Consider the following 144,179-nt stretch of genomic DNA (forward strand, 5'->3'; position numbering starts at 1 on the left):
AGAAGGTCAATGAATCCTTTGTTTAAAATGGCATTAAGCTAAATCCCTTGTGTAAGAATTGTTTTCATTCAGAAAACTCAGTCACTTTCATTATCCCATAAATCAACACAGGTCGGGCCCTTGCCTGATGAAACCATGTAACTACTGCTCGAGAACACGGGCCTGTAATTCCATAGGTGTGTTGAAACCCAGCAAGGGACCACTCTGAATCTCTAGACATGGTTATGTCTTATCTAATCCTTTCAATATTTTAGGGAAAAAGAGAAGATACAGAGAAAATGCAAAGCCTAACACAAGATGGTCTGTTACCATCTTGGTATCATTTTGCCCTGATACCAAAAATACATTAGAGTCAGCATAATTCAAGGAGCTCCCTTTCTATTCCACTTACTGGGCTCATGTGGGGGTGGGAGGACAATCATCTCAGACCAAGTGATGCTCTGAGATCTCAATGTTACCCTTGCCAGACCTGCTCGAGGGAACACTGATGGTCTTAGAAGGTTTCATACTAGCTGAGTTTAGTGATGTGTTGGAGCGACCTCACAAGAGCTGACCAGTCAATTTCAGAGGAAATTTGAGGCGGTTGATGTCACATTGCTGTCTCTCCATGCGAGAGTATTTACACATGGAAATTGACAGTTACTATAACTCAGGGTTTCCTCCACTGACCACCAGGAAAAAACATCAGCTACTACGAAACATCGTACCAGTACATCACTGGGTGAATTTGTTTGTCAACCGACTTGGTTGTGTCAGCAGGGGTTTCTAAATTTCCTTTTTTCCATTTTGGACTTTTTCTCTGAAGTATTTTAACTTTCTATAGCCAATCATTTACAGGTCTTTTTAAGTTTTGGCTTTATAGTTTTGGTTTTCTTTTCCCCCAAGCAAATTATTTACAAGTGTGAATCCCTTATTAGGCTCTGGTCTATGACGACATGGCATGATTATAATGACTGACTCTCTGATCTGCCCCTTCTCTAATAGTGATATAATTTAGCCTATGTAAACTTCAGCATCATCATTCATAAAACTGGATTAATGGTGCATCATGCTCATTTACTGGCGGGGAGGATTAAGAGAAATAACACATGTAAAGAACTCTGCACTGTGCTTGGTACATGATAATAACTCAAAAACTTTTAGTTACCGTGTTATCACGGTGGTAATAGTACATTGTGCAATGGGTTGCCTACACACACAAGAGTGCTTTGGTGAACAAATATTTAGATCAATCCCTGTCTAGCTTAGGAACACAAATTAACCAATGTTTGCTGCTTGGTAGTTTAGATATTGGGGATCCCTATGTCAGCTGATCCCTTTGCTGGTAGAAAGACATCAGTTGAGAAATTATCATCATACTCTCAAAATCATGTGGGGGATTCCATAGACCAGCAGACCAATTTGGTATTTCAGAGCTATAAGACTGAAAAATATTGGCTACTTTATGCTTCTTCTCCTCAAACATCCAAAAGCCTGGTTTCCTCATTACCCATCTTCCTCTTAACTGATGATCATAATTCTTGAGAAAACAGAAGCAATCTAGTTGAGACCTTCTTCTTTGCCTTCCACTGACTATACCAACCTATGTGCATCTGACCCTATATTTTCTGCTTTCTCTCGTGTTAGTAGAGATGAGGTGTCCAACCTCCTAGCTAAAGAATCACACACCCGTTTTCATCTTCTTAAGGTCTTAACTCCTAACATGTCTCTCTTTTCTGATGGCTCAGTCCTTCCCCTGGGCTGGCTTGTTCCCCTCCCAGCCTCCAAAAAAGTTTTAGTAGCTCCCACCTTAAAATGCAAAGCCTTCTACAGATTTCTGGCCTCTTTCCAGCTACTATGCCCGTTTCTCTGCTTGCCTTCACACCATATTGGTCATAGTCTTCACCTCATTCCCTTCCATTCTCTCTGAACCCAGTTTCCTCAGCCTTCTGTCCCCCAAACCGATGGAAGCTGTTTTGTCACTAGCGGCATTCATGAGGCCAAACCCAATGATCGCTCATCTGTCTTCGTGCTTGTCCATCTTTCAGCGGTATTCAGCAGGACTCGCCTTTGAAAAACCGCCTTCCCCTGGCTGTTGCTGGACCACGCTCTGGGTCTCTGGCTGCCCTCAAGCCATCCCTTCTCCATCTCCTAGGCAGTGTCTTCTCCTCTGATTCTTTTCTAAATGTTGCAGGACCCACATCTTGGCCCTTGATCCTCTTCTTCTGTAATAGATCTCACTTTGTCCCATGGCCTTAAGCTCCATGCAATTGCCCATGATTCCCAAGACTGTGTCTCTAGTTCAATCTTTCCAATGAGTTTCCCTCTTGTTCTTTAGGCCACATATGTAATATCTCCATTCTTGGCTCCTCAATGGGCCGCTCCAACCACCATGACCAAACCCTTGACTTTTCCTTCAAAACAAGGCTCCCAATATCATCCCCGCCCTGTAAACAGTATTTCCACATGTCTAGTTGCTTGATGTCTCCCTCTCCATACCCAGTCTACCAGAAAATCACATTCATTTCTAGTCTGTATCCCAGTCCTGTTTATGCCTTCCTGCTTTCCCTTTTAGTCATTTGGGATCCATTCTTTCCCTACAAGCAGGAAGATTTTTTTCAGTATCTAAATAAGATCCATCATCCCCTGTCTACTTAGCTTCCTAGTAGAAAAACTTAATGAACTTCCTATAAGAAAACAATCCAAAAACTCTTACTCTGGCCTACAGTTCCTACTCGTGTTGGCGCCGGGCCGCCTCTCCAAACTCTGGCTCATATTTTTTTCCCATCATGCTTCATCCACCCTGGCCTTCCTGACGCTCCTCCCCTTGGGGCTTTTGCCTTTGTTCTTTGTCTGCCGTGAGCGTTCTGCGTCCACATCTGAACTTGGCAGGGTCCTTTCCGTCATTCCGACCTTAGCTCAGTCACTTCTCCACAGATAATTTCCTTGAGCACCCATCTACAGTAGCTTGTTCTCTAGCACATTCCTTCCGCCCACTATCTGCATTTATCTTGCTTATGTATTGGTTTACTTTGTCTCCTTCCCACCACTCTTGCTGGACTCCAGCTCCGTGAGAGTAAGCAGGTGCTTTGTCTCTCATTAGGCTTCCCCCAGGACTGCCTCTCACATCACCTGTGATGAACCAGCGACTGCTGTGTGACTGAGTGAACATTCTGGACACCAAAGGCATTTCTAAATACTATAACAGGAAGGATTGTTGAAGAGCCAGTCTGCTAGGTTGCTCACTGCCCTACATAGAAAGCCATACCCATGGGAGAAATCTGTGGTAGAATGCAACATCGGGAAAACTTTACCTCGATGGAGAACTTGCTGCGCCTTTTCCTTTTCCAGGATTAAAACCATCACAGATTGTTCCCTGTTTTGTTTTGCCCTGGCTTTTAGGAACCCGAAAGCCAAATTTCAGACTTAAGGAGGCAATAATAGTTGTTCTAACAGTAAACATAAATTCTCCCTTCCTCAGATTCATTTCCTACTTTTGTTATGGGAAGTATGGTATTGACATTTGTTGTAATTCACTTCAATTTCTTTCTGGAGAGGTGGGATTTAAACAAAAGCAGGTGGGGTGCCTGGGTGGCTCAGGTGCTAAGCGTCTGCCTTCGGCTCAGGTCATGATCCCAGGGTCCTGGATTGAGCCCCACATGAGGCTCCCTGCTCAGCAGGAAGCCTGCTTCTCCCTCTCCCACTCCCCCTACTTGTGTTCCCTCTCTCACTGTCTCTCTCTGTCAAATAAATGATTAAAATATTAAAAAAAAAATAAACAAATCATGTAAAGTGTTAATATTCCTGCATAAACTGGGTAGTGTTGACCAGGATGGTGGAGTAGTGAATGGGGGCTTTCTCGTGATGAATCTTTTAAAAAAATATATAATTTTATTTAAACCAATTAATTAATATATAGTATTATTAGTTTCAGAGATGGAATTCAGTGACTCAACATGTAACACCCAGTGCTTATTCCATCATGTGCCCTCCTTAATGCCCATCATCCAGTTACCCCAACTCCTACGCCCTCCCCTCCAGCAGCCCTCAGTTTGTTTCCTATGATTAAGAGTCTCTTATGGGGGCACCTGGGTGGCTCAGTGGGTTAAAGCCTCTGCCTTCGGCTCAGGTCATGATCCCAGAGTCCTGGGATCGAGCCCCGTGTTGGGCTCTCTGCTCAGTAGGGAGCCTGCTTCCCCTCCTCCTCCCTCTGCCTGCCTCTCTGCCTGCTTGTGATCTCTGTCTGTCAAATAAATAAATAAATAAATAAATATTAAAAAAAAAAAAAGAGTCTTTATGGTTTTTCTCCCTCTCTGATTTCATCTTATTTTTATTTTTCCCTCCCCTCCCATATGATTCTCTGTTTTGTTTTTTAAATTCCGCATATGAGTAAAATCCATGATAATTGTCTTTCTTTGGTTGACTTAGTTCACTCAGCATAATATCCTCTAATTCCATCCACATCATTGCAAATGGTTAAGATTTCTTTTCTTTTCTTTTTTTTTTTTTGATGGCTGAGTAATAGTCCATTGTACCCCCAATGTTTATAGTAGCAATATCCACAATGGCCAAACTATGGAAAGAGCCCCCATGTCCATCAACAGATGACTGGCTCTAAGTGCCGATGTGAGAGTGTGAGCAGGTGATCTGCCATGATTCATATTCGGGAATTCCCCAAGGTTACTTCGGTTAGGGTTCACTTGCCTAATAAGAGCCCAGCCCACTGGATGTTAGGGCTTTCAGGCTTATTTGCATTTGGTGGCCTGATAAATGTCACTTTGGAGTTATAAGCCAAGGAGTTGATGGATCTTGGGAGTTTATTTTTCTCCCAGAGCTCCCCGTCTCAGTAGTGGAAGAAACATGCTTTTTAGCTTAGCTTTAAAATGCAGTGCCTTGATGTGTGGCAAATTCATGGACTACACCCTCTAAGGTTCAAAGGAACCACTCTTAATTGTTGTTTAGGATAGGGATGGTTTTGAAGTTTGTGAAGCATAATCCATACATGTTTCTCCCTAGCATGGCCGAATTAAAACATAACTCTTTTGAAGTCCAGAATGTGTTGGTATTTTATTTTATTTTATTTATTTTTTTTTAAAGATTTTATTTATTTATCAGAGAGAGAGAGGGGGAGAGAGCGAGCACAGGCAGACAGAATGGCAGGCAGAGGCAGAGGGAGAAGCAGGCTCCCTGCAGAGCAAGGAGCCCGATGCGGGACTCGATCCCAGGACGCCAGGATCATGACCTGAGCTAAAGGCAGCCGCTTAACCAACTGAGCCACCCAGGCGTCCCTGGTATTTTAGTTTATTAGTTATTTTATATCTTTTGGTTGTGGCAACAACATTCATAAAATGGAAAGCATGCATCGATCAATTATTACTGAATATATTTTAATGCTTGTTCTAAACAATTATAGACAATGTAAAGAATATATATGTGACTTATCCATGAGAGTAGGATAGTGGACAAATCTCTCTGAATAAAATATGCTTTTAAAGTAACCCCTAATGGCTTTTAAGCAATGTAGAATAATGATGTTTGTACAACATCATTAAAAATTTTTTTCTTGGGGCACCTGGGTGGCTCAGTGGGTTAAGCTTCTGCCTTCGGCTCAGGTCATGATCTCAGGGTCCTGGGATCGAGCCCCGCATGGGACTTTCTGCTCAGCAGGGAGACTGCTTCCTCCTCTCTCTCTGCCTGCCTCTCTGCCTACTTGTGATTTCTGTCTGTCAAATAAATTAAAAAATATTTTTTTTCTCAAATCAACATTGTAGTTAAATACTATTGCCAATTTGATACAGATTATATTTTCATTTTTATGATAATGTAAACACTGATGCAAGTAGTTTTAAAGAAGGGGCATGCAGGAAAATTTTTTCACCAGCTCCTGTTTTCTAGAAAGTAAAAGTCTGACTCTTCTGGTAACCAAATCCTCACTGGATTTATTTATCCATAATTTATTTATTTATGGATTTATTTATCCATAAATCCTGTGTGATATTGTGCAAGGAACTAATTTTTGAGATTAACCCTTTAAAATACACATTTTATCTACACTTATATGGATTTAATTTTTTACATAAAAATCAGGACTTACATAGAGATATAGTGAATTATAAAGACATTTTATGAAATAATTCCAAGTGGTACATTAAAATATATAATATACAATATTATGTAACACAAAACACAATACATATTATAAGTTGTGTTTACATACAACTTTGTTAGAACATCTACATATCCAGTATGTTGCCTGTAGCCTTTCTTTTGTCATAATTTAGACCACTGTAGTCAACAGTAATTTTAACTTAAGTGACAACACGATCATTATTAAATGTGCATCATAGGGGTGCCTGGGTGGCTCAGTTGGTTGGGTGTATCTGCCTTTGGCTCAGGTCATGATCCCACAGTCCTGGGATCGAGCCCCACATAGTACTGGGCTCTGCTCAGTGAGGAGCCTGCTTTTCTCTCTGCCCCTCCTCCCTGCTTGTGTGCAAGTTCTCTCTCTCTCTCTCTGTCAAGTAAATAAATGGAATAATGGAATCTTAAAAAAAAAAAAAGCACATCATAAATCTCGGGTCATTTACCAAGTGCATTTGAACATGAGATTTATCTTGACTTACTTTGTCTGCAATGTTCTTTCATTAGGATGAGTAACAAAGATTGGCATGTAGTAACTGGTGATATACTAGTCACATAATTTAACAGTGATTTAGGCTATTCAATGAAGAGTATTTACTAATACCTGGCCAGAATTTTAAAGATTTTATTTATTTAATTTATTTATTTGACAGAGAGAGATCACAAGTAGGCAGAGAGAGAGAGGAGGAAGCAGGCTCCCCGCCGAGCAGAGTGCCCGATGCGGGACTCGATCCCAGGACCCTGAGATCATGACCTGAGCCGAAGGCAGCGGCTTAACCCACTGAGCCACCCAGGTGCCCACCTTGCCAGAATTTTAAAAGTCCCCCTGGAGATCTGGAAGAGGGAAATTTTAAGGAGGACAAGTAAAACTTTCATTTAAACTCTACAAAGATTTTCTTTAATTGCCATATTTTCAACTCAAAAGCAAGAAGCCTTTCTACTCTATTTACTCAGGAATGCTGGAATCTCTGGAGTCTTTTTTCTCATTGTTTGTGTGTATCCTGGTATCCTAGTTAAAATAACAAAACTCCAAGGTCCAGGAAAGTTTTCTATGGACTCAGAGAGTTACTGATCCCTGAACCAAACTCCTTACATTTATCTGGGCTCCAGGATGAGTGATACTGCTTTAAAAGATGCAATCAAAAGCTTCTCCCTTTGAACCATGTACACGCTGGGCCATCGATCTCGTTAACGTGAGAAGCCAATGGTATTCTCATTCTCTAGAAGCCAATGGTATTTCTAGAGTTTGTGTAATCAAGACTTACTAACAAAAGTTTATTTTCAGCAAATGAAACAGGTTGGTTCTTTTTTTTTTTTTTTTAAAGATTTTATTTATTTATTTGAAAGACGGAGATCACAAGTAGGCAGAGAGGCAGGCAGAGAGAGAGAGAGAGGGAAGCAGGCTTCCTGCGGAGCAGGGAGCCCGATGCGGGGCTCGATCCCAGGACCCTGAGATCATGACCCGAGCCAAAGGCAGCAGCCCAAACCACTGAGCCACCCAGGCGCCCCGAAACAGGTTGGTTCTTTTTTAAAAATGTGTATATATTAAACCTGAATTCAAGGAAATAACTGGGTGTCTTAACTGTTTTTACGTGTAAGTGCAATTACAGGGAGGAAGTTCCTGACCGTGCCACTCCCTGCTTTTTGCTCCCTCTTTCATTTATGAAACCAAGGGCATACTTGGTGTGTCACAGGTCGAAGGCACTCTGTAAAATGCCACAGAGTACAGAGAGAGAAAGAAAGAGAGAGAGAGAGATGGAAAGCAGCCCTCTTTGGGAGATCGCTAGCAGGCTTAAGATCTCTAGAGCAGAGCACAGAACAACTCTCCATGGGAGAAATTAGAGAAGGTTCTTTAAGAGGGATTGACCTCCTTGGAAGTTTTTAAGCTGAGTAAGAAAACGCACACAAGTGTCAATGGGGCAGAAGCTATCCTTGTTCCCACTTTTCTTCTTCCCACTCTAGTTTTCCAGGATGGAGTCATTGGAGAGCTCACTAGAAATTCAGATGGGTTTTAAATGAGTGCCAAAGATGACCTATTTATTTTTTAAAAGCTCTTATGCAATGTGTTTTAGTTTTGGATGTGGCAAGACACGAGGGTGTGAGAATTGCCTTAGGCCTCACATTCCTGGGGCTGCAGTAGGAGTTGTGGCTGGGGGTGCCCTTCCTCATGACCCCAAGGCCACACGTGGCTCTGGCAGCTATCGTCCTGGCATCTGAGCTGGGAGACAATGGCTCCCTCCAAGGAATTATTGACGGGCTTTGTTGGCCGGGTTCCCTGGGCTACCAGCAATGGTGGGAAGCTCTGCAAATGAAGAGGGAAGTCATTGGACACGGGTTTCCTATCTGGGGCTTGTCTGGAAGATCTTCCTGTTTCAAAAGTCATCTTTTTATGTGTATGTTTCTGATTCTGTGTGTCAGTTCTTTATTTCTTCTAAGGAATGGTCTTTGTCATCTTGTTGCCATTATCATCAGATTATTATGAGTGAGCATCTCCTGACTGTGCTCTCTAACCTGCTCTGGCTGGTCCCCTGGGTATCCTCTTCCCCACTGGTGTTCCTTCTCATCTGTGCACTCACTGAAGCTCCATCCAGCCTCAGGCACCATCCCTTCATGAACACTTATTTCCTGCTCTTTTCCTTCCCTGAATACCATCCGTATCTGCAGTCTTATTCTGTGGGTCCATAAGTAGTCTTTCTTCAATTGAACCCTGTTCCCCAGTCTAGAGCACAAGTTCTTTGACAACAGGGACCAAGGGCCAGAGGTGGTAAGGAAATTAACTTTGCCCTTTCATATTATTTGAGATTTCTTTACATTGTGCATGTATAACCTATTAAAATAATTTTTTAAATTTCATTTCCCTTACTGGTTTCATAAATTATAATACATAAACAACAACAAAAAAACCCTTTCATACAGATTCAGTATGGTAACAAATAAAAATCCATGTAGGCTGGTAAGTGCCTTTGGCTCTGCAGGGAAGATAAAAATAAATAATTGTGATAATAGTTAATGAAACCAAACCAAACCTGTCTGGCTGAATGCTAAGAATAGTGGCTTTACTTCATGTGGGGCTTCCAGATCAATATAAAAAGCCCTACTCCATATTCAAACCTCTGCTATTTACTTAGATGTTCTCAAATGGGAACAAGCAGACATCAGCTATCATGTTTCTAGCCTGGAAAAATCCACAAAGGCCACTGGACACAGACACCATGAGGACATCATGCAGACAGTTCATAAAAATAACTTGCCCAACATTTTTGGAAACTGATGCAAGCTGGACTTGTGGTTCTGTCTGTTTCCTTGACTTTAGGCAGTAACAACAGAAAAGAAGCCAGTTACCAGGGCTATGAGAACTTGGATGTTGCAGAAGACAGCTGGTACTCACAACAGGGGGAGTACCAGTCCTGTGTCACATGAATGCATGGAAAAATCAACCATAATTTACGTGAAAAAGAAAAGCATCAGTTCATTCAGAAATATTTATTGAGCACTTACTATATGCTAAGGATTGAGGGAAATTCAAACATATGTCAGTTATTTCCTGGTTTAAAGGAGTTTGACATCTAGTAGTGAAATAACGCTTGTTCAGAACTTATGTATTAGTTTCCCATGAGATGTACAATTTAGCCATTTGGAAGATGGAGACATCGCTTTCAGTGGAGTGATCAGAAGAGGCTCTATTAGAAAGAAGGGCACTTTGAACAGATGTATGATTAAAGAGAGCTTTTTATTTAAGTATAATGTACACACATAAAAGTATACCTAGAAAGGCTATAGGCGATCTAAGTTTTCACAGAATGAACACACTAGTTCCATAACCAGCACCCCAGTTGTGTAACCACATGGACTATTATCATACTCCAGGAGCCTTCTTCCAATCCTTCTGGGAGGGAGTAGGATTTTGTTAGATGAATGTAGATAGAATGTTAGTGAAGAAGACCTCATAGGATGTGGAAACTGAAAGGCAGGACCCATGTTTGAAGAATGGCTGGAAGAGTAATTTGTTTGGATTGCCAGCTGGAGAACAGGGTTGGGTCCATGTTGTAGAGCCTTAAATGCCAAGCAAAGGAGCTAGATTTTATTAAATGCTAAAAGTTTTTGAGCAAGGGAGGAATATTTTGTAAGACTTTTAATGATGACTGGTAATTTACTGGTGATGGGAGAGGTGAATCTGGAGGTTGGGTGGCTGGTTGGGAAATTTCTATAATATCCAGATATGGGATAATTTTGGCCCTGCAGTGGTAGGTGAGGACAGAGACACAACTGTCCACAGGTGCTATAAAGTGCCACCAAAACCTAAAGGAATGTGCATCTTGAGGAAGAAGGAGGAGTCAAGGAAATTTCCTTCTATAGAACTAATCAAGACAAAATTTAATAATTTTCTCAAGTAGTTCGTTGTTATTTACTTTTTTGTTAAGGACTACCACAGTCTTTGAATGCTGCTTCTCCAAGAAAGCTCTGAAAAAAATTTTTTTTACAGTATTTATTTATTTATCTATTTTAGAGAGAGAGAGAACGCGCAAGCATGAGTAGGGAGAGAGGCACACAGAGAGGAACAGGAGTAGACTCCCTGCTAAGCATGGAGCCCCACACCTGGCCAGATCCCCCAACCCTGAAATCAAAACCCAAGGGGAAATCAAGAGTCAGTTTTTAACTGACTGAGCCACCCTGGTGCCCCATTTACAGTATTTAAATAAAACCGTGAGTTACTCTAAGGAAACTCCAAAGAAAGCAAATTACCTTCCAGACAAAGAGCATCCATTGTTAGTCAGAAACATGGACTGTTACCTTTTCAAATGGGTGCATGTTAGAATAAATATTTTGCTGTGAAAAACTGACTCCAGCCAAGACTTCTGAAGATGTCATTTTATTTTTTAATATTTATTTAATTATTTAAGATTTTATTTATTTATTTGACAGAGATCGCAAGTAGATGGAGAGGCAGGCAGAGAGAGACAGAGAGAGGGAAGCAGGTTCCCTGCTGAGCAGAGAGCCCAATGCGGAACTCGATCCCAGGACCCTGAGATCATGACCTGAGCCGAAGGCTTAACCCACTGAGCCACCCAGGTGCCCTCAAGATGTCATTTTAAAAGCAAATTGTTGGGTGTTGCTCACCTTCTTTTAAATGATTCTTAATTATCCAAATTTCTGCATAGGATGAATTAACTAATTAGCTTTAATATATTTCTACAGAAAATGAAAAATTTCTGGAAGAAAAGGCCATGATATGTTTTCCTTTGACAACTTTTTATCACTTTGGCTATGTGGATCATTTAAAAATATATATAAGTTAAAGTATCAAATTAGGCTTTGCTTCTTCCATCAGGTCTTCCTTGAACCCCTTAGACTAGAGAACTTGGCTATCTATGTTGTCTCCTAGCAACTGGGGCAAACTGCATACTTTAGTGATATTACCTGTTTTGTCTGTCTTACTCAGTAGGTCCGAAGCTTCCTGGATGCAAAGGACATAGGGTTATCATTTTTCCTCTGGTAACTAGCAATGCATGGTACTCCTTAAACATAGGTGTAGGTTGAATGAATGAATGGATTGGATTGTCTATTTCAAAGAGCTGCCATGATGAAACAAAATGAGATGAAGTCTGTACAGACTCCTATTAAAAGGCATCTAATAGGTATTATTAGTTAATACTCTTTTGGGGGGCAGGGCAATTATAGCTTAAGAATCAAGAAATATATTACTCTCCGAGTTAATTTATAAACTTTTAGCTGAAATGATATTATTGAAAGCCTAGATTCTCATTGAAAGACCACACTTTTTTTTTGAGGCTTATAAATTAATTCAGCAGCTTAAGTAGGGAATATTACAGCAGAGAGGGAGGATCAAGTGGGAAAGCATAAAAGCATAGCAGACTGTGACCGTATGGAAAGCGCTAGATCTTGTTTCCTCTTCTGTCTGGCACAGCACAAAGGGCTCCAGGTATACTTTTTTGTTAAGATTTTGTCTTTCTCTCTCTCTTTTTTAAACCACTGTCTTTACCACTATGTTTTATTGATGCTCTCCCCGTCCCTCCATACCATCTCTTTCTCTCCAAAGCAGCGGGTTTTTCACTCATCAAGTAATTATTGATGATCTAATATTTACTGTAGCGTTTTTCAAAATATGTTCTTCGTTGTTTTTCCATAGCGCCAGCCCTTATTCCTTAGAGGCTGCTGTTTGTTTCCGGAGTTTTTGATGCGTGCTGTCTCCAGGCACGGGGATCTGTCGGCGAATGGAAGGGAAGTTGAGAGCTGTCGTGTGTCCTTCCCGGGACCGCAAGAGAGGAAGGGAACTGATCTTGGGAAAGAGCACGTGGGGAGGAGGGGGGTGGGTACGGCCAAGACGACAGCCGGCTTTGCCTGGACCCCATGCTCTCTTTCGACCTGAGGCTCTATCGCTAAAGCAGGATGGCACCAGTGCCCTGGAACCTGGCTCTCGCTACGTCCCAGCCGCCGCCGCTCACCGAAGTCACCCGCGCAGCCTAAGTTCAGAACTTTTCCTCCCGCAGGGAGAGGAAGGGTGTTATTAAGTTTGAAAGGGAAGTCCCGCCCTCTTCCCGGATTCTGACTGGTCGGGGCCGGCCCCACCCCCTCCAGGGCCGCGGCAGGATTGGCTGTGGAAGGGGAGTCCCGTCGCCGGCCGGGGAGCGGTGGGCAGCCTTGAGCCCCCAGGTGGCAGGTGGGGCCGGGACCGCCGGCGCCGCCTCCTCCGCCTTCCTGAGGGCTCGCAGCCAGCGCACTTGAAGGTTCTCGCGCGGCAGAGGCGCGCTGCGCCGCCGGGAGCCGGACTGCGAAGACTTGGCCATGAAGAGTCTGAAGTCCCGCCTGAGGAGGCAGGACGCGTCCGGCCCCGCGTCGTCTGGCGCCGCCGCCACCGCCAGCGCGGTGAGTCCCGCGGCCCCTGCGCGTCCCGGGTTGCCGGCGCTGCCTTCCCGAGAGTCGGGGGGTCGTGTGCTCGGAAGCGCGCGCAGCTCTCCTCAGCTTGCCTTCGGCCGTCCCGCTCTGTCGCCCGGGGACTCCTTCCTCCGGCCGGGGCCGGGGTCGGCGCGGAGACCCTGGAGACCCTCCCAGTCGCCGGCCCGGCGCAGCACCCGCCCCTCTCCCCACGGTCTCCGAGCTCCCGGGAGAAACCCCGGCGCTCTGGGGGCCAGTGGGCCCCCTCCGCCATCCCGGCTTTCTGCGCTCCCCCCTGCGCCCGGCGACCCCGGCTCTTCGCCTCGCCCGGTGTTGGTCCGGCTGCCCACGCGCGCTCTGCCTGGCCGGGCCGGCGGGGGCCAGACGGGGGAGTCGCACCCCGCAGTCCGGGTGGGCCGGGCAGCGGACCCCGCGCCGGCCCGCCGCTCTCCGCACCCTCCGTGGGCCCGGGACTCGGAGGCTGGTGGCGCCGGGGCGGGCGGGGGGGGCGGGTGTCGTCGTGTGCGGGCTGCCTTCGCCGTATCACTGGGGAAGTTTGATTTCTGACCGAGGCAGACAGAATCGGGTGGCGATCCTGGAAGCGGAGGTGAAACTGGGGAGTTTGGTTGTTCTTTGAGGCCGAGTTTCACCTGTGGGACAGATCCGTGCGGGACAGGCATTCGCTGGTTCATCTGCAGCCTGGCCTCCGTGTGTGCACGCTAAGGAGCACTCAGGGCCTCTCTTTCGTTGGCAGGAGATCAGAAATCTTGAGAAACAGCCTGACTGCAGATGCTGGGGATTTAGATAATTTGGCAAGTCAGAAGAATGGCAATGTCATCAGCATTCTATAGTATTAAACGTTACTTAACAAGTCGTGAAGGGTCAGAAACGCCAATGAGATGTGATGCTCAAATTGCCCAGTTCCCCTTGGGAGTAATTAAAAAGGACCTTTATAATTAACGAAGTTTACCAAATGATTATATGTGCTTTTTATGAGAATACTAATTAATCTGCTTTTGGTTAGGAGTTAATTCAGAATTGTGGCTTACTCAATTCTGACTTTCTGGGATGATTTTACTTAGACTTAACAGGAAATTGTGGCAAAACTAGGCTCCTTAATTTCCAGTTAAAAAAAAAAAAAGAGAGAGAGTTGTAGGTGGCATGATATTTGATGATTTGATGTTGATTAATAAAGCATGAAATTAATTTATAAGCATATAGGAGAGATTATTTTGTTTCACATTGTTTTTTAGATAATAATTGACAAATGTCGTTTAGTGTGTGAGAGGTCACTGTGGTTGAGTTAATAAAGATTCAGCTTTTTTGTAGTACAGGTTGTGTTTCATTTTTATAAAAGATAGCTTTTTTATATTTATTTGCTGTATTTTCCCATTTTCTTTGGCTTGCACTACAGATCCACATTCCACCTAGAGATTTTTATACCTTAATTTTATCCCGTTTTCTAGAAATGCAGAGTATTTTTTATTGCTATTATCAGCATGCCTGTTTGCATTGTATACATTTGGAACATTAAGTGCATCTCCCTCAACTTAAATCTTAGCACTTACTTAACTGAGCATTCTTTTTCTTAAAATAGCATAAAAATAAAGAGAAATACATAGTATAAAAAGGTAGAACCTGTCGGCTTAGAAAACATGAACATCTGTTTAAGTTAAATACTAGAATAAATTTTGGGAAAAATATTTAAATGAAAATAATTGAGTTGATGACTAATAAAACCAAACCAAGGTAGAATAAAGTGAATGTACAGGAGAAGTAGGTTCCTTTTGCTTTCAATCCATACCATAATCCCTAATGTCAGATTTGGTCACATGTGTATGTACTGTTGGTGTTACCAGTTGCTTGCCTCTTCCTCCAGGGAGAGTTTAGCATATGCAAGCCAATAGGAATGTAAATATTCACCCTTTATTAGAATGGTAGCACACTGTACTTGTTGTTCTATATCCTTTTTTAAAACTGGAAATAATTAGGCCCATTCAGAGCATCTCCCTTCAAATCCTGCTGTAATATACAATGATGAATAAGCCTGTGTGTATTTCAAGTGTGTGTGTGTGTGTGTGTGTGTGTCTGTGTCATAAAAGTGGAATTGCTCTGTTAAAGGATGTGGCGCATTTGCAATACTGAAGAATGCTGTTAAATTTCCTTCATCATGTACCCCATGTGTGAGAAATTACTTTTTCCATGCTTGTAAGACCCCACTGCATGTTCTTTTTTTTCATTAACAGTTTATCCTTTCCATTTTTCTGTTGGGTTGTTGATTTTTTAAAATTCATTTGTATGTACTCTATATGAAGGCAATTACTCATTTTGATATGAATAGTATGTTTTCTTAATTGGTTATTTGTCTTATGACTTTGTTTATGGTGGCTTTTGCTATGCAGAAAGTGGTTATTTTTATGCAATTGAATTTGTCATCCCTCTGTGACTTGTATTTACATAGTATCTTGATCTTTCTACTCTTCAATATTAAAAAGCAAAAAATTCTACCTAGTTTCTTTTAGTTTTTTAATTTGTTTCTTTTTTTTTTTAACATTTAAGTTAAATGTTTGATCCGTATAGAATCTATTCTGATATAAGTTAAGGGGCATATATCTTGCTTTTTTTTTCCTCCCCATGATTACTGAATTTGAATCTTGAAGCAGTCATTTTAATTATCATGGAAATGATCACAATTTGCTCCGCACAACTTTGATTTGAGGACAAAAATCTTAGATGTGTATTTCATAAATATTTTTTCTTGTTTAAGCTTATGTATCTGAAAGAGATGCGTTAGCAATAGACCGATGTATATATTTTATAGTATGTGAAATACAGAATCTTAACATGCTAAATTATATGTAGGAAAAAATCATTTAAAATAGTCTGAATACTATCATAGTTTAGAGCTCACGCAACAGAAGTTATGCTTATACACATATATATAAGTGTAGTTCATAATTATCAACTGTGGGTAAAATACAGTTGAGAATTTGTCCTGTACTAGCTGAATCTGGAGATAGCTGCCTCTTTTAATCATAAAATAAGACTATTTTGTTGTTGACATTTATCTTAATTACTAAATTGGAGCTTCAGATTTCTGAAAGGGGTAATTAAATGACTGTAAATGCCATTTCAAATCTAGTCAATTATATGTGCAATTATATGTACAATTATATGTACAGTGAGAATAGGCTATTCCGTTTTCACCTAGTTCAGACTAGGAAAATTGAGTAATTAAAATTAAGGGGGTGTATTTCAAGAACTAGTAGATGTACTGCAAACAAATATTGTAAGCAGACACTTAAACGGTCCCTACACTTAACATTTGTAGTGGAGGAAACCCTTGATTGTTAGTTATCTCTGATATGGGAGACTGTGGTTATTTTTGCTGCCATTTCTCTAGGCTGCTCTGACTTTGGAACATGAATTCTGTAAATGAGCAATCAAATATGTACAAAAGCATCTTGTTAATGTTTCAGGACCCTCAAAAAATATTGCTTTTTCTAAAAACATTTAGAGTTACAAATATAGCAACTGAAAAATATCTTCAAAAAAATTTCTTTGTTTCCCACTAAGAACAGAAGTTTGAGATGTTTGGGGTGCCTGAATGGCTCGGTTGGTCAAATGTCCTACTCTTGATTTTGGCTCAGGTCATGATCTCAGGGTCATGAGATGGAGCCTTGCATTGGGCTCCCCGCTAAGTGAGATGCTCTCTGTCCCAACCCCTCACCCTGCCTTCTCAGGCACTCACATGTTTTCTCTCAAATAAATAAATAAATCTTTAAGAAAAAATAGAAGTTCGAGATGTTTAGAAAGCATAAAGGATTATGTTTTGTCTCAGTTGTGGTTTTGAAAATGAGGGTTTTGTGTTTCCCTCTTAGGGTTTGGAGTATGTTTGAAAAGATGTTAATATTATAACAGTGATTTTGGGGTAATATAAATAAGATCACAGATCATTATGTTTAAACTCATGATACTTAATTGAGCACTGTTTACTCAATTTAATTAAAGCTGATGCCAACCTTTGATTAAAATGTTTAACTTAAAATTTTATTCAGACAGTTTCCTAGAGTTACCCCTTCCTTGTATTTCTTGTGTTCTTGAAGGAAGATCGCAGTAAAGAAGACCTGTATTTATACTTTTGATGTCAACCCAGGTCATCATGGTGATTTGAATTGCTGAATTTTATTATAATACCAAAGCAGAATGTTTGAGTTGCTTTGGTACATCTTTTGGTACACGATGGGGCCAATAATTTTAAATGATGAGCAATTAATAATTTAAATTCTTTATTTTTATTATTATTTTAGATTTATTTATTTATTTGACAGAGAGAGAGATAGACAGAGATCACAATTAGGCAGAGAGGCAGGTAGAGAGAGAGGGGGAAGCAGGCTCCCTGCCAAGCAGAGAGCCCAATGTGAAGTTTGTTCCCAGGACCCTGAGATCATGAGCTGAGCCAAAGGCAGAGGCTTAACCCACTGAGCCACTCAGGTGCTCCAACAATTTAAATTCTTTAAATAAGAGTGTTACAGTGATTATATATCTGTACATATTCTGAAATTTAAAATGATTACTTCAGGAATTGGACCTAGGTAAGCAGTAACCTTATTTAATTTGGAAAACATTTATGGAAAACATAATTTGGACTTAAGAGTGAATTAATAATTAGATCCTTTGTTAAGAAATAGATAATTCCAAGTTGGAAGCAGAAAATGTGCAAATTGAGCCTGGAATCTTTTGTTCCCCTTGAAAGCAAGGAGACTGTCAAAGATTAGGACTTAGGAGTCAACTTGAAGAGGTTCTCACTTGACCCATGATGGGACAGTTCCATCAACAGTAAGGATAATATGACAGTGTATCAAAATCTTGAAATCTGTGATTTCGTAATTATGATTAGAAAAACAGGAGGAAGTTGTCACTTTTGGAGGATGCTAGAGAGCTGATGTATTCTTTTAAGAACCAGAAAATAAAGACAAAGAGAGAGGTATGCTTTTCCTCAGGCTAACCGAGAATTTGATGAGAGAAGTTCCTCTTTTATGCAGGGTGTTTTATTCTAGCTAAGAGAAAAAGGGAGATGGAATTAGTATATCACAATTTTACACCTTCTAATGAATTGATGGATCTAGGGCAGAGACAGTGATTACAATTGGCTACTAATGTCTCAAAAAGAAAGAAAACCAGATGTAATTTATCTCCTGATGGAAATATTCATTACTGCCTATGAATATAGTCTTGCCAAAAGAACCAAACCTGAATATGACAGGCTTCTAGATCTTTCCTCCATTTAATAGAAAATGTAGGGATGGAGGAACAATGGGATGCAATGAGCGTAATTATGATCGTGGGGAACGCTTGGAACAAATGGCCTAGTTTCTTCAAAAATAAATTATAAGAAGAAAAAAATGGGGGAGAAATCTAGAGATTAAAAGAGACTTAGGAGGGCACCTAGGTGGCTCAGTGGGTTAAGCCGCTGCCTTCGGCTCGGGTCATGATCTCAGGGTCCTGGGATCGAGTCCCGCATCCGGCTCTCTGCTCAGCAGGGGGCCTGCTTCCCTTCCTCTCTATCTGCCTGCTTCTCTGCCTACTTGTGATCTCTGTCTGTCAAATAAATAAATAAAATCTTAAAAAAAAAGAGAGACTTAGGAGACATATTGATTATAATGATAGACTTCATTTAGATCTTGATTAATACTAAAAATAGGGGCACCTGGATGGCTTAGTCTGTTAAGCATCTGCTCAGGTCATGACCTCAGGGTCCTGGGATTGAGCCCCACATAGGGCTCCCTGCTCAGGGGAAGATCAGCTTCTCTCTCTTCCTCTGGGTAATGTGGTCGTATGTTTGCAAAGTGTTTTATCTTTAAGAGAAACATTTAGAAGTGTACTATCTACAGATGAAATGATGTGAAGTGGGATTTGTTTCCAAATAATCTGTGAGTGAGCGGGTAGGAGAAGTGAGTAGGGGGTACAAGTTGAAATGGGATTGGTCATGAATTAATTGTTGTAGTTGGCTGGTTCATGACACTATCGTATTTACTTTTTGTGATGCTACTGTATATTCTATATATTCTAAAATTTCTATCATAAGAAAAATCTAGTCATAGCCTTCAACTTTTAAGAGAGCTAAACAAAAAATAATAATACCTTATGTTAAAACCATCGATAGAGGTGTATATAAATTGCTGTGGGAGCACAGATGTGTAGGGTGGGGTCAGGGAAGAGGCTGGAAGGTGAAGGTGAGCCTGGGCCAGATGGGCAGTCTGAAGGGCTTTCCAGGCAAGAGAAGAGCCAAGTGCAGCGCGGTGTGGAGCTGTGAAATTAGAGTGCTCTGAGGGAGCACCAGGTTTGGAAAGGAGCTTTGGTGTTTTGGTAGGGGGTGGTGCAGATGAGGTATGGACAAGAATTTGGATGGGGCAGCTGGGTGAAATAGTTAAAAGGAAGGCTTTGCCTTTTTTTTTTTTTTTTAAAGATTTTATTTATTTATTTGACAGACAGAGATTACAAGTAGAGAGAGAGAAAGGGAGGGGGAAGCAGGCTCACTGCTGAGCAGAGAGCTGGATGCGGGACTCGATTCCAGGACCCTGAGATCATGACCTGAGCCATAGGCAGAGGCTTTAACCCAGTGAGCCTCCCAGGCGCCCCACCTTTTAGTTTTTTTAACCTGAGTTAAAAGTTTGGATTCCTCGACAAGTTTAAATCCTTGTTCAGAGAGATTTCTAATTGGAGCGGGTAAAGTTTCATCTGAAGAAGTTATTCTGTTGATGAGGTAACAAGTTCACCCTTTTCCCCTTCCCCCTAGAATTAGCTAATAGCCAGCAACATTATTATCAGCCCTGTTTAATTTACAGTGAAATGCTTGGTAAAGAAATCTACATCCAAGAATTTTGGACTTAAACATTATAACTCATGTATTTTATCTCTACCATAATGGAGGATTTAAGTATCCTGTTAGGAATCATGCAAACATTTGCCCAGACACCTAAGGAATGTAACAAATGGTTGAAAATTTCCACCTGCCCGAGCTTATTTATGCAAGAGCAATCAGATTGATTTCTGTAGGGAATTTAATTTGCCAAAAAATGTTGATTGAAATGTACTTACTGAAATTGTAAATAGAAAGGTGGACTAATATATGCTTATTGCCTCATTTTCCTAAATCATAAAATAACTAAATGCTTTATATACGTCTAGGCTTAAATATATAACCCAAAAATACAGGAATAAATTTACCTGTTGTCCCCAAAACGGTTTCCTCTTTTGTATTTTTGTTAGCCTCAGAAATCTTGGCTATTAATGACATTGACTAATTTATTCCTGAATGATATAGTCTCCAAAATGATGTGCAAATGATGAACTGATATAGTTGAGTTACTAAAGCTCTGGCAAAAGATGCGATATGATGAACTGTAATTACACAATCGAATCAGACCTGCTAAGTGCCCTTGAGAGAGAGTAGGTATATGACTGAACCCATCAAGGTAAATGGCTGTCTATTGTTTTAAAAATCTTGCCCCACCCTCCAAAGGGCATACATGGTCAGGGTAGAAAACAAAATATAGTTGAAGATAAAGAATAAAACATGTCCCCATGCCATATCATAAACCACTGCTTATGCTATTTTTAAATTTTCCAGATTGCCTCTTTGTTGTTCAATCAGCATTTAATTACCTTGATGCTATAGTAATGATATGTGTATAATTTATTGAATCATATTTGATTCTAATAACCCCCATATTTAAAATTATAAGTCATTTGAAATGATTGGAGCAGATGTGAATGTCCCATTAGGAATACTAAGTAAATGCTAGTGAATTACTTGAAAAGAAGTTAGTTATAAGAAATCCAAGTGCCCAAAGCCAATATTTATTGAGCATGTATGCCCCAGCATTGTTCCAAGTGCTTTACCTTAGCTTACTTAAACCTCAAAGCAGCCCTAAGAAGTCAGTACCATTGCCATCATTTTATAGACATTTTATAGATAAATAGTTTACTTGCCTCAGGTGCCATACCTAATAAGTGGAGATCAGGTAGCTCGACCCTGGAACCCATGTTTTTAACTATTGTGAAATGGTAGAATTTCAAATGTAAAACTATGACATTTGTTCTTATATTGTTTATTGTCTTATATTCTTGAGCTATATACTAAAGAAAATTGGAGGGAGGAGTGTTTAGGGGGAAGGGAGGCATTTTATGTTAAGTCTCGAAACCAATTTGTGTTCCTTCCAGCACTGTATACAGTTGTTGCATTCACTACACCTTTCCAGTAATATGATTTAGAACATATTCGTCAACTTGATTGGAAAAATAATACAGCTTTAACAAAATACAGCTTTAATTTGTGTTTTTGATTTCTAGGCAGTGTGGACATACATTTCTATGCTTATTGCCACTTTTACTTCTTGTTTTAGGAACTGTTTGTGTTTGACCATTTTTTCCTTTTGATGCCTTGTTCTTGTTGATCTCTGGGCGTTATATCTTAATTTTTGCTACTTGGCTTATTATAGCTTTGAGAGTAGTGTGTGTCTCACTATAGCTGTGTTGCTGACACCTTCCCTTATATTCCAGTTTTTGTTTTATGTACTTAATTTTGTGATAATTGGTACATTAAGACTGTTGGCTATTTTATATTCACTGTGGAGTGTAAATAATGGTATAAAAGTCCTTAATTTGTCCCATTAAACTTTTGTCTTGAATTCTACTTTGTCATATTATCTGTGATATTCTTACCCATTTTGCTTTTTTGATTTTGTGTGTGTGTGTGTATTTGCCCAACACAGTATCCTACAGTTCTTGGTTTTATTTATTTTTATTTTTTTATTTTTATTTTTTAAAGATTTTATTTATTTATTTGACAGAGAGAGATGACAAGCAGGCAGAGAGAGAGGAGGAAGCAGGCTCCCTGCTGAGCAGAGAGCCCGATTTGGGGCTCGATCCCAGGACCCTGGGATCATGACCCGAGCAGAAGACACCGGCTTAACCCACTGAGCCACCCAGGCGTCCCCAGTTCTTGGTTTTAAATATTTAGGAGGATGTATGGGTGAAACCAGTGCTGAGAATCCAGTAGAACTGAAAAGTGGGCTTACTGTCTGGAGATGTGCACGTACAAGTGCGTACCATGGGGTATATACTTTTTTTTTGCGGGGGGATGATATGTTTTTAATATTAACCTTATTGATAATGTTGTCAGGATTTGACATTACCTCTGTGATAAGGTTTTCCCGTTCAGGTGCACAAATAATTATTTTTTTCAATCTCAGTGACTTTTGGTTCATTTTTTTTTTTTTTAACCAGATTGTGAAATAATTAGAGGGAAGAGGGGAAGGATATGTACATCATGCTTTCTAAACTAAAAAAGTGAGTGTATAATTTTTCTTCTAGCTTGTTTTTGTTATTCCATGATTTTCTCATCTGCAGGGTACTTACCTTGTACAGAGGTTGGGGGTCCTTGAAAAGAGTCTCCCGTAGAGAAGCCTAATTGGTATAGTTGAGTTCTAGTGAGGGTATCACACACTGATCTTTTTAGCCCTGTAAGGGAGGAAAAGCCCACAAACACTTGCTGATTTACATGTGAGAGATATTTTTAATGAGAGCTCTTTTTATGATTCATCTCTTTTTTTAAATGTTGGATTCTTTTTAAAAATTAACATTTTATTTTTAAAAAAAGACTTTATGAAACAGAAACAACATTTGTGGTAGTGGCTAAGTAGATAAAGGTGGAAAATGGAGTGTTTCCTCAGCCTTAGAAAAGCCAAATTGTGGGCCAAAGAATGTCCATTCATAGCTCCAGCAGCCCTGCCTGGGGCAGAATGGAGGGGGGGGGCAGGGTGTCAGGTCACTTGGGTCTGAGTCTTACTGCCCCTTTGTGACCTTAGGCAAGTTACTGAAATTTGTTTCCTCATTTGGAAAATGGGATTAATAATTATAGTTAAGAACTCAGTAAATGTTATTTCTCTTTATTACTAACTGAAAAATCTCACTAAGGGTCTTTCCACTTTTCTCCTTCATAACCAGATGAACCACAGTCTTTCCTGATCTTTTCCTTTCCCATTTCCAAAGTCTCTACAAGAGACTTTTAGATTGAGATCTTCAAAAGACTATCTACTCTAGCCTCTTGCGCAAGAGGTGTCTCTACTTTTCATTTGTTAAAAAAAAAAAAAAAGTTTCTTGAAGGCCTAGGCTGAGCAGGAGGGAATGAGAAGCAGTGGAAGACAAGAGGCTCAAAGTATGGTGGGGGAGTTCTATAAACAGGTAATACAAAGTCATAACTGATGTGACAGGGGACTGTTCCAGTCTCCGGCTGAGGAGTTGGTGAAGGTGATTTTGTTTTTGTTTTTAAATAGGATGAGTTGCTGTTGTTGTTTTTTTTTAAAAGTTGAGGGGAGATTCATAGAACGTAAAATTATTTATTTTATTTATTTTAAATTTATTTTAAAAAAATATTTATTTATTTGACATAGAGAGGGCATAAGCAGTGGGGAGGAGTGGAGGGAGAGGGAGAAGCAGAGCAAGGACCCCCATTCAGGGACTCGATTCCAGGTCCCTGGGATTATGACCTGAAGCCAAAGGCAGGTGCTTAATTGACTGAGCCACCTTTAGTGCCCCTAAAATTAATCATTTTAAAGTGAACAGTTCAGTGGCATATAGCATGTTCACAGTGTTATGTAACTGCCATCTCTGTCCAGATTTAGAACATTCTCATCACCCCAGAAGGAAACCCTGTACCCATTAAGAAGTTGCCTGTGTGATCCGGGAAAGGATGAAACTGCTCTCCCAGGCAACAGCAAGAGCAAAGGCATGAAGTGAAGAGCCCTGAGTTGGGGGAGAGGGTAGTTGGTTTGCAGCTTAGCATTGGTGAACCCTAAGAATAATAGGCAAGGGGATGGAGAAGGAGATAGGAGGGGAGATTGGGGCTAAATCTTAGAATGGCTTAAAATATGCCATATTTTCAGAGTGTTGAACTTTGTCCTGTGTGTTCAGAAGTTGGGAATCACAGGATCAAAGGTCTTCTGGGTTGATTACTTGGTAGCTCTGTTCAGGATCTTGAAGGGGTCAAGCTTGGCCCAGATGGCTGGTGTATGAGGCTGCTACCATAGTTAGGCAGGAATTCGTGAGGGCCAGAATCATTCTGCAAGGGACAGAGAGGAGGGCACCATGAGAGAAACTGGAATCTGAGCCCCAGAGAAGTTGTGACTTGTGAAAGTCACACATGGTCAACAGATTAGAGCCCCTGCCTGCTGGCCCTGAGCCAGCCCCACTGAGCCCCCGGGGCGTGCTGCAGTGTTGCGAAGGTGCAGTCCCTGGCTAGAGGTAATTGTGTTCTAGAACACCACCTGTGTCTTCTTGTATGCTAGCACGTTAGTCTTGTTTTCATGTGACTTGCTGTATAACCAGGTTGGATGTGTAGCTCAATGTTCTGATGGTGTTGCTTGCAAAAATATTTCTGAAAGTTTAACTTACATTGCTATTAATCATAAACACAGATGTTGAGTATATATCGAATTTGTTTTCTCCAACTTTTATGAAAAATTGAAATAGAAAATTAGAAAGAATAGCACAGTGAACTAGCATCTGCCTGCTCAATACCTAGATTCAATATTAACATTCTGCTGCATTTTGCCCTATATATGTGTATGTATATAAAGATAGAAAATAGACATGCATTTTTCATTGAGCCTTTTGAAAATGAGTTGTAGACATTATATTTTACTTTTAAATACTGTAGCATCCATCACTTAAGAATAAGACATCCTACTTATCTACAATATAATAGTGATATTTTGAACGGTAGGTTTTATTTATAGATAGGAAACTTAGGCACTATATGACTTATGAGGTTGAAGCAAAATTGGAAGATATAATGTTTTCCAATTCCTTAGACTCCTTTACCCTACATTGTACATGATAATACTTTGTCTCAAATTTTAGTAATATTAATGCATTATTTTGATCATTTTTGTCACATTCCTGAAATGCTCCTCCTAATGGTTAGTATTCTTTTAAAATGATTCACTTAAAAAACACTGAAATATTGATATTTTTATTTAGAAGGAAACTAGATGAAGGATAGAAAGAAAAGAGAGTTTTAGTGGCCCTCTGGGATGTAGAAATTATCTCTTAAAGATGAGCATCTCTAGGGAAGGAGGAGTAATAAAAGGGAGGGGACGGGTGGGAAGAGGAGGTTGGTGTGCAAGCACAAGGCTGCAGGCAGGGTGTGAGTACTGGTGCTCTGCCTGTCTGGTCTCTAGATTGATCCAGGGATCAGGGCATTGGTGCTGGCTCCTCCTATTGAACCTTTTCTTACTTTTCTTGTCTTTTTTTTTTTTTTTTTAAGATTTTTATTTATTTATTTGACAGAGAGAGAGAGATCACAAGTAGGCCGAGAGGCAGGCAGAGAGAGAGGAGGAAACAGTCTCCCCGCGGAGCAGAGAGCCTGATGTGGGCTCAATCCCAGGACCATGGGATCATGACCTAAGCTGAAGGCAGAGGCTTAACCCACTGAGCCACCCAGGCGCCCTTTTCTTACTTTTCTTAAGTTGGGATTCTTTTATTTCTCTTATTTCTCTCTCCATTCTTCAGGCTCCACTGCTATATCTGTCCCTGCTTGCAGGCTGATCCTGAATGATCTGAAACCTTAGGAGGACCTGTCAGTAGACTGTCCTTGTCTCAGTGAGGTATCTACACCGCATGCATTGAATAGATTATACTGACTAAAATGTCAATTTCAGTATTCTGCCACGAAGTAAATACTTTCCTGTTTGTGGAATGATTCTTTTTCTTTTCTTTCTTTCTTTTTTTTTTTTTTTTTTTAAAGATTTTTTAATTTATTGGACAGAGAGAGACACAGAGAGGGAACACAAGCAGGGAGAGGGAGAAGCAGACTCCCTGCCCAGCAGGGAGCCTGATGCAGGGCTCCATCCCAGGACCCTGGGATCATGACCTGAGCAGAATGCAGACGCTTAATGACTGAGCCGCCCATGTGCCCCAGATTTTTTTTTTAAATTCCCTTTATAGGGAATGATAATTTGTTGAAATTCTTTTTTTTTTTTTTTTAAAGATTTTATTTATTTATTTGACAGACAGAGATCACAGTAGGCAGAGAGAGAGAGAGGAGGAGGAAGCAGGCTCCCCGCTGAGCAAAGAACCCGATGCGGGGCTTGATTCCAGGACCCTGGGATCATGACCTGAGCCGAAGGCAGAGGCTTTAACCCACTGAGCCACCCAGGCGCCCCTTTGTTGAAATTCTTAATTAAATAATTATTAAGTGATTAGAATTGAAGAATGCACATTTTAAAAAAATCATATATTCTTTAAGTATTTACTGTATCCCAGACCCTGCATTGCCTATGGAATGTAAACACAAAATTCATAATCATATTCAAGCTTATTTGGAGTTTTTCTTCAGTTCCTTTTCTCTAAGCTTAACTATCACCTGGAATGATATTTTTTAAGAACATAATACCATTTTTGGGTGGACAGTAGCTTATTGAAATACTTAAATTCCTGTATGAACATGTAAATTACTAATGTGTCCAATATTTTATTTGACTACTAAATAAATATTCTAGTTCAGAATATTAGTTATATGGCCATTTTTTTTTTTTTGTATTTCTTGTAGCTTTGGGTTTTTTATTGGTCTATTTCATAAGAATTTTTATAAAAATCAGTGCTTTTCTTTGACAAATTATTCTATGATTTTACTTTTCCTTATGTAAATAAAAAATGTCATGCAATTTTAGAAGCATCTTCCATTTTAGTGTCCACACCATTTAAGTAGAGATATTCCTAGGCAAAAGATCGGGAATAACAAGATGTCAGAAAATCTTGGTTTGAGTCCAGGCACTGTTATTGAAAAACTCTGTGACCTTGGGCAAATTAGGTTTTTTTTTTTTTAAGATTTTATTTGTCAGAGAGAGAGAGAGCACGCAGCAGGAGAGAGCACAAGCAGGGGGAGTGGCAGGCAAAGGGAGAAGCAGGCTCCCCCTGGGATCATGACCTGAGCCACCCATACATTCCCTTGGGCAAATTACTTTTAAGTTTCAATTCTTTCTCTTGTTAGATGGGGATAATTTTACTTGCCTTTCTACCCTACCAGAGATTTTAAGTACTAAAAAAGAATGAAAACCTTTTGGAAGCTGTAGAACAATATAAATGGAAATGTAAGCAGTGGTTATTATTTGTCAGTTAAAATATTACATTAGTGTTTGTTAGGTGTCCCTAAAGTTGTATTGAGCCAATTCTGAAAATACAGAAGATGTTGCTCACATCTTGATGAGATGAAGAGTCAACTGTATTCTTTATTTGTAGAATGCAAAGATCTTCTGAATTCTAATTTGAATCGCTTTTCCTATTTATTGCATGAGTGGAGAATAAGAAGAGTACAACTTTTGTTTTGTACAAAGGAGTTTTGAGTTGGTTATCTGAATAACACACTTGACAGGGAAAAATCTTTGTAAGTTTACAAAATGCCTATTTTTCCGCACTGAACTTTCATTGTAGAGCAGCACAATGAATGAGAACCTTGCAAGCTGTAGAAAACATGACACTTGTGCATTTGATAAGAGGTTAAGCTATGTCTAGTATTTTATATTCATGGCTGTTAGGAGCTTCTTATTCTGTGGTGTCATTCACAGCTATCAATGTGTTCTTTCTACTGGTTAGTATCAATAGGGAGAATCCTGGCTTATTTTGCTGGAAACCAGTCTTTGGAATTCTGTTGAGAGACACTCTACTTGTATATTTGCCACTGTGTAAGTTACAATTACTCTGAGACTTAAAGTTTAAGCAAAAATCAGTTCTACCAATATTTAACAGACTTTTTTTTGGTCTTAACACTTTAATTGCCTGTACTCCTTTTCCTGTGACTCCTAAGGACAGTTACCCAGCCTCTTGCAGACTGCCCCACCTTGGGTCCACTGTCAACCTCCTGGCAGGCTGCGAGCAATTTTTAGCTCAAGAGCAGCTGAGATTTAGAAAGACTTCTTTTCCCTGGCAAGGAGGGTGAATTTTCTGAAGGCTAACAAACATATTTATGATCTGTTACATTGAACTTGCATTCAACACATATTTATTTATTTCGCTCCTACTGTATGCCAGGTTCTTTTCTTTTTCCTTCCTTCCCTTCTTGCTTGCCTGCCTGCCTCTCTTCCTTCTTCTTCTTCTTCTTCCTCTTTCTTTTCTTCCTTTCTTTCTCCCCTCTTCTTTTTTCTCCTCTTTTCCCCTTCCTCCTCTGTCACTAGATTTTTGTGTTGGGGATGGGAACGGTCTTATACCAAAATCAGTTAGCTGACTCTAGCCTGATCCTTAGTTATATCCTTAGTCCTAGGTATTTTTTTTTTTAAGATTTTATTTATTTGACATTAGAGAGAGATCACAAGTAGGCAGGGAGGCAGGCAGAGAGAGAGGAGGAAGCAGGCTCCCTGCCCAGCAGAGAGCCCGATGTGGGGCTCCATCCCAGGACCCTGAGATCATGACCTGAGCTGAAGGCAGAGGCCCAACCACTGAGCCACCCAGGCACCCCCTTAGTCCTAGTTTTTAATGAATTTTTGTGGAATAATCAGCATATGAGCTGGTTTTTCTTTTCTTTCTTTCTTTTTTGTTTTTTAAGAGATTTATTTATTTATTTATTTGACAGAGAGATAAGAGATCACAAGTAGGGAGGCAGACAAAGAGAGAGGCTCAGCAGAGAGCCCGATGCAGGGCTTGTTCTCAGGACCCCCAGATCATGACCTGAGCTGAAGCCTTAACCCACTGAGCAAGCCACCCACGCGCCCCTGGTTTTTCTTTTGGCTCGTTTACCTCCTCTAATCTTTATATCTAGAAGAAACTGGAGTTTTGTGTTGTAGAAATTGCCACTGGATTCAGAGTTCTTTGCTTCTCATTTCCCCAGGCATTCATTATGATTTGTCACTTAAGTGGCACTAACCTTTATTTCCATTTTTATGGTTTTTTATTTCCTAAATTTCAACCTCTTGTTGGATTAGAACATTGGCCCCCCAAAAGGTGACAGTTTTGCAAAAACATCTTTCTGTTTTTAAACCAGGAGAAAATTCAGTTTTTTTTTTTTTATTTAACCAATTTAAAAATCTGTATTATTTTATTTTCTCTCCAAGTTTTAAAATAACCTTCACTTTATTTCTTTAATGCATTTAAATGATTTGTAGCATTTTAGAATTGGAAAGGACCCTAAAGGTTTTCTGGTCCAGTGGCAAAATTCCCTTCTAGCTTTTCAGGCACAACCCACGGTTGGAAGTACATTTTCTATTGTGGTACAGAGATGTGGTAGACAGAATTCTAAAAATGACTACCTGTGAACCCCCTCCCCCAACCCAGGACTTTGGCTATGATGAGATAATATGCCTATGATTATGTTGCTACATGGCAAAAGAGATATTGCAGATGTAATTTAAGGTTGAAATCACTTGACTTTGAGGTAGCCAATAAAGGAGATTATCCAAGTGGACCTATTCTAATCACATGAACCCTTTAAAAACAGATTTTTCCCTGACAGCAGAACTGAAAGAGAGGTTTGTTATGGTTGCTGGCTTGAGGGTGTATGGGCTGTGGGAGAAGGAATGCCAGTGGCCTTCAGGAACTGGGGGAAAGAGGCTCTGGTGTGACAGCCAGCAAGAAAATGGGTGCCTCAGTCCCGCAGTGGTAGGGAGCCGAATTCCACCAACAACTTGAATGAGCCTCGGGAAGCAAATTCATCCCCAGGTAGGAGCCCAGACTGGCCGACCTGGCTGGCACCTTGATTTGTGAGACCCTAAACAAGGAATCTAGTCGGTCCCACTTAGACTTCTAACCTACACAAACGTGAAGTGATAAATAAGTGTTGTTTTAAAGCCTCTTAAGTTTGTGGTGTATTTTTACACAGTAGTAGAAGACTACTATGCAAGATCATTTTGCAACCATATGAAGAAGTTGTGTGGAAGAGATGGAATTCTTGTTAAGAGAAAAAATCAGAATAAAAAAATATAGTTACAGCCTGATAATAATGATATAAAACATTCACTTGGGAAGAGACCAGCAGGGGATATGCAAAGATGATCGTTACGAATTTTGACATTTTTATTTTCCATTTTTTGTCATGTTACTTTTTGTAATTAAAATAGTTTTATCTTATTAGAATTTATAATAAATTTATGTAAAACTAGGAGCTTAATTTTATTTGGGAATTGATTACTGGAACATGCAATTCATGGGCCTGAAAGACTTACTGGCAAGTGTTACATGTGAAAAAGTTCTGAATGTTCCTCCTAATTTTGCTTAATTATCAAATACCACGAAGCTCATTGGTAGCAAGACCCCTTGTTATTTCCTGACATTTACCATATCACTCATCTCTTGAGGAAGTAGCTTTTGGTGGCCCCTCTTGTATTGATGAGGAGAATGCACAGGCCAGCATGTTTTTTAAAGAGTTTCTGAGTAGAGGTCTAGGAATGGCCCCTGGAAAGATAGATTTAAAGCTGTCATGTATGGCCTTTAAGATAAAGATGTGAAAGGACTCCCCCTTATTATTACTCATCTTCAAGCCACTTTAAGTCCTTCAGCCTTATTAAATTAAAGCGTTATTTAATGCAAGGAGTCCTGTAAGTTAAACTCTTATTTATGTCAGAGTGTTTTCTAGATACACACTGAGCAAGTAGAACAGCAGTTTTCTTAATTGCCTAGATCTAATTACATTCCTGCTGTGCAACTATTCTGAGGGCATGGGAAAGATGAGTCACAAAAGAGGAAGGAACTCCACTTAGGACCCAGAATAAAGATTTTTGGGTGTGGTGTGTTTGGGTGTACTCCCCAAGACAAATGAAGTGTCTCATTTAACACAATGAAGCTCTCCTGGAGAGTTTTTGTTGTTTTTGGGTCTGACCTGTAAGATAAAACTTTCCTGTGTCTGCTCCTGACTGCTGAGCAGGGTCGATCCTTCACAAAAAGGATAACAGGGGAAGGAATGCTGTTGCCTCACGAAGGTGAAACTGTATCCTCTTAAGTTTTTCTTAAATCACACTGGTTTCTTAAAACTAGCATTGCTAACCACATGGGATTCTATTGCTTTTCATTGTTCCGGGGTGATACCATTGATTCAATTAAATGGCAATGACTGGAAACAATGATGAAAATGATAACATTTCAATTTGAAGCGTGAATACACATGGTTAACAATGATAAACCACTTTAATTTTTTATTTTTTAAAGATTTTATTTATTTGTTTGAGAGAGACAGAGAGTGTGAGCAAGGGGGAAGGGCAGAGGGAGAAGAATCAGCAATTTCCCCGCTGAGCAGGGAGCCCAGCAGACCTGACAATGCAGTTCCTGATGTCACAGGCTCATCCCAGGACCTTGAGATTGTGGCCTGAGCTGAAGGCAGAGGCTTAACTGACTGAGCCAACCAGGCACCCCTGTAAACCACTTTTAAACACCAGGCCAACTTGGTAAAGGACAGTTCTAGAAACTTCCTGGAATGCCTGATTTTTCCACCTTCATAATTTCAAAATATTTAAGTGGTCCGATTATATGCTTGTCGGTGACCCTTTCTGCTGAATTTCCCCATCCTTGTTTGGTATCATCATTCTAAACAGGCTAAGCAGACCTCGTTGTTCTTTGAGGGGACACAGATGGTAAGATGAGTAGGGTGTAAGTGTCATGGCTTAGTACAGGACAGACCTTGGGGATGTGGGAATCAGGGTGCTGTTTTCTGCTAAGTGCAGTTCCTGCTGGACTGGAGGTCAAATTAAAACAACAGGCTCTTGCCTCATATTTTTGGCTCATCTTCTACCTCTAAGAACGAGTCTTTCCTTAAATTGGTACCCTAAACAATTTCTCCCCAAACCCTAGTCCTGGCTTTGCCCATTGATGCATCATGGGAGTAGCAAGTTATCCTATCTTCTTTTCTTTTCTCTGGAGGAGAAACTCTTCTCTTTGCTCAGAGAATCTGCACTGAGGTTCTTGTATATATGGTTTTTGTATATATGACTTGGTTGGTTCTTGTATATGTGATAGCTCTGCCAATGCTATCACAGATTTATACTTTAATTTAAGAGCGTATTCAGCTGACAAAGATTTGCAAGATTTTTTAACGCAGCTCAAGTAGTTTGGTTTATATATATCATTTTAGCAATGCAAGTATTGTGAAAACAGTTTAGATCAGTAAGTATTTCATGACCGACTGCTAGCTTTTCTAATACATTGTTTGGGTTTGTCTCTTTTTTAATTGTCAAGGCGATACTTTGAGTTGTTGTGCTTGCTTTTTAAATGAATACACTCTCTTTCTGTAATTTATTACAGAACCTTTCTGTGGTGTGTTTCACATCTGTAACTGGCACTGGACTGAGAGGTGGAATTGGGAGGTGCATTGCCATTGTCGCGAAATGGGAAGAGGAGTAGACGTGAGAACGTAGTTCTGAGACAGAATTTTGAAGGTTGGGAGAGAAACAACACGATTGATTGATTGTTCTTCAAAGAAACAAATAAGAATCATCCTGGGGCTTAGATGTGCATTACATACCAAATTCTAGAGTATTAGTTTAGTTTAACTGCTGACACAATTATTTTTCGTATTGATTTTAACAACATGTTAATGTTTTTGGTTAAATTATATAAGTTAGCAGGAATCTATCATCAATGGACTTTTGAATGTTTAATATGTAGCCCCTTGAAAGTTGGTATATATCTTACATATCTATAAGGTTTGCATTTTTAGAATCACTTGAATAGCCTTTTAAAGCAAAATTAGTTTATTGGCAAATATAGACCATATTATCTTTACCTTAATTCATCTCCTTATAGCAGTGGTTCTCAACTGCAGGCAGTTTTGTTTTCTTGGGCACATTTAGCAAAATCTGGGTTGGTTGTCGTAACTTGGGGGGTACTACTGATGTCTAGTGTAGATGCCAGGGAGTCTGCTAAACATTGTATAATGTGGAGGATAGCCCCTCCACAACAGAAACTTCTGAGGTTCCGAATGTCAGTAGTGCCAAGTCATAACAAAGTATAATTTATGTCATCCTTTGCATTTTCCATTATTCTTCCATCTTAGGTGAAGCGGATTTTTTTTTAAAAAAGTGCTCTTACAATATTTGATAGATTGATTAGAAAAAGGGCCCCTTGCATCCACACTCTGCAATGTGGCGGTTTTCCTGTCTCTTGATTCTAGGTTGTGCTTTACTTTGGACAATAGAAAGTGTTGGAAATGATGTTAAGTCTGCTCTCAAAAGATCTTTCGTGCTTCTGTTCTCTCTTATGAACAAGGCCATGCCGGACTGCTAGTTAGCAGTTGCTCCTGTTACCCCGACAGTCAGCAGGCCGATCACCCGACCTGGGAAAGATGCCATCCTAGACCACCCAGCCCCCAGCCAGCCAATGTGGGCAGTTGGTAGTAGATGCATGCATAGTCCTGAGATCTCTCAGTATGGCCCAGCACAGCGCAACTGCCCAGGTGACCTGTAGACTCGTGAGCAATAACAAATGGAGCTGTTTTAAATCACTGTATTTTGGTTTTGCAGCAAGAGAAAACTGATACTTTATGATAGAGTAATGCTTTTGTGGGGGAATGGACATACTTGCTTTTTTGTCTAATTATTACTAATCCCAGGCAGAGGGCTTGTTAAAAAAGCCTTGATATGGGGTTGTATTTGTTGTCTTCATGTTTTAAAAACAGGAAAGCCATTACGATTGGAGTCAGGTGAGCAAAAGGGAGAAAGTGGAAAGAGATTAAATCAGTGATCTCTTGGTATCTGGATCATGTTTGGGTAATGGTTTCTGAATGTATTTGGATTCCAGTCTGAAGAATTCAGCAGGGCAGGGTTTTTTGTTTGCTTGCTTGTCCGCAGAACATCCGTATGTTGGGTTTTTTTTTGCTGCCTAATTAACATTTTTAGGTTCAATATTTGTGGTGAGAATATAAACTACTAAGGGGTTTTAAACGTGATCTGACTTGTTTTAAAAATGATTCTGACTCTTGTGTGGAGAATAACTGTGGGGAGCAGGGGACAAGGGTGGAACTGAAGAGACCAATTAGTAGATTATCGTAATCCAGTCCAGGATGCAGATAGACACTAGAAAAAATGTAATCTGTAATAGGTCCCATTGCCATTGATTAATCTAAATTAATTTTTTACTAGGCTATTTTTAAAACTTTTTTGCATCTTCTACATACTGTCACTTGAGAAATAATGCAATTAAAAAATTATTCTATTAGAATAATGTACTCCTTGGTCTTTTTAAAAACTCATCTTTCCCCAGCACATTAATGACAAGTTCAGGAGGTGTGTGAGAAGGGAAGGCTAAATTGCATTGTGAGGCTCTGTTATTATCTGTATTATTGGAAAAGCTTAAGCAAATTATTTATTTGTAGTAGCTGGCCTCTAAATGTGGCTTGGTTCTCTGTTTAAGGACTGTGGACTGTGGCTTTTTTTTTCTCTTTTTTTAAAAGTAAAAGGCTGTGATTGAGGTACAAAAGATATTCTTTTAAAAGATCCAGACATCTGGTGGCGCCTGGGTGGCTCAGTGGGTAAACCGCTGCCTTCGGCTCAGGTCATGATCTCAGAGTCCTGGGATAGAGCCCCGCATCGGGCTCTCTGCTCAGCAGGGAGCCTGCTTCCTCCTCTCTCTCTGCCTGCCTCTCTGCCTGCTTGTGATCTCTGTCTGTCAAATAAATAAATAAAATCTTTAAAAAAAAAAAAATAAAAGATCCAGACATCTTCTATATAACAAAATTATTATATTTCATAAATATATATAAGCAAATAGACTAAAAGGTGTTTTTAAATATAGAAGAAATATAAAAACTCAATAAAACTTACTAGAAGGACTCTAACATAAAATTTAAGATTTTGACCTCAAGAAAAACACCATTTTTCTTCTCTAATGTAGACATTTATAAGACTCCGTATGAAACATCTCACTCTTCTTAATCTGTTCAAGATACAAGAGTGGTTCTCAAATAGGCTACTGCTAGCATTCAAAAGGGACAACCTTCCAAGACATTGTGCCTCAGACACTTAGGAGACCACCGATTCAAATTAGTCTGCCGACTCTGAAGAGTAATGATTTTAAATCACCACAACTATTCTGGATCTCAGATCTCAGATCTCAGATCTGCTCATTATAAAACATTTTCCACATCCTTGAAATTCAGAGAAAGAAAATAATGTCTGTGAGACAATTGTGAGATACCTCTCACAATACCTAAGAGTATCACTCATCAGCATTTGGTAACCAGTGAGCTGAAACTCTTGTGACACACAGTGCCTAGCCCTGCCATTAGCAAAGTTCATGTGCTCTGTCACCATCAGCCAAAAGCTTACAAGCGGAAGCATTTGTTAACTACAATTAGAATAATCACCCCAAGGGGCACCTGGGTGACTCAGTTGAGCATCAGACTCTTGATTTTGGCTCAGGTCCTGATCTAAGTCCCAAGTTGGGCTCCACACTCAGAGCAGAGTCTGCTTGAAATTCTCTTCCTCTTCCTCTCCCCCTGCTTGAATATGCATGTGCTCTCTCTCTTCCAATAAATAAAAGAATAATCACCTCATTTTAAGTAAGTACAGTCCCTTTGTTAAGATGATAATAAAGATAATTAAGATAAAGATAATAAAGCAGACTAATAAAGATATTGACAATGAAGATATTGAAGCTCCATTTCTCAAGTACAGAAAATATTATTTGAAGACCTTTGATTATGTTGGCATTCTTTTTTTTTTTTTAAGATTTTATTTATTTATTTGACAGATAAAGATCACAAGTAAGCAGAGAGGCAGGCAGAGAAAAAGAGAGGAGGAAGCAGGCTCCCTCTGAGCAGACAGCCTGATGTGGGGCTCAATCCCAGGACCCTGGGATCATGACCTGAGCTGAAGGCAGAGGCTTTAACCCATTGAGCCACCCAGGTGCCCCTATGTTGGCATTGTATTAAAATCAGTACAAAATATTTTAATTCCAGTTGTATAATAAAATATAATTTTTAGAATAATTCACTATAAGAATTTGACAATAAAAACAAAATACTTAAAATATCCTACCAAATATGGAAACTACTTATTACTTCATGCCATATTTAAATTATTATTCTTAGCTGTTTAGTGGAATGATATAAAATAGAATGTGAAACACTCAAAATTACTTTTAATAGTTGTTAAATATTTTTAAAACATGAAAATTAACTAATTTAGAAATTTGGCAATTTCTTTCAAACCCCAAAGCAGAGGTGTTTCCCATAAAGGTATTTCTCAGTACAATATTAGTATTATGATCCACCCAACATTAAATTTTAAAATCAATTTAGAATACCTGAAATAACAAAGATAGTAAAACTAAAGCATTTGTTATTTGCTCCTTTTAAAAATTTTTGTTTTCTCTGATCATGGAAAATTATAAATCTTTAGAAATTATCATTTAGACTTTTCAAGATGTCCAAAATATATTTATTATGTGCAAAAAGCAAGTTGGAGGATGGTCCATTAGTATAATCCCTGTTTGATTAGTGGATTTTTTTTTTTTTGAAGGTTTTATTTATTTGTCAGAGAGAGAGAGGAAGCACAAGCAGGGGAAGTGGCAAGCAGATTCAAAGATGCTGAGTTACACCTCAAGTTCACTGTGGTGTTAAGTGTCATCTTATTAATGTATACAAGGAGAACTAAATAGCTGACCAGTGGACTGACTACTTCCATCCAGTCTGTCCCTAATCAGGAAGCAAGTTTACCCCTGCAAATATTCAAGCCATGGTGTTTTGGTGACTAGAAGGAGTGCTAAGATTGATTAATCCATATTCTCCATGGGAATAGCCACATCCACACCAGGTTTTTACCATTCCTGGACTCAATGATTCCCTGAGGTCTTGCTTCTGTTAATCTGAGATATATTTTAAAATTTAATTTCCTTTAATATAACAAGGGAAGCAATTAATTTCTGGATTTTCTACGTATAATGGGCTTGTGGGGAAGAAAATAACTACTTTGCAGTTATAGGATGTACTAACAACCCTCTATCTCTCTCTGCCTGCCTCTCCGTCTACTTGTGATCTCTCTTTGTCAAATAAATAAATAAAATCTTAAAAAAAAAAAAAAAAGTAAAACTGCCAGGGCTACCTGGGTGGCTCAGTCATTTAAGCATCTGCGTTGGGCTCAGGTCATGATCCCAGGGTCCTGGTATTGAGTCCCACGGCAGGTTCTCTGCTCAGTGGGGAGTCTGCTTCTCCCTTTCCCACTATGCCTGCTGTGTTCCCTCTCTGTCAAATAAATAAAATAAAAGTTAAACTGTCAGTTATTTTATCAGCAAAAATGAGTTTATTTGAGGATAGTGGAGAATTACAATTTAGGGTAAGCAAACTGTTGCAAAACCACAGGGAAGTCCTGATAATCAAAGAGAGGAACACTTTCATAAAGGAAAGGGTTGGGGGTAGTTAGAAGGGCTGTTATAAACAAAAAGTCCATTGGAGTAAAGTGGAGTTTGGTGTATGGTGGCTTTTCATGAGTTGTGACTCTCACTGGCTGGCTGGGACCTGAGGAAAACTTCTCCCTCCTGTTGAGGTAGTAAAGTAGTAGCTAATAGTACTGATGTGCAAGTGTGTCTTTTGCTGTTGGGTCTGCAGTTTGAGGAGTGGTAGAGCCTGAGAGCTTCCCTTCAGACTTCCTGACTCTGTTTTAGTGAGCTTTCTCTTTATTAATTTTCACCAAATAAGTCTATCAAATAAAGATTTTAATCTGAGAAATGTATTGCAAACTCGTTGCCTGGTTTGGACTTTCCAGATTTTATTTTTTGGCTTGGTGTAAATGAATAGAGGAAAAAGCCATTTGGGGCCAACATTTACCATATATACTTGGGAATACTTACTATATAAAAAAAGAATGTAATCTGTAAAAGGGTCAAACTCTTCAAGGCAATTGTAGGTACACCTTGGTTTAAAAGAGTGCAGTATCCCTACTTACCAAAGAAACCACGAAGTACACCTGTTAGGTTATTGTTAGCTCTAGGAATTCATTTACCACAGGTTTCCTTGAAAAATGAAACTCCCTAGTACAGTATGAAACACTTAGTTTCAGACACATTTCAGTTGCATAGTTGTTACAAAAAACAAACCACACACATTAAAGTTTTTAAAAATTTGAGTTGGAAGTATTAATTAAGACTGTCATATATTAGGTTTCTATGTCCTTAAAGATTCCCCTCTTGGAAGGACACAACTTTTTCTGAGTGTATGTGTATTTTCTATCAGCTACCCTGACCTAAGAAGCAATACAAAGCCAAATATTTGTAAATATTATCTATATGGTCACCTTCTATCTGAAGTAGTTAGGTTTAGAAAGAATTCTTTAATTTCAGTATCTGTTAATTTCAGTGTCTTTAGTCACTCAACAGATACTTAATTGCCTACTTAATGCAGAGAAGTGACTAGGTTGTGAGGACACAGTGCTCTTGAGGAACATGTAGACAGACAAATGGGGGAGACCTTATTACAATGCTCACACACTTACATATCAAGCTACCACTCTACGTGATAAGCTCTATGAAGGAGAGGTATTCCAGAATACATAACAAGGAAGGCCTGACTTGGAAGTCAGAGAAAGTTTCTCTGAAAAAGCTGAGCTTTTCAGAGAAAACCTAAAAAACCAGGTTATTGTTAAGTAGCATAGGGGAAGGGAAGGGTGTTCTCAGGTACGTTGTGAGAGTACTCGGTACTTCTGAAGAACTCCCTCTGAAAAGAGATTGGAGGGCTGGAGAGAGAATATCCAACTTCAATAATTATACTTCAGAGGTCAACAGGGGCCAGACCATGAAGAATATTTGAGATCATGTTAAGGACTTTGATCTTGAGAGCAACAGGAAGTTTTTAAAAAGTCTTAGGTACAGTAAGTTTATATTATGAAAGTAGACCTGTTCGAATTCTTTAGTACTTACTCTTTCTAACCATAGCTGAGCACCTTGGTGGTGATAGAAGTAGTTGTAGTTGTAGTTGTAGTAGTAGTAGTGGTAGTAATACTTAACTGCCTCTTATCTTGCACTTACTCTGTTTCAGTACTTCGGAGCAACCCAAGGCATAAATATATTAACTCTATTTTTCTAACTAGTGAGGTGGTTGATCTTTTACAGATGAGCATACTGAAGTTCAGAAGGTTTAAGTAATTTGACCAAGGTCATTAGCAAATAAGTGATCAAGCTAGGAACTCAGTCCAGGGTTTTCTGATGCCAAATCCCTGTTGGCTGATAGGAATTCACTCAAAAATTGTCCACTGTACACTTTCTCGCCAAACGGTACATTCAGACAGGTTTTTAGTGTTTTTAATAATGATTAATTAATGCTTCTTTTCCTTCGATTTTTCACACTTATTTGCAAAGAAAAAAAGCTTTTAGTTGCCAGCAGAGGGAGCCAGAAAGGTTGATACTTTAATAAAGATTTGGAATTCTCCAAGTTAGGAGTATTCACTCATAAGCTATTCTGTTGAATTCCTATTAAGAATAATTGTTTATACGAAATATGTATATAATATGTTCTCATTTTGATTTTAAAAGTAAATGTGTATCGTGTATTGAGAAGTATGAAGAGACGTAAGAAAATATAGTTATTGTTATCTCTTAGCAGTGGTTTTGCTAGGTTATCGTTTCTTATTTTCCACCTTTTTGGGGGGCATACATATTAGTTATCTAGTTTTTCTACAATGAACGTGTATTATGTAGCAAGAAATAACTCTTATTTGTGGTTTATTTGAGCAGTGTAGGGGCTATAAATGGTTTTTAAAGTGTTCTTTTTTAGTCTAAGATGCATCACTCATTTTAATGCATTATTAATTTACCTGGGAAATCTTTTTCTTATTGACAAGGTAAATTTAGGCCATTACTTATCTGAATCTTTAAAATTCTGAATTACTGTAGCCTAAATTTAAGAAAATGTACCAAGTAAAAATAAAAAATGTATTGTTTTAGACTCCTGGTTGTCACACTAATAAGAATATTATAGAGTATAAAAGAAAACAATTCATCATCAATAATATTTAATAGAATTCAGATTTAGAACTGAGTTTATGGTATCAGCTTTCTCTTGCATCTATCTTATAGAATTAGTAAAAAGTATAAAACCCAGTTATCACTTCAGTGGAATGATTACTAAATAATATGTTCCTTTAATTGAAGTTTAAAATTAGTTAGTCTTGGAATTTGAATTTTAACTCTGCCACTTAATAGTTATTTAATGTTGGCAAGTTACTGAACCTCCCTAGGTTTCTTTTGCTTTATATGGGAAATGAAGATGGTAGTAAAATTCTTTTTTTATTATAGTTGAGGACTATGTGAAGTGTTTATTATTAACAATGAGTGTTAATTTATCAGGTTTGCAACTTTAGTTTTATTTTTGCCACAACCTTACTTCCAGCAACTAAACGGAATTGCTTTATCCTCTATAGAATCCATATTTACCCATACCATATTTACCCATACGATGTCATAGAAACATCGATCCATCATGAACTGTACTCACCTACAACTGCAGGTGTCTCATACTATAGTCACCTACCAAAATAATAGCCATGCATCTCATATTTCTTTTTCTCTTACCTTTTTTTTTTTTTTTAAAGAAAGAGGCCTTTCTTTCTTTCTTTTTTTTTTTTTAAAGATTTTTATTTATTTATTTGACAGAGAGAGTTCACAGTAGACAGATAGGCAGGCAGAGAGAGAGAGAAGGAAGCAGGCTCCCTGCTGAGCAGGGATCCCGATGCGGGACTCGATCCCAGGATCCTGAGATCATGACCTGAGCCGAAGGCAGCGGCTTAACCCACTGAGCCACCCAGGCGCCCTTACCTTTTTGTTTCATTCAATTTCTGTACTAACCAGCTTTCCTGCACAAACAACCCACAAATTTTGGTGGTTTATAACAATATTACATTACACGTAGCCTTTGAGCTACCTGTACAGAGCGGTTCGCTCCCCTCCACATGTTTTCATTCAGAGACCCAGACTGAAGGAGCAGCCTCTGTCTGGATCTGCCATTTGCATGGTAGTGAGAACTCAGAGGGCTGGCTGCTACCAGCCCGTGATGGTCGTTGTGATTTAAGTGATGGCTCTTAAAGCCTTTGCTCAGGTGTGCAGTGCGTCATGACTGCCAAAGCATGTTACGTGACTGGGCTCTGAGCAGGGAGGCATAGGGACAGATACTCTTCCCACTGGAAGTGAAAACAAGTTCTAAATCAGAGGCAGGAGTGTGGAAGCCTCTTCCAAGGATGGGGTTGGTAAAAAGTGAACAATAATGTCACCTACCATGATTTGTCTTCTTCATCACAAATGCCAACTGTCTTCTCTTCTGCTTACAAAATATATTTTTCCCTTTGTCATGGGAAATACCTCAAGAATTCTTTCACTCACGTTACTTTTGAAGTCTAGAACCTCATTAGAATTTGTATGTCTTTTATGTATATAGATTTCCTTGATCCAGAAACCAGTTATCTTCTACTCTCTATCTTTCCAACATAACAGTGATGGAACAGTGTTGGGACATTGACAGTAAACATTTCTGTAAAGAAGTGGGAAGGAGGGAGACACCCAGCAGTCACTGGGTCCCTGACATTTAATTGTAAAAGTCCTGTTGGGTAAATATAATGAGGACTCCTTTTCTTGGCAGTAGGGGATGCTCCTTGATTTTGCGCTGGTTATGCTCCTGTGTATAGCCCCCTAGTCCATTGTTTTCCATGGCTCTCGACCATGCCCTTTGTAGGTGTTTCCTTTAATATATCATCCTTCTCTGTATTTGAATAGAGTATTGAAGGGTATGCTCTTGTTGGCTGGAGAATGAGGTAAGGGTTGAACAGCTTTTCCTGGCCTGCTTCTTGCCTATAGAAACCTGGAGACCCAAATAGGATCTAGAAGAGTAACAGACTCAGCCCAGGCTGGGTTGTTTTAGAAGCTGCTTTATGTCTTTTATTTTATTTATTTATTTATTTATTTATTTATTTTAACTATTTGGTTGAGTCAGACCCATGTGCTAATTACTATATCCTTGATTCTTTGGCATATAACTTATTCTCTAGACTTCAATACAGCTATCTTGAGCTTATTGGGCTTCTGTGGGACCACATCCTTAGTCTCTTCCTGTGGGGAGTCCTCTTCCAAGCCATTTTGTTTCATTGAAAGGGTTTACTGGGTGAAAGGAAAACACTTGTTTCCTTTCCTCACTATTCACTGAATGGTTCTTTTGTACTTCAAGTGTGTATGTTTTTTCCACACCAAGCAATTCCCCAATTCTCTATGAGAATCAACCTGGTGTTCTGTAGTTTAACTTAATCTTAATACTGACTACCTAGAGTTAACTCAGACCCCACAGGTTAAGGGCTCAGCCCTACAAGACTGTCCCCCTCAAACTTCGGACGCCAATCACAAGTCCAGTCTTTTCACCAAGTTATTTCATTTTTTACATGTTAAACAGTTTCATTTACCACTACATGATGTGGTTTGCCATTTGCCAACCTCCAGTAACCGTTCCTTGCTATCCATCACCCAGCTTTGAAGCCCACATCACATATTTTTATTATTTTTGGTCGTGGTAGGTTGTTAAGGTTACACCCTGCTTCTGGTGGCAATGTCTGCAGGGTTCAGCTTTGTTGCAGTAATTACAACTGTGGTTTTTCAAAATAACAAATTTACATTTCCTACTATATGTTGTAGACTGTGTGTAAGCTCTGTAGAAGCAGCCTGTGGCTCCCCTCCAGAACCAAGGCTAAAGGAAAAGCCCTTATAATAGCCCTTAGCTATTATAGCTATTATGCTAGTCTCTTGACTGAATCAAGAAGGCTGGCACAAACTTGGATTATTGCTTCAAGCTTTTGCTTAGAGGTGATATGTATCACATCTGTTCACATTCTGTTGGCCAAATCATATCTCCTAGGTGATCCCCAAGTCAATAACCTAGGGATGGCCATTCTTTCCCTATGAGATGATACACAAATCACACATCTACATAGGGAGAGATACATAAATATATATGTGTGTGTGTATAATAATAATCTTGCAAGGAAACAGGAATGAATAGTTTCAATAATAATAATACAGTCTACCACAATTTAATTCCGGATGATGGACAAAAGATCAGAATTCTATATTTTAAATTTAGTCGTATATTACTTTAATATACTGTATCTGGGTTCTCCAGAGAAATAGAGCTAGTAAGAGATACTTGTTTATGTATCTATATCTATCTGTCTATATGAGAGATATTTATTTACTGTAAGGAATTAACTTACACAATTGTGGGGGCTAGAAAATCCAAAATTTTGTAAGGCAGGGGGGCAGGCTAGGAACTCACGCAGGATTTCTATGTTACAGTCAATGAGACAGAATGGCTTCTTGTCAGGGACTCTTTAGCTCTTAAGGTTTTAAAGCGATTGCTTAAGGCCTATCCACATTATCAAGGATAATCTCCTTTAACTCAAGTCAACAGATTTTAGAGGTCAGTCACATCTACAGACTACTTTCCTGGCAACATCTGGGTTCATGTTTGACAAAACAATGGGCACCATAGCTGAGCCATGATGATACAGAATTTACTGTCCATATATACGTAGTGCTATTTTGCAGATAGTAGAATATGAACACAGTGTTCTCTCTTATTGTAAAGGACAAACAAATTAGTTTGATCATAGCTAATAAACGCAGTATGTTTTGGCTGAAGATAATTGAGCACCTAAAACAGGGCTTGGCAAACTATGGCCCACTGCTTGTTTTTAGAAGTAAAGTTTTATTGGAGCACAACCGTGCTTATTCTTTATATACTGTCTATGGCTGTTTTACTCTATAATGGCTGAGTTGAGTAGTTAAAATAGAGACCGTATGGCCTGCAAATTCTAAAATATTTACTATCCAGTCCTTCACAGAAAATGTTGGCCAACGCTTAATATATAGAAGTGTTTGTCAGTCATTAATATTGGGGTTCCTGTTTTGTCATGGCCTACTCCTAGTGCAGTGTCTCTGTTCAAGGATAAGTATATACTCATTAAACACTACAGTAGCAATATTTTATTGTTTAAAGTCACAGACTTTATTAGATTCATAAAAATTAGTGGTTTCTTTTTTTTTTTTTAAATATTTTATTTATTTATTTGACAGAGATCACAAGTAGGTAGAGAGGCAGGCAAAGAGAGAGAGAGGAGGAAGCAGGCTCCCCGCTGAGCAGAGAGCCCAATGTGGGGCTCGATCCCAGGTCCCCAAGATCATGACCTGAGCTGAAGGCAGAGGCTTTAACCCACTGAGCCACCCAGGCGCCCCAAAAATTAGTGGTTTCTTAATTTTTATTGCATAGCCATTCAGATTTTCTTTTAGATCACATGTAGATTTAGTTTTTATGGCTAAAATGCATATGAATGCTGTTAGTTTAAATGAATGCTGGTGTATCTTTGGGAATGGAAAGTACTTTTTGTACAAAATTTTATCAGTTTCATATTACTATAATTACAGATTTCAATGTATCTATTTTCTTTTAAGGTGGTAGAAAGGTATATTAGTGTGCTTAACTCATCCCCTTTTCCAATTAGTTATTTTTATTTTTCATGCTCTTTTTTAAGATAATGGGTAAAAAAATACTATTTCTCAACTTGACTGCTTTTGTATACTATCAATAAAATTGAATTAGACTACAAGATATATTTGTTTCCAAACCAAAGAAGAAATTGCAGCTTTAGTTAGTGGAGAGAGCATAAGCCCTGGCGTCAGACAGCCCTAGGTTTAAATCTAGTGGCTTAAAACAACAGCTACTTTATTTGCTGTTTACTGCATGGGTCAGCAATTTGAGCTGGGCTCTGTTGCATGGTTGTTCCGCTGGTCTTCTCTGGAATTACTCATGCGGCTGTTGTCTTTTGGAAGCTCCTCTAGGGGTTGGTTGGTCTAAAATGGCCATACTGATATATCTGGCATATTATGCTAGCCAGCACTGCTAGCTGTCATGGTTGGGTGACTGGGATCCTGCTCTCTCAAGATCTCTGGTGCTCTAGGATAGCTTATTCATGTCGTGCTGGTAGTATGTCCAGATGGGGAGCTACAAGATCTCTTGAGACCTAGATTCAGAAGTCTTATAAGGTCTTATGCCACATCCTATCTGTCAAAATAATTTACAAGTCCAGCTCAGATTTAAGGGATGAAGAAATAAATACTATCTCTTGATGGGAAGCATGGCAAGGTCACATGGCACAAAGATGGGCTTATAGGTGTTAAAGGAATGAGTACTGGTGGGGGGCACCTGCCTGGGTGGCTCAGTCAGTTAAGCATCTCTCAGGTCATGATTCCAGGATCCTGGGATCAAACCCCACATTGGGCTCTCCACTCAGCAGGGAGTCGGCTTCTCTTTCTCCTGCTTCTCCTGCTTATGCTCTCTCTCTTTCTCTGTCAAATAAATGAATCCTTAAAAAATAAAATAAATAAATAAATAGTAGCTGCACAATTCACCACTGTAAACTACTTAGTTTCTTTATGCCCAATTTGGAAAGAAATAACAATAGACTAGAAAAAAACAGTATGACTTGAGTTCTTCTTAAAGTTTAACAATTATGTATATATAATGCACTTAGAAGTATTTCTGAAACAATTTTGAAGTTGAATCTTTAATTTAAATATTGTGCTTTTTATTATTTATGTAAGTATTATGAAAGTAATTATTACCTTGGCTATGTATTTTTAACATGGGAGACATTTATTAAGACTCAAAGGAAGGATATCCTCTGTAAAATAAGTGTGTACGAGGAGTTGGACTTTTGTATAGAACTGTTTTATTCATTCAGTAAGTAAAAAAGAAAGCAATTAACTTCTGATGTGTTTGCAAAACCACACATTTTCCTAAAACCCTCTGTGTGTTTATATTTCTCATTTTAGATTTTAAAAATATTGGCCTGTAGTGTAAGGTTTCTATCAGGTTACTTCTTGAAGAGTCTTTTGAGTACTTGCAACATATTTTTGTTTAGCTAATGTTTCCTTACAAAGCCAAGAAAAAAATAGCCAAGTGAACAAAAAAATAGCTCTTATTTTTCATTGCGGTCAAATCTCATGAGAGGCTTTTTTATAAGTGTATCTGTTTTGCTCTTGACTTTGTTAGGAATAAACACAGAATGCTTTCTAAATCTGTCCTGTTTTGAGAGAAAAAAAAATATATATTTATCTCAAAAATATATATATTTATCTCAAAACAGGACAGATATATATATATATATATATATGTGTATATATATATATATATATATATATAATCTATCAGACATTGGTGAAAACATTTGTTAAAACTCACCAGAAGTATTACTCTGATCATTGGTTGTGTGTAGGTTTGGGTAGGAGTCATAATAGACCTTCCTAATAAACCTTATATTTAAATAATTTCACTCCCGGCACTTAGGCACTTAAAGAACTCTAATTTGAATACATTTTTCTATAACATTGTCTAGGGACAAAGTTTACTTTTCCCAAATAACCACTTGGTTAACATTTTAAATCTACTTCTGCAGCTTGAAAGCTCTATTCTTGTATGATAAACATCATTTATTGTGTTTAAGATCTGCATTTATTTGGAATTTAATGCTTCTGCTAGTGAGGGAGGGTAAAATAAATGATATTACAAAATGAATGATACTTAATAAAATCAGAGAGGTGATATCCTGTCTGTATTTGTCATAAACTCTTTTGGGTGCCTAGACAAGTTTAGTAAAGGGACATTTGTTATAGGAACTTGTTAGAGGAATTTGTTAAGGAACCCCTGCAATAGGGAGGGGTATTTATACAGCAGACTAGAATAGGCCCAAACCTGGTGGTCAAGAAATCTTATCAAAGCAGTGCTTGCTAAATCTTTCTTCTCCAGTTCTTCAAAGATTTTTTTCCCCTTCAGATTTCATACCCACCTTCAGTTCTGAAGATGTTAGATTTATTATTTAAATAGTAATAATAACATTATTACTACCTTTTTGGTCTCCATGGTATTTTTATGAGAGAAATTCCATTAAAGAAAGATTTCGCTTGTTACTGTCTTGGTCAGAAATGTGCTCAATGGCTTATAATTTTCCCTTTCCCTTATTTGTTTCACTGAGTCCTAAGTACATACTTCCAGTGGTGCAGTGGCAGGCTTGAGAGAGAAAGAAAAGCGGATGGGGCATAATTAAATAAAGATTAAAGAAAAATGAGAAAGGGAAGAGAGAGGGGCCAGGGATAGAGATGCTGGATGGATGTACAGCTTTTGTTTTTCTGGTTTATTTTAACATTCTTTGCTTCTTCTATTACGTAAGCTCTAATTTGCAGGTTATATAAGGCGGGGGTGGGTGATAAATAACCTTTGGACCACATGGAATGAGGGAAATATTTTTAATTATCACCAATCCAATGAACTGTAGAACAGTTCTTAATTGTGCAGCCTAATCTGTAAGGAATGTTTATGCTTTGTGAGCTTTGCTTTCTGCTGTTTGCTCAGTTTTCAGCTGCGGCAGAGCTTGTCTTGGGTTTAGTAACCGGGATTGTTGATAATTGTAGAGTACTATCAGTGCCTGTTCATTGGTTCAATTAGGTATTTCGGGCAGTTTGCCTAAACGTACATGTTGTTTAGTTTATATTTAGGATTTTTTTTTCCAACTGGAGAAGACTTTATTTAGTTGCCCCTATGTTTTTTTTATTTGAGGAGACTTATCTTGTAGATGTGATTGTGAAATCCTATTTTTGGAGGTGCTGTCATTCCTTTTATGGTGGATTTTTTAGTGTAGTTCATTGCCAGGTTTGTTCAGCTCTCTAGCTCTGATGTGGGCGAGGTGGATTTTAATATCTATGATGTTAAAATAATTGATTAATCTTATAAACATTTCAAGGCTAGTTGAGATTTAGCTGGTTATTTTTAAATTCTTGGAAGTGAAAAAAAAATAGTAAGCTGGGATGAATTTTTCTTTTTAGTCTTGATTCTAAAGTGGCCAGAAGATCCCTATGAAAAAGAATGGTCTTTTGAAAAATGTGTAAGACACGTGGGGAAACCTACATTTAAGTTTGGTGGTACCTGCCCTCACCTCCCTCATCTCATTCTGTGATCCTTTGTACTCATTATATGTCAACTATGTTGGCCTTCTTCCAAATATGCTAAACTGCTTTCACTAGTTGATGCCTCCATCTGAGATGGAAATTCTCACAGGCCGGCTGCTACTTTTTATTTGAATCCCGTCATCAGTATCACCTTCTCACAACTTTGGGGTTACCAGTCTATCCACTCTAATCAATCGCCAGCATTCCATCATATCTCCCCCTCTGTTCTCACCGGATACTTTCTGGGTTTCCTTAATTGCTTACCTTATCTTATCCTATTAGAACATCAAATTCCATTAGAAGAGAGCCTCTGGTAGTTTAAGGCTTTGATGGTTGTGATGGTTTTACGGGTGTATACTTATCCTCAAACTCACTGAGTTTATGCATTAAATATGTAGAGCTTTTTGCACTTCAGTCATGCTTTGATAAAGTGTTTTTTTAAAAAAAGAGACTTAGGCTGGCTTATTCACTGCTGTATCCCTTGTGCCATTCATGACATGTAGTGGGTGCTTCTAAAAGTTTAGATATGCAAATGTGGAATTTTTCATCCTTTTTATTTTTTTATTTTTTGCTATGAAGGACATCTAAACCTATGTTTAAAATACACTTGCAGGGCGCCTGGGTGGCTCAGTGGGTTGGGCCGCTGCCTTCGGCTCAGGTCATGATCTCAGGGTCCTGGGATCGAGTCCCGCATCGGGCTCTCTGCTCGGCGGGGAGCCTGCTTCCTCCTCTCTCTCTCTCTGCCTACTTGTAATCTCTCTCTGTCAAATAAATAAATAAAATCTTTCAAAAAAAAATAAAATACACTTGCATTTTTACATCAAAAATTTATTTTCAGGTGATTAGAGAAGTGGAAACGACATAATTAATGGAAAGCACTGGACAAGAGGTTGTAATAATAGGATTCTCGAATTATTTTGCAACTAATTATAATGGACAAAATTTCACTAGGAGTAGTGATTCAGTATCTGCATTTACAACATGAGAAACAGTGTTCATGTTTTCATGTGATGAGGCTGAAGAGATTTGTAGGGGCAACACTGCTCAGGAAGTCATAGACTCCATTAAGGAATTTTGTCTTTGTCCTACAAGAATAGAAAAGTGCTGAAGCATATAAAGTGGGGTGGGACAGTGTACATGGAAGGGAGTGCTAGTGGTACTGGTATGACTAGGTTTACATTTCAGAAAAGCCACTCTGGCTACAGTGTAGAGAATATAGAGAAGGGTTAGAATGAATATGGCCAGAGCCGTTCAACACTGTGGTCGTCCTGGTGAGAAATGCTGCTAACTTGAAGTAGGATAATAATGGTGTACATGACAGTGAGCTGTGGGGTTTGAGCAATAATGGGGAATTGAAATCACCAGGATTTGGTGATGGAGGACCAAGGGGATGGAAGGTATTAAGACTGATTTCTAGATTTCTGTCTTATATAACTAGATAGATCATGGCTTTGTTTGATGCATTACTGCAGTTTAGAATACGATCAGATTTCAGGAGGATCCCTTTCTGCATAGATGCTCAGTAAATTTTTACTGAACAACTAAATTATCCAGTCCTCTGGCAGTTCTCCAGTACTTGTTTTATAAACCGTATAAAAGACAACAATATCTTGCTACTTCTTTTTATGTTATGGGCTTTTTATTTTGGGGTTCATGGACTCCATATTTGTAGGGAGATCAGTGAACTCTGAAAATAAATGTGAATTTTTCCAAGTATGTGTTTATATATAATTAAAGAAGGATTCATTGCTTCCATCAGATTCTTAAAGGGGTCCATGACACCAAAATTATTAAGTATTTTTGTTAAATAATTAGATATTTTGACTCCTCTTGGTTTTAAACAATTTTCTTTGAAAGTTTTACTGTTATCCTGTATATTTCTCTTTGGAATAATCAATAAAAAGTTGCCTTTAGGTTAAAATGGGCCATCAGTCATTTTGACTGTAATCTATCGAGTCTACCTCTTAAATATAAGTATTTTATGTGGATTTGCATATATTTTAAAGTCTCCTTGATTATTAACATCTATAAATTTCTTCTCAGGAGACCTTCTATCCTAAATATTGAGTCAATGAGGCAACTATTGGACTCAATGTAGGTTTAAGACAAATCTTGATTAGATCTTCTATAGAATAGAGATTAGAGATTAATATACAGCATTTTAAATAATGGTCTTTCTGCATGGTGGAATTATACGTTCTGTATTTTAACATACAAACTGAAGTGTATTATATATTTGCTACACTGGAAGTGTATTACTTTTATAGCATTTTAAACATTTTATAATTTTCAAAAAAGGTATGAATTTACAATTGATATTAATATGAGGGAGTCATTATCAAAACTTTTAAGTGACTTCCTTTATGTTGATTTGGAGTTTAAAGTTACCATCCCATTAGGTCTAGAAAGCAAAATAACTACTTCTGTTAGAATGTCCTGTGTATTCTCTAGAAACAGCTGTATTTTTACATTTACTGTATATACTTTGGCTTTCTGTGTTCTGAGTTTGATGAATATCTTTTTTTTTTTTTTTTCAAAAGACTGCATGCAGTCCCTGATTTTAGAAGGGTATTTATTGTAATATCCAATAAACATTAGTGCTCCTTAAAAAACTTATTGCTTCTTTTTAGAATGCTTCCATTTGATATCACAGGGCTTATCTTGTTAGCATATGCCTGTGGAGTCATTAAAGTATGTTAAAATGTTAATAGTTTTAATCCAGAGAGGATGTGCTGCATTTCCTGCCATATCAATGAGTCTGCAAAGGGCATTGGTGTTTAAGCAATATAATGTAATATAGATTACAAATTTATACGCCAACCAGATTTATCAGACCCTGTATCAAGTGTGTGAAATATATAGAAGTTGAGAGAATAACTTACTATAATGAATCCAGATGAACCTATAACTCAGCTGGAACAGTCAAGCTATAGCTAATCTTGTTTGGTCTATACCCTCACTGCCTTTTTTTTTTTTTTTTAAAGATTTTATTTATTTATTTGACAGACAGAGATCACAAGTAGTCAGAGAGAGAGGAGGAAACAGGCTCTCAGCGGAGCAGAGAGCCCGATGTGGGGCTCGATCCCAGGACTCTGAGACCATGACCTGAGCTGAAGGCAGAGGCTTAACTCACTGAGCCACCCAGGCGCCCCCCTCACTGCCTTTTTTTTTTTTTTTTTTAAGATTTTATTTATTATTTGAGAGAGAGAGACAGTGAGAGAGAGCATGAGCGAGGAGAAGGTCAGAGGGAGAAGCAGACTCCCTATGGAGCTGGGAGCCCGATGCGGGACTCGATCCCGGGACTCCGGGATCATGACCTGAGCCGAAGGCAGCCGTCCAACCAACTGAGCCACCCAGGCGTACCCCCCTCACTGCCTTTTTAAAAAATGATATTAATTATGTTATTGTGAGAGATTACATTTCTTTCATTTTATTATTTCTATTTTTAATTGTGCTAAAAAACAGGTACAGTTTACCATTTCACCCACTTTCAAGTGTATAGTTCTGTAGTGTTAAGTATATTCACATTATTGTGTAATTGGTCTCCAGAATTTTTTCATCTTGCAAATCTGAAAAGCTATTTCCATTAAACAATAACTCTTCACTTCCTTCTTCCTCCAGCTCCTGGTTATCACCATTTTACTTCCTTTATTTTACCACATTATGATTTGACTATTTCAGATACCTCATGTAAGTGAAACTATACAGTATTTGTCTTTTGGGGGACTGGTCTGTTTCATTTAGCATAATATCCTCATGATTCATCCATATCATAGCATGTGACAGGATTTCCTTCCATTTTATAGCTGAATAATGTTCCATTGCATGTGTATATCACATTTTGTTTATCTTTTCATTCATCAGCAGACATTTGTGTTACTTCCACATCTTGTCTATTGTGAATAATGCTGTTGTGAACATCACTGGACAGATCCCTCTCTGAGACTTTGCATTAATCATGTACTAGTTCCATTTTAAATTTTTTAAAACTTTTTGAGGAAATGCCATCCTGTTTTCTGTTGTAGCTACACCATTTTTCGTTCCCACCAACAGTGCACAGGGGCCCCACTTTCTCCACATTTTTGTCAACACTTACTGTTTTCTGTTTTTTGATAGTCATTCTAATGAATGTGAAGTGATAGCTCATGATTTTGATTTGCATTTCCTTAATGATTACTCATGTTGAGCATCTTTTTGTATGCTTGTTGGTCATCTGTGTATTATCCTTGGGGAAATGTCTATTCAAGTCATTTGGCAATTTTTAATTGGGTTATTTGTTTCTTTGTTACTGAGTTATAAGGGTTCTTCATATACTCTGCGTATTAGCCCTGTATGTAACATAATTTGCAAATATTTTCTCCCATTCCATAGTTCGCCCTTGCACTAATTTATTGGTTGTGTCCTTTGGTGTACAGAAGTTTTTGTTTTGATGTACAGAAGTTTTTAAGTTCAGTGTAATCCCATTTGTCTGTCTGATTTTGCTTTTGGTGTCCTATGTTAAAAAATCATTGTCAAATCCAGTGTCATGAAGTTTCCTCTCTATAATTTCTTTTAACAGCTTTGTGGTCACATCTTAAATTTAGGTCTTAATCATTTTAAGTTAATTTTTGTATATGGTGTAAGATAAGGGGCCTAACTTCATTATTTTGCATGTGGATATCCAGTTTCCCCGGCACCATTAGTTGAAGAAACTCTCTTTTCCCCAGTGAGTAGCCTTACAACCTTGAAGATCATTCGACAACATACATGAGGGTTTATTTCAATAGTTCTCTATTTTGTTTCATTGGTCTATGTATCTGTCTTTATCCCAGTACGGCACTTGTTTTGATTACTGTAGCTTTATAATATGTTTTGAAATCATTAGTATGAGACCTCCAATTTCGGTTTTCTTTTTCAAGATTGTTTGGCTATTTGAGTTCCCTTGAGATTCATATGAATTTTAAGATGTTTTCTGTTTCTGCAAAACAAAACAAAACAAAACAAAACAAAAAAACAAAGGCATTGGAATTTTGCCAGGGATTATATTTAATCTGTAGATTGCTCTGGGTAGTTTTGATATCTTAACAGTATGAAGTCTTACAAGCCACGAACACTACCTTTCCATTTATATGTGCATTCTCTAGTTTCTTTCAGCAATGTTTTGTAGTTTTCAGTGTACAGATCTTTCACCTCCTTGATTGTTTGTTTTTAATGATTGTATTTTTAAAAATATTTTTATTTATTCAGAGAGAGAGAGCACATGAGAGTGCACAAGCAGGGAGTGACAGAGGGAAAAGGAGAAGCAGGCTCCCTGCTGAGCTGGGAGCCAGTTGTGGGGCTCAATCCCAGGACTCTGGGATCATGACCTGAGCCAAAGGCAGAAGCTTAACCAACTGTACCACCCATGTGCCTCAAATTATTGTATTCTTTTTAATGTTACTCTAAGTGGAAATGTTATCTTAATTTCGTTTTTGGGTTGTTCACTTTTAGTCATAGGAACACAGTTGATTTTCTGTGTGTTGATTTTGTATCTTGAAACTTTGCTGAATTTGTTTATTCTAACAATTCTTTTTCTTGTGGAAATTTTTTTGGGTGTTTTTACATACAAGATCATGTCATCTACAAACAGAGATAATTTTACTTCTTTCTTTCTAGTTTTTATAAAATTTCCTTTTTTGTTTTGCCTAAGTGCTCTGGCTGGGACTTCCAAAACTGTGAATAAATGTGGTGAGAATGGGAAAAGCTGATCTTAGAGGAAAAGCTTGCTTCTTTCACCACTAAGTTGTCAGCTTTTCATATATGGCTTTTTAAAGCCCATATATGGGCTTTTCATATATGGCCCTTATATGTTCAAGTGGTTTCCTTCTATTTCCAGTTTGTTGAATGTTTTTATCATGAAAGATGTTTGAATCTTATCTAATGCTCTTTCAGCATCAAATGAGATGCTCATGTGGTTTCTGTCCTTAATTCTGTTAATGCGGTGTATTACATTAATCAGTTTTCATACGTTGAACCATCCTTGCATTCCAGGAATAAACCCCACTTGGTCATGGTGTATAATCCTTATAATGTGCTATTTAGAGGAAAGCAAACTGCACCCCGACCTCCCTCTCAGAGAGAAGCCTCAGTCTGTTCCCCTTTAGGTGCTGCAAGCACTTAAGTTCACCCTTGGAGAACTCACCTCGCTGGGAGAGCACGTTTCTAGTGACGGTCCCTGGAGACGCAGGAACTCCTGCTTGTACCCAAAACCACAACAGTGGTGGCTGTCTGGGCAGCTCTGGACCTCCAGAGAGGTTCCAAGCAGCGATGGCACACTGAGATTTTCCCACTGGCCTGGTCTGGGAGTGCCTGGTCTTCCTGGGTCCGAGGGCGCTGGGCTGGCGCCTGTGCGCACCTCTCTCAGGGGAGGGTGTGGGGCACGTGCTTCTCAGGCTCTGATAGCACTGCATGGCACGCGTGTGGAGACTGCAAAAAGGCTATGCTTCTGCTGTCTGGCGAGGCTCCCAGCCCCTCACTAGACCCAACGATCTCTTAGGCACTCTGGCAGTTCAGGGACCAAGACCTGGTTTCTCCACTGCACTCTCTCTGGCTCAGCTCCAGGGGTGGCTGTCCTGGGTCCGGGGACTTAAGCCCCTAACTGCCCCGATTCCCACAATTTCCCCTTGCGATTTTTTGCTCTTTTTGAGTGCTTTCAGCCAGACTCCAAGTTAATGCTGGTCCCCAGACGCAGGGCACTCTTGTATTGGAGTATTGCTTTCCTATGGATCGCCTCTCGTGGCTCCCTCCCCCTTTTGTTTATCTTCCGATATCAGTCCGATGTTCCCACTCCGCTTTACCTGCCCACTGGCATCTTCTGCCCCCGTAGAGATCCAGACGTGTATAATTCTGATCTCAGGCTGATTTCATGGGTGATTGGAGTTTTTTGGTGGGTAATCAGCTCACTTTAGGGTACAGGTTGAAATGGCGCCTCCTCCTACTTCCCCGCCATCTTGTCTCCCCTCTATAATGTGCTGTTGAATTCAGTCAGCCCTCTGATTGTTTTGATTCTTTTTGAAGCAAAAAGCAGACATAAGCAGTAAGCTGGTAAATAAACATGATACGATGGCAGATACTGATGGGTATTATGAAGAGAAGTAAAACAGGGCAAGAAGGTTAAGAGTGGTAGGACCAGGGGCACCTTGCTGGCTCAGTCAGTAGAGCATGCAGTTCTTGATCTTGGGGTCATGAGTTCAAGCCCATGTGGGGTGTGGAGTTTAAAAAAAGTGGTAGGAGTAGAGTAAGGCTAGGGTTGTTTAGATATGAGGTTTGGGAAGCCTCCTGAGGAAATGTCTTTTTAGAAAGTGAGAGAAGAATCTGTAGGCAGGGGGACAGTAAAATGGGACTTCGAGCTTTTCAGAAATAGCTAGCAAGGAGGGTGTGAGAGTAGGAACAGGAGTTTGTGACAGAGAATGGAGAGGCTCAGGAGGACGACAGTAGAGGAGGGCACATAAATCCTGTCTTCCTGAAGCTTAACATGGACAGTTGCTTACATGTTTTTATTACTTGTTACAGATTTCCTCCTTTTTATTTCCTTTGCAGTCCTATTTCTAGATAGAATGTGCTTGCTTTGTTAACCTAAGGACAGGGCCCAAGTTTCATCCCAGATTTCCTCTGTAGAAGAGTGAAATAGAGTGGAGTCTTAAGGTCTAGCCAAGACTCCATTGTGATGTCTAATGTGATTTGGGGAAAAAAAATAATTGTCTCAATACATTATGGTGTATGAACTTACATATTTTATAATTAGAATATGTGCCTAATATTATAAAGTTAGTAGGAAGTGGATTGAAGTGGATGAAGTTCATAACAGTTTTTAACTGGCGGCATGATCTATATAGTATAGCAGTTAACCTCCTTCCTATAAACACTTGTGTTGGAATGTTTTGCATTGCCATGAAACAGTTTTCCCAAATTTGTCTTTTTGGAGGAAGTATAAATTACTGTCATGCTACCATGGTAACAGAAGGTAAGAAACAGCCTGGAACTCACAGATGTTTGTTGTTTTCCTTGATAATGGAAGGAACTTTGGTACAAGTATTGTTGAACGTCATAAAGAATGTAGAGAAGTGGTCTGCTTTGTCCCCAAATGGAGTTGTATTTACAGTCTGGCCCAGTGTTCAATATGCATTTGCCTCCTTTAGTAAAAATCTGCTTATTTTTTTTTGTAATTCCTAAATCCAGATAATTTGATTTTCAACTGATAAAATATTTACTTGTCATATCAGCCAGGGCGCTAAACTTAGAAATTAAGAGTAGTAAGTTAAATTTAAAATTTGTTGAAAGTATTCATCATAACACAGTCTACTTAGTGTCTTGGCAGTGCCTCTGGCTCTTCTCATTTCTCATGTTAGGAGACAGACTGGCAGCGGTTGTAAACTGAAACCTGGTTGTATGCAGCGAGCCTGATAGGACTATGAAGGAAAATGGAGAAAATTTGAAAACATTACTCTGTGTGTGTGTGTGCGTGTGTGTGCTTAAATTAGGGTATGACACATTTGCTTAAAATAGCATTTTATATTCTGTTTATCAAAGCAATTATAACTTCATGATAGATCCTAAGACTGAAACTGGTTTTAAACACCGTCTTGTGGAATAGGCAAATTTGCCTCTTAACAGTATTGTCATAACGTCACTCGATGTATAAGAAGCACGTTTTACAATGTGTTCTGAGTCGTTTGTCTCCTGTAGACCTGAAATCTATTACTCAGAGGAGAAGCATGCGTTTACAGTATATTCTTAGCTGCCCCTCTCTATCACTCAGCTGTCAAGGCCTATGGAATCTGAAATAGAACCTGACCAATGGGAGGCTGTCTCCGCACTGTTTACGGGAGGATTCGGAGGTGGACGCTTTTGTCATGCACAGCAGCCTCTGTGTTGCAGTGTTGAGGCAGCAGGATGTAGAGGGCTGGTCAGCTTTTCCAGTGGAGTCCGTGAGGGGGACAGCTTCAGAGAAAGACAGCTTCTAAACATTAAGAAATCAGAGGAGTTACAGTACCTGACTTGGGGCTGCTCCATAAGGAAGATAATCTTCAAACGTTATGAAGGCGGAGAAGGATCCTGAAGACGAAGAAAATATCGCTAGAGATCCAAGCTAAGTGTAGCCCAGCATGAAGATTGTGGAACAGGAAGATTTGTAAAACGAGGGACGGAGTCACTGGTTAGGAGTTTGAGGGCGTGCTTTGTGAGCCACAGAGCTTTGTAACTTAATGCCCAGTAGTTTGCTGCTCGCAACCAGAGACTAAATCCTGTCTATGATGAACTGTTGGTTTTCTTGTGCTCCCAAGAACAGAGTAGGTATCCCTGCTGTCTAGTGTCATGAAGGACTTGCGATTGGGCTTTCCGAGCTGTATTTTTGTAAAATGTACTGCTGTTTAATTAATTTTAGTCTCTCTGCCTTCTCTTCTTTCTGATGTATTTGATGAGCAGCAGATTGGGGTTAGTGATAGCAAACAACAGTTCTTGTTTCTTTTTCTGGGGTTTTAGAAAGCACACAATAGAATCTTAGTAATTGAGCAGTATTTCTGTTAACTGACAGTGGACAGGAATGGAAAACGGTGCTTGGTGAAGTAGAACTGAAAAATCCCATGATAATATGAGACTTGGATCATGTTTAATTATCTTTTTAAAAGCCTTGCTTTAGGCTTTTACAGGTTTTTTTCCCCTTGTTTTAGAGAGCTCCTTTCTCCAGCTGGCGTTTTACTTGGAAATAAAGTTGAGGTGGTTTTAACTGCAAGGATAAACTAATCAATTTCAAGCAAGTATCTCTGTGTTAAACAGGACTTAATCCCTAAGGCATTTGAAAACCTAAGTCTTATCTTAAGCCTGCTTCTAGCCACTCCCCAATTTAGAGTCTGTAAACTGTTTTGTTTTAAAGCTAAAGAAGGGGGGATGCCTCAAATGTAGTTGAGTCTTTGAGCCAGTAAATAGGCCTAGTCTCCATGCTGACAATTTGAGCTTTTCAAGTTAGAATGAAGTGGGCTCATCTCCAAATTTAACTAATTTGGAGACAACGGATGCTGAAGTCTTTGTAGGTATTTGAACCGGATTCCATGGGAACATTGCTTTTCAGAAGTAGGTTAAAATTTTAATGTATCTATCTTTTTTCATATTCAATTTTCATACTTATTTTCACTTCAAGTATTTAATGAAGACACTGCTTACTTAGCTAGAAAGTTGGTGTTTTGTGTTGCTGTTTGAAGGGGAGAGGTAATAGAAAGTTAATCCCACTGATCAGACAGAGGATATGCTTCATATAACAGATTCATTTCTTTTCTCCCTCAGAGGTTTGTTTTGCTATTTGTGGACACAAGAATTGCTTTGTAAGTTTCAGTGAAAAATAGGTACATCTTTCTTTGTTCTAGAAATAGTACTGGGCTTAGTACAGAATTTAGCAATAAGTTTACATATATTTTAAAAGGCTAAAACCTTAACATGGTTAAATAGTGTGTATTTTAGTTCTGGGTTCTACATTTCCGCCTACTAAGAAAAAAATCCAAGTTATTGGCCTTAAAATGTCTTGCATATGTTTTCTCCAAAGTTAAAAATAACCTTGATACAATTAAAATATATATTATGTGGTACATCCTCCTATTTAAAAAATTGCCTTTGATCTTCCTCTTAAAACATGTACTGAGTTTTTATTAAAACCAAAAATCTTTTTTAAACAAAACCAATATATGTTGAAAGTAAAAAAGAAGGAAGAAAATGAAAGTCACCTGAAATCCTATTGTCTTAGGATTTTAAAATAGTTAATACTTTAGAGTCTTTGTTTTTTCTATGTAGAGGTTTCTTTTTATCCTAGTGTATAAGATTAATGAATTGCTTCCTCTGTTGAGACAGAGACAGAGTATATGTGAATGTAGGTAAGTGTCTAATTTGCCTCCATAAATATATTTCCAACAGTACTTTTTAAGCAGGCTGTGTGAGTCTGTGGATGTCTTAAAATGTGTACAGAATTCCATTGCATCTAAGGTCTTGGAAGATAGGTGACCAGAGCCAAATATGAAAGCAGGAGGTAGAGACTAGGAGAACTGATTTTGGAAATCACTGGAAAGCACACTGATTTTGGAAATCATGAGAAGTTTTGGTTGGGTTTGGCTGCTGAGGTCTTTTAACATCCCTGGAGTCTTGACTTTTCCCATCTGTTAAATGGGGATGATGATTTTAGTTCACTGGGGTTGTTTGGTTGATTCCCGCCTGGCACAGATTGGTGTTCAACAATTACTAATTTCTTTGTTCTGAAGGCAAAGAAAACAGAGAACATGAGAAACGTGCTTTTTCTCAAAATTAGACCTTAAAATATTTCTTGAAGGTCATGTTCTTTGGAGAGGCTCTTCTCATGAAATGTGGGATGCAGTGGAGATTGAGTGATGTTTTATGCAGTACTGCTCTCCGTTCTCTTTTCCTTCCTTCTTGAGAAAGTCTTAAATATAGTATAGAGAGTAGGCCATGTTTATATATGTTTTTCCTTTTTGTAGCATGCAGCAGATTGGAACAAATATGATGACCGATTGATGAAAGCGGCGGAGAGGGGAGATGTAGAAAAAGTTTCCTCAATCCTTGCTAAAAAGGGCACCAATCCAGGCAAACTAGATGTGGAAGGCAGATCTGCGTAAGTATTACTGATGACAATTCCCTCAAGGGAATTTGGGTAGACCCTTGGGACACAAGTGAAATTTGTGAATTGTGGCTGTCAAGGTATCAACTTAAAAAGGCTTTATCAAAACCCATGCTATAAAATCCTTCAAACATCGCTTTCAAACATTATGGACTAATAATTTGTTCTCAGTGTTTAAGAGATTTTCAATCTAGAGAGAATACTAAAATATTACCCAGTGGTCTAGTTGTTTAGTCTGAACTCCCAATCTGTTTTTATATTTGGGTCATTATTTTAAGTGAGAATGTTCAGAACAGAAAGGGAGGCAGAACAACTAAAGTGGCTTAGGGAAACATAGGTTGTGATCTCATCCTTTGGTTTTTGGGTCACTGTGAAGGACTACTGGCTTGTTTCCCTGTTTAGCTTTTCTCCCACCCCTCCCCATCTTCTTCCCTTCCCTTCCTGTTGAGGATGGGTTAAAGGGGAGGTGTACATTCTGTTACTGCCCTCTGTGATTACAGCAGTTAAAACCTTATCTGGGAAACCTTCCAAAGTTAGAGGTTAAAAGTCTCATTTCCTAAAGTTCCTCTCAGTCTTGCACGAGTTTATTTAGAATATTATAACTGGAAACCAGATACTAAATATAGAAATGAATATTAGGAAGTGGATAGTTAATGTTTAATGTAGATCACTGCCTTAGGATGCTTAAATATTCAAGTATAGGAAAAAGAGCAAAGCATGACATAAAAATCAAGTAGCTTTTAATACTAATAAAGTTTGAAAAGTTCAAATTTTTTAATACTGTTTCAATTTTTTCAAATAGTTGATTTGATAGCCACAGAAACATTGCTTCAGTCCTGCTCCTGTTTTTGCTAAACTTTGAGCTATTTCTGTAAGGCTCACAGTATAAGCAGTGACACTTTAATATCTAAAAGTGACTTTATTTTTTGTGTTTCTTTTTTTACCAAACGTCAAGATGTTAGAAGATGAAGGAAATCTTTGGGATGAAAATCGTCAGTGAAACCTTATTTCTTCAGTTCCGCCCAACCATGCTTTGAATGTTTTGAGTGAACAGTTGCTTGAGTTACTGTTCATATTTTTTCAATCTGAGATTCAGTTTTGAGTGAAATTATTTGTATTAATGGTCAGAGTTATAAAAATCTGGAATAATTTGATGAACTGTGAACTTCAGTTTGTAAGACGTATGAGTAGTATTAGTCTCTGAGGTTTTCACTGTAGGAAATAGAATTCTTTTAGGATTCATGGGATAAGATATTTTCCTTTTGCTACTCACACACAGACTGTATTCTTCCTTAATTAGAGCATTTTGTATTTAGTCAAATATGGGACATGTTACAAACACACTTTCTTTTAGTTCAAATGACTTTTGGTTTGTTTTAGTTCTGAAATTTAAGACAGAAGTAATATGTGCTTCTTGACCTCGATCCAGTTTCAAAAATGAAATATTTGAAGCCTGGCCAGAGCACTGCAAGGATTTGTTTTCTTCCTGTTCACCTCTCTCCTGGGGAATAGCCCATTGCCAAAGCAAAACAGGGCAGATTCACCAGGAATCCCCACTGCCACATGGAAAGCCGGATACCAATTCCTGTCTCGCCATCCCCTCAGGCTGTCAGAAGTGCTCTTTGGCATCCCAGCTGTTTTCTCTGGAATCAGCAAATGTTCCTCGGCAAAAAATGGCTTCAGATACCAAGCTTACCTCTCAGGGCCTCTTTTCCTCCCCGTGTCCTGGCCTAGTGGTTTTTCACTGTCTTAGCTCACTGATACCTTCCAACATATGTCTTACAGTTTACGTGGCTCTTCTCATTGTTGTCAGAAATCGTCCACATTACCTGGATTTCGTATTATGGAAGCAGTAACATGCGTCTAGTTTAAAAAAAGACAAAGTTGACTTTTTAAATTAAAAACGAGTATTTCTGTAAAGTAGTTTTTCAGATTTCCTTTACAGCTCTTTGCATACACTGTAGTGATCGATAACATCTTCCTTCTGAAGTCTGCTATTTATATCACATCCGCATTAATAATGTATTGTAGATGTGTTGTGATTTCTGCCCTTTAGGACAACATCAGCGTAATGTTGATTTATTTTGAAGAAAAATGTCTTCCAAATTTTTGGAGCTAAGAAAGGGAAACAAGCAAACAAAAAAATGTTCCCTCCAAGATTGTGAAACCTTTACTTGAAGAATATTACCATTTCTCAGAAGGTTCTAACAGTGTATGGCATAGTATAATTAGTGTAATTCCATACTTTGGTGTCACAGAGATCAATACCCTTAGCCTTACAGCAATTTAATTCCACTCTAAGAAGAACTTTCTTGGTTCCTATGAACATAATTATTCCTTTTATTAGAAGCATCTCTGTTTCTCTAATTCAACCTATACACAAACCTCCTTTATTTTACTTAGTAGTGCTTGGTCTCTGGTTTGCATTTACATCCGTCATAATATGAGTAGAGATACATGGCCAAGTGTTGTAATATCTGGAAATGAATTTGCAACCTAGCTCCAGATTTTGTCTCTAAGCATTCAGATATTCAAATATTTGAGGGCCCATCATCTGTCTGGTACGTAGATTGGTCTGGGAATATAGTAGGAAGCAAAACAGGCAAAAATCCCTGCTTTCACTGAGTGTAGAGTTGAGTGGGAGGAGACTGGTACACTTATAAAGATAATAAATCTTGAATTTATATATCATTTTGAAAATATGTGTTTCGATATAGATATAGAATAGTAAAGGCAGGGATTGGAAAAGTTGGAATACTATGGTTTCAGGAAATGGGGAAATGTAAAAATTTTAAACAGGATGTTTAGGGAAGACCCCTCTTGAAAGTGTGATACAGAGTTTGTCTGTATCTAGGCCGCTTGCCGAGCACTTGTATATCCTTTATCTCCTGGCATCTTCATAGTGGTTATTGTACTTGGTTACGGGTCAGTTGTATTTTGACCTGTAGTCAGCATCCTTTGTCGGCAAGCCCTCCTGTCCTTACTTAACAGTTTGGATTTGGTGGCGTATAGTCAGTCGGTCACTGTCCATTCTTAGGGCACACAAAATATTTCTGTAAATGTTTGTTGATTAGTAAAGTATTAAATGATCAAAGAAACAGTGGGATATTTTCTCTTGTATCTTGAATACCTGATGGCTTAAAGTCGGTTTTTTAAGCAGGCTTTTCTTGCCTTATTAGGAAGTTTGTCATGGCTGTGTGTGCAAAACTTCACCTACTCATACAGGTCTATGAACAAAGGGGAAGAATTAGGTGGCAGTTGTGGCTACTTTGGGGGAAGAGGACACCAGCTCCTCCACGGCTTTCCAAGTATAGCTTAGTTTGTTGTTTTGAAGGCTTTTCCATGTGAATTCTAAAGAGAAGGGATAAGTGTTTGATCTGTGTTTGGCCTTAGCGTTCTGCTCTAACTTCATTTGTTGTGGCAGTTTCGTTATACTTGAAACGAAGCAAAATGATCTGGTAGAAGTTTTTCAGTGCATTCAGTGCATTCCAGCATTGATGCCTGTACTACCGAGTACTAATAAGCTATAGAGTTAGTGGTATTATTGTATAAATTTTCTTTTATTACGACTGTTGCACATTGGAACATTCCATTGGTTATAAGGAGGTATTTCTGGAGAGTATTGACTCCTTATGTAAATTTGGGTTAAAATTAATTTTTCAGCAATAAGGGATAGGTTTCTTTTTTCTAGTAGAAAATACATAGATATTTTATGTAGATTTTAAAATATGTGTGTGTGTTGAATAAAAGGTGACATTCTGTAACATTTAAGTCGATGTTTCATAGTTTCTGTGGCATAACATATATTTTCTTTTTGTTCAGCTTCCATGTTGTGGCCTCCAAGGGGAATCTTGAATGTTTGAATGCCATCCTTATGCATGGAGTTGACATTGCCACCAGCGACACTGCAGGTCAGTTGCTGCCATAGTCAGTTATTAAACAGAAAAGGAGGACAAGCCTTATCCACTGCCAGCGTTTTTCAGACTGAACTGTGATTTAGAGAGAGACACCCTCAATTTTCTGTTTTTTTAAATGGTTTAGAAAAAGTTCACTTCTGAGGTATCATTGTTGGTCTCAGAGAGGTAAAGCACAGGGAATTGAGACAGGATTGCTGATCTGATGAGTATTTGGAGACCTGAGGTCCAGTGCTTGTCTTCGTAATATTATAGGATCCTAAAGTCTCAAGAGTTAGAAGAACCTGTAAGGGGCCATTTAGTTTGTACTAATATACTCTTGACTCTATGAATCCTTGCTGTCATAATGTTGTTTGGTATTTGGTTGGACATTTCTCATGATGGGAACCTAATTGCTTTGCAACAGCGACGGCACGACCAAGAACGATGATAGCAAGAAGAGCGGACATGGCACATGGCACTCTGCCGAGCACTTTACACACACTAACTCCCTGTCTCCCCATACCATCGCAATGAGGCTGCGAGGCCCTGAGTCAACTATTTAGTAACTGGCCCGGGGTCCTTCAGTAGATGCAATGCAGTCGGAGTCTGTGTCCTCACCCAGGATGCTTTTTACAAGGAGATCTGTTCTATGTTTGGTTAGCTCTTATTTGTAAAAAAATTATTTTTTTGTAGGCAGTTTTAAGTCTCTTTCTTACTATGCCTTCTCCTTAAACTTAGTTGTACCATGTCTGGCTTTTAAAATCTTACAGCGTATAAGTTTGTCTGCACAGCACCAGATAGACCTCTTCAGTTCTTGTGCTGGTTTTCTTAGGATAACCATTCTCAGTTCTCTTGACAGCTTCTTTCTCTGCAGTTCTGCTTTGTTATTCAATCAAGTATAGGCGGTGACCTAGAACCAGAATTTCCTTAACAACTTTAATATTTTATCCTGAGATTCCGTATAGAGACAAATAATGAACACATTACAATAAAACCAGCACTGTGTTTAGAAATGGAAGGGAGGCAGAGGAAAAGAGAGATCTCAGTGAGGAGAATCTTTACCTAAAGGTCTATCAAGTTTTGTATTGAAGACCAAACTATCTGCCACCTTTGAAGGAGGAACAAAAGCATATGTTAATTACTGGGACTACTGGGTGGCTCAGATGGTTAAGCATCTACTCTCAGCTCAGGTCATGATCCCAGAGTCTTGGGATCAAGTCCCACAACCTGCTCCTTGCTCAGCAAGGAGGCTGCTTCTCCCTCTGCCTGCTGCTTCCCCTGCTTGTGGGCTCTCTCTCTGACAAATAAATAAAATCTTAAAAAAAAAAAAAGAATATGTAAATTACTTACCAAAGCATTCCATTGATGTAGAGGAATATTTATAGAAATTTTGGACTAACCATATACCTCTTTAGACTTTATTTATTTGTTGTTCTGATTCTAATTTAAACAAGTATCTACCTTATTTTTTGTCTGTATTTTTTCTGCTCTGGATATTTTTGCCGAGTGACTTTTGCCCTCCCTCCTTCAGTGCAGATCAAGCTTAAATGCTTTCCCAGGCACAGCAGACATCATTTTGTATGCTGCAGCCTGACATACTGTGCCTAAAGTCTTTGTCTTCTGTTTTTGCTGTTGTTTAGTTATATTTGTATTTGCCTTGTTTTACTGTTTTTGTCTTTAGTATTGTCCTTTCCTGAGGACAAGGACCTTGTCTTATTTGCTGTAATATTGTCTATTATAATCCAGAGGTGGATATTCAATAATAATTTGATAAAAAAATTTATATATTTTATCTTAACTCCTTCATTTGCTAACAGTATGAAAGTATATTGAAAGTAATCATATTTCAAGTAAGCGTGGTTTTGGTTTTGAGGTATTTATGACTCAGGTCTTACCTGATAGGCACCTTGGGTGTAATTCATAGTGTTGTACTTTAGATTTGATATTCATTTTTTTTACTGCATTATCTCAAGTGGCTGGATTTGGGTTTGGCTAAGGACCCATTGTGTTGAACACCAGGGACTGTTCCTACCGTCCTACTCCATACTCTCTCTTACTTTGCATGTAAATGATAGTTTTCTTCGTCACTTTTCACAGTCAGTAGCAAATTGAAACATGAAATCATTACGTCTGACTTATTTGTAACTAGAGAATGTTTAGGTATGGATGAATGTGTTATACCTGTACTTGGTTAAAAAGGCTTGGCCTCGGGGCACCTGGGTGGCTCAGTGGGTTAAGCCTCTGCCTTCGGCTCAGGTCATGATCTCAGGGTCCTGGGATGGAGCCCTGCATCGGGCTCTCTGCTCAGCGGGGAGCTTGCTTCCTCCTCTGTCTCTGCCTGCCTCTCTGCCTACTTGTGGTCTCTGTCTGTCAAATAAAGAAATAAAATCTTTTTTTTTTAAAGATTTTATTTATTTAACAGAGAGAAATCACAAGTAGGCAGAGAGGCAGGCAGAGAGAGAGAGAGAGGAGGAAGCAGGCTCTCTACAAAGCAGAGAGCCCGACGTGGGTCTCGATCCCAGGACCCTGGGATCATGACCTGAGCCGAAGGCAGAGGCTTTAACCTACTGAGCCACCCAGGCGCCCCAAGAAATAAAATCTTAAAAAAAAAAAAAAAAAAAAAAGGCTTGGCCTCACTGCTGTTTGTTCTAGAACCTGGTTGGTCAGTACACAGAAGTGATCAGATCCAGGAAAACTTAATCCACTTATCAAAACTCATATAAAACCTAGTGAAGGTTGGAAGTTGAAGTCGGTGTATTCCTTCACCTAGGATGAACAGAATACAAATGACTTCTCTTCTAGCAAAAGGGTCTGTCAGTGAAGTCAGATCATTTTTTGGGAGGTTTGAGAAGTGAGAAGAAAGTTAAGAGCATGAAACATTGAAAGATGGAATGGCCCTTTTATCTCTCACTATCCAATGAGATGTATGCATGAAGAAATACAATTAGGAGAAACCATGTTTGGAGGTAGAATGTTGCCTGCAACTTTACCTTTTTCAGTGTTCACAGTTAACTTTTCTGATGATTTGTTTCCTTTAAAATGGCACATTTTAATACACATTATATTTGAATGAGTTGTCTGATTTTCAGAGACACAGTGATCTTTGAATTTAAGTTGAAAATTAGTTTCTTTGACTTACCTCTCTTAATTTCCTGTATTTTAGTGTCCACACTGACTGTTTAGAAATATTATGAGAAATCTAGGTATCTTTCTTGCTCTCCAGTTCCCATTCTCTTTTTCTCCTCTTCCTTTCTCTCCTTCCTATTTTTCCTGGTTGACTTTAATTACTTACTCTGTCCCAGGCACTGCTCTAGGTATTGGAGATACAGTGGTGAATAAGACAAAGTTCTTGCTCTTTATGGGTTTGTAGATTTAATTTTTCTTCCCACCTTCATTGTTTTGGTGTTTACATTATCTCATACTACAATATCAACCTGAGTGAAAGCATGCTTACAAATTAAGTATCTTGTCAACTAATCTTGAAAAAATGAATCACATTTCTATGGAAAATTTGCTTGTGAAGAAAATAACTGTTCACATATGTCTTAAATTATTATTATTTTTTAATAGGAAGAAATGCTCTTCACCTGGCTGCGAAATACGGGCATGCATTGTGTCTACAAAAACTTCTACAGGTAGTAAAAGTGGTTAATACTTTGTCTTTACTATTTTGACTGCTAATAATGTGTTTTCAGTGTGTTTTTGGAATTTGAGATCAAAGAAAATAGTAGGTTAATTCTGACTGTTAGCTTACATAATTTCTTTTCCATCATTTGTGAAAGAATGTGAACAATAAAAAGCAAAAACTCTGAGGGAAGTGAATCGCATAACTCACTGTATTAAAAATAAATAACAAAGGCTTGACCTTCCTGTTGACATTAGCAGGAGACTGGAATTTTCTGTTGTCTGGTCTATGACATAAAGTGATACGGAATAGGAGCTATATATTTCTCTCTAAACATCAGTCACTTAGACTACATGATATGATATCAATACCTCTAGTTAAACTTGTAGTCAGGCAGCCACAGAATTCTTTGAACTAGTGGACTGAAGAAAGTTTTCAGTTAAAGGGTCCAGTCCTCCATTTCTAGAAACATTGTTACCACTAAGTTTCATAGCAGAACTCATTTGTTTTTCCTGATTCAGTTGTTCAAATTTTAACTCTTGTTGAGAAAAAAACCCCAAACAATAACAGTTTCTACATCCCATGCTATTATAATGTACCATATGGTTTCCGGTTTGGTGGAAAACTTGAATTTACAGTATAATGTTATTAGATTTGTTTCATGTCAAAATATTTAGTGGCTTGTCTAGTAGTCCTTAGGTTTTTTGATAAATGGAATATTTTAAGATTAAATAACAGCTGTTCATCTGAGTCTAGTTGTTTAACTTTAAAGTAAAACTCTCCCAGCTAAGTTTCTGTGTTTTAACAGTACAATTGTCCCACTGAACACGTAGATCTTCAGGGAAGAACCGCTCTTCACGATGCAGGTAAGTGAGGGTTTTACTGGGATATAGCCAGTATTTGTTAAACCGGCTCGGCATTGAAATTCATTTCCAAGTTTTAATATGCATACATTTGTATTCATGGAGAGACAGAATATTACAAAGTTTTTGTATACATGAATATGAAATTTATTTGATTGTACAGCTTAAAAAGATTCATTCAGCCAAGGCTGGTTTGCTAGATCCTAGAAGTCCAGAGATAAACACACATGATCCTGCTCTCAAGGAAGTTCTAAGCACTGTGTCATTGTGGGGATTGGGTGCGGGGGAGGGAGGGAGGGATGTGGTAGGAGAAATGGGAAGATGATTTTTTTTCCTTAAAAATTACATTTACCTAATTAACATGTCTGAACATCATTTTTCTCATCTGCAAAATAAAGTTAATACTACTGCAGTAAGTGGTTTATAATTAAATTATAAATAGTGCCTGGCATGTCATAATTTCTTAATTAATGGTCGTGGTAGCTGTTGGGTTAGGCCTTGGTGCTAAATTTCATATCACTGTTATGTGCTGTATTTAAAAAAAATTATATTCGTAATTTCATAGATTTTATTGATCATATTTGTGTATTTAAATTTATCTGCATTATTCTTCAGTGGTCTTAATGACAAAAGTTAGATATTAAGTGTTTTTGGACTATACCACTGTCTGACCTCTGGCCTGACTCTTCTTAGTCTGACATTCCTACTGTTTACTGGAAAGCCAAAGTAAAATAGTTACCCTCTTTTGTCATGTTTATGGAATATCTGAAGTAAATAAAAGCGGTCTTCATTAAAAATGGAATAGACTGCAAATTTCCTTCAAACTTCGGGACCTTAATTTATTTCAGCTTTTTTCTTTTTATGTTTTACATGCTTTTGTGATAGTTTAATTTTTTACACAAGTGTTTTTTGTTGTTGTTGTTTGTTTGTTTGCTTTGTATAAAGTGGTGGTATTTGCAAAGTATTTTCATATGCATTGTTGTTTGGGCCTCACAATGACCCCCAGTGTGGTTTTTGTGTTTGAGGAGAAATGCCTTATCCCTTGTTCTCTATGGGCCCTAGCTCTGCCTTCTGGGAGGTTCTTACTTGTCCATTATTCTCTAAGGTCACAGGTAAATTGAATGGCAAACAAGCATGTCCTCTGTAGAGGGAGCTTAAGGGCTGGAACAATCATGAGTGTTAGCAAGGACCTTCTGGGACCTTGCGTAGTACAGTTCTCATAAAACCTTGGTCGGCTTTCTGGTTTATTTGTTGCCAGCTATTTCCATTTGTCCATCTCCAAAGTTACTTCCTGGACGTGAAGTTCTTAACCATCCTTTAGTTCTCGTTCTTGTTTGTAGAGTCATGACTCTGCCTCGTTTAATGGCTGCCGCCTCACAGCCATCTGAAATAATACTTTTGAATGGGATTATAATGTCCTTACCATGATATTTATTCCAAGACTAAATTTTTTTTTTTCTCCTTGGTGGGAGAAAAGTTGTGACCAACAATAGTGGTATATCTTGCTGTTTGACACAGAGAAGCAGTTGGCTTCCCCACATCTCTGAGGTCCCAAATATATGTGTTCATAAACTGGCTAATTCTTGCTTGACCTGTCTCTTTCTTACCAGACCTTGCTGAAAGTAAGCAACTGCCAATGTGCACTAAATTTTTGGCTGTTTTCTATGGTTTCACCTTGAAAGGCTTCATCGTCAAATGGTACACCTAAATAATGATGGACGATATAGCTCTTTCAAATGTTTTGCCATAGTGTGAGAAAAATCACAAGATTTCTAGCCTGAAATATGTTTAGTCACTACTTAGTTCCCAACCACTAAATCAGTGCCGTATGATTTACAGATTTATTGTAACAGCACCGAACTCCTGATAGCAGTTTTGTCTCCGCTAGAGATAAGGCTAGGCTTCTGTGACAAAGACATTATAAAAGAATACTGGCTTAACAAACCCCACAGGATTGCTTTCTTTCCTGTCGTAGTCCCAGTGTTCAGAGGGGCTTGTGCCTCTGCTCCCTGTGGCCATTCAGGGACCAAGATTCCTTCCATTTTTCCGTTCTGCCTTAAGCTAGGGTGTTGTGCTCATCTTTAAGGCTGAAGCTGAAGCACTTCTGTTTTCCTGCTCACAGGAAGGGGAAAAATCATGGAGAAATGTATAAACCATTCTTTTAAGCCCTAGAGTCAGAAGGTAGCACACATCTCTCCTGTCACATTCTACTGGTGAGATTTAATGCACATGGTCATGCCTGCATGCAAGCATGCAAGGGAGTCTGGGAACTGGGGTCTCCAAGTGAGCCCCCAGTTCCCCCCACCCCCACGTTCATTACCATGGAAGAAAGGGTGACCACGCTTGGGTGAATGGCTGCCACTCTCCACCATAGCACCTTTAATGCTGACTTTACTAGTTCAATATATTGTAGCTCTGGAATTTATTATGCTTTACATTGTTTAATTCTTATTTTCAATTGGGCCAGAATGGCTGTTAGTTTTAGAATTCCTGGATTAATGTATTCAGTTTCAGTTTATCTTTTTTTAAAAAACTATATTTTATGTAAAAGACTTGTTGGATTAAAGACAGCAGAAATGAAAATTTACTTGATTTTCTTATGTGTATTTTGTTTTAGACTGTGAAATATCACACACACACACACACACACACACACACAAGAATGCTGACTTCGTCAGTACTTTTGTGGCTAATAATCTAGTCTCAACTCATAATAAATACTCACAGGAAGTATTTGTTAATAATAATATAAAAACTTTTAATAAAAACTCGTGGGGAGTTGAAACACAATCCTATTTTATGATGTTAACAATAATTTTTTTCCTAATACAAATATGAACTCTAGTGTTGGTTGGAAAAAAAGCATTGTGTCGTTTTACAATATAATTTTCAGCAAAATGACCCTGCTTTGCATCATCAAAGGCAGACATTGAAATCTATGAACTATATGAGTCAAACCTTTTTTACTGTGACTCTTCTACAAAGACCTGAATATGATTCATTAAAAAAAGAAAAAAATTGAGCTAACCCTTCAAGGATCAAGTCAGTTGTAGCCACATTTAAGAATATATTCTAGGGGCGCCTGGGTGGCTCAGTGGTTTAAACCTCTGCCTTTGGCTCAGGTCATGGTCTCAGGGTCCTGGGATCGAGCCCCACATCGGGCTCTCTGCTCAGCCGGGAGCCTGCTTCCCCCTCTCTCTCTGCCTGCCTCTCTGCCTACTTGTGATCTCTCTCTGTCTATCAAATAAATAAATAAAAATCTTTAAAAAAAAATATTCTAAGTAGAAAATTTAAATTTCATTTTTATTTCTATGTTTACACTTAGGGTAGAAGTATATTGTCTTCTTTACAGGTGACAATATTCGTTGGTCCCAATAAATTGTACATTTATAAAATGATCTGGTCTAACCCATTTTCTACAATAGGTACTTAAAATGCTAAACTAAGAAGTGGATGATGTGAAGCTTGGTAGTTTAGAAATTGTAGAACTTATGCCTTATATGGATGTAGCAAAGCACCATGTGTCTTACCAACAGATGTTCACCATTTATCATTTTCCTTTGCTCCTCAAAGCCATGGCAGACTGTCCTTCCAGCATACAGCTGCTTTGTGACCATGGGGCCTCCGTGAATGCCAAAGATGTGGTGAGTCCGTGTATGTTTATTGTCATTTCAACTCATGTATTCAAACTTTTATGTTTTAGGAGATTTGTTGTCTTAACCTTGTTTTATTTTTCTTGTTGCTTAGGATGGGCGGACACCACTGGTTCTGGCTACTCAGATGTGTAGGCCAACAATATGTCAACTGCTGATAGATAGAGGAGCAGAGATTAATTCCAGAGACAAACAGAACAGGTAATTCTTTTATCACAGCTCTACAGACACCAGCTGGATTCACAGTGACTCTGAAATTCTGCCGCTGTGACTTGTCTTTTCCATCCCCCTTTGGATCTTTCTTTTCTTGGAATTAGCACCCACTTCTTTTTTTCTTTCCCTTTCGTTTTTCCCCAGAGTCTGATGAAGGAAGAAAAGGGAAATAGGGTAAATGTGGAATACAAGCAGTGATTAGAGCCTGTCTTTAGGTTAGAAACCCGAAGAAAGGAATTATATCCCAGTTATTTATTTTAAAGCTTTAAAGCAATCTTTAGTGAAAAATGGGCTCAGATAAGATAATGAGGGAGAACAATAAAAAATCACACCTACGGTCTGCTTCTTTGTTAGTCAGTCTTTTGGGGATAAATGTTCTTGGGTGTCCTGGAGCTTGATGTATTTTCCGTTTTTCCGTATAGACTTTCTCCATGTGTTGGTTCTGCTTACCCTGCCCAGGCATAGTGCTGTCTCCTTCTCTGGAGCCAAGTTCATTGCCACACCCTGAGGTTCCCTACATTTTTGTTGCTTCTGTGTTCATGTCATTTTAGTTGGTGCGCACTAATACTTTTCTGTCTGTAACTCTCTCCTTCCCTCCTCCAGGTCCAGTGTATCGTGGCGCTGCTATTACAATTTTCATGTTCATGGTCCTGGTGTTTCCAACAGTGATGTATCTGAAATACATCCTATTCCCAAGTTGGAGCATTATAATAATTCATAACAAATTTTGGGGATTTTGTAAATGATTCCTAGTAAAACTGTTGGTTTCTTCTGACTTAATTTTATTCTTCTAAACATGTATCCTTTTTTTTTTTTTGTAGTTCACTGGAAGTAAATAGGTATAATAAAAGTCTTCAGATGTCAGATTTTATAGCTCTACTTGTTTTTATTGTTTAGACCTCTCAAAGGAGGAAATTCTTAAGCAATTAAGTCATTAATGTGATTATTAAAGAAGTGGCTTTTTTACATTACTTTGTTTTTGCAAATACTATAATCTGGTTTCAACCATAACTAAGAAAATTGGGTTTAAAAATAAAGTTTAGGATCAGAGAGGGATGATCTGGTTGTTCCATGTATAATGCCTCATTTTTTTTAAAGATCCTGTATTTTCTCAAGCACTTTGGAATGGCACGCGCGCGCACACACACACACACACACACACACATGATGAGGTAGGACAACGTGTATTAAATAGGCTAGGTAACAGATGACTTTAAAAATAAATTTAAAATTTGGAATTCCTGGGTGGCCCAGTCGGTTGAATATCTGACTCTTGGTTTCAACTCAGGTTATAATCTCAGTGTCATGAGATCGAATACTGTATCTGGCTCTGTGCTCAGCATGGAATCTGTTTAAGACTCTTTTTCCCTCTCCCACTGTCCATTCCCCCACCCTCCAACTCATGCTCCTTTTCTCTCAAATTCAAAATCTTAAGTATAAGAAGAAATGAAAAATAAATTAAAACTCTGTATTTTTTTCCTGGTCTTACTTATAACATTTTTTTCTCTAATAAAAAAAACGTTGTTGGTGGTTCCCGGTGTTTATAAAATTGTATTCCAGCAACTATTGGGAAGTATAAAAGAGAAATAGGATATGCATAGAATAAAAGCAAGGATCCATTTTCTTATGAAATCCAATATTCACAAAGACTGCATTAGGTATAGGATAAGTCACTTCATTTCATGAGGTATTTTTTGGTTTCCAGCAATAAAAATAGGAATGGAACAAAATAATTTCAAAGTTCCTTCTAAATTTCCATGATGACTCAAGTGTTTAATTGCGTTATTGCTATTTGTTAAGTGTTTCAGTGCTGATGATCCTGCCAAGGCATAATAAACCAGTGGTCCATGATAATGGGGATAGTTAAGGTTTATGGAGGAGGCAGGTTTTATTTATTTATTTATTTTTAAAGATTTTATTTATTTATTCAACAGAGAGAGATCACAAGTAGGCAGAGAGGCAGGCAGAGAGAGAGAGGAGGAAGCAGGCTCCCACCAAGGCGAGAGCCCAATGCGGGGCTCGATCCCATGACGCCGGGATCATGACCTGAGCCGACGGCAGAGGCTTTAACACTCTGAGCCACCCAAGCGCCCCTGGAGGAGGCAGGTTTTAAAATGAAGTGTGAAGATATGAAGGTCTCCAGTTAGGAGAAGGAAAGCTCTCTTAAGGAGATTAATCAGAACTGGAATCTGATTCTTGTTTTGGAGTGGAAGGGATTGGTTGAAGAGGTTTACATGATGAGGTTTGTTCATGAAGGACTTGAATAGTTTGGGTTTATAGCTGTAGGTTTTGAGCAGATGGAGTAACAGTATCAGTGATTGGGGGAATATTGTGGTAATTTACTTGTAGAACACAGAAGGACTGGAGTAAAGGAGGTTAGTTTGGTAGTAGAAGTAACACGTGTCTGTAAGTGATGCCTGATTTTTAGCTCTGCAAACTAAGAAAGCAAATGTTTTATAAATATGATAAAGTTAAACTTTAAGATAAAAATAGGAAATAAAATCTGTATAACAACTATTACTTTTTTTTTTTTTAAGATTATATTTATTTATTTGACAGAGAGATCACAAGTAGGCAGAGAGGTAGGTAGAGAGAGAGGAGGAAGCAGGCTCCCAGCCAAGCAGAGAGCCTGATGCGGGACTTGATCCCAGGACCCTGGGATTATGACCCCAGCCAAAGGCAGAGGCTTAACCCACTGAGCCACCCAGTGGCCCAACAACTATGACTTTTTAAAGTAATATCTATTTAAGAAGGGGCCTCTGGAATATTTCTGGAGTATTTTCTTGGGTCTTTCTCAACATCTTTTATGCTTCTGTCTTCCCTCTTAGAACTGCTCTCATGCTAGGCTGCGAGTATGGTTGTAAAGATGCTGTAGAAGTCTTACTTAAAAATGGTGCTGATGTCAGCCTGCTGGATGCCCTGGGCCATGACTGTTCTTACTATGCAAGAATCGGGGACAATCTGGACATTCTAACTTTATTGAAGACTGCGTCGGAAAATACCAACAAAGGTGGGTAGCAAAGTAGCTAGAAAAGTCTAGCTTAATAAAGAACAGCTTTTAAAGACTCAGACCGTGGAACTGCAGGTTTTAAGAAGCAAAGCAGTCCTTAATGCTACACATCATTGGTCTTTCTCCCTCTGTGCTGTGGCTTTGTGTATTTGCATTAGTCACTTTGAGGCAGTGCCTGTTGTGTATGTTTGCTAGTTTATCAAGTAGACCCTGTTGTACTATGGAGTAGGTTAAGGAATGAGGAGAAAGAGCCCAATCAAGTGTGTTTTATTAATATATATATAAAAATATATACGTATATAGTATATATTTTATGTATATATACGTATATATTTATATGTATATATACGTATATATTTATATGTATATATACATATATATTTATATATATTATATGTATATATACATATATTTTTATATATATATTAATAAAACACACTTATATATACACTTATATAAAACACACTTTATATATATAAATATATATATACGTATATATATTTATATATGTAAATATATTTATATATTTATATAAATAAATACGTATATATATTTATAAATAAATAAATAAATATATACATATATATTTATATATATATATTTTTTTGGATGAGGAGGAGTGTAGTACTTAGCTTTGATACGAAATTTTAAAGAAAGAATCATTGTTTGAACATGTGTATAAAATATTCAATCAGTATTTATCAAATACTTGTATCAAGTATTTTTCTGTGTTTGTTAAGGAGAAATACCCTTCCAGTCTTTTCCCTATGCAGGAAGGAATATCCTTGTCTTCACCCTATGCGGGAAATTGAGGTCACTTGTAGTGAGCTGCAGATTACTTTTTGTGTAATAGAGTTTGAAGTGTTTTCCCTCATAGATAAACATTTTGTGTAAAATTTTTATTAATGTATGAAATTCCATATATTTAATTGAATTAAGCAATTTTCTGTACATTCATTTAAGTTGTTTACAGTTTTTGCTAATATACATAACAATTTCGTGACTGTCATGATGTGTAAATATTTTAGCGTTTTTTTATTATAGTCTTAGGATCATCTCCTAGAAATTGAATCCTATATTTCAGGATATACCCATTTCTTTAAGCTTTTGGTATATATTGACAAACTGCCGTCTGTTTAGGAGTGTTTAAAATTTTCTATTTTGCAACTGCTTACCCTTCTAGCATTGAATATTATCCATCTGGATGTAAACATAACAAAAAAAAATTTTGCAGTTTGATAGGTAAAAATAGGTCACTGTCATTTTAAATGTAGAGCAGTTAAGCTTTAGAGGGAGCTTTAAAACTGATTTCTTTAGTGACTCAATTATATAGTTAGAGAATTCATAATCTGTTATCTATCCAAGGTAACCTGCTGTTTTACTGTTCCCCCTCCTCCTCTCTTTCTCTTTAAATCTTTAGGGAGAGAACTTTGGAAGAAAGGACCATCTTTACAGCAGGTAGATCTTAATTTTAATTTTTTAAAAATTATATATATTGTGCAATTTCAGTAAAGAGTTTACAGGTTAATGATTATACGCAGCTGTTTCAAATTTAAGTGCATGTTGTTCTCTTTGCTCAGTTAATCCTGCCCATGTAGTACCCAGGTATTAAGATCCTGAGGCTTTGATGCAATCCCTCAGCATGAGACAGTGGACCTCAATGACATCCAGTAGGAAATATCCTCCTGATTGCTGGCCTTGAGCCTCCAGCACTTTCAAATATGAGATATGGTACCTTGTTGACATTCTTCAACGATTAATTTTAGCCCAGTAGATCATAAACATAAACATTTCTCCCTTATTAATAGAGCGTAATGTTTACTGTTATAGGAAAATTCTTCCAGTGCCTTATGAAATGAAGAGAACAGAGTTCAAAACTGATTATATATTGTGATTTCAATACTGCTGTTATGATTTTGCTTTCTTTGTATTTTTTCCACCTTATTGGTAGGACCTCAAAAAAAAACGCAGTATATGAAAGAATTCATACTTTGCCGTAACTTTGTTATCAAATCACTATTTAACCCTGGTTTTGTGTTCCAGTCTCAGTAAATATCTTATTGTTTCCCCCTAATCTCTTCAGGTTAGTGTAAGTGGGGCTGGTTTTCTGCACTGTCACCATCTTGCTCAAGAGCTAGCGTAGTAGGCACCTTTCCTCTTCTGTTGGCTGTTCCCTTCCAGGCTTTCAGCTTTTCTCTAGTGAGAGGAACCTGAGCCCTTCCAAACCCTGAGGAGAGTAATCAGGTACCTGCTGAGAAATTCTGACCATCATCCTCTCTGCACATCATTCCTTGACCTCTCACCGGAATCTGAAAGCTATATGAAAGCATGTTTTCCTCTCCAGTCCATCAGAATTAAGTAATACATTCATGCATGGGTCATGTCTGCCATCACTTTACCTTTCTATCTGGAGCAGCCGTTTGTACCTTCTCTCCTGTTCCTCAGATGATCTAAGTAGGAGTAGAGTGGATAAAAATGCACTCCGTAATGTCTGTACCAGCAGACTTATATGGGAGCAGAGAAAGTGATTTCTGAAATATACACATATTTAAAATAAAGAATTATTGAATATTAATGTGAGAATGGTAATCTGCTTAGGGCTCTAGGAGTTTTCTAAATGAATACACAGAGTTAATATTCTGCTAGGAACAGTAAAACTCAATATTTCCATTCTTTGTTGAATACATTTTAAAATAGCTACCGTAGATAGCATTTGTTCCTGTGCTAAGGGACATAGAGTCCCTGTTATCAAGAAGAGTACAGTATAGTTTTAAAAATAAGACTTATTCAGTTGTTTGCTTGACAGACCTCTCTGGGGCACCTACAATATGCCAATTACTGTTCTAGGTGTTGGGGAATGATAGTGTACAAAGTTCCTGTCTCATGTTGCTCCCAGCCTGGTGAGCAAAATGAACAATAAACAGATGCTAATATTTAGTATCATAGCATCTGCTTTGAAGAAAAGTGGAACAGGATTAGGGGATGAAGAGGGGAGAAGGCGGGAAGCTATTTTAGATGGCGTGGTCAGCAAAGGCCTCTCTCAGGAAGTGACATTTGAGCAGAGGCATGAAGGAAGCGAGAAGGGAGCCACAGGGCTCTGTAGAGGAAGCCTTAGTGGGCAGAGGGAAGGACAGGTGCCAACCCCCTGATGCAGGAGTGTGTTTAACACATCCAGGGGGCAGTAGAAGGACAGCATGGAGGAGTGATGTGCGCATGACCGAGGAGGAGAGGCAGGTGAGGGAAACATCTGCCTGATGATGAAAGACCCTCTAGAGGGAAGATGGGGATGAAGGTAGAATGAGGAAATGGATCAGATCCCACACAAAGAACAGTCCTTTGCTGGAAGGAATGAAGCTAGAAATGTAGTTTGGGCCAAGTTGTGGGTATGGAATATCCTCCTAATAGGACCTTTCCTTTCTAATTCTAAATCCAAACTGATTAGAATAACAGTTAAAACAAGACTAAATAAATAATGTAAAACATAAAAAAAATTTTCTTGGAAAAGTAAAGTGGTAGTTTTTTTTTTTTTTTTTTAAAGCTCTCAGAGAGACCATAGGTTTTTAAATTATTATGTAGAAGTAAAGGTCAGTTTGGCCAAAAAAAAGTTAAATACTCTCTTGCTTATTGATTGTGTTATGGTTTTATTAAAGCAAATCTTCAGGCTGGAATAAGGTTTCAAAGCAGTAAGTGTACAAAACAAGTCGTTTAGAGGATTGAACCAAGTCGTTTAGAGGATTGTCTGTCTTCCTGACCACATACTTTGATATTTTATCAGTGGTTAAAGAAATAAATAATTTCTGTATCTCTTTTCAACATTACTGTAATTCCCCGTCCTTTTTAAGTACTAGATTTTTCCTTTGGAGATGGTTGCTGATGTCTTATAGTGCAACTCTAGATTTGTGTTTAGTATAAATTCTACTTTCCAAATCTTGGGAACTTTAGTAAAAATAAATGTTTAACAGTTGGGATTTTAAATTTGATTATGTCTTTGTATTTTTAAATAAATCATACTTGATTTATTTAAAACCTATAATCAAAGATGCGCTTCACTTGGAGTTCCAAGTGCAAACACTGCCACCTTGTGTTGTATACAGTAAAATGTCATGTTGGATAAGCCGCACATCCCTAACTGGATATGTTGCCTACTGAGGAAAAGTATTTCTGTATTTTCATACTTGCTAACCCGTGTTCTCTTATATGTTTCACCAAAGCGAAATTTGCCATACATACTAGATGAAGTAAATATGAAGTCAAGTCAAAGGGAGCATCGAAACATTCAGGTAAAAAAAAAAATTAGTATCCTCTTTGTAAAGAATTACTGTGTTGTTTGTAGTGGGGTTGGGTGGGAAGAGGAGCATGAAATGGGGAAATGAACAGGGGAAGGAAGGGCAGCCTGCTATGTTTTGTGATTCTGTTTTTTTGCCCAGTCCCTTCCAAAAAAATTGACTTTTGTTAGGAATGTTTGGGTTATATTATCTTACAGAAATGATTGTTTTAATATGTATTAGGAAGGAAATAATTAAACAACTTTACATAACTTTCTGTTGATTTAAATCTGTTTGGGGCCATAAATCCTAAATTTGTATTTATTTTAGAAAACAAGTATTGGGATGAAAAATGATGGTTACTAATGTAAATAAATGTGTTTAGTTTAATACAACTTTTTTTTATTTTGATAAAGAAAAATCATTTTGTTTAACCATATAATGTTCTATGTTAATCAGAGTGTTCAGAAAATAATTCTTATGTGGATTATGTGGGAGGAAGATTCCATAACTGAATGGTTTATTTTATGACTAAAACACATTAAAATACAAGTTGTAAAAAAAACAAAAACAACAACAAAAAACAAGTTGTATAGCTGTTTTCCATATGATAAGACAAAAGCATTTTATTTGGGGTTATATAGTTTATTGTTTATATAACTGTAAAAGAACTCTCAATTGGAGCCTTAAAGACTTCATCAGAGCATGGAAATAATTAGTGGAGCGAAAGCATTAGAACCCAGTCATAAACTTGAGAGGTGTTAAGCAAAAGTTAAAATGGCATATTCTTCTGCTATTTTCTATTTCCAGGTAATTTATTTATTTTGTTAGAATCATGGTGCTTTGCTGTCTTGTATATACTCCTATTAATTAGATAACAGGACCATAACCTTCTGCAGGCACACCTTGGAGATAGCGCAGTTCAGTTCCAGGTCATTGCAATAAAGTGAGTATTGTAGCAAAGCAAATACAGTAAAGTGAGTCAAATGAATTTTTTGGTTTCCCAGTACATATAAAAGTTATATTTGCATTATACTGTAGTCTTTTTGTTGTTTTTGTTGTTAAGATTTTTATTTATTTACTTGAGAGGGAGAGATATAGAACACCAGCCAGGGGGAGAGGCAGAGGGAGACACAGACTCCCTGCTGAGCAGGGAGCCCAATATGAGGCTGTAGCCCAGGGCCCTGGGATTCATGATCTGAGCTGAAGGCAGACGTTTGACTGACTGAGCCACCCAGGTGCCCCTATACTGTAGTCTGTTAAGTGTGTAATAGCATTATATCTAAAAAAAAAAAAAAGAAAGAAAGAAAGAGAAAAGAAAGAAAGAAAGAAGGAAAGAAAAGGAAGAAAGAAAGAAAGAACGAACCCCAATGTGTATACCTTAGTTTAAAAATACTTTATTGCTAGGGTGCCTGTCTGGCTCAGTCAGAAGAGCATGTGACTGTTGATCTCGGGGTTGTGAGTTCAAGTCCTACGTTGGGTGTACAGATTACCTAAATAAATATTTTTTAAAAGAGAAAAAAATTAAATAAAAATACTTTATTGCTAAGAAGTGCTAGCCGTTATGGGAGGTTTTCAGTGAGTTGTCATCTTTTTACTGGACAGGCGTCTTGCCTTGATGTTGATGGTTGCTGACTGATGAGGGTGGTGAGTTGTTGAAGGTTGGGAAGTCTGTGGCAGTTTCTTAGAGTAAGATAGCAAGGAGTTTTGCCACAGCGATGAACTCTTCCTTTAACAAAAGTTTTCTTGGTAGCATTTTCCCCAAAGTAGAACTCCTTTCAAAACTGCAGCCAATCCTCTCAAACCCTGCTGCTGCCCTATCAACTAACTTTATGTCATATTCTAAATCCTTTGTCACCATTTCAATAATCTAATAGTGTCTTCACCAGAAATAGATTCCATTTCAAGAAACCACTGTCTTTGCTCGTCTGTAAAAAGCAGCTCCTCAATCATTCGTTGTATCGTGGAGTAGCTAGCATCTAGCCATCTGCAGGCTCCACTTCCTTTTTTTTTTTAATAATTTTTTAAGTTTTTTTAATAAACATACGATGTATTATTAGCCCCAGCGGTACAGGTCTGTGAATCGCCAGGTTTCCACACTTCACAGCACTCATCATAGCACATACTTTCCCAAATGTCCATACCCCCACCACCCTCTTCCTATCCCCCTCCCCCCAGCCACCCTCAGTTTGTTTTGTGACATTAAGAGTCTCTTACAGGCTCCACTTCTCTAATTCCAGTTTTCTTGCTATTTCCACCACATCTGCAGTTAACTTCCTCTGCTGAAGCCTGGAGCCCCTCAAAGTCCTCCATGAGGGTTGGATAACACTTCCTTCCAACTCTCGTTAACGTTAGTATTTTGACCTCTTCCCATGAATCAATAAATGTTCTTAATGGCACCTAGAATGGTGAATCCTTTCCAGAAGGTTTTCAGTTTCCTTTGCTCAGATCCATCAGAAGAATCTCCTTCAAGGCAGCCATACAAAATGTATTTCTTAAATAGTAAGCCTTGAAAGTTGAAATTACTCCTTGATCCATGGGCTGCAAGGTGGATATTGGGTTAGCAGCCTTCACAGAATTCATAGAAGAGAGTTAGGGCCTTGTTCTGGATGAGGCTTTGGCTTAAGGGCATGTCGTGGCTGGTTTGATCTTCTATCCAGACACCTAAAACTTTCTCTGTTTTGGCCATCAGTTGGTTTTGCTTTCTCATCATTCATGTGATCGCTGGGGTAGCACTTTGAGTTTCCTTCAAGAACTTTTCCTTTGCATTCAGAACTTGACTGACTGGTAAAAGAGGCCTAGCTTTTGGCTTTTTTTAGTTCGAGACATGCCTTCCTGACTAAGCTTAATCATTTTTAGCTTTTGATTTAAGGTGAGAGACGAGTGACTCTTCCTTTCTCTTGAACACATAGAAGCTATTGTAGAATTGTTAGTTGGTCTAATTTCAATGCCGTGTGTCACAGGGAATGGGGGCCTGAGGAGAGGGAGAGAGATGGGGGAATGGCCAGTGGGTAGAGCAGTCACACTGCTGGTTATTTACTGGTTAAGTTTGCCATCTTTCATGGGCGCAGTTCATGGTGCCCCTAAGAAAGTTACTGTAGTGTCAGCAAGGGTAACTGATCACAGGTCACCATAATAAACAGAATAGTAAAAAAGTTTCAGAAATTTTGAGAGTTACCAAAATATGACAGAGATACAAAGTAAGTGAAAGCTGGTGGAGAAATAATGCTGATAGGCTAGCTCGATGCACGGTTGCCACAGACCTTCAATTGGTGAAAAAACACAGTATTTGCGAAGTGTAGGAAAGCAGAGTGCAATAAAATGAGTATGCCTGTATATTATTTCTGATCTATCAATTTTAAGCCATTAACTATTTAAGCCACAATATATTGTGTCTTTGGACTTAAGGTATATATAGGTTTTATATAGGTATATATCTGACCATGATAGTGAACTGCTTTTGAAAATTTCTTCCATAAGAATTGCTCTTTTAAGGCTGTTCTGGCACCTGTTATCTTTACTGTTTAAGGATCTGGAGATTGAAAATGAAGATTTGAAAGATAGGTTGAGAAAAATTCAGCAAGAACAGAGAATATTACTGGATAAAGTCAATGGTTTACAACTACAGCTGAATGAGGTAAATAATCTACATAATATAAAAAAAATGAAAAAAATGTTTTACCACCAATAATCATCATTGAAAACAAATCATTAATGATCGCCTGCCACATCAGGTCATGGTGCTAGATGCAAAAGGAGGTACAATGAGGTCATTGCCCTTCAGAAAAGTTCTGTCTCCCTGGGATCTTCACATGAAATTTGGAGTGTCACATGTAGGAACAGAGATTACTGGCGGTGTATGGTAATAGCAAAGCGCTGACCTATGGTTGGGGGCCTTGGGATTGGAGAGAGAGGAGTTGATAATGGATGGGTTCTCAGAAGAATCGAAGTGCTTCTTAACCTGGTCAGTGAGAAGAATGAGTGATGGCTCAGACCACAGAGCTGGTCATTCAGAGACATTTTCTCCTCACCTCTTTGTTCCCAATCTTAAAGATATGTGCTGGCCTTTTACAAAGATACTCGCTGAGCTCATGCCTTTCAAAATTAAGCTTTGCATAATGAAAATACATTTCTTCTTTTTAAATTTAGGAAGTAATGGTTGCTGACGATCTGGAAAGTGAGGTAGGCTGATAAATTTTACTTTAAAGCTATAAAATGCTATGTCAATTGAAGATGACATTGCAGTAGAGTTTTGAGTCCCGTGTTGAGATGGGGGCGAGGATTCGATTTCTGGTTATTGCTTAAAGGAAAAAACGAAACCTACATGTGACTATAAAAATACGTTTTTAGGGATAGTAGCATAGGTTATCTTAAGCATTTTGTTGTTATTGCCTCTGAATGCCTCATTTTCTCTGAAACTTCTAACAAAAAGATATAAAATTCTAAACATTGTAAATAAAATGTCTGAAAATAATAAGATTTGAAACATGCGGAAATGTGAATTTTTCAGTGTTTTTATATATTTTATATTTTATTGTATATTTGTAGAAACTTTCGACTCTGCTAATAGTTAAAAATCCTAAAAAATCAAAGTTATTCTAATTCACATTTTCTGAAACATATTTTTAACCTAGTTGCAAGTGATTTTGCTCTGTATTTATTCCTTTCCATTTCAGAAAGAAAAGCTGAAGTCCCTTTTGGTGGCTAAAGAAAAGCAACATGAAGAAAGCCTAAGAACTATTGAGACTCTGAAAAATAGATTTAAATATTTTGAGGTATAGAAAGCTTAAATAAATTCTTTCATATAACATATAATGGGTAGTGGAAGGAGCTTGGAGTCAGACTTGAATTTGAATGATCGCTTTCTTCTTTATTGTATGACCTCAGGCAGTTTATTTAAAGTTTCTGAGCTTGCTGCCACTTTTGCAAAATGGGGATGATTGTCCCTTTCCCCACAGAGCTGTTGCAAAGGTTAAAGGACACCACTGAAACTGACCTGCATTCCATACCTGTTTCTCTTCCCTGGCTTTCCTCTTTGTCCATTTTATCTTTACAAAACTTCACACTCGTACCTTTGAATTTGCAATGTGTATGAAGGTGAAAAGAACAAAGCCTCATAAATGAATAGTATATTTCTAGGATTATCTCAGAAAGAATTTTGTGTATCTTTTCATTAGTTATGACACTTAAGGTTGAGCGTAGTGTGTCAGTGTGATTCAGTTCATAAGCTCAGCTTTGGTTGGATAAGTTAGGACTTAGTTTTTCCAAAGTCATGGTATTTTTAAGTTTTTATTGAAATACAGTGTACATTATAAAGCACACATGTTAAAGTGTATATGTTGAAAAATTTTCATAAGTCAGACACACCATGATCAAGAAATACAACATCCTGGTACCTAGAAACCTCCTGACACTTGCTTCCTGTCACAACCCACACTCCCAGCACCGATGGTGACCACTCGACTGATTTTTACCTGCAGAGGTTTGTTTTGCAAGGCCATAATATATATTTCATATCATTGGCGCCACTGAAAGGTGGCTGATACAGTGTGAATCTTTTTTTTTTTTTTAAAGATTTTATTTATTTATTTGACAGAGAGAGATCACAAGTAGGCAGAGAGGCAGGCAGAGAGAGAGAGGAAGGGAAGCAGGCTCCCCGCTGAGCAGAAAGCCAGATGCGGGGCTCGATCCAGGACCCTGGGATCATGACCTGAGCTGAAGGCAGAGGCTTTAACCCACTGAGCCACCCAGGTGCCCACAGTGTGAATCTTTTATTTTTACTGGGGAGTATAACTCCAAAGTACGTGATGGAAGCAGTTTTTTTCCTTTGGAGATGAAAAACGTGTGCAGCTGTGAAAAAAATTCAGAATTAGACAAAAAACTGATCTGTGGTGTTGGAGGTCAGAGTAGAGGCCACCCTTTGGTGAGGGGTTACCGACGAGAGGCATGAAGAAGTGTCTGAGGGCACTGGGAATGTTCTCTGTCTTCATCTGGGTTGTGATGGCATGGGGTTATACATATGCGGACACTTACTGCAATGTACATGTAACATTTATGTACTTTACTGCAGGCGAGTGAGTTTTGCGTTGATGCATGTTCACACTGATATGACTAAATTCTTAAGATTATTCAGAAATACACATTTATAAACTAATGAACTAGTGGAGTGGCTTCTGTCTTTCATGTCTGAAGATGTTTGTTTTTAAGGTTAATAGTGAAACTAGTAATAGCTAATGTTTCGTAGCCTTGCCCATTTGCCAGGAAATGGCCCTGTTTACTATACACGCATTTCATAAACACATCAATCCTGTATGGTGTATCTTACTGTTATCTCCACTTTGTGAGTGAAGAGACTGAGGCCCAGAGCAGTCTACCCATGTGGTGCTCTATAAATAGGAAGTGGCAGGACCAGAACTTGAACGCAGGCAGTCTGACTAGTTTTATGCTCAGAGTAGCTTGAATGAGAAAATACAGATATGCATATGGGATTTATGAAGTGTCCGCCAAAGTTGGGATACGTGAAATTGGGTACTTTTATGTATTACTTTTCTGCTAAGAGTGGGCTCTCACATCTTAAGAATAAAAAAATTTTTTAAAGATTTTATTTATTTACTTGACAGATCACAAGTAGGCAGAGAGGCAGGCAGAGAGAGAGAGAGGAGGAAGCAGGCTCCCCATGGAGCAGAGAGCTGGGTGCGGGGCTCCATCCCAGGACCCTGAGATCATGACCTGAGCTGAAGGCAGAGGCTTTAACCCACTGAGCCACCCAGGTGCCCCAAGACTAAAATTGTTTTCTGTAGCTTTCAACAAACTTTCAGCCAAGTCTATAACTTTGAATGAGGTTATAATATATTGTAGAAAAATAACACGTTTTTTCTTATAAAAACAACACATTTATTTTAGGAAGCCGAGAAAATGTAGTTAAACTAAAAGCAGAAAATAAACACACCTATAATGCCAGCACTCTTAGCCCCTGACTGATCTCCTTTGACAACTTCCTTTGTGCATAGCTAGTGATACATACACATTGAACAGGTGGGAATATTGTTTTATAACTTTCTACATATTTGCTAATGGGGACATTTTCTCCAGTCGATACATATTCATTTTGATGAATTTTTATACTAGAAATGAGTTTTTTACTTTCAAGAAGAAAATTGGAGGGTGCACTTTATATGTGACCCAATATTTATGAAAGTGGCCATTAAAACTAAAAATGCATTATTTATAAGTATTGAGTACTCACTCCCGTATCATCTCAACGTGCTAAAAATTCCTCATAAGCTGCCAACAGAAATACTGCCTTATGTGTAATATATAGCATATAGGCAGTTCCCTTATGTTTATAGGGAAAATATAGGCTAATATGGGTACTTTAGAATGAAGCTGATTTTGTGTTACAACTCATCTGTCCCTGTTTATTTGAGTAATCTACTAAAGGTAATAAACTCAAACCAAGTTTTTTGAACTCCTTATGTATGATGTAGGCCTCCCCTGACCCATACATGTAGAAGCCAATTTAGCAACTATTGCAAGCTCTTGTATTCAATATTACATAGAACAAAGAGCTTAACTAAATTTGCAGACATTTTTCCGTACCCTTTGGTGTGCTGTGGATTAGTGGGGGTGGCATTAATTTAGTCACAGAACTGTGGACCGTTTTTATTTTGGTCACCTCTATGAGTCTGACATACAGCTCTTAGTACTAATCCACACAGATACACAAACATGAACTACATCTGCCCAGCTTTTCTTAGAAACTGAAAATCGCTGACGCGCAATGGGGCATTAGTTTCAAGTGTACTACATAGTAATGTGACAACTCCGTGCATTATACTATGCTCACCACAAGTGTAGCTACCACCATACAATGCCACTCCAATACTCTTGACTGCTTCCCTATACTGTAGCCTTTATCCCCATGACTGATTCGTTCCATACCTAGAAGCCTGTATCTCCACTCTTCTTCATCTGTTTTACCCGTTCTCCTACCTCCTCTCCTCTGGCAACCGTAAGATTGTTCTCTGTATTTATGGGTCTTCTTCTGCTTTTTGTTTGTTCGTTCACTTTTTTGTTTTGGGATTTCACATAGGAGTGAAATCACACGGTATTTGTCTTTCTCTGTCTGATTTATTTCACTTACCATAATACCTTGAGGTCCATCCATGTTTAGCAAATGGCAACATCTCATCATTTCTTACAGCTAATATTTTTTTGTGTGTATGTGTGTGTACACCACATCTTCCTTTTTTTTTTTTAAAGATTTTATTTATTTGACAGAGAGAGATCACATGTAGATGGAGAGGCAGCAGAAAGAGAGAGAGGGGAGCAGGCTCCCTGCTGAGCAGAGAGCCCGATGTGGGACTCGATCCCAGGACCCTGAGATCATGACCTGAGCCGAAGGCAGCGGCCTAACCCACTCAGCCACCCAGGCGCCCCACACCACATCTTCTTTATTCTCTCTTTTCTTGATGGGCACTTGGGCTGCTCCCATATCTTGGCTGTTGTAAATAGTGCTGCTGTAAACACAGGGGCTTATATATTTTCTCGAATTAGTGTTTCTGTTTTCTTTGGGTAAATTACCCAATAGTGGAGTTACTGGATCATATGGTATTTCTAAATTTTTCAAGGATCCTCCATGCTGTTTTCCACAGTGGCTGCGGAAAATTTACATTCCTACCAGTAGTGCACAGGGTTCCTTTTTTTCCACATTCTTGCCAACACTCGTTTTTTTCTTGTCTTTCTGATACTAGCCATTATGACAGGTATGAGGTGATATCTCATTGTTATTTCAATTGTATTTCCCTGATGATTAGTGATGTAGAGTGTCTTTACATGTGATGGCCATCTGTATGCCTTCTTTGTAGAAATGTCTATTCAGGTCCTTTGCCCACTTTTTAATTGGATTATTTTTGGGGAGTGTGTATAAGTTCTTCCTATATTTTGGATATTAATTCATTATCAGATATATGATTTATAGATATCAACTCCCATTCACTAGATGGTCTTTATATGGTTTTCTTTGCTCTGCAAAGGGTTTTTGTTTTGATGTGGTCCCAGCAATTTATTTTTGCTTTTGTTTCCTTTGCCAGAAGAGACCTATCTAGAAAACTATTTCTATGGCCCATGTCAAATAGGTTATGGCCTATTTTTTTCTACCAGTTTTATGGTTTCACATGTCATATTTAGGTCTTTAATACATTCTGAGTTTATTTTTGTGTATGGTGTAAGAAATGGTTGTTTCTTTTTCTTTCTTTCTTTTTTTTTTTTTTTTTTTTTGCATTTAGCTGTCCCGTTTTCCCAACATGATTTGTTAAAGAGAGACTGTCTTTTCTCCTTTATATACTCTTGCCTCCTTCGTCGTAAATTAATTGACTATATAAGCTTGGGCTTATTTCTGGGCTCTCTGTTCTGTTCTGTTGATCTATGTGTCTGTTTTTCTGCCGTCCCTGTACCGTTTTGATTACTATAGCTTCATAGTGTATCCTGAAATCTGGGGCTGTGATCCCTTCAGCTTTATTCTTTCTAAAGATTGCTTGGGCTATTTGGGGTCTTTGTGTTTCCATTCAAAATTTACTATTATTCTAGTTCTTTGACAAGTGCTTTGGTATTTTGATACAGATTGCATTTGATAGGGAAGCCATTTTCTTCCTTTTGAGGTAAAGAAGCAGTGAAGAGTGTGTATTGAAAGTTGTTTCAGTTCATTTGGGGCTCACTTTTTTTGTTTGTTTGTTTTTTGTTTTGAGCAGAAAAGTTTTTCCTTGAACCGCTTGGCTGCTTTTATTAAAATGCTCAGTGAAGTATTTTATTCCCAACTGGTCTCTCGAATTGTCATCAATGCTGTGTCTTTTTATGGTTTCAAGTAGAGTCATACTCAGGAGAAACAAGTAATCTTGAAATGTGACTTTAATAATTGGATCATTTAAGAGCTAAAATAGATACAGAATTTAACAAAATGAAGCAATATTCATCGTAAATTTATGCTTCTGATTTCAGACCGATCATTTAGGATCAGGAAGTCATTTCAGTAACCGTAAGTACAAAAGCATAGATTATCATTACCATTCACCCAGTTAAAACAAAGAAGAATGTTTATACCTATTCATTTTGTCTAACTGTATATGACATTCTTGCCACTCAATTTCAACTGCTTGTGTGTTATACCTCAACATACAGAAGTAGGAAGAGGTAATGATACTACTGTAGCCTCTAGCATAACATCCGGTAATGCTGAGGCTCTGATTTTCCCTAGCCACTTGTATTTTTAAGTTGTATCTTATATGAGTTACCAAACTTACCTTGTTCATTAGTAGACATCTATTTTGTGATATTTGGGGCTTGTCTTTTATGAAAAGAAACATAACTTCTGATTTGGAGAAATCTTTGGATATAGTTTCAATGCAGGGAGGCATCTAAAAATTAGAAGTTACATAAACACTTATTTCTTAGTTATTTTAAGACTGTGTAATTAATATTAACTTTTATGTATTATTTGCTAATTCTAAATAATTCCTCTAGAAAATCCATTTTTTTTCCTTCCCAGGAAATATTAAATTATCCTCAAGCTCATTTATCCTATAAATATAAAGAACACCATTTTTATTTTGACTGATTATAAGATACATTTTATAATAATCGTGTAGCTTATGTAATCTAACAGTCTTACATATTTCTAAAAACCAACTTAGTATCTATTCAGAAGAATATGGGTACTTTCCTTATATATATAGAAATAATAATGAAAAACGGGAATATTTTAGAACAAGGATAATTTTATGTTGTAACTCATGCCTTTGACTACTAGAGGAGAGATAATAACACCAAATCAATTCTTAGCCTACTTTGGTATGGGTATTTAAGTTAAGATATCATTTATTTGGATTTATGTAGGAAAAGAAGATATGCTTCTCAAACAGGGTCAAATGTACATGGCAGATTCACAGGTAATTGTTTTTTAATTTAAAAATATTTATTAAAAACATTTGTGTGCCTTTTTAAAAAGAGGAAAACAGCATTCTATATTAGTACATATACATTGAATAAGGTTTTCATTATCAAAGAAAAGTTGTTGGTGGTGTTCTGGGTTTAATAAAAGCAGATATTACTGTTTCTAGTGCCCTCTAGAGTGTTTCTGATGACAGTAGCTTAAATAAGAGATTTGAATTACAATTTCATTGTCTTGGATAGTAAGCCTGTATTTATTAACAGTGATTGGTTACCTCTTCATATTTGCCCATATAGAGGGGAAGACAGGTTATGAATAACTCAGAAGTAATTTTTTTGGCTTTGAAATGTATTTTTCCTTATGTTCAAATATCTGTTTTATGTGTTGGAAATTCACCTCAGAATAAGAAAACCTTCCAAGAGATAGTGTTGTCTGATTTTATTGTTGATATCCTTCTCATCTTTACTTTCCAGTAGATAGAAGTTTGCATTTTTAGCACCTCCCGTGGACTGAAGACATAAATATTTGGGCTTTTGTTTTTATTTTTATTTTTTTAAAGATTTTATTTATTTATTTGATAGACAGAGATCACAAGCCAGCAGAGAGAGAGGAAGAAGCAGGCTTACTGCTGAGCAGAGAGCCCGATGCGGGGCTCGATCCCAGGACCCTGGGATCATGACCTGAGCCGAAGGCAGAGGCTTTAACCCACTGAGCCACCCAGGCGCCCCAATATTTGGACTTTTAAAGGCTTTTTTAACCTTCTGTTATTGATAGGCAGAATGAGTTAGCCTTTGTGATGTCTTAAGATCACTTTAAGCTGCAGGGACACCTGGGTGGCTAAGTCGGTTAAGTATCTGCCTCAGCTCAGGTCATGATCCCCAGGGTCCTGGAATCAAGCCCCATATCGGGCTTCCTGCTCTGTGGAGAGCCTCCTTCTTCCTCTCCCTCTGCCTGCCACTCCCCCTACTTGTGTGCACTCTCTCTCTCAAATAAATAAGTACAATATTAAAAAAAAAAAAAGGATCATTTTAAGCTGGAAGCTTCTAAGATTCTAGGTTGAGAAAATGGATATCATCTGAAAAGTATTTAAGATTAGATAAATATTTGATTATAATAAAAAAAAGTCCGGAAATTGTAAAGATGTATAAGTAATTGGTAAATTTTTGCAGTTTTAGTCTAAAGATCATTGGCAAATTGAAAGATAATTTAGAAGCAGAGAGGCCGGGAAATTCTTCCTTCTTGTTAATTTTCTTTCTTGACCCTGGGGAAGGCAGTATAGATTTAACTAAACAACAGTGAAACCTGCTTATTAAAATAGTGGAATGTGTGCACAGCACATAGTTTTTATCAATGAGTTAGTAGTTGTAAGGGGCCCTTACTGTGATAGGCTGTATGGGAAAAAACAAAATTGTTGAAATTAGTGTTTCGTGCTTATATGTTCTGTTTATGAACTATTTCATGAGAAGTTTAATTATACTTTTTTGTGTCAACTCTTAGTGGAGGGAATGAGATGTCAGTCAGATTTTGGACTAAGATCATATGCTAAGTTCTCATTCACCCTACTTGACCGAAGAAAACTTGGTTTCATTTTTGTAAGCTAATATTCTCTTGACAACTCATACTAGCTGTGCTGCTTATTTTGGTGGTATTTTTATAACTTAGAGAACATTACATTGGAGTTAACGAGGATATTCAGAAATTATATATCTTATTAGAAGTTATATAATGTATCATTCTGTGAAATAATTTGCAGATTTAAAATTGTAATACTTGTTTTGATTCGAGGGTTCTGATGACTTTGTTCAGAATTGAAAGTTCTAAGCACATTATGTGCCATAAAGCATAGAAGTAATAATGAGTTTTGATAAAGTTGTTATCACTTGTGGGTAGTTACTGTGTATGGAGAAAGGAAGAGGAAGTAGTCCCCAGAGGTCACAACTATTTACCTTCTTTGTTCTGACAGAAATACTTAAAATGAACAGACTCTCTAAGTATCACTGCTTGAGAGCATATGAAGGGACTCATACCCAGAATCACTACTGTAGTTTTCCAGGGTGCTGGTCTGAAAACCCCTTGACTGCTGGTGATGTAGGAACTTTGTAAGTTTGGCAGTTAAGTCGTTGTCTTCTTTAGGCTTTTGTGATTAGTATCTTTTTTTTGGTTTCCCTTTTCAGTGTACTTCCCCAGGGGTCCCAGCCTACATGCAGAGCAGGTCCATGTTAAGACCACTGGAGCTGTCATTAACCAATCAAACCTCATATTCTGAAAATGACATTTTAAAGAAAGAGTTAGAGGCAATGAGAACTTTCTGTGAATCGGCAAAACAAGACCGCCTCAAGCTGCAGAACGAGCTGGCGCACAAGGTGGCCGAGTGCAAGGCGTTAGCGCTGGAGTGCGAACGGGTCAAGGCGGACTCCGATGAGCAGATAAAGCAGTTGGAAGACGCCTTGAAGGACGTGCAGAAGAGAATGTATGACTCCGAAGGTAAAGTAAAACAGATGCAGACGCACTTCCTTGCCCTTAAGGAGCACCTGACAAGTGAAGGAGCCACAGGGAGCCACAGGCTGACGGAGGGGCTGAAGGACCAGCTGAAGGACATGAAGGCGAAGTACGAGGGCGCATCCGCTGAAGTGGGGAAATTGCGAAACCAAATCAAACAAAATGAGCTGGTAGTGGAACAGTTGAGGAGGGACGAAGGCAGGCTGGTGGAAGAGAATAAGCGCTTACAGAAGGAACTCAGTACGTGTGAAACGGAGCGAGACCAGAAAGGAAGGAGGGTCGCCGAGGCGGAAGGCCAGGTGAAAGAACTCTTAGCCAAGTTGGCCCTCTCGGTTCCGACGGAAAAATTTGAAAGCATGAAGAGTTTGTTGTCAAGCGAAGTAAACGAGAAGGTGAAGAAAATAGGAGAGGCAGAAAGAGAGTATGAAAAGTCACTTACAGAAATCAGACAGTTGAAGAGAGAGCTTGAGAATTGTAAGGCCAAACTTGCTCAGCACATCAAGCCAGAGGAGCACGAGCAGCTCAGAAGCAGACTAGAGCAGAGAGCAGGAGAGCTGGCGAAGAAGGTCACCGAACTCACGTCGAAAAATCAGACGTTGCAAAGGGACATTGAAAAGGTTTATCTGGAGAACAAGGCCCTCAACCAGCAAGTCCAGAACTTAACAAGTGAAATGAAAAGTCATTACGTTCCTCTACAAGTCAGCGAAGAGATGAAAAAGTCACATGATATCACTGTTGATGAGCTGAAGAAACAGCTTTTAGATGTAACACAAAAATACGCAGACAGGAAGCTGGAAATGGAGAAGTTGCTGATGGAAAATGACAGTTTAAGTAAGAATGTTAGCCGCCTGGAAACCATGTTCGTGCCTCCCGAGAAGCACCAAAAAGAGGTCTCGGCTCTGAAATCCAGTGTCGCTGACCTCAAACAACAGCTGTCTGAACTGAATAAGAGGAGCGGTGAAGACCGAGAGAAAATAAATGCACTCGTGTCTGAAAACACTAACCTGAAAAAGACCCTGAGTACCCAGTATGTGCCGGCTAAAACCCATGAGGAGGTGAAAACCGCGTTGAATGGCACAGTGGATAAGGCCAACAGAGAGTTATTAGACACAAAGAAAAAGCTCGAAGATCTCAATCAGGAATTTGTAAAAACTAAAGGTGAGAATGAAATCCTCAGAAGAAACCTGGAAAACACTCAGAGCCAAATAAAAGCCGAGTATATCAGCCTCCGAGAGCATGAGGAGAAGATGAGTGCCGTAAACCAGAGCCTGCAGAGAGTACAGGATGACAGCGCGGAAATACTGGCCAACTACAGAAAGGGCCAAGACGAGATTGTGACCCTGCATGCCGAAATCGAAGCCCAGAAGAAGGAACTTGACACGATACAGGAATGCATTAAGCTCAAATACGCTCCAATCGTCAGCTTCGAAGAGTGTGAGAGAAAATTTAAAGCAGCAGAGAAAGAACTAAAAGAACAGCTCTCAGAGCAGACGCAAAAATACCACGTCAGGGAAGAAGAGGCCAAGAAGTGCAAGCACGAGAATGACAAGCTGAAGAAGGAGATATGCGCTCTTCAGAAGGATTTAAAGGATAAGAACGTTCTCGTTGAGAACTCTCATGGCACAGAGAGAGCACTGAACAGGAAAGCAGAAGAGCTAAACAAACAGTTGAAAGACCTGTTACAGAAGTACACGGAGGTGAAGACTGAGAAGGAGAAGCTGGTGGACGAGAATACCAGACAGGCTTCGGAGCTTCTTACGGCCCAGACCCTTCTGCAGAAGCAGCATGTTCCCCTGGAGCAGGTTGAGGCCCTGAAAAAATCTCTTAACGGCACCATCGAGCATCTGAGGGAGGAACTGAAGACTAAGCAGAGGTGTTACGAGAAAGAGCAGCAGACGGTGGCCAATCTGCGTCAGCTGCTAGAGAACCAAAAGAACTCTTCGGTGCCCCTGGCAGAGCATTTGCAGATTAAGGAAGCATTTGAGAAGGAAGTGGGCATCATGAAGGCCAGCCTGAGGGAGAAGGAAGAGGAGAGCCAAAACAAAACGGAAGAGGTCTCCAAACTCCAGTCCGAGGTTCAGAACACTAAACAAGCATTAAAAAAGCTAGAGACGAGAGAGGTGGTAGATTTGTCTAAATACAAAGCAACAAAAAGTGATTTGGAGACCCAGATTTCCAGCCTCAATGAAAAACTGGCCAATCTGAATAGAAAGTATGAGGAAGCCTGCGAGGAGGTGCTGCAGGCCCAAAAGAAGCAACTTTGTGCCAAAGATGAGAAGGAATTACTGCATTTCAGCATCGAGCAAGAAATCAAGGATCAGCAGGAGCGGTGTGATAAGTCCTTGACCACAATCGCAGAGTTACAGAAAAGAATACAGGAATCTGCCAAACAGATTGAAGCGAAAGATAATAAGGTAGGCTACGAGGCATGTGCATGGCTTGGCATTGGCAGACCCCAGGGCAGAGCTGCCGGAGTGGGACAGGGCCCTTTACCGCAGCATCCCATGGGACGGGGTTACAAAAGCATTCACTACGGGACCACTAAATGCCACCTTTCCGGTTAGACTGCTGGTGTGCAAAGAAATTCAGGATTGAAAGAAAAGTCAAGTCATACAGGCAAAGCTTTTCTCCTTTGGTTTCCTCAACTCGTAGAGTCAAGAATTGAGGAAAGATGGGGAGACTCAAGATTCCTGGGCTTCATAAGCGAGTGGTCAGTGCAATGGGTTTTAGGATATGGAAGGGTGATGAGAGAGAGGAGGAAGAAAGCTGTTTCGGGGCTCCGAGAAACGAAGGACATGGGGGAGCACCCCAGACTTGATCTTGGCACTCACTCATACCAATAACCGAGCCCTCCAGTTCCTTGCACAGTCTGTCCTCGTGTCTTTCCACACCCTGGTCTCCTCACCCAGAATGCCCTGCCCCTCATGCCTGCCGAGTTAAGTCCTGTACATTCCTTCATGCCCACTTCAACATGTGTCCTCCTTCCTGAAGCCTTCACTGTCCCGTCTAGCCTCCAGTAAACTGTTCCCCTCCCAGAATGCATGGTTTCTGTTAGTGCTGCCATCCACTTCAAATGTCTCAATTATTGAGTTATGTGCTTGATCGTCTCAACCAGCTTATAAGCTCAGGTTTGTAACTTACCTTTTCTTCTTTCATTCTCATGCTACAATCTACAGAACAGGTGCCCAACAATATTTTTGAAACTGGTAGTTGGCATAAAGTGTATATTGTGAAGACGAGAAATCAGGGTGCATTTGGATGCATTTTTATCAGTTCAGTAAATAACTATTGAATGCCTTCTATGTGCAGGGTGCCGTGGTGAGTTCTAGGGGTACAGTGACACCTGAGAGCAGACACATCCCAGCCCACCTCCTTGGAGAAGTGCCAGTACTAACCTGACCTATCTGCTCCGATGGCCCAGAATTTAAATGCTCTCTGCTTATTCAGAAGGATGTTACAAATGTAACATTGAATAATTACAAAAGCAAGTTTTTAATAACTATTTAACATTTTTGCCACTTATTTGAGCTTATACTACATACCAGGCATGTATTTATGATTGCATTTGATTTTCTTAACTATGAAAGAACTTCTCCCCTTTCATTGATAAAGGAACTAAAGCTCAGAGAAAGAAAGGAAATTGACCAAACTCACACAGCTAATCACTAACAGATCAGGCTGATCTTAAATAAAGCCTTTGCTCTCTCCACTGGTCTGAAGAGCCTCCTGATTTTTCCCCCCCTTTTTAAGATGAAGAAGTCTAAAATCATATGTTCTTGACACAAACCAGGGACATGAGTTAGTGCTGGACTTAAATGAGCCATGCTGTCTTTTCAAACTTTGTTGGAGGCAGTGCCCCATAAGTTCCTGTTCAGATGACCTAGAAGATAATCTATAGACTTTCATAAGTACTTAAGTATTATCTAAGAATAAAAAGACTAAGGTCACAGTCCAATCTTAGGATATATATTTATTCTTAATTTGGTAATGCGTTTATAAGGAATTTATTGAGAGGAATTTAATGAAAAAAACCTGTATAGTTTATGTACTATTGATCATAATATTGACAATATCCATTCCTCAATTTTCTGGTCTATAAAGATAAATTGTGTGCCTCAAGGAGAGATTTTTGTGTAAAGGTGTTCATTAGAATCGAATAAGTGAATAATACAGGTTTCTCCCATGCCTTTTTTCTTTCTTTATAAGATAACAGAACTGCTCAATGACGTGGAAAGACTCAAGCAGGCACTCAGTGGCCTTTCACAGCTCACGTCCCCAAGCGGGGGCCCCAGCAAGAGGCAGAGCCAGCTGGTCGACACCCTGCAGCAGCAAGTGAAGTCCCTGCAGCAGCAGCTGGCTGTGAGTAGCCTGCCCTTGGAGCCTTCATGCCCACATGTGCGGGTTCACGTTAGTTGGTAAAAGTTTATTTAGAAGGCACATTAATTTGTGGCTATGCTCACGTCCAGGAAGGTAATCACGTTTGCTCAGAGTTACTTGTACTAGTAGTAGATGTGCTGCCTTTGATATGCCAGACATGGCCCTGAACACTTTACATACTTTGACCTTGATCTTTATCACAGCCCTACAACAATGCCACTTGTCCTCCGTACTGGGAAATCACTGCCTTAGTTGACATCTCATGCCAGAGTTATGTTTGTGGCAAAACTGCCAAGCCTGTTGAGAAGCAAGTGGATGAGTTTGGATTCTCTTTTATACGGAATGAAGTTTCTCCTGAGGTTTTTGAGCCAAAAGTGATATGAGCAAAGAGCTACCTTAATTTCAGGAGCATGAAAAGAAATAAAATTTAGAGGCAGGGAGACAAAATGGGAAGCTTTTGCAATAATCCGATGTAGAAGTTAGTAGGTATCTGGATGATCTGGTGGCATGAGATGTCAACTAAGGAAGTGATTTCCCAGTACGGAGGACAAGTGGCATTACTTTCACTAGGTTCCCACACATTGATGAGGAAAGTCTATGTTACTGTTATGCTACAAGGTTTTGTATCATGGAGCCCAAGGTGATTTGTTACAAGGTGTGGCAGGAGCATAACATGGTGGGAGCACACTACTGTTGTGTAGTGTCAAGCCTGAAGGTGGCATTCCCACAAGCCTCTCTGTGTTTGAAAATGTGAATGCCAATGCTCTGACCTGTCTGTCTTATCACATTTCTAGGATGCTGACAGACAGCACCAAGAGGTGATTGCAATTTACCGTACACATCTTCTTAGTGCTGCACAGGTAAAAAAAAAAAAAAGAATACTCTTCCTCCTTTGGAAAAGATTTCATTTCATTTGTATTTTCATCCTAAGAGTCCTTTCCATTTTATTTTTTAAAAATTCCGGTGTCATTAACATGCAGTGCTGTATTAGTGTCAGATGTACAATACAGTGATTAAGTAGTTCCATACGTCATCTGTGCTCAGCACAGCCGCACTCCTCGATCCCATTTTGGAGAAGACCATTTTTTATTTGCAAGTACATTTATGAGAAAGTCATTGATGTGTAAAGTAGTTGTACCCCATATGCTTATTTAAAAATAATTGTGTTTCTTTTAATCATGGCTGTGTATCTCCCAGCAAAATTTACAAAGCTATATGGTAACACAACATCTTCAATTTCGTGTTCTCTCCATCTGCTTGTCACTCATTTTATAGACCATTTGGCAGCATCTGATGGCGGCCTATGCTCGTGGCACTGCTAGCTGGAGATAGCGTCTTGACAGCCATACCTGGCTCTCAGCTCAAGAAGTGAAGGACTTCACTGTTTCTCGGGAGTATTTCTTGGACATGTAGTACTATAAAAGTGCAAAAATGACAAAGTGTGCACAAAATTGTAAGAATGTAAGGAAAAAATTGGTTCTGGTAGGAGATTACCAATAACATTTATTTATTGAGGCTTAAACTCAGTGAAGCGTAAGATTAAGAATTCCCTTCTTTGGGGGTATAATGAGAAAGCTTTTTTTTAGAAAAATAAGAAAATGTTTGACATATGAAGAGTGCCATACTTAATGCTCTGTAGAAATCCTGTAATCAGCGTCTCCAAAATTCTCAGTATAGATTTTTTGAGGAAGATGTATTAAAAGAGACAGTGTTAGAATGGCGGGTGAGATATAACAGGACTTGGTTAGAATTTGAAGTGTCAGTCCACATGGTTTTTTTTTGTTTATTTGTTTGTTTGTTTGTTTTAAAGAGGTGTTGAGATGAGAGAAAGCTTCAAGAAGGTCATTTTTTAATAAAAGGAACCAGGTGAAATAATAAAAAAGAAGAAACTTTACAGTATCAAATTCTTAAAACCAAAAAGCCTTCCTTTTCTATAGGAGATTAAGGGGTAACAAAAGGAAAAGAATGGATTATGGTATGATTGGCTACTTTCTTTTGCGGAGCTAGAAGATGAGCTGAGATTTCACAGTACCATTGACGCGTGAACAGTGGGAGGCAGGGGAGCCAACCCTGCAAGGTCGAAAACTCCGCATATAACTTTTGATCCCTCCAAAAACTTGGCTATTAATAGTTTATTGTTGACTGGAAACCTCCCCAATAATATAAGTAGTCAATTCAATTAATACACATTTGCTATGTTATATTTATTATATACTTATTATATACTATATTATAATAAAGTCAGCTGGAGAAAAAAATAGTATTAAGAAAATCATAAAGAGGGATGCCTGGGTGGCTCAGTTGGTTGGGCGGCTGCCTTTGGCTCAGGTCATGATCCCAGAGTCCTGGGATCGAGTCCCACATTGGGCTCCTTGCTTGGCAGGGAGCCTGCTTCTCCCTCTGCATCTGCCTGCCACTCTGTCTGCCTGTGCTTGCTCGCCCTCTCCCCCTCTCTCTCTGATTTAAAAAAAAAAAGAAAGAAAAGAAAATCATAAAGAGAAAATACATGTATTTTGTATTAATATCATATACAATATGATATTAATAAAAAAAAATCTGTGTCTGTATGGAGCCATGGTTCAAACTCCTGTTGTTTAAGGGTAAACTGTATATTGCGGTTGTTAGGACAGTTGATGGATAGCGGAATGGGACTTTTAGGAGGGAGAGGGTAGAAAAGTGTCGAAGATGTGTATCAGAGAGGATGAGGAACTCATTCAGGTCTGGTATTGGCCAGAAGAGGAAGAGCGTGCCTTCGCCGAGAGACACTGCAAACTAGCGAGCCTTTCAACTTTGTCTAAAGTCTGCTTCCAAAAGTTGAAATTCTACTGACTCCTAATGAAACATAACAAAAACAACTGGCATCTGAAATAGTCTTGCCTTCTGGCATCATAAAGTTAACTAAGAAATTCAGTTTAGTCAACTATGGCTAATGTTTGAAATTTAAACATCCTGCTGTTATAGAAACAGATTTTGGAAGCATAACTTTTTATATTAATAGGAAGTGTTATGCTAAAACCTGTTCAAGTGTTCAAGCAAAGAAAAAGGGGAAGAGGGTGTTGTAAGCTTACCATATTGACTCGCATTTAATCAACCTCTTGCCATCTTTTTAAGTTCAAAGTGTTTCTTCCTAAATATAAATGGCTAACATACATATAAAAAAGATCTCAACCTCGTCAATAATGGAGAAATGCGAATAAGCAAAGGAGGTACCATTTTTCACCAAGGGGATTGGCAAATACTAAACAAGATGATCGTCTGGAGTGTTGGCCAAGGTGTCTGGGAAATTGGCATTTATACCCTGTTGGTGGGAGTGTAAATTGTTACAACGCCTGTAGGGGAAGTTTTGTAGTGCTTAGCAAAATTAGCAATTGAGCCTGCTTTTTGAACAGGCAATTAGGAATCTGCCTGTAAAGATGGGTGACACCTTAAATGGGCATCACTGCAGGACCAAGTAAAGAAATGATGATATATCCGTAAGTGTTATTATCCAATAACTTAAAATAATTAGGGATACAGCTGGGGAAAGACTTTGTGACATTAGGTGAAAGGGCAAGTTGGAAAATCATACATGTGATCCTACTTAGGATAAGAATATAAGTTTGGGGTCTTTTTCATTAATTACTTTTCTAATTACAAAAACATTTCTCAGCAGGAGCAGGAAAAAAACTTAACTTGTAGCTGACTTTGCTTATCTACAATTCATGCTGCCCCTATTGTCTGAGCCATTGTTAAAAAAAGAGGAGAGAAGTTTGTCCATCTGTCTTCTGATAATAAGTGTTAAGAGCAGCTGGTTTCTACTACTTTTAAGCTGACTTTCTTTCTTTCCATCACACAGCTCTGTCCTCCTTCCAGGAAATCCTTTAGAATATCTGCAATGATGAGGCTTTAGCATTTGGTGAATCACAACCACTTAGGCCCTGTTTCAAAGCCTCGGGCTTTAGAATTCTTGTGTCCGTGAGGATGACATAAAATATTTCTGCCTTTCTTCTTTCTCTCCAGGGTCACATGGATGAAGACGTGCAGGCGGCCTTACTCCAGATCATACAAATGCGGCAGGGGCTCGTGTGCTAAAGGCAGTCCCGACCAGCTGGGGCGTGCTTTAGCTGCTGGTGCTCAGCAGTCCCAGTACAACTCCATGGCCTTCCTCAGCTGCCTTGTGCTGGTTACAGTTGAAATAAAATATATTTTGTTTCATCAGCAAGTTTCTTTTTTTTAAGATTTTATATATTTATTTGACAGAGAGAGATCATAAGTAGGTAGAAAGGCAGGCAGAGAGAGAGGGGGAAGCAGGCTCCCTGCTGAACATGGAGCCTGATGTGGGGCTTGATCCCAGGACCCTGAGATCATGACCTGAGCTGAAGGCAGAGACTTAAACCACTGAACCACCCAGGCACCCCAGTTTTGTTTTGTTTTGTTTTTAAATTAGATGGGTATGTTACTGAGTTTTTCCCTATCAGTTCAACTCTTATATTCTATATATGTTAATTTTATGGTCGGGCAAACAACCTAACACTGCCTCAGATGGGCTATGTATTTTTAAACTGTTGAGTCCGTAATAAAGTACGCCACCTTCAGAGGGCCATATGAAGAGGGGTCAGACTGAAATAATTTTTAAAGATTTCTTTTAGAGAAATTAATTTGGTAAGTGGATCAAAAGATCTTTCTGGTCTTCAGCTAAGCCATGAGACCGAATGTGATTTTAAGGAATGCATCATAACTTGGCTGGCCAAGTTGCATTTTTATTGAAGTAACTTCATGAGTGCCTTTGACTTGTTTTAGAGGTATAGATTTTTTACTTCTTACCTAGTAACTTTTATGCCCCTTTAAATACACTTCTTTTTATAAAGCGGTGTGCAGTGCTAAATTACATTTAGATTAAAAACAGGCAAGGGTAGAATGTATCAGGAATTTATATTAAAATGGCCTCATAATATCCACAACAGCATTTTAATTTTCACTTGTGATTTCTCTTGCCATAGTATTTAGAGAACTATGATAAATGGTATACTAGATTTTTCAAAGTGTCAAAAATTATAGGCTTTTTTTAAGCAACTACTTTGACATTTGCTACTATAGTAACCAAACACTCACTATACACACATCCTCCAAATGTTTTGTACTTACTTATAGGAAAATTGCACTAATGAAATTAATAACATGCAGTTTTCCTGCGAAATTAGAGAACAGATTTTAGAAAACATTTTTCAGGTTTTAGGTGAAAGGGCAATAATAAACCATAAGAACGTAGCTCACAAGGAAAAAAATAAAATAGACCATGTTTTAGTAAATATTGTAACCAACCATTTTTATTAACTACATCTCATTAAGAAGAGTTTATGTGTTTTGCTATTTTGTTTACCATTCAGATTGAAGATTACTAATTTGACTGTTAGCAAATAAACTGAACAAATGAATCCTTTCAACTAAGTTTTCTTTTCATCGCAAAATGTGCGTTAGCAATAATCTTTGAACATTCTGGACCAGATTTCTTATTTATTTATTTATTTATTTGTGCCCAACGTGGGCCTTGAGCTCACGACCCTGAGATCAAGAGTTGCATGCTCCACTGACTGTGCCAGCCAGGCACCCAGATTTTCTGGTTCCAATTTTGTATGGTAACAAGGACAAAGAGCCATCAAAATAGCTTCTTCCACCAGAAACCATCACATTTCTTCAGTGTAGGAACAACAGTGAAAAGTCAGAATTGGATTTATTTTTTAATTCTTTAGATATTTTTTCATGTAAAAAAATTGGATTCTTTAATTTTCATATTTAATGTTGTCTTTTGGCACGAGTTCTGTTTCATCGGTTTTATTTAGGTCTCCTTTGAAGCTCTAAAGTAGAAAACGTCCCTTACTGAATAGTCACATTTCAGTGCTGCATTTTCCTTAGTAGAGCTGGGAGGGAACCTCATGTGTGCTTTATTTTGTCACCAATCACCAGTAAAATGTGGAATATTGTTTTGAGCATCTTTGTAAAAGGTTTACAAGGTCATTTATGCCATGTGCCACTTTGGAGAATTTGGTGTAGAGAACGACGGGGTCCACCGGTGATGTCGCCCATTATTAGTCCACCACATGGAGGAGCAAGGAACCCCCTTGAATTAATCCCATGTTCTCCTTCACCCATCTTTTGATATCAAAGGCAGAGATAGCCTTTATGACACTGAAGGCTGAAGTTTTTTAGGTAGTAAATAGTGGAATGTACAGAGTAGGTAGATGCTGGTCTCTTCTGTGTTCAGAAGAACTAGGACATCTAAAGATCAGTTGTGTCTGAGATGTGAGTGGGGAAAAGTCACCAAATTCCTATTGGGGCACGTTCCTTTGTTGAAAGCTTTATTACTTTCCCACTGTTTCATTCTTACCATTCCTGCTTCATTGGGAAAGCTCATTCTTTTTGCCAGAGGATCCATGTTATAAAGAACTTTTAAAGTCGAATATTCATTCAACAAACATCTTAAATTGTAATATTACAGTGACTTATTCACTAGCTAAACCTGCGCTGTTCTAAGACTCCAGGCGAATGTAGCTTCATCTTTCTGATGGCTTGCTTTTTATTTCCAACCTTTGCTCTTGACCCTAGCCAGATATTCCATGGTTTAAAACTCTTAGGCGTTGGATCTTTGCTGCTTTAGGGATCTTGCTGCTTCAGAACACAAGTGCATTACCAGCTTTCCTCAAACAAGCACCTAAAAACTTCTACACATGCTTCTCACCTACCTGAAGGGTTCCTGTTCTTGGTTGACTTGCTTCAAAGTAGAAAAGGGAAGGTTCATTTTTGGTGCCCACGATGACAAGGCCTATTGGTGCCTGCCCACATAAAGCTGAAGCTTAGGCAGCAATGGCCAGAAGCTTCTCTTGATGTCTGCTTCACCACAGTGGGAGACAACTACTCCTTGCTGCCTCTGCATTCTCCTCATCACTGGACTCTGCAGCCTCGCATGATCTTTTTTCTTCTCACAAGTTCTGTGCGTCAAAGTAATGGCGGTACCTCTGGCACCAACATAGGGATAGAGAGAGACTTGCCTGTGATGAGCAGGCAAAAATATGGCGGCCCACGCCTGCCAGAGAAGGAAGAGCCTCGGCTTCGCTCCTGGCTGCTGCATGCTGTGAGTGATATTCCGCAACGATGACGTTTCAGAAAAGAGGAAAAAAATGGCACCATCAAATATGTATATGCAAAATACAACACAGAAAACAGGCATCTCCGCTCCCTTCCATTCAGTGATCTCCCCAGCTCAGCTTTGTTGTTGGAAGTTCTTTCCCAGGTTTGGGCCTTGGTGCCTTGAAACATGACTGCCTAGATCAGACCTCTCCAGGTAAATCGTAACCTGCAGTCTGAGCACGGCTTAGGTCTCTGGCCACATGTAGGGGCCTCCACCTTGCAAGAGACATGATGGTAGAGATTAAAAAAAAAAAAAAAAGCCCGGAAGCTGCAGCAGGGGTGGCATTCCAGGGCATGGAGCACCGAGTGCCATCGTGGTGAGTGTTACTGGTCATGTGGTGTCGCTTATGCATTAGAGGCTGGGTTCATTATTTATACCCGCAGGAACAAACTTCGGTGAGGGATGGATTCAACCAGAAAGGAAAGGTTACAAAAATGTCATATGTAAATGAGAAAGAGCCAAGACTTGTGAGGATTGCTTCCCTAGTAGCTGTGTGTGTGTGTGTGTGTGTGTGTGTGTGTGTGTGTGTGTGTGTCTGTGTGTGTGCACCTACATATACTTACGTTCTACTCCATGAAATAGTAGAAGAGACGTCGGTAAAAATAATGCCCATTATAATTGCTATTTGGTCTCAAATTGTACTGAATGGGCCTGATTTTTATATTTTAAACAGCTTTGCAGTTTGTTTTTCGAGATAGCAGTCCTGGGAGTATTCTGAATTCAGGAAAGAGTTTAGAGAGGTTATTGCCTTCTTAATAATTTAGAGCTTCTATTGCTCTGCCAAGTCAGAAGATTAACATTTAATAGGAAAAAAATTATATATCTTTAATTCCGTCACGGCTATTAGATCGGATGGATTTTACATTAAGTGACAAAGATGTTGAGCATTTAAGGACCATTAAGCTACAGGACTCTTTTATTGGGTTCTGACGCCTCTGAGTCCAGGTCCCACGGCGAAGAGTATTTGTGTCATAGATATAGAACGCATTAAGGACGAGGAAAAGGGCATACATTTTAAAAGAAAAGAAGCTGTGAAAAAAGAGTGATTTTCCACGTTGTGAACAGCTACCATACAGATTCAGTGTGACTTTAATTAGTTTTGTTCCTCATCAAGTGGCCGCCTCAGAGGCTACGAGACGATGGTGAAGGGCACTCTGAAAGTGGGACTTGCAGGAAATCCAACTCCCTGGGCATCCCCTCTCGATATCCCACTTTGAGAAACTAGGTTTCCAGTAGTTTCCAGGTCACTCGAGATCATCAAGATTTTAAGTTCAAAAATGCCTTATCTAGTGGTCCTTAAGGACAATGAAAGGAAACAAAAGAGAGAATTTACTTCTAATACGCGTTTACTTTTTTTTAGTAATGCCCAACTTATCAAAGAGGGGATCCACTCCTGAGAAGACCCATGGGGATAAAGTCCGCGCCTTCCTTTTAATTAAGTGCTTGTAACATACCTCACGTTATGGTCATTAAAGCACGACAAGCAGTATCTTAAGCATTAGAAACGTTTTTTGCTTGTTTCTCCGCCGTGCCTCCTGTCCCATTTCCACCTCCAAAACCCCGGGAAGAGTAAAAAAGCATAAAAGATAACAGGGAGGATGTAGGAATGGAGTTCATCTCATGCGTAACTTTTCCCCCTTGCAATGTCCAAACAAATGGTGTGATTTTTCTTTCCTGCTATTCTAGGCTGTTTTTAATTGCCTCCGACTAAAGTGGCACCTTATGGGCTGCTTCAGAAATTGTCTTCAGGATTTAAAAATGAAGCCCATTCATATTCAGTCTTCCTGCTAAAATCTGTTAAGCCAAAATAAAAATGACTGCTCCTGAGATTTTGTTTTCCTCATCCTTGCTGCAAACATTGTCTCACAGGAGCTGTGCGTTCCCATTTATGCACAATTACAAACTCTTCTCTATGCAAATGGAGAGACCCGAACCATCACGGCAGGGCCGCCAGCACCAGTCCTGAGGACCGAAGCCTCCGTGCCTCCATCAGATAAAGGGGAGCTGCTCTCTTGAGCTTGGAGCCTCTTTTTTTTTTTTTTTAAAGTGAATTGTTCCAGTTGGCCTTAATCCCTAAGCAATATGGCTCCCTGAAAACCATCTTTATTCATTCACACCAATTGACGTTTTAAGAAATTCCTCCAGCTACTGTTCATCTAAGTCTAAATATATCTTAGAGTTGAATGCGTTTAAGAGGATTTGCAATCTGTGATTATCCAAAATACTATTCATTGTCAATATTTTTGGTGTGCCATAGCCAATCTTGTTATTATAATGTACATAACTACTTAACGGCAGCAGAGCCCAAATACATCACAGCAATCCGGATAACCTGAGCGGGGGCTTTTCTCCTGTCGCCTCGCTACCGCTCCAGCACTGCTCGTGTGGTTCTGAGCATCGGAAAGAACTTAATAAGCTCTTGCTCCCCTTCCAGACCCTTTTGGGTAATCTCGCCCTCATGTTCTAAGTAGAGAGCAGTTACCAGGACGACAGAGAATTTGAGGAAGATTTAATTGTGATCTGATGTCTAACCAGCATAAAGAGCTGGTGCCTCGAATTTACAATTCGAGGTTCCCAAGCAAATGTCAATATGCACATTTATTATTTTTGCCCAGCCTCATAACAAAAAGGAAGTTAAGGTGGCTTGCAGTGTTTCCCTTAATATGGGAGAGGAGAAGGGAGGATGTAAATACCAAAAGGAGAGGAAAAATTAGCAGCAGCTTGGGATCCAGAACTCATGACAGAGACACCGTAATATACTGCTTACTTTTCTGGAGCTGCCTCGATGTGACTCAACTTCCTAGCAGCCACTGCAAGGACTGAGCATCATGGATGGGAACATAGCATCTGTTCCCTAGAGCGCCGCTGGCCCTGGTGCTCAGGCGGGCCAGCCCGTCCCCCAGAGAGTCAAGCACAGCTGGTGGTGTTCCCCTCTGGTGTTGCCCCAGAGGGAATGTGTACTCCCTCTGGGGCACGTGCAGGGGGATGGTAGTGTGTCTTACTTTCTAAGTGCTTGCATCAGACTGGATGGTAAGAAGCGGAAGCTAGTTTAGGATAATATTTTTGGTTTGCAGTCGTTTGTAGCTGGTGAGATGATGGAGTCAGCAGTAATGGCCCACATTTGTGGTCCATTTGGGTCCATGAAGAAGAAGGTTTTTTCCTCTCCTCTTATTCTCGATCCTCAGTGTTTCTATTATAAATGATTTTTTAGTTTAAAAAAAAACAACATGCTTAGCTCCCCATCATGTATTAACTGGATAATTTTAGGGGAATAATAAAGAAGAAATCACATTTTAAGGAATGAAGAAGAAAATTTGCAGCAGGTAGAGGAGGCCTTCGTCCTCAGTTGAACTTTGCTCACCCCATCTTCGTAATTCCCTCTAAACTATTATTACTTGTCACAGAGTCGTCCCTCCCCCTCTATCTTTGGTGAAGATTTCTTCTTTAAAGTGTACTAAGAAGTGGACGTTCACTGTTCTCTTGACCACTCAATATAAGAACCGTCTTTCTGTGTTTAGGAAATTATCTTATGAACCTTAATGAGATGAAGAGAAGAGACATCTACCCACTATAGAGGCTAAAAATGCCAGATGTTTGCTTTTCCTTGGCATCTCGGGATGGAGACACATGACCCAGGCCAGGTCATTTTGCCAACTGTGCCCTCAACTGTGGGGCACTAAGTGATGGTAAGAGGCAGAGGTGATGTCTTTCCAGTAGCTGGGACAGTTTGGTGTGCTCCAAGATCAAGTTCCTGGTGCAGAGATGGAGGGGACCCAAAGATTAGCATCTATTGCTTGGTTGGGAAGGCTGCTGTTTTCTCCCCAGACAGACTCTGCTGTATGATTTGGAAGCTCTGTCTGTTGGGCCCAAGCCTGGTCTCCTGCCTTCTCTATAATTTAATGAGCTAACCTAGTACATTCGTAATAAATAATAAATCCCCTATTTGGTTAAAACAGACAAGATTAGTTTCTGTGTCTTACAAATAAAAACTTGAGCTGATATAAAAATTTCCCTCTTATCTCCAAAGCAACGTATATTCAATTTAGAAACTTGGAAAATACAATCAGGAAGAAAGGAGAACTCAATTCGCCTCAAACCCCGATATCAATATTTTTAATGCTTTGGTGAAGTATATTTTCTAATACCATTGTATATATTCAGTTCAAGGAAGACCGTGCTGTCGAAAAATAATGACACAGGATTTCGGGAGGGCACTTTCTGCCTTGTCCAGGGAATCCAGTATATAGTCTTCCTACCCTTGTCTTAAGAGCTTAGGGTTAAGAGTGCTTAGTCGGATTGGACTGTGTGGGCTGGAATTGCTTTTAAGCCCCATAACTAATGAAAGGATCACTTACAAAAGGCTGGCACCTCTTTGCTGTGTAGGTTGACAACTTTTTCCCTCTAATGTTGTCATTTGTGCTTAACTTTGTTTTTTCTCCCCCTCAGAAGTTTAAATTTTGTGTAGAAATTTGGCCATCTTTTGTGGTTTGTGACATTGGTGTCATGCCTTAAATATCCTTTGCCAACACAGAGATACACATTTTATCTAGTGCTTTTATGGTATTATTAGTTATATTAAACACACAATCCACTCAGAATTTGTCTTAGGATATCATGTGAGCTAAAGATTCAGTTTAATAATTGTTTATATTGCTACATAGTTTGATTAATTCAATTACCTTTTATCTTCAATGCAGTCATTTGCGTTTTCGCCACTGATTTCTAATGCCACCTTGGGAACATGCTAAATTCCTATCTGGGGTTGTTTTTTTACTTTTTGTTCTGTTTCGTTGGTCTACCTATCTCTTACCTCCACTTCAAAATCTGTATGTTCTTTCAAGTTCCAAATCTTTCAGTAGTTGCTCTTGGGGGGCGGGGAGAGACAATCTTGGGTTAAATAGGCAGGGATTTGGTGGGACCTATCAGTTGGGGATTGTCATTATGGAAAACTCTGTTCTTTAATGTAGACAAGGAACGGAATGTTCTGGTTAATGAAGAATTCCTGTAAATAAACAGTTGTATTGAAGTAATTTGATTTTGACTTTGAGAATTCATAAGACCTGTCAAGACCTTATGGTATCTCAGGGTCATCCGCAACACCACAAACACATTGGTTATCCTTATGCTATACATACAGTAATGTGCTCATTAACAGAGTCTGAACAGAATATTGGATAAAATAGAATTGACTATATTTCTTTTTGGATGCCAGGAGTGAAATGAGTACTAGGGTCCTTGGAGACAGAGGACAAGTCTATCAGTTTGCTCTGTAAATTACCACATCCACACAAAGCTGATGAATGGACTTGGTGAGTTAGACCCATTACAGAACGCTAGCTAAACAATCATAAACAGTTGGTGGGAAATTTAGAGAGCCAGTTCCCAGAGGAGGGAAAAGTATCTTTCTATCCTGCTAGGTTCCAAATAGCCTCCTTGCAGGCGAGTCAAGGAGACCTGTTTGAATTTCTATAGTACACCACAGAACAGCCCTGCTGGTGCCCAGTCTTCGAAGCATAATCTGTACATGTTTCCCACGTTGGTAGAATTGATCATATTGGAGGAAAGCAAATGAAAACCCATACAAGGGTTGGTAAATGAGGGAGTCAGGACATCTGTATCTTCCATTCAAGCCCAGCTGGGTCCACGTCACTGCCCTCACCGTCCTGGGCTTTCGTGCCTCTTTGTTTTCCCATTTTATCCCATCACTTGAAATGATCCCCTACTCTATTTCTTGCCATTATAATTCACCTAATTCTTCAAGGAACGTCCCCAAATCCTATTTCCGTGACGATTTCAAGGAATCCCCTTTTGGAAGAATCTTACTTTTTTTTTTTTTTAAGGTTTTATTTATTTATTTGAGAAAGAAAGAACACACAAGAGGGGCAGAGGGAGAGGGAGAAGCAGGCTCCCTCTCTGCTGAGGTCCTGGGCTCCATCCCAGAACCCTGAGATCATGACCTGAGCCGAAGGCAGACACTTTGCCAACTGAGCCACCCAAATGCCCCTGGAAGAGTGTTAGTCTTTCCTTTTATTCTGAACTCAAGATATTCATAAAACATTTCTTGAGTACTTGCCATGTATCTGAAAGGCGCTGTCCTAGTTGATGGGGCAAATATCAATTTCGTACGGCTGCTCTGACAAATTACCATAAGCACAGTGGCTTAAAACAACAGAAATTTATTCTCTCACAGTTTGGGAAGCCAGAAGTCCAGCATCCATTTTATTGCCTTTTTATCTCCTAAACCAAAGGATAAACTGCTGGGCTTAGGGATACTCAGAAAACTTTGAATCCCTCCAGCCATGGCTACCCTAGCCCAGAAGCTTCCACTTGGATAAGCGAATGTACGGATAAAATAGCAAATGAAAATGATCTGGAGAAGAGATGCGTGAACAAGATGTACTTCAAAAATACATTAACTTTCCCATACTGCATGAACCCATTTATGTATCATTCTCAGAATGACGAAATTACAGCAAAATTAGAGCAGTGGAGAACAGATTAGCTGTTGCCAGGAATTGAGTTTAGGAGTGGGGAAGTGATTAGAAAGGAATGGCCCAAAGGAGGTCTCTCTGGGGGTGGAATGTTCCGGGTCTTGACCTCAGTGGAAATTACATAGTTACACAGATCTGCACACACACACACACACACACACACACACACACACACACACACGATAACCTGATCTGGAACTATACACACATTGTACCAACATCAGGTCCCTGGGTTGGATATTTTATTCAGCTGAAGTGTAACTGCTGGAGGAAACTAAGTAAATGGCAAGCAAGACCTCTCTGTATATCTTTAAAAATTTTGGTGACTGTAATTATTTCACAATGTTAAAATCATAAACATAAATTCACTTTGTTCTTCAGAAAAGTAAGCACTGACTTGCAGAAACATATATGACGTAAAAGTGATTACATAAGGAAATTGAAGGTTCAGATAAAGGTAGGGGTATAGTCCTCATATGGTAACTACACTTAGCCTGCAAAATCACCTCTGAGCTTTCTAAAGACCAAAGGAAAACTATTCTGCTAGGGTTTTCTGTCCCCGCCCCCCAGCTACTTCTCTAATCCAGAGGACAGCGCTGTTAGGACCTGGGCGAATCGAAGGGCCTTTTCTGTCATTGTGTGTTACATTGAAAATATTGGCCCATATCAATCCTTTCTCGTCTGTGTGGGGATTGGGATGTAGTCAAGAACTTGGATGGCCCCATTTTTGCTATGGCTGTAATGATCAGCAGGAAAAGCCAGGGCCCATGGTGGAAAAACTAGCCCAATAAAATTTCCAAAGTATGAAGCTTGCTGAGATCCTTCCAAAATGGCACTTTGTAGAAGAGTTTCATGTCTTGGGGAGAGAAATTAACTGTAAATAAAGCGAGGGATGTCTTTTAAAGATTAGTGTGGGCTCAGTTGGAAATTGGGCTTGCCTTTCTGTAGAAAATCTTTTCATCTTACTGAACACTGTGTGTGTATATGTGTGTGTGTGTGTGTGTGTGTGTGTGAGAGAGAGAGAGAGAGAGAGAGAGAGAGAGACTATGTTAGGTCATAGCTAACACATTTAATGATGAAAATGTATAATTTTGTGAAAGTAGAGATAGAAGCACGATTTGGTGCTGGGTCCTGGGTATGCTCCTGATTACCAGTGTGACCTCAGGTAAACACTTGAACTCCCATATCTAGACCTGAATGGAAAAGAGACACTTTGATTCTTACATAAGTACTTCTCAGCCTAAAACTTTTATGAGGTTCTATTCCTGGAGTGATTGTTGGTTTGTCTTGGCATTTGGACCACTCATGCTCTTCCTGTTTTCTCTGAATTATGGATTTCAGGTTCCTTTTTCTGACACTGTTTGGTTGAGATGTGTGTGTGCTTGCATGCGTGTCTATGAACCCCTTGCCGGTGGTGTTGTGCGGTCAGTCCTTGCTCATGCGTGTTAACCAAGAGAGGAGACATTCAGGGATAAAACAAGCCGCTGAGACACAAGGGCATCTCTCCTCCTCTCCAATGGTGGCTGGGAGACCAGCCATATGAACGGAGGAGAGATTAAAGCCCAGGAGTTCACAGAGCTCCCCAACGAAGTAGCAAATGGATGCTGGAGGCAGACTCATTCAAAAAAGATTTCACAGTAGCTCAAACTGGCTCATCCCTTCACTCCAACCCAGAACTCTGTTGGAGGGGGGGGGTGGCCCTACATCCTGGGCCACTAGTCTGGGAGTTAGAATGAGACTGTTACTTCCCCTCAGAAATTATGCATGTAGTATCCACCAAGGATTTTAATTACAAGAACAGTTGCCTGATTGGAGAATAAACATAAGTTATTGAAAAAAATATAAGGAAGCTCATAGAATCTCTGGAAAGATGGAAAGACAAAGCGCAAGGCCTATGCAGCAAACCATGTTGTAGAGTTGGTTCAGCATAGACACCACTGTCATTATCGAGAGCTGGTTCAGCGTAGATGCTCCCTGTCATTCTCACGCAGTGCCTGGTCCTGGCTGCACCTGACTGTGTGAAATGGGAGGGAGGCTGGAAAGTGGGTTTTGGGCCTCGTCAGCACTGGCTCAGTCTAACACCCACAGGGTGGGAATTTCCTAATTCTAGACATGGGCTCAAATTCTGGGAAGCCAAAAATCAAACAGAGCACAAGTATCCGCTAACTTCCCTTTGGTGTCCGATACCATAATACCCTATTGTAATACTAGGTATTTACTAAGTGTACCACTGTGTACTAAATGCAAATACATTATCCAAGGAAATTCTTATAAGATGTGAACTGTATGTCCGTGAAACCAATTACATAATGGTGAGGCAGCGGTTGGCTGGGTGGCAGCTCTGAGAGCCTCCCCACCACATGACCCAGCTGGGTCCAGGTCCTGGCTGCTATACGGAGCCATTTGGGGCAGGCATCAGCTCCAGCTTACATAGCAAGGCAATGATTCTGGATTCTGCAGCAGGAAGGGATTCCAAAACAGGTGCAGTGATTCTAAACCTCCCCCCACTTCATCGGTTCCCGTTTCATTGTCCTGATCTGGAAGGAATACCAGTGATGGAACAGAGTAACCCCTGTCTCTCTCCTTTACCATACAGGGTAGCCTGCTGTTCCCGGGCCTGGCTTGGTCCTCCTTCCGTGTTCCTCAGCCCTGCTGCAGAAGCAGAAGATAAGTTATACCTGCCCCCATTCGAGAACAGAGGTTGGGCAGAAGACAGAGCAATTGTTCATCATGCTGTATCCAGGGCTGCATCATGAGGTCACGTGTTACTGTATATCGATATCATTCCTTCTTCCCACATGACTGCTTCAAAAACAAAGTATGACAACATAAACCGCCCTCCCTGTCCTAACCCTCATATGATAAAAATTGCATTCGTCCATTTGTCAAAGGGAGACCACCCAGCATCTCATAAGGGCTGTAACCAGTTCCAACTCCACATCCCAGGTCTCTGGGGACACCCTCCTCTTCCAGTCCTGACACATTCTTCCCAGAATTCTGTGACCTGACCTAGAGACTAACCTGTGAAGTTTATTACCCCAGCTGGGGACAGTGGAGCAAAGACAAGGAAATGAATCACAACACACGAACGCATACAAGGACTGAAAGTAAGAACGGGTAACCGCTCTAGCCTTAGTTTTTGCAAATGGACCCAAGGCCAGAATTGGGTTTTGTGACTTTTCTCCTCCATAGTATTTAAGATTCTCTTTGCTTTCAACCAGGACTTCGGTTGGATTGTTTAACCAGGAAAGGTGATCCAAACTTTCATTTTCTTCTGAGGCATCTGAGGCTAATGACCCTTTTTCTAGGGAATTGCTTATCAGTGGTGTGCTGGATTTACCTTGTTCTGCCTTGTAAGAGTGGTAAATTTTTGGCAATGGAAGGACTCACTTGTTAAAAATAGCCATTATTAAGAATTAAATTATACAAAATCACCACTAAATAACTTATATTAAAAACAATGTAATAAATACCCGAACTCGTCACTTCCTAATTATTTGACCACACCCTATCTTTTGGAGATCATTTTTATCTTTTATACACATGGTAGGAATGCCATATAACAGTGTGTTACTGTTCCCCTTTCCCCACGTATGCATTCCTAACGTGGTGATGTTTTATCGCTAGCTTGAAATTGGCCCGGTAGGAGTCTTTAAGGAAATGGGCAAACACAACAATCGTACCACTGGCTGTGGTTTCCATTCATTTTTACCACTGATCATTGCAGTGTCCAGAGGAGTCCCATGGGATCTTCTACGATCCAACTTCACCTTTCTCCTCTTGCGTGATGCGGTAACTCTGTTCCACCACCACAGCAGCCTGAGGAGGTGAAATGGTGAATATACGAGAAGCCATTTTTTTGTCTTCTGGTGGAAGCATTCTTCTTTCAAGACTGAAAGCTTTTAACCAAAAGAGCTCTGACTTCTAGGGGTGGGAAGCAAACACTGTGAGTGGGTCAATACTGACATGATACTGACAAGCCAGAGCTGGTTCCCCTCCACTGCTCCGTTCTGGGCACCATGAAGTGGTCGCTGGCTTAAGACATGTACTGTATATTGTAGATCAGCTCCCTGACCTCAAAGATCTTGTTTCTCCAATGACGCTGTAACTGGGATTTTCAATAGGTGACACCCTTCTGGAAGGCCAACGGTCTCTGGGTGATTTGGTACCAGCCAAAAACTAATGAATGAAGACCATCAACCAATTTTTTTAATTTTGCAGAAAAATGAGTTCCTTAGAAGCGATGTTGTTTTTGATATGAAGTCCATGTAGAAGATGAGTCTACGGACGGCTATGTTGGCAGAAGCATCGTGGGCACAGGAAGCAAATCGAAATGTGTTTCAGTGAGAACGAACGAGGCATCACCCTCTCCATATGGCACTGTCTGATGTCTCAGGTTGGTCATTGCCAGCAAGGGAGCCCATGAGATCAAGAATGTAGGGATCAGGGGCACCTGGGTGGCTCAGTTGGTTAAACATCTGAATCTTGATCTCAGGGTTAGGAGTTCAAGCCCCGCTGGGCATGAAGCTACCTTAAAAAAAAAAAAAAAAAAAAAAAAAAGTAGGGATCAAAGCTTTTCATCCTTTCAGTTGGTCTTCACCCTTAAAAGGAACCACTCACCTCATAGTCCTTGAGTTCTTCAGGCTTCTCATACAGCTCTCTGTGTCTCCCATGGCCTTCAGATTGCAATCCAAGTTCGTCAGCATGGCTGTTCTCATTAGGAGCCCCGTCTGTCCCGGCAGCCTCGTGTCATCCCCCGCTCAGCCCCAGCCAGGCGGCCTTGTGCCATATTGAATGCTTTCTTTCCCAGCAACCTGTCCCAAGCCCCTCTGCCTCCCTGTTTTTGCACATGCTCTTTTTTTTTTTTTTTTTTTTTTTGTGACAGCCACAAAGCATCCCAGAGCTGATGGGGAGGGGACGTGGGGCCTGTGAGCTCTGCCTGCCAGGCAAGGAGAGTGGAGGACACTGTGCCTCACTCCACCCTAGGACTGTCCTAGTGAATGAGACCAGGGGCTGCCCCAGTCTGCCATGCCCAGCTCCTCGTGGTGCAAAGTCTGCCTGGGGTTTGTTCAGGACTTGCTGGGTCTTCCAAGGCCTCTGGGCCCCATTGATTCCAGGCTATGAGCTGCATAATGAAGATTCACCAGTGCTCACACTTTCCATAGGTGTTTGAGTGTTCTCTCTCTCTCTCTCTCTGTAGTCACTTAAGTGTGCACAATGAGCATGTGGGGGTAGCAATAAAATCTTGGAGGCCTAGGGAATCCCATCTTTTCTAGAACCTTGCCAGCTCTGGGCCACTTACTGCCAGTCCTTTTCATAGGAGGACAACTCCCGTTATAAAACTTTTTCCTTATGTTGACCTGAAACTGCCCTCCTGTGACATCCCCCTGTTGGTTCTAGCTGGAAATGAAATGAGCCTTTTTCATTTCAATAATGCAGCCACACTGCATTATTGATTCTTCCTGGGCTTATTACCAAGGAAAACCTTTAGGACTATTTTCAGAAGCAGTGAGATCAGGCCTCTCGTAGTGTGAATAAGTAGATAACTGAGAACAAAGTAAGTACGGGACTTTACCGCAAAATATGTCCAATGGCGTCATGTTGGCTCAAGCCTGTCCTTTCCCAGTTAGTTCTAATGCCGTGGGAGTGAAGCCCACTGCCAGATGTGTTGCAAACGGGCAGGAGATGGCAGGAGAGAGCCGGGAACGACCAGCATGGCCTCCAGGACTGTGGAGAGGTGCAGTTCTGGAAACTGGCTGGTGGGAAGAACGTGGGAACCCAGGCCAAGGGACCCCCAGGATGGGGAGCAGGACAAGGGGGAGGCTGTTCATGGACCTTGAGCAAGGTAACCGGAAGAGGGGTGTTTGCAGGTACAGAGAGTGGGCAGGGCAAAGGGGAGAGAAGCAGGTAGCTGGGCAAGGACTCCTGAGCCCCACGATGTCGGGGAGCACAGGTCAGGGATCCCTGAAGCCAGTCCCCAGACCCAGAGGCAACCTTCCCCAGGCAGGGAGAGGAGGATGGGCCAGTCAGTCGGGTAACCTACGTACAATGGAACACTTTGCCCCGATTATAAAAGGTATTTCCAAAGAGTCTGAACGACAGAAAAATGTTCCGTTGAAACTGAAAAATGCTGCTGTTGACCCAGTTATGTAGTAAAGATATGTGGGCTACGTGTACATAGACTAAATACGTGTTTTATATGTGTATGAATGAAGGAATATTCTGAACACACATTCTAGATTGAGAGAGAAAGAAATTAATAAAAAAGTTAACATTGCTTACAGTTTCTAGATCGGCCTTGGAGAGCAGATGCGACTTCTATAGTTAAAAAATGACAGTGCATGTCATTGAATTTCCGGTTTTCCAGAATTAGTGCACAATGAGTAGATGGTAGCGCTAGGACCCCTGCTTGCTGCCGGGAAAGGGGGACTCCCCGTTTAGGGCAGGTGCCCTTCACCAAGGTGGTGTGTGCGTTCATGTGCCCGTCAGCTGTCTATGGAACACTTAGCATGGGCCAGGCGTTCTGCTGGAATGGATGGGGACAAAATGAAGAAATCACTCTTGTCATGCTATTGCTACTTTGTTGATCACCTGTTGTCTACCAGGGCGTGGGATAAATTCCCGCACACAACCCAGGCAGGGTTCAGGGACAGACTTTACAGGGAGAAACACGCAAGTAGAGATCAGCAAGAAGAGACACGAGGTCTCCATCTTCTCCACATCCCATGGATTGGCATGCTAGGCTTAAAGATGGAAGAAAGCAATTACCTTCTACTTGGGGACCTTGGGGACCCGTGGGAGTTTCTGGCAGCCACCAACCCTCCTACTGGAGCACAGGGGCTCCTGGTCCCCTAGGAAGCTGAGAAGAGGAGGCCCCACAACCCAGAGCAAGCTATCAGGGTCAGTTTCTCATGAACCCCCTTGGACGCGGCAGACACTGTCTCGGTTCTCAGCATCGCGGGAAGACAGACAAGGGTCCAGAAAAACCACAGTCCACTGGCATTTTTAGGTCTCCCCCAAGAGCTGCCTGGGTTCTGCCATGGTTCATCATTTGAGCTTGCCAGGAGTTTTTTGAATTTGGGCATCCCAAATTTGCTGCCCCTTATGGCTTTGTGTCATCAGCACAGCTGACAGACTTGTTCTCAGTGTCTTCATCCCACTGGCCTGTGGAGCCAGCCTCGGTGCCCCCCCCACCCCCTGAGGGTCCTCAGAGCTGACTGGATCCGTGGACATTCCGCGCCCTCAGCCGGTTGTGAATCTGTCCAGAGGGGCCCTCGGCTCTCTTTGCCCCTTTCTCAGCCTCCAGGCTTCTCCCCTTGCCCACCCAGCCTCCTGTGAGTGAACGGCCTCCAGTCCCTCCCTCTCTCCAGGCCCACTGCCACCCTGGTCTCCTAGAGGGTCTCCTGGCTTCTCAATTCTTCCTCCTCCTCCCCATGTTTCGTTCCGTCGGCATCATCTTTCAGACATCTCACTGGAATATCAGTCAGCAATAAAAAGGAACAGACGGCTGATTCATGCTCGCACACGAGCTGAGTGAAACACAGCACTGAGGGAAAGAAGCCGGAAGCGAAAGACCACATATTATACAATTTCATTACGGGAAGTATCTAGAAATGGCAAATCTATAGCAATGGAAAGCAGATTAGTGGTTGCCTGGGAGTGGGGGTGGTCATGGGGATTGTCTACCAATGCACACGCGGGACTCTTTGAGGTGATAGAAATGTTCTAAAACAGGATTTTGCTAATGTCACACACTCCTATAAATTTACTGACAATTATAGTGTACACTTAATCTGGCACATAAACAGGGCAATGGGAGGGTTTGATGAGGATGGATGGGGCAATGTTTTGGCGTGTTCTAGAAGATTCTAGTGGAATCACTGTGTTTTGGTCATTATGGTGCATTTATGAATATGATTATGAAAGACCCGCGGATCCCCTTACCCAAGAATTCAACACTGCCACAGGATGCAAACAGCAAGAGGTTCTTTATTGTTTCGCAGGCGCCTGCGGGTGGTCAGCGCGCGCCTGCGGGTGGTCAGCAGCTCCTGCTAGCTGAGCACACCTGGCTGGGGTGGTGCAGGATTTTTATAGACAGGTACAAACAAGTCCCGGATGGGACGGGGCCAATTGGCTGACAATTTGAACATTTGCTTCCCTTCCTTCTCTCTCTGCCTGCTGTGATCTCTCTCTGTCAAATAAATAAATAAAATCTTAAAAAAAAAAAAAAAAAAAGATTTAAGAAAAAAGGCATACTTGGTGTTAGCGGATTGGCTTTGGAAGACCCTCGCGCGAAGAGAAAGGCGGGAAGGGGAAACAAAGAGGGGAAGTTTGACCTTATTACTCAGCAGAAAGACATCCTGCCTACCTGACTATGCAGCCCCCTGTCTACGTGACCTACGTGACCATGCAGCCCCCTTGCCTATGTGACCATGCCTCGGCTATTAGGAGAAGGTATCTTGTTCAAACAGGAGACAAGTGTCATGCCCTAAAAGCCAAGCAGTTACAGAAAGGCAAAAGAGCAGTTACATTGAATTCAACCCTGGGGGAAGGGTCTTTTCACTGCAAGGGGAGGAGGGGTACTCTTACACAACAAAAGAGCAGTTAATTAGTTAACGACGGGGGGAGGGGGTCTTTCAATTAATGTTACAATAGTTCTTTACAGAAAGGAAGTTTTTTTTTTTTTTTTTAACCAAAGAGACAAAGCATATATTCTTATTTTAAAAAGATCTGATCTTATCATCTGCATCACAACTTTCTTGAACCCTGTGCTGGCATGACTCCACCAAGGGGCCCTACCAAGGCATATGGTGTCCCCTGCTCTGTCCCCAGTCATTCCTCCTTACGAGCACCCTTGTCCCACTGGCTTGCTTGTGGCATCCCCAACACAGAGGTGTTTGTAACCTTCATCTCTGCCTTGTGTCCTGGATACAGTTCCATTCATCTTTTAAAGCCCAGCTTGCATGGCACCTTTGCTCTGGTGGGATTGGGGGTTCTTGTGTCTCTGTTCTCATGTCCCCTCCATGAAAGCACATTTCATACAGTGAGCAGCCACCTGCCTCTGTCTCCTGTACTGAAGGGCAAGCTCTCGAGGGGACAGCCTGTTTCCTGTTCATCTGTGTAGTCCCAGGGCACGTTGTGGACGCTCAACGGGTCACTCATTCATTCAACAGTCGCCCATTTAGAGCTGGCTCTCTCAGCCTCTGCATGATCAGCCTGTTAGGACAGAGAATTCTTTGTGGCTAAGGGGTTCTGCTGTGCCTTTTAGGGAGTCAAACCTCCCTGGGCTCTGCCTGCTAGGTGTCAATGCACCCCCCCACGCCATACATGACAGCCATATGTGTTCTCCAGTCCTTGTATGTCCTGGGGAGAGAATGCTGGCTAAGGGCCTTTGGTGTGATAAGCACTATGCCTGGAACCTTCCTTACGCTTCTTGGAGAGCATGCTGGGACTCAGGACCGAGCACTGCAGCCCACTCCTAGTAACCATTCGCCCGTCTGCCCTCAGAGCCCAGATTGTTGGGGGCCGCACAGCCCAAGCCAACCTCCCTCCTGCCTGCGGGCACATTAGTTGAGTGCTGATTTCTCTTAACTCTGTCTTCACCTTTTATGCTTTTAAAACAGTTGTCTTGATAGGAAAGACAGGAGTCAAATAGGTTCTGCTTTCTCCCTGTCACCCATGAGGAGCCCACTGTGCCACAAGCACAGGCCTGTCCCTTCCTCCCCCTCGAGCTCCTGTGGGGCAGTCTTGAACAGAACCCTCTCCGTTGTCCTTGGTCTGTTAGCAAGTCATGCGCATTTTGGGGTTTGGCCTTCCAATGCCAGCAGCTCGGACTTGGGAGTGGGAGCCTCTGCTCTCTGCTTTGCCAGGGTCACTCCTTCTGCTCTTTGTCCTTTTAAACACCTGCCCTCCCTCCCCCAGAGCATCCTGGGAAGCCAGAGCCTTTCTGGAGTTGCCTCTGAGGAATAGATTATTTGTGTTTTCTCAGAATTTGTAAAAGCTTCCCTCCCATCCTTGAGTTACCTTCCTGTTCCTCTAGTTCCCAGCTCTGCCTATTCTGAAATCCACTTCCTCAAATCTCTAAATAGCATTCATTTTACTATTAAATGTTTATACACTCGTAGAGGCAGATTCAAACACGGACTGTCTGACTCCGCAGCCTGTAGGATACCTGCTCTTTCCAGATTTACTTTCCTGGTTATCACATTACTTTAGAGTCCCTCCAGACAGAGACCTGGAGGGAAGGATTTGAGTGAAAGTGGTTTTTTTTGGAAAGCGATCCTGGGAAAGGCAGGCAAGGGAGTGGGGAAGTGAGGCAAAGAGGGAGGAAGCTTCTAGAGCTTGGGATACAGTGCACGTGTGCACTTGGACAGCGAGGGCTTAGTCCCTGCGGTGAGACCTGGGAGGCACTGGAGGGAGAGGGCGCTGGGCGGTGGATGCACCAAATCCTGGTCCCTGGTGGCCGTGGGTTGCTCTGTTGACCATAATTAGGTCCACGAAAGCAGGGTCTAGTTCCTCCACTTTCTTTTCTTTCTTTTAAGATTTTATTTAATTATTTGACAGAGAGAGCGAGAGTGCATAAGCAGGCAGAGCAGCAGAGGGAGAGGGAGAAGCAGGCTCCCTACCCAGCACAGAGCCTGACGGCACAGAGCCTGGCGTGGGTCTTGACCCCAGGACCCTGGGATCATGACCTGAGCTGAAGGCAGTGGCTTAACCAACTGAGCCACCCAGGCGCCTTAGTTCCTCAACTTTCTGAGAGATTTAGCCCTGAGGGAGGATCAGAGACCACACTCCCAGGAGTGGAAGGAGGGCGGAGCTCCCAGCCCGCTTGCCTGGGAGCAGATTCTCTGTGCCCCTGCACCTACTTCTGCGCAGACGCAGTGGCCCTCCTCCTAGAGGTTCCACTTTCTCCTCTCTGTGGGCTGGACCAACGTGGAGAGGGGGTGTGTGGTGAGTGAGGGGGCCCTGCTGCTCCCTGTTCTGCACTTCAGAGGGCTCAGAGAGGCTTTCCTGAGGCCCGTGTGGAAGCTCACTGCGGGGAGCGCGCCCCTCCAGATGGCGCCAGCATTGGCCACGTGCGCCCACCCCTGCTCCTTCCAGGGAATCCCACTGCGCTCAGTCCCCACGGAGGGCTCTGCCGGCATGGCCGCTCCCAGCGTCTCAGCCTGGGAGTGATCCCAAGTCCCTGTGAGGACTCCTGCTGTTTTTCTCTGCCAGAATTCCTTTTTTTTTTTTTTCCTGGAAGAAGGAAGTGTCCCTTCCCCATTGCTTCTATCCTCTGGAGAGAGTTAAGGAGCAGCTCCTGCCATCCCAAAGCACGGGCTGTCCCCTGACCCAACTCAGGAAGGCCCAGCCCTTGGGTGTGAACACCCAAGCAAGGACTCTTGAGTCCTTCCTGAATGGACACGCAGAGACTAGGAGAGAGAGAGAAATGCCTTTCCCTTCCGTCTTCCCCCACCCTAGGCTTGCAAAGAGCTAACTAGAGATGCCCACCATGGATGAACTTGGCTGCCAGTCTCTTCTCCTTGCCCCACCCCCCATCTTTTTTTCCCCTCACCTTTAAAAACAGAGCCATGACCGTGGGTGAGGACAGTGTCCTTTGTGGAGCGGGTTGGGATCTGGGAGTCTGTGGCTGCAGTAGTGGGCGGTGAACCAGGGTGGAGGTTGGCTTAGACGCATTTAAAAGCAACAGACCAGATGTTCACTTAGAAACATGGATGGATCTTAAAACCCTAGCCCTGAGGGCCCATAAAATAAAATTAAATACAAATGGAGGTAGTTAAATAAGATAGTCTGCAAGTCCCCTCTTAGGCCTGTATTTGTATAAGGCGGTGTGTGAATCACAGAAGTTAGAAATAGGAACTGCATATTGTATTCACAGAGCCTGCATCCTTCTGCCCTGGGGGCTGCTTTTGGAGACCTGAGATCTGCACCCTGAGCCCCCACCCTTGCCCCCCTCCCTACCCTCTCTGGCTCTTGGGCAAAGTCCCAGGTGTTCACCGGAACCAGGACTTGGTTTCAAATCCCACACTGGCTATACACTAATACTTTGGACAAGTCACTTACATTCTTGGAGCCGGTTACCTAACTTGGGAAGTGAAGATAATAATCATCATAGAGTGTGTTGGACAGGCCTTGGCTCATAGTAAGAGCCCAAGAAATGATGGGCAGCTCACTTGCATTGTGGGTTAGCAGTGTTATTCTAGGGTGTGGGAAGAAGACAGGCCCGGGCTTTTTATCCTATGGCAGGAAATGTCAAGGGCTCTGCCAGTGTGGAAAAGCCCAGGATAGAGGGAGTAGAGATCTGGATATTGTCCTTAAGGAAAGCAGAGCCCTCCACAGCCTGTCAGCTCTTGCTGGGTGTCCTCCAGGCTCCCATCACCTGGACCAACCTTGCATCTGAGGAGGGCACATTGTCCACCACCCCCCCCCAAGCAGGGTGGTCATCTGACTGGGCTCAGCCTATCAGAATTCCAGGGCCCGAGGGATTAGTCTTGGTGTGAACACCCAAGCAAAGCCACCTGGAGTCCTTTCCTGAATGGACATGCAGGAATTCAGACAGAGAGGAATGCCTTTACTCCTGGGCTTGCTAAGAGCCAAGAAGAGATGCCCATGATGGGTAAATATGGCTGCCAGCCTCTCTCCACTGGGGCCTCTCTGCACTTCAGAGGGCTTGACACTTAGTGTCAAGGCAGCTCTGTATTAAAGTTACTGGGGGCACTTGGGTGGCTCAGTGGGGTAAGCCTCTGCCTTCAGCTGGGGTTATGATCCCAGGGTTCTGGGATCGAGCCCTGCATCGGGCTCTCTGCCCAGCGGGGAGCCTACTTCCTCCTTTCTCTCTGCCTGCCTCTCGGCCTACTTGCCATCTCTGTCTGTCAAATAAATAAAATTAAAAAATTAAAAAAAAAGTTACTATAGTGGTTGGCTGTTGGTAAGAATGTTTGAGGACCTTAAAAAATATGATCTAAAACTGATCTAGTAGGATAATGAAGTCTCCAAACAGCTGTCAAGTTTGAATCATAAGAGCAAAAAGAAAGCAATTAATTTATTGGAAATATATGAAAATATATTGAACGGGTTCAGGACAGCCCCCCCGCCCACCTCCTAACATGCCATTTGGGCCCGTGGATTATTTTGAGCTAAAGGCACTTGAGACCCTGCAGGCTGAAGGGAAATTCTGTCCCTCTCTTAACCACCCAGAAGAATCTAAATTGGGGGTGTTTTCCAAATAATGTTATTAACAGAGAAAAATATTATCTGAGTGGACCCATCTGTATGGCTAGGCAAACACCTAATTACCAAACCTCCTCTCTTCTTACCACCTTGAGAAGTACACACCATGGCCGCTTCTCCTCAGTTGAGAATGGCATACGTACCTCATGTTGTCTGGCATTTCCATGTCTGTGTGGGTTCTCTGTACCTGTGCTCTTCAATGTGATTTCCACCTGTTAACCTGTGTCGTGTCAATTCGATTCTTAGTCTAGCTAGAGGGACCTTTGAGGTTGTTCTCTACCCAGATGCAAAGACCACCAGTGGCTCCTGAGCGGGAGTGGGCAGATAGACAAATGGAAAGGAGAGGGAGACTGAGAACAGATCCATGCTGGTGGGAACTGGATTATAACAGAATGCGGCAAACAACCCGGAAAAGAACAGATGGTCTAATAAATAGCTTTGGAAAATCTTGCTCACTCTGTGAAAAGAAAGTCGAATCCCGACTTCTTAACTTCATACGAAGGTGAAACCCACTGAGATTTAGAATCTAAATTTGAAAGGTAAAGCTATAAAGCTAATAGGAGAAATTGTTGAAAGATACATTTACAATTTGGGGGTAGCCCAAAACTTCTTAAATGAAACCCTCAAAACTTTTCTCCTGAGGGAGAAAAATGAATGTATTTGATGATATCAAAATTAAAGATTTTGTTAAACGGTTTTCATAGATGGAGTTAATAAAAAATTGGTAGATTGGGAGGTATTTTTTATAATGTTAAAGGAGATTAAGATAATGGCAAACATTGAATATGAACCCTAAATTAGACATTGGTATTATATAAATGCTGAATTTGTAGAGTAGAGAAATTGTATTGTGGTTTATGTAACAGAATGTCCTTGTTCTTAGATTTACATTGAAATATTTAGTCGTGTAGTGTCTGAATGTGCCCAACTTACTTTCAAATGTTTCATCAGAATATATGCTTATATATCTATATTTATACCTATACCAAAGAAAGAAAGCAAGCAGATGTGGAACAAGATGACAGTTGGTAAATCTGTTATGATAGGTCACTTTTTTGTTTGTTTCAGATTTTTCAAAATAAAAAGCTGGAGAAAATAACAATAATGTAACATTTAGAATATATATGGAGCTCTTGAAAATCAACAATAAAAAATCAAGAACAGTTTAGAAAAATGGGCAAAGGACAGGAACAGGCAGCTCATAGGGAAGGGAAGCTGAATGTAATAAAGACCCAAAGAAATGCTGAACGTCACCCTTAACCACAGAGAGGAGAAACTAAAAAGTAAGATATACGTTATATCCATCAGGTGACAAAACTGGAAAACCAGAGAATGACCAATGTCAGGGAGGCCATGGGGAACCAGAACCATTGTTAGGGTAGGTCCAGTGGTCTTAGGGAGCAATCTGGAAGTGCAGAGTGAAACCGTGTACGCTTGTGCCCTAGGACTTACCTGTCTGTTCTCAAAAGCCAGAGATCTTCACTGGTACACTTGTACGGAGATGTTCATGCTACTTAGCTCATCTTAGGGGAGGATGTGAAGCCTATCACCTATGGATAGGACCAGGCAGATGAGGTAAACACCTACCAGTTGGGGTCTGCTTGTTATCCAAACCCTACTAGAATAAGCAGCCAGAATGTCAGCAAGATTCCAGAGCGCGGGACAGGAAGCTGGAGGGTTGGGGAAACCTAAGGAAGGCTTCAAGACTCAGGGGTCTGGAATTAGTTGGATGAGGAAAATAAATACAATTCTATTTATTGCTTGTTTAAATTTATGAGTACAGATTTATTCTTGCTACATTGTCATTAACAGCTATTGGCCTCCTTAACTCCCCAGGAGCCAAATGAAAGATAATGGAGGAATTTGAGGCAGAGGACAGTCTAAGGGTGAGGGGCAGAGTTCTTGGCCTGGAGGGGAGCACGAGCTCTGGGGAATCCCCTGGTGTAGGACAGAGGAGATTTTATGCATGGTCTAAAAAAAAAAAGATTTTCAAAGATCCTGGAACGTTTTCTAAGAGAAAAATATTAATGTGTCTTCAAAATAAATGCCCCCAGTTGGGTTGGATGCTAACAAGTTCTGAGCAGCCTGAGTGGAGGCCTTTTCAGGGAAGAAAATAAATGTGTTCATTTCCTGTGTACGAAAAAAAAAATCCCTCATGTTTTAGGAGATTAATGTACAAGTTCTTTTTTGCAGGTGTTGATAATTATCTTTTAGCCTTGAAAGGAACTTAAATTCCAATGCCTCTGTGTCTCCTTAGGTAAAGTAAGAGGCTAGTATTGAACTTGCCATAACCAGAGGTGAGGACACAGAGTTTTTTCTGTGGAGCATCAAAAGGGTCCTGGCTTGTTGAGTTTATATAGGGACAAAACCTGGGCAGAACAACTCTTCTGAGTCTTCTGAGCAGGAAGCGTCCTCTGAGAAGAAGCCGTTCGGACCCTTCCAGGATCCTACAAAGAAGGCCAGGGTGGAAGTGAGGAATGAACTCCGGTTGAGGCGTCCAGGGCCGGGCAAGGCATCCTCCAAGATCGGTTTTGTGTTTCCCACACTTCCCCTGATGAAGCAGCATTCCCTCCCTCCACCCAGCTTGCAGCTCAGAACACTGAGCTCCGGAGCGATTCTAGCAGCTCGCCCAAGGTCCCAAGCTCATTCGTGGGCCGCGAGGATTCCAAGTCCAGGTGGAATTTCTACCATGCTAGGCAGTCACACTCCAACAGCAACTGAAAAATCTTTCTGAAGTTTATACCAGGCCTCACAATGGCTCCAGCTGGTTTCTCTGAGCTCATCTGAAGGGTGTTCCCCACCTTCCTGAAGATGCTTTCGCCTTTCCCTCAGATGCCATCAGCAGAAAGTGACTTCAGGAGGTCCGCATGGGAGTCTGGGTATTTCAGCTGACACAGAGCCCTATTCCGTATGCAAACTTTATTAAGATGCCAGCTTCAGGTTCCAAATGTCATGTTCACTGAAGAAGGGAGGGAAGGTCCCCAGAAGCTACTGGGGCCCTCATGGAGTGAGGCTCAGGTGCCAGGGGGGACACCCACACCAATTGCCCAGAGACGGAGCAGGAGGAGGAGCCGTCTGGCTGCCAAGCCCTTAAGAGGCTGTGATTTGGAGACTATTGGCTTCTAACCTTCCAAAATTCCTGCTCTGCAGGGAGGAAGCAGCCTCAACTGGAGATCAGGGTTGATGAAAAGTTGAATATTCAAGCTGACATTCTCTAAGAATGATGGTGGGGGGAGCTTTAATAGCATAACAAATGATTCTCCTGAAAGAAAATGTCAGGCAGGCTAGGTTTGGTCCAGGACTCTCTTTCCTCCCCACCCCTTCCTTCACATTTTCGGCTTATTTCAACTTCCTGCCAACTGGGCAGGGAGAAGTGAAATTAGGACCAGTCCAAAGCCTCAGTCATCAGAGCCCGGTAGATTAGGGGAAAGATATGGGACTGGTGAAAACCGGCAACGGGCTGATTTTCAAACGATTCTTTCCGAGTCAGCATTGGCTTTGGTGGGGTTTGGGACCCTCACAGTGAATCCCTTAGGGTCTGTGGAACCCTGAGCCCTGGGGTATCTTGGGATGGAGGGCTGAAATCTGATTCTAAAGTGGATTCAATGTAATTAGGTCCAATGGACTTGTTCTGCTTCCAGATAAGATGTTTGTTTCAAACAGATCAGCCCTGCAAGTCTGTCGCTGAAAACCCCGACGGTCCTGTTAGGAAATGACAAGCATGTTCGCAGGTAGTCTGTGGCTCATTTGGCTTTGGCTGATGTTGGATTTGTGTGATTATGGGGCCTTCCCCTGGGTTTTTTTTTTTTTTTTTTTTCCCTCCAAAGAGGAAAATGACTCATGTGCAGTGACCTTGTTACTTACAGGAGAGTGGCAAGGTCTCACAAAGACGGTTTTAAATTTTAATGCTCCAAATTGAGACGGTGATTTTTTTTTTTTCCAGCTACTTCTGTTGATCTGCCCATCTGTTTTCTTTCTACTTATATTCATTCTGTCTATCTATGTAGGTCTAAATGTTTGTGTCCTGCCCTCCATCCCATATTCCTAGCTTGAAATCCTAACCACCTCCCCGCCCAAGGTGATGGTCTTGGGAGGTGGTCCCTCTGAGAGGGGTGACTAGGTCGTGGAGGTGAGATGGAATTAGTGCCCTTATGAAACAAGTTCCAGAGAGAACCCTCCCCCCGCCCCTCCACCATGTAAGAATGCAGCAGCCGGTGTTGGCTATGAACCAGGGAGAGGGCCCTCATCCCACGAGGGAGGTGCCTTGATCTTGGACTTCCCAGTCTCCAGAACTGTAGGAAATAAACTTCTGTTGTTTCTAAGCCTTTCGGTCTGTGTGTTCTGTTAGAGCAGCCTGGACGGATTAAGATATATTTTTCTTCTCCTTCTTGTCCTCTTCTCTGCCCCCCTCCCCATCTGTCTGCCTATCTAACTAATCTTTCAACAGATTGAGAGCCTACTCTCCATGAGGTCATGGAAAAAGCCCACATAAGTTTTTTTGCAGGTCCCAGGGACCAACACATGAATCACCTCCAAGAACTTACTAAACTAGGGGTCCCACGCCCCTCTTCCAGGAATTCTGGCTCAGTCGCTACTATTCACTAAACACTTACTATGTACGAGGTGAGTATGTGATCTCATCTGGTCTTTGCGATGTCCATTCCAAGGGGATCAGTTCTTCGTCCCACTTTATAGAGGAGGCTCAGAAAAGTTGAATAATTTCCCCTACGTCTCACAGCAATGAAGTGGTAGGATTCTAACCTAGGTCCCTCTGAAGCAAAGGCCAGCGTGTTACCCATCGTACTACTCTTTCTTGAGTCCAGAACTCTGCCCAGCTCTGATGCTGGTCCAACAGTGGGCACTTCACTAGGCAAGGGTCTTTCCTCCTGTGGACTTGATTTGGGTCTCACTCAGGTATTTGCTCTTGTGTGAGCCTCCTAGCTGGAAGCACTTGGCCCCCAAAACCAGTATTTCCAGGAGGAGGTCTAAATTCCTTGGGTTGGCATTCAAAGCTTCATACAATTCGGCGTCCTCTCATTTTACCTCTCATAGCTCCCCTCACACACCCTTGGTCTGTGCCCTATCTTGAGAATCCAAGAGGTTGTTATAATGAAGAAAGTTTCTTTCGTCCTTTGGAAGGCCAGCCCTTCTGCCCCCTCTGGATCCTACTTCCTTTAGCTTCCTTCTCTTTCTACATCTTCCCTTCAAGCATCTCCTCAATAGTTGAAATGCTGTAAAGTCTCTCCTTTTTATTGTTTTTTAAAAAGATTTTATTTATTCATTTGACACAGAGAGAGGTAGCGAGAGAGAGAAAGAGAGAGAGACGGGGAGAGAGCACAAGCAGGGGGAGCAGCAGGCAGGGGAGAGTTTAGAAGCAGACTCTCCACCGAGCAGGGAGCCCAAAGCGGGACTTGATCCCACGATCCTGAGACCATGACCTGAGCCAAAGGCAGATGCCCAACCGTCTGAGCCACCCAGGGGTCCCTTCTGATTTTCGTCCTGCCTCAGAGTCTAATTCTTCCAAGTCTCTGCTCAAAGGACCTCTGTGCAGGGACATCAGAGCTTGATCCTGGGTCCTCTGCTCATCCCCATCCCATGGCTTTTCTTCTCCATTTCAATGGGTCTTATTTTTGTGTCTCCAGGCACATTTCTCTCTTGAGCTCTGGACTGCCTGTTCCACTGCCTACCACAATGTTCAAGAGGCATATCCGCCATGGCGTGCCCCATAGAGGACCCACGATTTCACTGCAAATCTTCCCTCTCTGATAAAAGGCAGAATCATCATCCCACTACTTCAACCAACAACCCGGGAAACAGCCTGATTGCTTGTTTTCTGTTCCTCTCCGTGGCTGACCCTGAGCCAGAGCTGTCATTTCATCCTTCAGAAAAATCATGGCACCAGAGCTACTCCCTTAGCCTTACTCTCTAAAGAAAATTCCTTCCCTTTCCAAGTTTCTCCGTCATATTAACAAGCTCCTTAAATTCTCTTGTTAGTTTATATGCTCACTAGCTTGCTGACTGTCTCCTCTTCTAGAATATAAACTCCACGGAGGCAGGGACCTCACTCGTCTTCCCCATTGTCTCTCTGCTGCTTAGAGCGGGGCCTGGCACACTGCTGGAGCTGAATTAGTGTTTGCCAAATGAACAGATGAAGGAATGAAAGGATGACCTCACAGTCACTGAGGCCCCTTCCAGTCTGAATGTCTCGGCCCGCTCAGATTGACCCAAATCCCACCCATTTATCAGTGCTCGGGCCAAGCCCCATCACCTTCAGGAAGTCAAAGATGGGATGCTCTTCTCTCCTCTGCAGCAATCACACATGTCGCATATTTGGGTGCCAGAATCCCAACCATTTTGCCCCAGTCTTATCTTGTCAGCTGGACTGTACTCCCTGAAGGCAGGGCAGTTGCCAAGACCTGGTAATGGCAGCCAGCATTGCCAGGGCTCTATTGGGCAACTGGGAGCTGGACCGACATTCTCCTGAATTCTCCTAACAATTTCAGTAGTGTGATCTAGTTGCTCTCAGGTCCCACCGGACAAAGGAGGTTCATGGGAATTAAATCATTCATTCATCCAGGGTCACACGGTAAATGGAAGGTCTGGGTTTCAAGCCCTGAAGCCCATCTCCTGCCTCATCTTGGGATCTTGGGGTCTGCCAGGTTTAGTATCCAGCGGGTGTTGGAGAAAGCCTGTGAGATTCACAGATGAGCATGTAGTGTGGCAGAAGGAACACTGGATTAGAGGGCAGGAGACCTACTTTGGGCAGCCCTGGGCAGGCCCTGCTGCTGTCAGGGCCTCAGTGCCCCTGGGCAGAGGGGGCTGTTCTGTTGGATGGTTCCTGAAGACAGAAGATCTTGCTCTGGGACTCAGACTAGCAGTTCCTCGAGGGAAGAGCCTTTTCTTTCTCAGGTATATCCCAGTGCGTCCAATAGTACAAGGTATACACTAGGTGCTCAGTAAACATCAACCGAACAAATGAATCCCTCCTCCCTCCCTGCATCTTGGTAGGCTGGATGTGATGGAATGAGAATTCAGACATCTTCAGGTTGCAATTGAAGGAAAAACTGCCCCGAGGGAGAGGGTCCTCGGTGCGTAGCTGAATGTACTGGGTTCCAGGTGACTCAAGATCCAAGAGGCAGCTAAGGCCTTGGGAAGTGTGGGAGTGACCAGCCAGATCATCTTTCCCTACTTGAATGAGCCATTAACCAAAGGCAAAGGAGAAAGAGGCTTTGCCATCTTCCAGGTCCCCATTTCTGGTCATTGCAGAAAACATCCCTTTCTGGGCAGATGGCCACCAGCTCTGGCTCAACCTCTAGTGTCATCGACTCAAAATGACCAGGCAAAGCAGCTTGGCAGGGCGTCTGGCTTTCATTTTGAGATTGAGTTCAGAAGCTCCAAATACATGCGACCCTGAGATTATAAAAGGGGATCAAAGCTTTCCTGGCAGGCAGGGCTGAAGGCTGCCTTCTTAAATCTCTGCATCTGAGTGACCGCTAAGGGAGAGGAGGTGGGAGCAGCCTTGCAAGGCAGCCTGCAGCCTGCGCCTCCCCCGGGGGGTTTCACTCTGGAATTCAGAGGCCTCCCTGCCAGCCCTCAGGGCACCAGGGGGTCCAGCCCTCTGGCAGTCCAGCAAACCATCCCAATGGCTTGTCTCCCTGCAGACGGACGAACACAGCATCAACACAAAGGCTGGGCAAAGCTTCTAGGGCTGCTCCTCGTTGTAAACATCAAAGGGAGCTCCCAGGACAGGGCTCCCTCTGGGTCTGGTTGGGCTCTCTGAGAAGCCCTAGAAAACCCATCAAGAGGCCCCTGCCCCTGTCCCTCTCCTGCCTCCCCTTTTCAGTTCCTCCCTCCTCCCCATCCTTCTCTTCTTTGGCCTTTGACTGTGATTTTCTTTGAAGGAAGAAATTATTTTGCCCCAGGAAACTCATTTATAGCAAAATAAGTGAAAGGTCTGGGCATCTGGCCCCACTTGGGGCTCGTTTTCGGGTTATTGCTTTAGCGTGCCTTCATCTGGCTCGCTGGAGCTTGGCACCTCTCCCTGCCGACATCACACCTGGTTTCAGCTGGAAGAGAAAGGACTTCAGCTTTTCATCTTCTGGGCCTCTTTGTTATTATTGGAGCCAAGGTTTGGCCTGGGATCAGTCAGGGGGGCGGGGGGCGCTGGGAACTGGATCTGGAAACTGTCCCAGCGGCCGGGGTGGAGGGAGGTGGGGAGGGGAGTGGGGTGAGGAGAAAGGCTTTCCTCAGGGCTGGAACCGCTGCCCTCCTGGCTGGTGAGAGGTTGACTGGCAGCCACCCCAACCCGGTGCAGGAGGGAGCTGCTGGCCTTAGGGTCCTGGGATGAGAAAAGGCCTTCTCAGGCCCCTTGTGATAAGGGACTTGAAGTGATTTGGCTTAAGTGAGAGATGCCTGAGGGTGTGAAGAAGCAAAAGGGTTAAGCTTGGAGAACCATACTTTAAATTTCCTGAGTGGGGAGATTGCTTCCTGGGATAGTTTATAGGTTAGTGGTTAAGATTTCTTTAAAAGCTGGCTTATTTCTATCCCTTATTTATTTTTTTAATGTAGCTTTGAGAAAAACCAAATTATCTTTTAGCATGCCTAGGAGGATTTCGTCTACGGTGTGTTTCAGGATCTTTACAGTGCGCCTATCTAGCAAAAACCGTTCCCCGTAAAAATACCAAGGGAGGGCATTTCGATGGGATTTTAAGCTTATTTGAAATTAATTGCAGATTCATTTCACTGCACATTCATTAAGGGTTTTTCCTTTTTCATTATTAATATGAAGAAATGGTGAGGGCTTTGCCAAAAGTCTGCGAGGAGAGAATGGCTGCTGTAAAAGTCTCCTCCAGGCAGCAGACATCTGCCCAAGGTACGCGTTCCCCAGCTAACTAGGCTCTGGCCTGTGTCTGATTAAATGCAGCCCTTGGCCTGGACCCTGAGAGCCTGGCTGGCGGGGCCTCCAGTCCCTTCCTGCCCCGCCTCCCGCCCCCGCCCACCCAGACAGGCAGGCGCAAAGGGCATCCGCGAGAGGCAAGCACAGCGCCCTGGAGGGTATGGAGAATTAAGACAGCTGAGAGCAGAGAAGAGCCGTATGCCTGGGCGTGGGGTGGGGGGTGAGAGTGGATAGTTCAGGGCTTGTCCCAAGGCTGAAGTCCCGTTGGGTCCCTCAGAGCGGCATTCCGTGTACCAGGGACCGTGGGGGTGGCACCTGCCAGCGGAAACAAGGTAGTCCTTTGTGTGAGATAAATAGGGTCATGCTGAAGGGCTTTGTGCAGAGATAGAACGAGGTTTAGTTGCTTTGAACTGCGGAGGCTCCAGAGCTGTATTCACTGGGATTTGGTCCTGGTAAATCAATATATGGGTTCTGGAGATGAAAGAGGCTTTGGTGGGCATCGGGTTCCCCCATTTATTTTACCCTGGGAACCCGAATGGGGGTGAGAACCTCTCCCAATGTCACATAGCTGGCTGGAGAAGAACCAAGATTAGGGTCCCAGCTCTTGATTCCTAGTCAAGCGTGCTCTGTTTCATGCTGAGGCTGTGGCAGATCCACTTCCTAGAGGGGAGAGTGGGGTGTAGAGGCTGCCCAGGGTTGGGAGATACTGGGAAAGTCCCAGAAGACATGGCACCTTCCCATGGGGAACTTCGGGGGCTGGGGTGGTATCCAGCACTGGTTGGGTGACATGACTGTATTTTTAATTTTAAATTTTGATTTAATTTTATTTTTAAAGATTTTATTTATTTATTTGACACAGAGAGACAGGGAAAGAGGTAATACGTATGAGCAGGGGGAGTGGGAGAGGAAGAAGCAGAGCTCCTGCTGAGCAGGGAGCCTGATGCGGGACTCGATTCCAGGAACCTGGGATCATGACCTGAGCTGAAGGCAGACACCCAACGACTGAGCCACCCAGACATCCCTTTAATTTTTTAATACAATATTTTAATTTTAATTTTTCTGTCTTTTCAGTGGTTGATTTAGGGACTAGCTTTCTTACGGTTAAGCTAGAAAAGAGAAGGCATTTATCAGTCACTGGCCAGGATGATTATGTGGTCTTTTCTCATGAGTCCATCATTTGGTTCTCTCAGTTCTGAGGCCGAAGCTGTCACGGTCACCACTTGGCAGAAAAGAACAAGGATGTGATCTGAAAGCGTCCACTCCTACCACCGCGAAGTCCCTACTCTAGCTGGCATTTCAGCTCCCCTGCAATCAGTGTCAGCTCAGACCTGTGTCCAAAGTTCCTTCAAAAGTCTGGGTGTTTTCCTTTCCCAGTGCACAGTTACCATGGTGACTGGCTGCATGACTCGGGGAAGGGATCAGGAAATGGTTTATCATATACCCTTATAATGGCATTACGGCGGGGTCCCTTCTCAAGGAGATTGGGCCTCCTCTGCAATCCCTGGGCCCCAGATCTGTCAACTGACTTAAATGAAAACTGTATTCGGAACCATGGCGTTCTAGGGTGGCAGCTGGTCGCAGCTTTTGGCAGCTTCTGCTCCCTAGCTCTGAGTGGATTTTGTTTTTTGTTTTTCAAGTCAAATAACACTCCGGTCAGCTGTCTACCTACCATGCCCCTCACAATAGCATCATCAGTTAGCAACCACCAAGATCCCTGTGGGTCAAGGTAGTCTGATGGCCCTTGCTGCCTGTTACAGTCATCGTGTCTACCTTGATGCTGCTGGTTAACTGCTCTCTTTAGCATCAGCCTTTCTGGAATCCCATTATCCCCACTAGGATTCTGGGGATCCCAGTTCTGTGGCAGCATCTGCTGCTTTCAGCCCTGTCATGCAGAGAAGAGCCACCACCATTGCTAAGCTTCTCGGAGATTCTGGTGGCCTCCCTCGCAGTGTAGTTTTGTTGCCTTATAATGCGGGTGGGCTCTGCCTGCTTTGAGGAAGCAGAGGGGGTTCTGTGCTTTCGCATAATATATCCATTCTAACACTCCCACCTTCCTGAGAATTCTGCCAAACATTCCAGTGTCTCCACCTCCTGGGCCATTGGCCATCACTGAGCCCTGCCGTGAAGAAGTTATCAGCAGTGTCTTGGGCTGGCTGCAAAGGTCCTGACTTATGACGTGTCAATAAATATGAAAGATATTCCACCTTATTTTTAGTCGACTCTTGTGAGCTCCACTCCCAAGGACCCACCTGGTTCTTGCAGGGGTTCACCAGTCATGGGCTGTCATTCCTTGATGTGGAAGCTGTTTTGTCCCAGAGCAGAGGCTCTGGTGTTTCTCTGCTTGGGCTCTGCTCAATCCTGACCCTGCTGATTGGCCTGAAGCAGCAAGCAGTGGTGGTGAAAGACCTTGGGAAGGTCAAGAGTCCTTTGGAGAGGTGACCCTCTCAGGTGAGGGTATTCATGGTCTCCAGACCTGGGGAGGCCATTCTTCTCTAGCAAAGAAGGGGGAACTTCTTCTAGCACTAAGGACCCAGAGCATCAGTAGGTTCAAAAATTCTCAGGCTTGTCCACTCACTATCCATGTTCCATGTCTCAGAGTCCCACTCTCCCTCCAAAGGCTTTGACTTTGATGTGGAAGATGGCTCCCCCTAGTAATGCTCTATCTTTACAGTTCGATCTGGGGCCCCAGTTTTGGTCCAGGAGTCCCTGTGGGCAAAAGAGATGAGAGTCCACAGAGGCTATCTGGCTTTCACAGTGAACCCAGAGTTGATCACTACGTTGTCTAGGCCTGTTAGTTTTTCCCCTTTCTGTTCCATTTTTTAAAATACATTTTAATCTTTAAAGCAGGTTTAACGTTACAGGAAAATTGAGTGGAAAGTACAGAGAGAGTTCTCAGATACCCTCTACACACCTCAATCCCCTCATACACACTGCCTCCCCCACCATCAGCATACAGCCCTAGAATGGTACATATCACTATCACCCAAAGTCCATAGCTTGTATTTGAGTTCATTCAAATGGTGAACATTCTATGAGTGGTAACAAAAGTATAATGACATCTATCTACCATTATACTTTCATACAGAATAGTTTCACTGCCCTAAAAATTCTCTGTGCTCTACCTGTTCATCCTGCCATTTTCCCTAACCCCTAGTAACCACTGACTTGTTCACTGTTTCCATAGTTTTACCTATTCCAGAATGTCATAGAGTTAGAATCATATGGTATATTTTCAGATGGGCTTCTTGACTTGTAATACGTGGTTAAGGTCCCTCCATGTCTTTTCATGCCTTGGTAGCTCATTTGTTTTGAGCATTAAATAGCATTCCATTGTCTGGATGGACCACAGTTTATTTATCCATTCACTTACCAAAGGACATTGTAGTTGCTTCCAGCTTCCGGCAGTTGTGAAGAAAGCTGAGTAAGCTTTCAGGTTCTCTTGGTAAATGCCAAGATTAATAGATTATATGGTAAAAATATGCTTACTTTTATATGAAACCATCTGACCGTCTCCCAGAGTGGATGCGCCATTGTGTATTCCTACCAGCAATGAGTGAGAGTTCTTGTTGCTCTCTATCCTCACCAGCATTTGGTGTTGTCAAGGGTTCCAGAGTATGGACATTCTAACAGGTGGGTAGTGGTAACTTGTTGTCTTTTCATTTGCATTTCCCTGGGCATATGATGTGGTGAGCTTTTTCATGTGCTGTTTGCCAGGTGCATGTATTTTCTGGTGAGGTGCCTGAAGGTCTTTGTCCCATTTCCTAATTAGGTAATTCATTTTCTTAGTTCTGAATTTTGAGAGTTCTTTGTATATTTTGGAAAACATTTCTTTATGAGATATGTCTTTTGAACATATTTTCTCCCAGTCTGAGGCTTGTCTGCACATTTTCTTGACAGTGTCTTTTGCAGAACAAGAAATTTTAATTTTAATGAACTCCAGCCTATCAATTCTTTGATGGATTTTGCTTTTGGTGTTTTCCCTAAAAGGTTATCACTATACCCAGGGTCATCTAAGTTTCTCCTGTGTTATTTCCAGAAGTTTCAAATTTTTCACTTTGCATTTTGTGAAAGGTGTAAGGTCTATATCTAGATTTTTTGCATGTGGTGTCTAGCTGTTCCTGCACCATTTGTTGAAAAGACTATCTTTGCTCCATTGTGTTATCTTTGTCAAAGATCAATTTACTATATTTATGTGGGTCCCCTTCTGGGCCCTCTGTTCTATTGCATTGGTCTATTTGTCTGTTCTTTCACTGATATCGCATTGTCTTGATTATTGTAGCTTTATATAATGTTTTAAACTCAACTCAATAACATCAGTCCTCTACCTTTGTTTTTATCTTTCCTTATTAAGTTGGCTCTTCTGGGTCCTTTTTCTCTCCATATAAACTTTAGAAGCAGCTTGTTGACATCAACAAAATAAGTTGATGGGATTTTGATTAGGATTGCTTTGAATCTTCAGACTGAGTTGGAAGAACTGACCTCTCTACAGTATTGAATCTTCCTATCCATGAAAATGGAATACCTCTCCATTTACTTTGTTCTTCTTTTATATCCTTCACTAGAGTTTTATAAATCATTATCTCTTAAAGCTTCCCAAGCAGTTAACCAAAGCCATACAACTAGCACACTTTTAAATTAATTAAATTAAATTAAATTAAATTAAATTAACATATAATGTATTATTCATTTCAGGGGTAAAGGTTTGTGATTCATCAGTCTTACACAATTCACAGTGCTCAGCATAGCACATGCCCTCCCCAGTGTCCATCACCCAGCTATCCCATCCCTCCCACCCGCCTCCACTCCAGCAAACCTATTTGTTTCCTGAGATTAAGAGTCTCTTATGGTTTGTCTCTCTCTCTCTAGTTTGGTCTTGTTTCATTTTTCCTCTTTTTCCCTATGATCCTCTGTTTTGTTTCTCAAATTCCTAATATCAATGAAATCATATGATAATTGTCTTTCTCAGACTGACTTACTTTGCTTAGCATAATACCCTCTAGTTCTATCCATGTCATTGCAAATGGCAAGATTTTATTTTTTGATGGCTGTATAATATTCCATTGTGTGTGTGTGTGTGTGTGTGTGTGTGCGCGTGCCCCATCTTCTTTATCCATTCATCTGTTGATGGACAGCTAGGCTCTCTCCATAGTTTGGTGGGAGGAAGAAGAAAAAACAAGAACAAAACAGGGAAGCCAGGTAGGTAAGCTAGCACTGTAAGGAAGAATCAGCTGAAAAGAAAAAGCAAAACAGAATTAGACCTGAAAAGAATTTAATATTGGAATGAAGAATACAGATTATTAAATAAGTATATTTAGCACACTTACAGAAATTACAGAGATACTTGAAAATAAGGAGGAGGTGCCTGGGTGGCTCAATAGGTTCAGTGTCTGACTCTTGATTTTGACTCATGTTATGATCTTAGCATTGCAGGATTGAGCCCACATCGGGTTCTATGTTCAATGGGGAATCTTGGCTCTTAATTCTTTTTTGTGTGCCATAGATGGGATCTGGGATCACATCTGAGAGCCAAGGAAGTAGTGAACATGTGTTTATAAATGCTGACTTTATAAAAAACAATGCCTATGTTTTGATTAAAGAAAAAAATAGGGTAAAACATAGATCCTAATAATTTGCAAGTATGGAGGAGTGATCAGAGATAAATATTTTAAAGTCCATGGATTGTTCAGAAGAAGGATGAGGGTACTGATTAACTTTAGACATTGTTAAATATGCACATTAAAATTTCTAGAGTAACTATTAAAGTAATAGAGGTAAAAAACTGAATGAGAAAAATAATCAACCCCCACAAATGACAAATAAAGAAAAACTAAATAAGAGAAAGAGAAAAAGTGGAATAGATGTATAATAAAAAGACAGCAAAAATAAAAACATGCCAATAATCACAATAAATATAAAGTAGCTAAAATTTCTTGGTAAAATACAAAGATTTTCAGAGTTGATTATTTTTAAATAAGCAAAATTGAGTTTGTATGCTGTTCACAAGAGACATAAAGACACACAAAAGGTAAATGGAAAAGCATGGAAAAATATATGCCAGGCAAATACTAAGCCAAGGAAAAGAAATGGTGTGGGGATATTTAATTTCAGGCAAAATACCATTTAAAGAAGAAAGCAAAACTATAAAAGCAGAGCACCACAACGTAATGATAGAACATTCTTTACCAGAATGATGTAACAAATCTAAGTGACATGAACCTGAAAAAATAGACTTAAGATATATAAAGCAAATGTTGACAGAACTATAAGGAGAAATCAACAATGAATTCAAAGTAGATAGTGAACATCTCCTTCTTATTAACTCATTTTTCTAGGAGATATAAAATTAACAAAGATACAGAATATCTGAACAATACAAATTTTGACTTCATAGAAATGCAAGGACTTTTGCACACAGATAGAAAACACACATTTCTTTTCATGAACACATAGAACATTTATGAAATTTGATCACGAGAAAGGCCATGAAGTAAACCTCAAACATTCCAAAAAGCTTATTATCATATGACTACATTATGTAATCCCAATACAATTAAGTTAGACACCAGCAACCATATTTATAAGAAACAACAACCCTCTCTATTATTTTGGAAGTTAGAAAAAGAAATACTTCTCAACAACTCATGGGTTAAAGAAATCATAATAGAAATTTTTAAAGATTTAGAATTGAACCCTCACAGAAATACTACACATCAAAACATGATGACACCATATGTATAGCCAACACCATATGTATAGGGAAGTTTATAGCTTTTAATACTTATATTAAAAACAAAGAAAGCCTAAAACTTAATTTGCCATGCATCAAACTTTAGAAAATAGAATAAATGCAGAAAGTGATAATAAAGACAGGTAGAGAAAAAGAATAGAGGTAAAGTAGAGGTAATAAAAAACACCCGAAAGTTATTGTTTTGAAAAGTAAACATTTGAGGCACCTGGGTGGCTCAGTAGGTTAAAGCCTCTGCTTTCGGCTCAGGTCATGATCCCAGAGTCCTGGGATCGAGCCCCACATCTGGCTCTCTGCTCAGCAGGGAGCCTGCTTCTCCCTCTCTCTCTGCCTGCTTCTCTGCCTACTTGTGATCTGTCAAATAAATTAAAAAAAAAAAAAAAAGTAAACATTTGCCAAGACTGATCAAGAAAAACAGGCAGTCTAAGGAACATAAAAGTATCCCCAGTTTACAAAGGGGTCTTATATCATTCTTAGTTTTTTAAAGGTGAGATTTAAAGAGTCCTCATAACTTCAGTCACAGTTCTTCATGGGAAACTTGAGCCCAGAGACCAAATGTAACTTGAACACAGAGTCGATGGGTTCATCCTGGTCTTGTGTGGCCTTAGCACCAATCTTTCTTTTGACTTGCCCTGACATTTCTTGCAGAATTATTCCTTTGAATCAGGGGCCATGGCACCTCTTAAAAGAGGTGAGTATTGGGGTGTGGGTATCTCAGGGTTCTCTATCAATTCAACCCATCTCCCTTCATGTGGACCCAACTCTGTGTGGAACACTGGGGAAGGATAAATGTAGGGAGAGTGAGAAATTAAAGATCTTAACCTCTAGTAACAGAATTCCTCTAAGAGAGAAATACTAGCTTTGGGGTAAGGGGTTGACAGGCCACAAGAAGAAAGTGAGGGAGCTATTGGAGCCCAAGCCAGAGAAGTGATGGTTAAATTGTTATGAGTAAGATCATGAGAAGGATTTGGGTTTTGCTCCTTGGAGGGCTGGGGCTGGGGAAGGAAGATCAGAGGAGAGGGAAAGAAGAGAGAGGAGGCCAGAGGGTGTGAGGCTGGGGACCACATGCATTGCTGTGGCCAAAATCTGTACTCCAGCGGTTTGGAGTGGCTGATGGCCTGCTAGGAGTGCGGCTTACTGTTCTTCCGCCTGGTTGAATGTGAGATGCTGCCCCACCTGCTTATGAGCCTCACAGCAGCTGGGGAGGCCGGGGATCCTCCATCTGTGGACCGGTGGCATTCAGGGGTGACCCACGTTCACGTTGTCGCGGCTGGCCTCGAACCCAGCACTTCTTGAGGCTGCACCCTGGGCTCTTTGGACCTGCTGCTGTCCCGGAGCTCACCCACCTGGTTCGGCCTCTTGTTGGCTGAGGGCCCGGACCCCTCCGCGGGAGAGGGACCCGCCAGCGGTCCGCAGGTGGCGCTGCGCACCCGAGCAAAGGCGCGGCGCCCGCCGCAGGACAGGGGGCGGGGCTCCCTCGACAGCGCAGACCCGCTCGCCGAATTCCAAGGGTAGAGGCGGAATGATGGAAGGCCTTCCAGACTTAAGAGGAAATTCCCAGAATTTCGAGAGCAGCGAGGACCCGCGAGCGCGTGCTTTCACAGCAGAGGGGAGCCTAGGGCGCCCCGGCAGGAAGTGGGGGGCAGTGAGGGCATCCCGCCTGGAGACCCCCCCTCCCCACCACCACCACACACACCCGTGGGGGCGTGCTCCTGGCTCTCCGCAGGTCTGTGCGGTGGGGCCGCAGGGCTCTGCCAGGCGCCGCCTCCCTCTAACCCAAGTCCTAGCGAGTCAGCCCACGTTTCACACGGAATCTGCCCAGATGATTCTCATTAAAGGCCTCAGCCGCAAAGGACTGCACTTGGGGAAGAATTGCGAACGGCTTTATTATCATGTTTTGCTGAAAAGCAGGGTGCGGGGGCTCCAGGTGGGGTTTATTTTGCGGAGTGTGGGGGGTGGGGGGGCGACGGTCAAGAAGCTCCTGGTTCCCTTGCTGGCTTGCGACTCTGGGAGCATCGCTCCTCGCCTGAGACTCAGTTTCCTTATCTGTTACGTGAAGGGATGGGATTAGAAGCTGACCTTTGAGCTCTGACCTGAAAATCCTGGAGTGACTGGGCAGCATCCCTCTCCAGCTTCACCGCACCACCCTCCTCCCCGCCCCGGGCAGCTGAGGTCAGTTCTTTCAGGAGATTGGGACCACTTCTGAGTCTTGCCGGCAGATTATTCCAGGCTAATGTAAGGCAGGTACAGAAAGCTCTGGTGTCGGACTCTAGCGGGGGCCACACAAAAACCAGACATCCTTAATGGTTTGAGGCCTCACAGAGGAGGAGGAGGGGCAATGCGAGGGCGCAGTGCCCTGTGGCTCAGGACCAACAGAATTCCCAAAACAACAGAAGGAGGGGCATCCTGAGTTCTCTCTGAAAGGTCCCTCAGCAAGCTGCCTGGCCACCTCCAGACCTTGTGCCCTCCCCCATCCCCATCCTTGTAGCAAATGTCAGGCAGGAACCTGCGGTGTGACCTGGGGGATGAGCCGCCTGTCTCTGGAACTCTTCCCCCTGCTCCCTGCCCAGCTGCTGAGGTCCAGCGCGGAGAGAACTGAGAGATGGCTGGGTGTGGTGGTGGCAGCCCCTAGGTGACACAAGGGCTGGTGGGCGAAGGCTTGGAGGGCCGCAGCATCGTGGGCGCAACTCCTATCAGAAAAGCTGACTCAAGAATCTGGAATCTGGGGGTCAGTGAGTTTCTGTTTTCTGGAGGCTGTCCTCTCTGATACCAAGGGGCATATCCCAGTTTAGTGCTTGTAAATTTCATTATACATGATTATTATTTCTTTTTTTCTCCCCCCCCTTTTTTTTAAGATTTTATTTATGTATTTGACAGACAGAGATCACAAGTAGGCAAAGAGGCAGGCAGAGAGAGAGGGGGAAGCAGACTCCCTGCTGAGCAGAGAGCCTGCCTGATGCAGGGCTCCATCCCAGGACCCTGGGATCATGACCTGAGCCGAAGGCAGAGGCTTTAACCTCACTGAGCCACCCAGGTGCCCCTTCTTTTTTTCTTCTAAGATTTTATTTATTTGTGACACAGAGAGAGAACAGGAGAGGTGGGGAGGGGCAGAAGAAGAAGCAGGCTCTCCACGGGCAGGGAGCCCTGTTCGGGGCTCGACCACAGGACCCTGGGATCATCACCTGAACCCACGGAGCCACACGGGCGCCCCTGTAATTATTATTTCAATGGTGATTATTAGCCCCTCCCTTTCATTGGGTATTTCCTGCAGTGTCTACATCAATCTTCCTAATAGTCAGCAATGGAGGGGCTGTTGTTATTCCATTTTATGGGTAACAAAACTGAGGCTTGGTGCAGAGCCCCTTCCTGACTCTCCTGCCCCGTGCTCATCTGGACAGCACACCCAGAGCTCACATGAGCTGCTGGGAGCCCTGGGAGGTGGAGAGGGCACAGTTTGGCTCCCATTTATATGACTGGGATAGGGTGCCCCTGAGAGGCTGGGTCACTTGCTTGTGACACACTGTAGGGCTCAAAGCTGGGACTTGACCTGGAGACAAAGAGGTAGCAGAGACTCAGCAACTCCTTGGGAGTCTTCTGTGGGTCTTCACCTCACCTGGGTGATCTCCAGCTCCTCCATGTGGGGGTTGGGTGCTGTGTGGCCTACTCCTACCGGGTGCTGGAATTGCAGGCTAGTGGGCTTGGAGGGTAGTTTTGTCTTGAAAAGAGGATGGAGTAGAAGGCCTGGAACAAGCACTAGAACTTTAGTGTGCAACTTCCGGCCTCACCGGGGCTGAGCACCCCTTCCCCCTACAGATAGGGCCTGTCAAGACCTCCTATAGCCGCACCCCAGCCTCCTTGACCTTGCTTTGGTTTTCACCCTCTGACCTGACATATCTGCTAGAATCTAGTCTGCGTTGGGTCATCCAAACTCAGGTGTGATCTGAAGGGACCCAGCATAGAAGCCACAAGCCCTTCTCCTCTCTCTCCCAGAAGGGCGGGCCTGTGTGTGGTGGGTCGGGAGACAGGCTGCCATGGCCAACAAAGACATTTACAGAAACAAGGAACTCCTCTTATGCACTTCCTTCCCATCTGCCAGCATGTTAGAAGGAACTCTCTCTCCTCCAGCTCCGAACTCCTCTTGGGCTACAGTGTAGGGCTGGAGGTCCACCCAGAGGAAGGCCAGGAGAACCTTTCTTCTACCATGTCAGCGGTGTGTGGTATGGGTTAAGGCAGGCGTGGGCAATGCCCAAGGCTAGAAGCGATTTCTCTGCCCAGCTTCTCACCCATCACAACTCTTTTCAATCTTACATTTGAACAGTGGCCCAAATGGGGCCCTCACGGTTGAGGATGGAGATGTCCCCCAGCTCTGTCTAAGCCCCTGGGGACTCTTACCATTCTGGACCTTATCCTGAGCTTTTAGAAGATACTTCTGTTTGTTGGCCCATACTATCCTTAAATGGGAAGGTGTTTTGGATTTTCTACCCGTTGTAGAAAGTGTACGTGGGGGAGGGCCCAAGTCCCTGGGTATAATCCATACACCTGGGCTGCAGGTAGGAAAGGTGAGGCAGAGGCCTGTGGACCCACCCGGGCAGATCTCCAGACATGACGTGGGTTTCAAAAAAAGCAAATTGCAGATGGAGAACACGGCTATTCACA

At 40.8% G+C, this 144,179-nt stretch overlaps 1 protein-coding gene across 2 annotated transcripts; it reads left to right on the forward strand.

Annotated features, from left to right (window-relative positions):
• Positions 1-12,711: 12,711 nt before the first annotated feature.
• Positions 12,712-101,190, forward strand: UACA (uveal autoantigen with coiled-coil domains and ankyrin repeats). Of its 2 annotated transcripts, none has more exons than XM_082735629.1 (19): positions 12,712-13,005; positions 59,508-59,641; positions 63,470-63,558; positions 67,114-67,178; positions 67,977-68,034; positions 71,605-71,675; positions 71,779-71,885; positions 74,726-74,907; positions 76,328-76,365; positions 79,119-79,187; positions 82,702-82,809; positions 83,322-83,354; positions 83,849-83,947; positions 89,169-89,205; positions 90,063-90,115; positions 92,292-95,030; positions 96,823-96,975; positions 97,788-97,853; positions 100,993-101,190. In XM_082735629.1, the coding sequence occupies exons 1-19, from the start codon at positions 12,925-12,927 to the stop codon at positions 101,062-101,064; spliced, it is 4,254 nt and encodes a 1,417-aa protein (XP_082591755.1). In that variant the 5' UTR covers positions 12,712-12,924; the 3' UTR covers positions 101,065-101,190. The 2 variants fall into 2 exon arrangements, with proteins under 2 accessions (XP_082591755.1, XP_082591756.1); XM_082735630.1 differs by lacking the exon at positions 12,712-13,005 and adding an exon at positions 56,989-57,320.
• The last annotated feature ends 42,989 nt before the right edge of the window (positions 101,191-144,179 follow it).

Source organism: Mustela nivalis, assembly GCF_964662115.1.
Source record: "Mustela nivalis genome assembly, chromosome: 6".
NCBI lineage: Eukaryota > Metazoa > Chordata > Mammalia > Carnivora > Mustelidae > Mustela > Mustela nivalis.

Bases quoted from the DNA above. Each gene is read 5' to 3' on its own strand.
- UACA (XM_082735629.1), top strand. From the start codon at position 12,925: ATGAAGAGTCTGAAGTCCCGCCTGAGGAGGCAGGACGCGTCCGGCCCC. The intron at 13,006-59,507 runs GTGAGTCCCGCG...TCCTTTTTGTAG, and splicing joins CCGCCGCCACCGCCAGCGCG to CATGCAGCAGATTGGAACAA. The intron at 59,642-63,469 runs GTAAGTATTACT...CTTTTTGTTCAG, and splicing joins GATGTGGAAGGCAGATCTGC to CTTCCATGTTGTGGCCTCCA.